We start from the raw sequence: 141,459 nt of genomic DNA, 5'->3' as shown, positions 1-141,459 counted from the left end.
TTAAGAAAGATGAATTTAAACAGGAACAGGTGCAGAGAAGAGCTACTAGGGCGATCAGGGAAATCGAGGGCCTGTCTTCTGAGAGGAGACAGGAAGAGCGTGGCTTGTTGGGTCTAGCCAAAAGAAGGCTGAGAGGGGATCTGATTGCTCTCTGTAAATACATTGGGAGCGTAAACACTAGGGAGGGTGAAGGGCAGTGACAGTGGGGATTTTTCCCTTTCCCCTGCAGCATGTGAGTGCAGATCACTTGCCAGGATTCTTTGGGTATAGCTCACTTAATAATTTCACTGGTTGGTCTGGTGGTCCCTTCTGGTCTTCAGCTCTGACTATAACCCTATGAATAAAGGGAAGGGGGAAGATGAGCAGGTCTGTGACCTATTTTTATGAGTTCTCTAACACTGGAACGTGTTTAGTGAGAAGACTGTTCTGTAAGGCATTTATGCAAAATGTAGGAAATGCTGTATGCTGTTTCTCTAATTTTTGAAGTAATTTATTTGTAATAAAGGTGCTAGAGCAGGAAAGTGAAGTCATCTTTATCCTGAAAACATGCAGTTTCAGCAACAGCAAGTGTAAGCATCCCCACATTCATCCACGGCTACTCTCTTATCTCTAACCTGGAGGGACTACATCCTATGGATCAGTCTTCCTGTACATTCAGCTCTTGGCTCTGCCGCTGAGGCTGCTAATAAAAATGCCACTTGCAGGAGTGCCTTTTGTGGTGTGGACTTCCGTCCACTAGGAAACTGGACTGAGAACCTCCAACTCCTGCAGTTGTTAAGTGGTGTCAGTTTGGATTTCTGGTTACTGTGGTGGTGTTGAGGTGCAGACTTCAGTATCCCTTTGGTAATACTTGATCCAGAATATGTAAGTACACTTAAAGTCACCACTGGTAAAATAGTGATGCAATTAACCCAAACCCCTTTGTGTCAAAGAACTCTCATCCATTAGCATCTCCTTCATACCTAAATGAGAATATTTTTATTCTAGAATTTTGAAGCTCTCTTGGAACATATCATTTCAGGTTATTATAAATAACCCAGTCAGCTGGTTTTTGTCTTTTCTATATATATATATATATACACTCCCTCTCTTTGCCCCTTGGTGTCTGGGTGCTGCCCACTAATTAAAAATATATATACCAAAAATACTAAAAATTGGCCTCAGATAAAAGAATAAATATAAGATTATAATCTGCTAGTATAATATGAATAAAATCCAGGTATGTTATTTATTGTGCTCTTTGTTTTGTCACAGAATTGTGTGAGCTATCCAGGATTCGATGCCACTTCTTTGTAAATTGTGAGATGTGCTGTAGCTTTTCAGACATTAATGCAAAGCAGTTACATGTTAACTTTTTACTGCTACAGTTACCACCACGATGAACAGAGATTAATGCAGGTTGCTTGGCTTTTATAGAAGGGTGAAAACCCTGAGCCATCCACTCTGGCATGATGGGTAGAATAGGCAAACTCCTGTCCAGTTGTTAGTGCACATTTGGGTTCTTTAGCTTAGAACTTCAGACCGTCAGTCACTAAGGGCCTCATTCTGACATGCTGGGCAGCTCTGAACTCCCACTGACCTCAGGAGCCCAAGCTAATGGCAAAAATCCCATTGATTTTAGTTCTTCAGGATAAGGCCCTGAGGCTAGAGAAGGGAGTCATTTAAGGTTCTTTGGGCTTCTGTAATGTCCATGTTTTGTTCTAGGCATGCTCGACACACAGATTTCATGCCTATATCACTGTTTTGATTAGGGGCAATGAGATGTTTTTAAATTGGAGTACTTACAGCAGTATAACTGGGGTAGTGTGGCTGCAGGTACAACGATAGAAAAGTGCTTATACTGGTATAGCGTACTCCTCTTCTCCTGTGGCAATAAGCTGCAGTGCTGTGAGCACGTCTCTGGTGGTGTAATTGTGAGCACACTAGGGCGGTTGTATCACTTTCTCTGTACTGGTATATTAAACCAATACAAACTGTGCGGATAGTCAAGGCCTTAGTATTAATGTGCTTTGTGTTACTTCCTGCGCAGAAACTTCAATAGAAGCGCTCTTTTTGCTTGGATTCAAACACTTCTTTACCTGTTACGTAATAATTTACTTTTCTTCCCTTTGCATGTGTTTTGGCTGGTAGATTCAATTTCATTGAAAGAGATTTCAGAATGCTTATTTAAAACAGAAAATTCACTAAAGAAAAAGCAAGTCATACCAAACAAATATTTTCGTGATCCTGTCTTTTTTTCTTCTCTGTTCTATTGTTTCCCCATACTGAAAGAAATAATGATCCATGGAGTCACGTCGTCTTTTGTACTCCAAGAGAGGTGATTAACAACATTCGGATAACCAAGTCCAGGTCAGTGACCTACAGTAGAACCTCAGAGTTACAAACACCTTGGGAATGGAGGTTGTTTGTAACTCTGAAATGTTCGTAACTCTGAACAAAATGCTGGGGGGGGTTCTTTTAAAATTTACAACTGAACATTTACTTAATACAGCTTTGAAACTTTACGATGCAGAAGAAAAACTCTGCTTTCCCTTTATTTTTTTTTGAGGTAGTTCACGTTTAACACTGTACTATTTGCATTTTTTTTTTTTTTTTTTTGGTCTCTGCTACTGCCTGATTCTATGCTTCTGGTTCCAAATGAGGCATGTGGTTAATTGGTCACTTCGTAACTCCGGCATTCATAACTCCGGCGTTCGTAACTCCGAGGTTCTATTGTAATGGGTAGCTTCAGGAAGAGCTTGGTGTAACGCTGAGATGCCACCAGCAAATGATCAATGCGAGCACCGATTTACGTTGTGGTCCATAGTTTGTGACTGCTGTCCACAGTCATGTTGTGGATTGTGTTTCATCTTCCAAAATTGTAAGATGACCGCATCTGTCATGCAGTATTCTAAACAGTTCACTGTGAGCCATTGTTTCTGGGGTTTGTTGAAGCATGGAAGTTCTTTTGTGGAGCCAGCAATTCGGTGTTTGTTTGGGACATTAGCATTGTCCCAGACTTCTTTCCAGTGTGCCTCAGGATTAAGTGAGGACCCCTTAAGAGCTTCAGCCTGCTCCCAAAGAAGCTTGAATGATTTCAGACATGTCTTTGAAAGGTTGTGGGGGTCCTCGTGAATTGGTAACTTCAGGTTGGCCATGGTTCAATTGTATTTCTCTGGATTTTAGGTGGGGGTATGTGTGCCACCTACATGGGGCAGCCATTTTTCATGTAAATGAAAGCTGCTGGTCTCGCTGAACCTAGCAGTCTGAGCTCCCATGAGCCTGGACTACATTAGGGCTTTTTCTGCAGAAGTTATCTACCGCAGCAAGTGCCTCTTTGTCTTTGCTAGCTCTAGCAACACTGGACCCCAGGGTGGATAGGCAACTGACATTCTATGACACATGCAGCCACTAAGGTTAGATATTTCAAAGTCAGCTGGTCCAGATAACTTGCATCCAAGAGCCTTAAGAGTCAGGGAACAAATATTTAATAATGGACTCTTCAGTCTGGCAGAGAAAGGTGTAACATGAATACACAATCATGTACATTCAAAATGAAGTAGTGGAAGCTTTCAACTTAGTGCTAATAGTGACTACCTTTCTGAACCCATGACACTTATTTATGAGTTGGCTTTACCGGGCTTCATTAAGTGGCATGTATGAGTCTGATGACTAAGCTTGCTAGCCAGATGGAGATACCTGTGCCACTACGGTCTCATGCCACCTCTTCTTGCGGTTTAGAGAAATAAACAGTTGCGTACTGTTTGTTGCCTATTCATTGGAAACATGCTTTCAATCACCTTTCTATTCAGTACACATTTCTATGTAGCTTTTATAGCATCTAAGGCCAGAAGGGATCACGGTGATCATCTTATCCCCTGCAGAACATAGGCCATAGGATTTCCCCAAAATAATTCCTGTCCTTTGCTTTTTACCTTTTCCATCCTGTCTTCATTCCATGTTTTATTTTCATTCCTACAGTAGATCAGAGCTGTATCTTTTCCTGCATTAGTCTCCATGTCTGTGGTTTCCTTTTTCTCTGCCTTTAGACTCTCTATTTTTGATCCCAGCATCATTTTATTTTCCTCCTCCGCCCATTACCATTTGTCTGTTCCACTTACTCTTTCCTCCCCCAAATTTCTCAATACCCTGCTTCTCTTTTCAGTTTAACCCGCCGGTGTGTCTTCCCCACATGCACCCACACACTAACACATTCCTTCATCCCATCAACACCTTCACACAAATTGAAAAATTAATCAAACAACTAATAGCCAGAGGCGTAAATACCCAACATGAGGGGTAGCAGCCAAATAAGAAGCCACAATCCCTGTAATTTGATGCTTGGATGCCTTTGTGGCTGTTCTCTCTGCATCTCATTCAGGGTGTAACCTTACGTTTTGTAACCGTATTGCCATTGGGTGGGTGCTGGCTTTCAAGGCTTCCAACCCCTCTGTCTGCTGGAAGGAAGGAGCATTCTTTGTCTCCACTCGGGCCCCAGAACATCCTGGCTGCAGCAAGGCAGTGGTGGAGCTTTCTGCTGATCTGTCCTGTCCTGATCCTGAGTGCCTTGTGTTTATTATCTAAGTCCAATTTCTCAATGAATAACTCCTGGGTTTGTCACTGCCTGTAATTTTCCTGGACACCAGTAGCCTGCCTGATGCTTGACAATTTCCCTGCTACCTGGCTGGTTTTAAGTAGCCACTGTAAAGCTAATCAGTCTTGTTAACTTTTCTCCACTGCCGTGGAACAGACATTGAAGCTGACTATTTGCAGACTTAGGAAGGTGCTTTTGCATCAGTTTACACTCAGGGCTAGTCTTCACTAAGGAGAGATCCATGCTGCTGCATTCGATGCAGCAGGGATCTATTTAGCGGGTCTAATGAAGACCCGCTAAATTGATGGCAGAGTGCTCTCTGGTTGACCCTGGGACTCCAGCTCTCCGAAAATCGTAAAGTAAGTCAACTGGGCAGCGTCTTCTGTCGACGCAGTGCAGTGAACACACCAGGGTAGGTCAGCCTAAGCTACGTTGACTTCAGCTATGTTATTTACATAGCTAGAGTTATTTTTCCTCCCTTGGTATCCTGCTGTTAAGTGAATTGTCTGATTAGACACTTGGTAAGGCAACTCCCATCCTTTCATGTATTTTCCACTCCATGCATCTGATGAAGTGGGTTCTAGCCCACGAAAGCTTATGCCCAAATAAATGTGTTAGTCCTTGTGGCATCTTAGAGACTCCTCATTGTTATAGCTGGAGTAGTGTAACTTAGTTCGACTTACCCCAGTATTGAAGACAAGCCCTCAGTTCATGTTTGGATAGTTATCGGCACCAACTTGAGGGTGAGAATCTTACTTTTTTTTAAACTGAAAGCTTAAAATCTGCAGAAGTTGGTGGTGCCTGTGTAGGAAAGATTCATACCTGCCCTGCATGAATAGAATTTTTTTTCAGATCCTGTTTATGTGTAGCACCTTTTACAAGCATCAAGACGCTCTTCAGAGTTGCAAACAACCCATACAGGGATCACTTGACTTTCCACTATTTTGGAATTACCTCTCATGTGGGAAGCAGCAAATGTCATGGAATCAGCAAAGCTTGTCCAGGAAGTGAAGATGCCACGGGGCAGGGTGGATAAAAATCAATGATTTTTTTAGCCAGATTTTTTTATTTAAATTGGATTTTTTTGATAAAATGCTTTTTGAGGAAAAACCTATCTAAAGATAGTTTTAATTAAAATGCATTATATCTCAAAGATATCTCATGGAATAGGGATTATAAATTCTAATTCTATAGAATGAGACAATAGATTCATGTAATGTTTAAGAAAAGTTTTGTAAATGAGTTCCAATCGTTCATGGATTAGGGACCCAATCTTATGGGATTCCAGGCGCTTCTGTATAGATTATTTAGGTTAATCTTTCTATCTACATAATGGGACTCAGTGTTCAGTCTAGAAGCTACCATCAGAGATGCTTAGTTTTGCAGTTCTCAGACTGTGGATTTGTCTTCCCAGAAGTAACATGCTTGTTAACAGCAAAAATGTTTTTAAATAAATAATATATAGGGGTGAGAAATAACAGACCTCAACTCTGTTGTCCCTCTGCAAATTTGTGTACATAGAGTCAATCCCTTACCTCTCTCTAAAAGTGCAGAGTTTCAAAAAGTTTAGTGAATAGAAGATTGTTGGGGGTGGAATAGGTCTGGAGATGAATCTGAGAAGCAAGGGACATATGCTTGTTTTGTTAAAATATTATATGTTGGCTGTTGAAGAAAAAAACCCAGACTCCATAACATAGTTGTTTCTTGTTGAATTGGCGATAGTTCACCTCCCAATGACTTCATAAATATCTGCTTTGATTACCTTTGGTAAATGAAATAACCAAACAATAATTCATTTTCTGATATAACGGTAAAACTAATCTGAAAAGTTTTCAAAATAAATCACTGTTTAAAAATGTATAGTGTGTACCTGCTAAAAATGACACCTACCTCTCTCTCGGAGTGGTGAAGAATAGGTATTAAGGTTATAACAAACAACAAGAATGCACGTTTATGTAGAAAACCATGATTAAATCAAGTCTTCCTGACTAGTGAGTTAAATCAAATCTACCCTGCCACTGGGAAATTTAGGCAGGCAGAATGGTACCAGTGATCTGGAGCACAACATAAGTGTGTGTTTCACTCCTGTAGTCATAAATGTTAATGTATAGATAAACTATTTTAGAGCATTGTAACCATAAAATAATTTCTTCATTGCACCAGAATGAAAGCATAGAGACTTCCTGGCCAAGATGTTCTAAAATGGTGCTTAGAGTTCAGCACCTGGAGAGGTCTCCTGACCTTTCAGAAGTGTCCATCACTTTAACTGGAGTCGCTTGGTGCTCAACGCTTTGGGAAAACAGGTGACTTGTTCAAGCACCTAGATGAGGATTTAGGAGGCTAACTATAGTGCCTAGTTTTGGAACAGCTTGGCCTGTTGCCTTACGTTCAGCTGCTACTTGGCTTGCAGTCTTTCACTGTTGCTTCTTTAGCAAGAGAGTCACTGCCTGTAATAGTCTGAAAAAAGCCAATAAAATACTAGGGATATCTGATCTTGCCATGCTGTGTTAATGATCTGAGCGCGCTGCAGTTGTCAGAGTGAGAGGGTAATGGCTGCAGAAATGACGCACCCGATAGCCGTCAGCATGTGCATTAGTTTGTATGGATTTGTGGTTTATCCTCCTTCCAGCAGGACTAATAGAGATGAACAGCAATGCTATGAAGGGTGGTTACGGGACATGCACAGAAGTTACCACTGCTTAATAAATTGTCCGTTTTAAAAGGAAGATTAGCAAGACTCACGGGGTTTTCCTGTGTTTGTGTCATTCTGATAAAATCCTTTAGATGTATGACGTTTCTTTGCTCACTATTTATTTCACACCCGATTTATGAGAACTGCAGGTCTGGGGAGTTACCTAGTTCAGACACGTTTATATAACATTATTGCTATAGTGTCTGTAAGAGCCTCCTCAAAACTTTATTGTGATGTCCCACAGTGATACTCAATGAATTACAACAGCTCTTTCGTCTCCCAAAACACTAATGTGCAGGGATTGCATTTATTCAGGGTGGAAGCATACACTTGTCATGCAAGGCTGTGCTTCCGGGACAGTGACCCTCTCTCCACAGTTTAGTTTTGGGTCCGTGCTTTGACAGATGTAGACCACTTAAAACCACCAAAAAGTCATTCTTGCTTCATTCAAAAATAGTGTGAAAAAATTACTTGTAATTTTATATATAATCCAGGATTTATGCCCAGTCTCAACACAAATCAATTTAATATGTTCCAAATGATTGAATATACAGCAGGCAGTGCTAACCCAACTTGAAAGAGGATGTCAGACTTAATACACAATGTTCATTGTGATGTTTTTCAAAGAGAGCTAGGTAATATCATTTCCCTCCCCATGTACTCTGTTTCCAATCACTGCGTGACTTCTGTCCATCACTGGCAGAGATAAAATGTACGATCTACCTTGTATGGGGCAGGTAACCAGCTTTATTATTTAAAATTCCATGTCCTCTCCCATGCTAATAGGTGATAGAATGGGCTTCATTGCTAGATTACCAGGAATGGGAATTACATCTAGAAGTTGTGTTTTGGGCTCCCCTATGTCCCTTAAAAAAATCAATTTAACTGGCATTTAAAAAAATAATTAGCCCTCTCTTAAGTCTTGCAGTTCCAGGCACTAATATATTCTATCAATTTTAACCTAAAACTGTATGTTGTAATTATATTGTACTAGGAATAAAAATTATGGCAATCTGACCCAGAAAAATCCTGTACTTTTGGGGACCATAAGTATGGCTTTATATGGCACAATTTAACAGAAGAGCCATCTCTGTTTCTGTAAGTGCCTAATCACTGCTATTTAATCAGCAACATTAATTCTTTGTCATTAGTACTCTGGACATTGTCTAACAGGAAATATGTTTTTTGAAAATATAGAGGAGTCTTATTGCTTCTTCTTTGTTTTGGTTTTGTGGGAATTGGCAGGAAAGAGGCAGTGCCTAGAGGCAGCCGGTTTTGGGACAGCTGGCTCTGATGTTTGTCATGAAGGCACTGTACCAGTTTGCATTAGCTCAATTTCCCTTCATGAGAGCATTGATGGAGCCTTGATGATGCTTAATTATAAGACCAACATCGGACTCCTGGTGCTGAAAAAATAAGAACGTAAATTGGTGAAGAATTAAAATAATTGTGGAGTGGACTGAAGGTTGCTGAAAGGCTTCTAGGGTGTAATGAAACAGAGTTAGCTATTTTGTAGCTGCCTAAAACCTGGATAATTTCTTTAAGGGTGTTTTCACTAGAGAAGTTCGGTCACACTAGAACGTGCCTTTGAGGGGTTGTACTAAGGGCCCGTCTCTAGGAGGGATTTTTGCCCTGGCGTAGGTGCCTTGTTGTAGCTACGCTGGTGCAGTTCGCCCTGCTCAGACCAGAGCTGTGAGCAGTGTGTGTGTGTGTGTGTGTGTGGATGGATTATACACGTCCTGTCTGCATTTAAAATGGTTTTGTAAATACTGCATACATATCTGCGCTCTTGAGAGAGAAATCTCACTTAGCCATAACGAAAGTTTGCTCATCTGAGACTAATCACTTATAAAAAGAATAGGAGTACTTGTGGCACCTGAGAGACTAACAAATTAGTCTCTCAGGTGCCACAAGTACTCCTGTTCTTTTGCGGATACACACTAGCACAGCTGCTACTCTGAAACTAATCACTAATAGAATTTCATTATTATTTAAACAACCTGAAGTACCTAAAATAAGGTTGTAATGTGAACAGGCAGATGCATGTGTTTTTGTATCTGTACAAACATTCATTTATATTATGGTAGCCCCTACAGGCCCACAAGGGTGGGACCCCATCCTGGTGGGTGCTGCACATACACAGTGAGAGGCCAGCCCTGCTCCAAAGAACTCACAGTACAACAGACCAGACAAATACAAGGCAGGAGGGGAAGTGACTGCCCTGCGAGGGAAAAGGATTTGCCCGAGATCACACAACAGGCCAGTGGCAGATCTCCTGTCTCCCAGTCCAGTGTTCTATCGACTAGGCTGTGCCACCTCTCTGGATGAGTTATCTGAGCTCTTAAACTTTGCTCGTTATTGTGGTATCTGGGTGGCTGAGTTATAAGATTCTGAGCAATGTGGTCTGTAATGTAATTACTGGTGGAACTTTCCCTACAGCTGTAATATAGAATCATAGAATATCATGGTTGGAAGAGACCTCAGGAGGTCATCTAGTCCATCCCCCTGCTCAAAGCAGGACCAATCCCCAACTAAATCATCCCAGCCAGGGCTTTGTCATGCCTGACCTTAAAAACCTCAAAGGAAGGAGATTCCACCACCTCCCTAGGTAATGCACTCCAGTGCTTCACCACCCTCCTAGTGAAAAAGTTTTTCCTAATATCCAACCTAAACCTCCCCCACTGCAACTTGAAACCATTACTCCTTGTTCTGTCATCTGCTACCACTGAGAACAGTCTAGCTCCATCCTCTTTGGAACCCCCTTTCAGGTAGTTGAAAGCAGCTATCAAATCCCCCCTCATTCTTCTCTTCCGCAGACTCAACAATCCCAGTTCCCTCAGCCTCTCCTCATAAGTCATGTGTTCCAGTCCCCTAATCATTTTTGTTGCCCTCTGCTGAACGTTTTCCAATTTTTCCACATCCTCCTTGTAGTGTGGGGCCCAAAACTGGACACAGTACTTCAGATGAGGCCTCATCATTGTCGAATAGAGGGGAGGAACAATCACATCCCTCGATCTGCTGGCAATGTGCCTACTTATACAGCCCAAAATGCTGTTAGTCTTCTTGGCAACAAGGGCACACTGTTGACTCATATCCAGCTTCTCGTCCACTGTCACCCCTAGGTCCTTTTCTGCAGAACTGCTGCCTAGCCATTCGGTTCCTAGTCTGTAGCGGTGCATGGGATTCTTCCATCCTAAGTGCAGGACTCTGCACTTGTCCTTGTTGAACCTCATCAGATTTCTTTTGGCCCAATCCTCTAATATGTCTAGGTCCCTCTGTATCCTATCCCTACCCTCTAGCGTATCTACCTCTCCTCCCAGTTTAGTGTCATCTGCAAATTTGCTGAGGGTGCAGTCCACCAGATCATTAATGAAGATATTGAACAAAACCAACCCCAGGACCGACCCTTGGGGCACTCCTCTTGATACTGGCTGCCAACTAGACATGGAGCCATTGATCACTACCCGTTGAGCCCAACAATCTAGCCAGCTTTCTATCCACCTTATAGTCCATTCTTCCAGCCCATACTTCTTTAACTTGCTGGCAAGAATACTGTGGGAGACTGTATCAAAAGCTTTCCTAAAGTCAAGGAATAACACATCCACTGCTTTCCCCTCATCCACAGAGCCAGTTATCTCATCATAGAAGGCAGTTAGGTTAGTCAGGCATGACTTGCCCTTGGTGAATCCATACTGACTCTTCCTGATCATTTTCCTCTCCTCTAAGTGCTTCAGAATTGATTCCTTGAGGACCTGCTCCATGATTTTTCCAGGGACTGAGGTGAGGCTGACTGGCTTGTAGTTCCCCGGATCCTCCTCCTTCCCTTTTTTAGAGATGGGCACTACATTAGCCTTTTCCAGTCGTCCGGGACTTCCCCCGATCGCCATGAGTTTTCAAAGATAATGGCCAATGGCTCTGCAATCACATCCGCCAACTCCTTTAGCGCTCTCGGATGCAGTGCATCCGACCGCATGGACTTGTGCATGTCCAGCTTTTCTAAATAGCCCCGAACCACTTCTTTCTCCACAGAGGTCTGGTCACCTCCTCCCCATGCTGTGCTGCCCAGTGCAGCAGTCTGGGAGCTGACCTTGTTCGTGAAGACAGAGGCAAAAAAAGCATTTAGTACATTAGCTTTTTCCACATCCTCTGTCACTAGATTGCCTCCCTCATTCAGTAAGGGGCCCACACTTTCCTTGACTTTCTTCTTGTTGCCAACATACCTGAAGAAACCCTTCTTGTTACTCTTAACATCTCTTGCTAGTTGCAACTCCCAAGTGTGATTTGGCCTTCCTGATTTCACTCCTGCATGCCTGAGCAATATTTTTATACTCCTCCCTGGGCATTTGTCCAATCTTCCACTTCTTGTAAGCTTCTTTTTTGTGTTTAAGATCAGCAAGGATTTCACTCTTAAGTGAAGCTGGTCGCCTGCCATATTTACTATTCTTTCTACGCATCGGGATGGTTTGTTCCTGCAACCTCAATAAGGATTCTTTAAATACACCCAGCTCTCCTGGACTCCTTTCCCACTCATGTTATTCTCGCAGGGGATCCTGCCCATCAGTTTCCTGAGGGAGTCAAAGTCTGCTTTTCTGAAGTCCAGGGTCCATATTCTGCTGCTCTCCTTTCTTCCTTGTGTCAGGATCCTGAACTCGACCATCTCATAGTCACTGCCTCCCAGGTTCCCATCCACTTTAACTTCCCCTACAAATTCTTCCTAACATGAGTTCCTAACATGGACTAACATGAAGGGGAAAGGCGTCCAGGAGAGCTGGCTGTATTTCAAGGAATCCCTGATGAGGTTACAGGGACAAACCATCCCGATGTGTCGAAAGAATAGTAAATATGGCAGGCGACCAGGTTGGCTTAACGGTGAAATCCTAGCAGATCTTAAGCATAAAAAAGAAGCTTACAAGAAGTGGAAGGTTGGACATATGACCAGGGAAGAGTATAAAAATATTGCTCGGACATGTAGGAATGAAATTAGGAGGGCCAAATCGCACCTGGAGCTGCAGCTAGCGAGAGATGTTAAGAGTAACAAGAAGGGTTTCTTCAGGTATGTTGGCAACAAGAAGAAAGCCAAGGAAAGTGTGGGCCCCTTACTGAATGAGGGAGGCAACCTAGTGACGGAGGATGTGGAAAAAGCTAATGTACTCAATGCTTTCTTTGCCTCTGTCTTCACGAACAAGGTCAGCTCCCAGACTGCTGTGCGGGACATCACAACATGGGGAATAGATGGCCAGCCCTCTGTGGAGAAAGAGGTGGTTAGGGACTAGTTAGAAAAACTGGACGTGCACAAGTCCATGGGGCCGGACGAGTTGCATCCGAGAGTGCTAAAGGAACTGGCGGCTGTGATTGCAGAGCCATTGGCCATTATCTTTGAAAACTCGTGGCGAACGGGGGAAGTCCCGGATGACTGGAAAAAGGCTAATGTAGTGCCAATCTTTAAAAAAGGGAAGAAGGAGGATCCTGGGAACTACAGGCCAGTCAGCCTCACCTCAGTCCCTGGAAAAATCATGGAGCAGGTCCTCAAAGAATCAATCCTGAAGCACTTACATGAGAGGAAAGTGATCAGGAAGAGTCAGCATGGATTCACCAAGGGAAGGTCATGCCTGACTAATCTAATCGCCTTCTATGATGAGATTACTGGTTCTGTGGATGAAGGGAAAGCAGTGGATGTATTGTATCTTGACTTTAGCAAAGCTTTTGACACGGTCTCCCACAGTATTCTTGTCAGCAAGTTAAGGAAGTATGGGCTGGATGAATGCACCATAAGGTGGTAGAAAGTTGGCTAGATTGTCGGGCTCAACGGGTAGTGATCAATGGCTCCATGTCTAGTTGGCAGCCGGTGTCAAGTGGAGTGCCCCAGGGGTCGGTCCTGGGGCCGGTTTTGTTCAATATCTTCATAAATGATCTGGAGGATGGTGTGGATTGCACTCTCAGCAAATTTGCGGATGATACTAAACTGGGAGGAGTGGTAGATACGCTGGAGGGCAGGGATAGGATACAGAGAGACCTGGACAAATTAGAGGATTGGGCCAAAAGAAATCTGATGAGGTTCAATAAGGATAAGTGCAGGGTCCTGCACTTAGGACGGAAGAACCCAACGCACAGCTACAGACTAGGGACCGAATGGCTAGGCAGCAGTTCTGCGGAAAAGGCCCTAGGGGTGACAGTGGACGAGAAACTGGATATGAGCCAGCAATGTGCCCTTGTTGCCAAGAAGGCCAATGGCATTTTGGGATGTATAAGTAGGGGCATTGCCAGCAGATCGAGGGACGTGATCGTCCCCCTCTATTCGACATTGGTGAGACCTCATCTGGAGTACTGTGTCCAGTTTTGGGCCCCACACTACAAGAAGGATGTGGATAAATTGGAGAGAGTCCAGCGAAGGGCAACAAAAATGATTAGGGGTCTGGAACACATGACTTATGAGGAGAGGCTGAGGGAACTAGGATTGTTTAGTCTGCGGAAGAGAAGGATGAGGGGGGATTTGATAGCTGCTTTCAACTACCTGGAAGGGGGTTCCAAAGAGGATGGCTCTAGACTGTTCTCAGTGGTAGCAGATGACAGAACAAGGAGTAATGGTCTCAAGTTGCAGTGGGGGAGGTTTAGGTTGGATATTAGGAAAAACTTTTTCCCTAGGAGGGTGGTGAAACACTGGAATGCGTTACCTAGGGAGGTGGTGGAATCTCCTTCCTTAGAAGTTTTTAAGGTCAGGCTTGATAAAGCCCTGGCTGGGATGATTTAATTGGGTATGGGTCCTGCTTTTGAGCAGGGCGTTGGACTAGATGACCTCCTGAGGTCCCTTCCAACCCTGATATTCTATGATTCTTCCCGGTTTGTGAGCAGCAGGTCAAGAAGAGCTCTGTCCCTAGTTGGTTCCTCCAGCACTTGCACCAGGAAGTTGTCCCCTACACTTTCCAAAAACTTGCTGGATTGTCTGTGCACTGCTGTATTTCTCTCCCAGCGGATAACCGGGTGATTGAAGTTTCCCATGAGAACCAGGGCCTGCAATCTATTCACTTCCATTAGTTGCTGGAAGAAAGCCTCGTCCACCTCATCCCCCTGGTCCGGTGGTCTATAGCAGACTCCCACCACGACATCACCATTGTTGCTCACACTTTTAAACTTAATCCAGAGACTCAGGTTCTTCTGCAGTTTCATACCGGAGCTCTGAGCAGTCTTACTGCTCTCTTACATACAGTGCAACTCCCCCGCCTTTTCTGCCCTTCCTGTCCTTCCTGAACAGTTTATATCCATCCATGACAGTACTCCAGTCATGTGAGTTATCCCACCAAGTCTCTGTTATTCCAATCACATCATAATTCCTTGACTGTGGCAGGACTTCCAGTTCTCCCTGCTTGTTTCCCAGGCTTCTTGCCTTTGTGTATAGGCACTTGAGATAACTCGCTGATCGACCGGCTTTCTCAATATGAGGCAGGAGCCCTCCCCTCTTGCGCTCTCCTGCTTGTGCCTCCTCCCAGTATCCCACTTCCCCACTTACCTCAGGGCTTTGGTCTCCTTCCCCCAGTGAACCTAGTTTAAAGCCCTCCTCACTAGGTTAGCCAGCCTGCTTGCGAAGATGCTCTTCCCTCTCTTCATTAGGTGGAGCCCGTCTCTGCCTAGCACTCCTCCTTCTTGGAACACCATCCCATGGTCAGAGAATCCAAAGCCTTCTCTTTGACACCACCTGTGTAGTCATTCGTTGACTTCCACAATTCAACGGTCTCTACCCGGGCCTTTTCCGTCCACAGGGAGGATGGACGAGAACACCACTTGCGCCTCAAACTCCTTTATCCTTCTTCCCAGAGCCATGTAGTCTGCAGTGATCTGCTCAAGGTCATTCTTGGCAGTATCATTGGTGCCCACATGGAGAAGCAGGAAGGGGTAGCGATCCGAGGGCTTGATGAGTCTTGGCAGTCTCTCCGTCACATCGTGAATCCTGGCAAGCAGCAGACTTCTCGGTTTTCCCGGTTGGGGTGGGAGATAGATAACTCAGTCCCCCTGAGGAGGGAGTCCCCAACCACCACCACCCGCCTCCTTCTCTTGGGAGCAGTGGTCGTGGAACTCCCTTTCCTAAGACAGTGCATCTCATGCCTTCCAGTTGGTGGAGTCTCCTGCTCCCTTCCCTCAGATGTATCATCTAGTCCATTCTCCGCATTAGTACCTGTGGATAGAACATGAAAATGGTTGCTTACCTGTATCTGCATTGCTGGTACATGGATGCTCCCCTTTCTTCTGGAGGTAACATGTTGCCAAATTTCTTCATCTTCCTTGTGTCCCTGCTGCGCAGCCTGCTCTGAATCTTCAGTATGTTGTGCTCGTAGAAGCATATCCTGACGTGTGTCCAGGAAATCTTCAGTTTCTCTTATGTAACGCAGGGTCGATACTTGTTTCTCCAGACCTTGAACCGTTTCTTCCAATATGGAGACCAGCTTGTACTTTGTAGACAAAGTCACTTCTGTCCTGTGGAAGAAAGACAAACGTGGCACATCCTGTGCAGGTAACAACAGCTGAACCCCCCCCCTTCCATATCACCTTCCTTCTATAGCTTCCTCAGCTGTTACAGTAACTACTCAGAGAAGCCTGCAAGATGAAAGCCTCAGTGGGCTTACCCCAGGCAAACTCGCTCTGTTAACCTCTCTGCTGTTAGCTGCAAAACGCCTTTCTGCTTTGAATTCTGTTCTTTAACAATGCAAATGAAACCTGGACAATTATTTCCAAAAGTATAATGCATTTTCTTCAGTTAGAGAGAGGGAGGGAGGGAGAGAGAGAGAACTAACATTTTGGTCAGTAAAATCTTGACCTATAAATAGTCGGAACTGGGTCCATATATTCCAGCCCAAACAGTTGTCATCTTACTGTTAAATTAACAATTTAGTTGCAGGACTTAAAAGTGTGAAGGGAGAGGCTTAGCGTAGGACTCTATGCATCTGTGTTCTGCCTGGAACCCCAGGGCAATGCTCTTGGAAGCCACTCTGTGTGTTTTGCTGTTGCAGCCCTAGAGGTTCATGTACAGTGTATCGCATCTGGAATGTTTTAGAGCTGTTGGACTGCTGAAGTGACATGAGGCAGGTCACTGGTGAGGCCTGTAGGCAGGGGCAGATAGCTAGCACATTGGGGCTAATGGTAACACCTGTATTATGTGAAAGCCTGTTGTACCCACCTTTACCTGGAGCATGTCTACACTTAAACTGCTACAGCGACAGCTGCTGCTGCCTTGCAGCTGCACCACTGTAGCACTGGGAGGGAGTTTGGGTGCGGGGTGTGGGCTCTGGGCTGGGGCAGGGGTTTGGGGTACAGGAGGGGGTGTGGGCTCTGGCTGGGCGACGCTTACGTTGGGTGGCTCCCAAAAGTGACCGGCATGTCTCTCTGGCAGTGGCTCCTAGGTGGGTGGGGTCAGGGAGGCTCCGTGCACTGCCCCTGCCTGCAGGTTCCGCCGCAGCTCCCACTGGCCGCAGTTCCTGGAGACCCCTCCCTCCCTCCCCCCTGGGACCACTGGGGTGTGCTGGTCGCTTCCGGGAGTGGCGCAGGGCCAGGGCAGGCAGGGAGCCTGCCTTAGCCCCGCTGTGCTGACGGACTTTTAGTGCCTAAAATCTCCTGGTTTGGCTTCAGTAGCCTCCGGGAGATAGAGAGAGGGGGAGGAGTTGAGGGAGGATGGGGGAGAGTTGATCAGCGGGGCCTGGGGACCCCCAGGGGTTTGCAGACGCCAGTTTGAGAAATGCTGGTGTAACCGCTACTTATGACAATGGGAGGGGTTCTCCCAACAGCATATTAATTCACCTCCCCAGGAGGTGGGAGGTAGGTTGATTGACAGAAGCATTTTAGCACTGTCTAGCCTGGGGGTTAGGTCATTTTAACTACATTGCTATGAGGTGTGGATGTTTCACATCCCCTGAGCAACATAGTTGGTCAACCTAATTTTTTAGTGTAGACCAGGCCTAACTCTAACACCATTTAATACCATTACTACTTCACAGTAAGAGAGCAGAGGGAAGATTAGATTTGCCAGAAACATACACTTCCTTCAAAAAGATGAATTCAGTTAGCCACAGTGTCATTGGCACATATTGGTCAGAATTCCAGAGAGTCTAGGGGCTGGTCTACACTGAAAACTTACCTCTGCATAGCTCTGTTAAGCAGACCTAGCCCCGATGTAGACGGTGCGGGGTGACAGAATAACTCTTCCGTCAATCTAGCTGCCTCCTCTCAGGGAGGTGGATTACCTCTGCCAACAGGAGAAACCTTCCCATCGGATGCGTGTTCCATGCCCAGACCAGCCCTCTGGGGATGTCTGTGGTACAGCGGCTGCAGCGCCATGGTGTCCGCGCTTCCTGTGCTGACGGAGGGGTTTTTCCGTCAACGTACTCTAAGTACAGCAGGTTATTCAGGGCGTGTCTACGCTTACAGCACTGTAGGGGCGCAGCTGTAGTGCCGACTGAAGACGCGACCTGTGCCGACAGGAGAAGCTCTCCCATAGGCGTCGTGCTCCACCTCCTTGAGAGGCAGTAGCTGGGTTAACCGGAGAAGCCCTCCCATCAACACCGAGCGTTGGGTGGGTCAGTGTTACTGTGTTGCTCAGGATGGTGGATGTTTCCACGCCGCGGGCGACACAAGTTTGTAGTATAGACCAGGGCACAGAAGATGCTGAAGGTGTTTTGAAAAGAAAATAAGCCACACATGAAATCGCTGTTTGGGGGGAGGGTGATTAGAGGTGGAAGAGTAGTTGGGAATGGGGGAGAGGTGTCGGGAGATCAGCTGATGGGGACTAGGTGCAGTGGCAGGAAGGGAAGAGGGTCATGAAGGTGAAGGACAGGGAGTCAGAGGGAAAGTAAGAGCAGGGGTGCCTGTCAGTCCCACATACCCCTCCCACGTATGTGCTGTGCCCTGGGGATGAGACTCCCCTCATGTGAGCCAGGTTCGCGGGAGTGGGAGGGAGAGGCCTTGCTTTTTCTCCCTAATATGAGTTAGGATTTGGGAGTCCCTGCCCCCCCGAAGTGGAGCCTGAGCCCTGGTCTCTGCCCCCTTGTATGCACTAGGCTCTGGGGGGCTCCTGCCCATCCACTGGAGTCTGACCCCTTCATGTGAGCCAGGTTCTGGAGATGTCTTGTTTTTCCGGGGTATCTGAGCCCTCTCCCTGCCCCTATGTGAGTTGAGGAAGCTCTGCCCCTCTGGGGAGCTGAGAACAGGCATGCTCAGAGCATGCACCAAGAACATACTGCTGAGACTGGGTTGAGGAGCTGAGAACAGGTATGCTTGACTCATGTCAGAAACTCTCCTGCACCCAGGGGGAGGGGGGAGAAGAGATGGGCACACCCACTGACATGCGTGGAACAATCCACAGGTCTCATAGCTATTGTTTCAGGCTGTAGTCATCTCCATCAGGTGCTTTCCTTCAGCTGAAAACGTCTCAGGAAGGTGAATGGGCCACTTCACACCTCTCCGAGTCTGCAACTCTGAACCCATCCTGGGAGGAAATCTGAGAACGAACTGTACACATGTGGGAAAAATCTGCCCCTGTCAAGTTTGATTTATTAATTTAGGAGAAATTTAATCTGAGCACAGCCAAATATTCAGAAGGCTCTGAAACTATTTTTGAAAATCATTTCCATGTGTGAATGCTCACTGGGAGAGGAGGGGTGATTTGGGGGTGAGGGTTTAGGTGTGCAGTGGGAGATGGGGGTAATATGGAGAGGGGTATACATGGGAATGGGTGGTAGGGGAGCTTAGGCAAGGGGGGGATTGGGGGAAGACGAGGGGTTGGAGAATCAGGGCTAGCCAAGGAAGTTGGGGGGCTAGGAGTGGGGGATGTCAGTCCTGAATTCTCACCTTCATGTGCATGTGGGATCTCAGGGAGGTCTACCCCCCTGAAAGGGTCTGGGTAACAGATTTAAACATCTGAAATCCAAAAAGTGAATAGTTAAGATATCCCCCCTTTGTGTGTGGGGTGACTTGCGGGAGGGGTGGACGGGATGGGTCTGGGGCATGGCGGAAGTTTAGCTGAGCAACTCGGGATGGGGAGTGGGAATGAGGGGCTGGGCTCAGTGTGGAGCTCTGGCTGGCAGGCGGCCCTCTAGTGAGCTGCAGCCTGTGATACATGTATGTAGCAGCACAGGGCAAGAGACCGCAAGGAGCAGCTTCTGACATGTGATTGGCCTCTGCAGTGCAGCGAGTGGCACCGTGGGATGGGGTGGGAAGGGGGAGCTGGAGACGTTGGCAGGGTGGGACGATCCATGTTCAGGAGAATGGTGGGAGGGGTGGAGAGAGACCCCAGTCTTCTCATGTGCTTAATGTTAGTCCAACATCCATGTGATAAAACTGGCAAGGTTTGGGGACCGAGATCAGGGGTGAGGTTTCTCTCGCTGGCTCTGACCCACCATTGTCCCCATTGCACACTAACAACATGTACTGGGGTGGGGCGAAGGAGCACTATGTAACCACACAGCAGCTGTATGGCCCAGTGGAAAGACCACTGAACTGGGACTATTCCTAGCTCTGTCACAGCCTGGTGGGCGACCTTGGGTAAGTCATGTCACTTCTGTGACTCAGTTTCTCATTTAAAGGGGAAAGTTCTTTGAAATCTGCTTATGAAAAGCACTGTGTGAAAGCCAGTTACTTATTACTTAGCCACAGGAGCCTATCAGCTGCAACTCTAGGTGAGAACTGAAACTGTCTCAATGACTACTAACTCCTGCCAACAGACATTTCTTTAACAAAACCTAAGAAATTAAATGGCCAAAACACTGACAGAGTTAAGGCTGCCTGGTGTGAGCTTGTGCCCTTCTAGAACATCGAGTTCACCAGAACTCAGACTTCTGAAAACCAGGACATACAGACTTCAGGTAAATGTCCACACAACCTTAACTATGCCCCTCTTGGAGCGATACCCCAACAGATCCATCACACCTGCACTCCCACTCTGCCTTGTGTCGGTAATGAACAGGCGCTTCCTTCACTTGCCCTGTGCTCAAACACTGCATCTGCTTCCCCTCCCCCCCCGAATAGCACACTTGTCACATTTAACAACTGTTTTTGCACCTTTTATGGCCCCTTCACTCTTGCACACAGCAGCCCAGCTAAACCTACACTTTCCCCTACCCATCATTAAATCTGGACTGCTCCCACCTCACTACTGACGGTACCCATGGCAAGAGTGCCCCAGTGCCCACTGCTGACACAATTTACACAACTTGATTGACATGATGCAGACTGGAACCTCAAGATAGATATGTTCCTCCTTTGATTCAGACCCAGATCTCCTCATATCACAGTCACAGCTCTTCCAAGCTACTCCAACATATTCCTCCACCATTCAGTACAGCTATCCCTAACAGACTGAGTGCAGCTGGAGAGCATGCAGGTAATTCCCAGTGGCTGTTGCCAGCTCCAGGGGGGGGCAGAGTTAAGGTTGCACGGGCTTTTACTATAACTCTATTTCCTGGTTTTCAGGAGTTGGAGTTTTGCTGAACTCAACGTTCCAGAAGGGCACAAGATACCACAGGGCTACCTGCAGGTCTTTTGCTATTTCATTTGATGAAAGGCTGAACAGACAGGCAAGCAAGTCACCATCCCAGTGGTCTAACTGGGGCCGGGGGCGAATTAATATTAGTCTGTTTTCCCCACCTGAGTCCCTCCATCTCCTTCATCCAGGCTGTTCACCAGTAAGGCCCTCTTGACCCGGGGCCCTCTTCTGGAGTCAGGCTCCTGCCATCACCTAGGGAAGGGTTCTTTCTCTGGACTGAGGGCCCCGCAGAGATCAAACTGCTGCAGCTCTTCTCTGGAGCTGTGCGTAGTTCCCCAGCAATCTGGACGTTTTGCTGCTGCCTGGTAAGGTCCTTTTGCTGCGACCAGGCCTCCCTAGGGCTTTGCCCCTTGTAGCACTTTTGGAACCTGCTCCCTCCAGGAGCCCCTTTCCTAGGTCCCCTTTTCTGGTGCGTTCTCTAACCAGCTCCCCTGAGAAGCCCCTTTCCTCAAGACCTGCCTCTTTGTGTTCTGGTGTCCCCCGCCTCAGCTCTTATAACCTTTATAAGGCCTGTGTGTTCCTTAATTACTTAACTGCTGCCTAGCCACATTGGTAATTAACAACTCACAGGTGGATCTGGGTTGGCTCATTCTCCTTAGTGGAGCTGGCCCCTGACTCCCCTGAAATAGCTCGCCCACCTGCCTATGTGTAGACTTGTGATACCATGTGGATTTGGGCATTCAATTTCCTAACCAGTAACAGAAATTCAGGTGTGGCTTCTGGAGGCAGGTGTGGCGCCTGTCTTGATGCCCCTCCCAGTGAGCCATGTCTCCGCCAGTCACACTCGGATTTTATAGTTTGGTTCCTTTCATAAAGGCGACAGACTGACAATGCAGGCTTGCCTGCTCTCTCACTCCCGTGGATTTTGGGAGGGGGAGCAGCGGTGGTTCTGCATGCATAAACTAAACTGCCAGAGAAATGGCAAAGATATCATGACCATACATGCATTCAGTGTACTATAAAGTGTTTTATCAGCAAACTCCGTTTCCTACATTTGTCTGAGAAGCAGAGTAATATTAGCTTGTATGTGCCCAGCACTTTTCCTTTACTCAGTGGCAGATATTGTGCATCTGTTGTTCTGATCACCACCTTCCAGACAGAACTGCCTCAGGATATTCTGCTTCCTTGTCTGTGAACTAAGACATCTGACTGAACTGGATAGTAATTGGTGTTGGCTATGAGCTGAAAGCTTTTACTGCTGAACGGTGTGATGTCTAGCTACAGTGGATTGGGAAGGAGTGGGGGGAGGAAATTGTTGGTGTCCTGTGAAAGATGTCCGAACAAGAAATATTAGCTTTTTTTAAAAATAGAAATCACCACTGGTGATTGTCCGATGATGTTCCAGTGAGATGTGAGACTTTCTTCAAAGGTGTCTGTCACTTACTTGATTCCTCATGTTCTGATTTCTGTCCAAAGAATCGAGCCAAGAAGAAACCTGCTCCAGTGAAGTATGACGTTGGAGATCTAGTCTGGGCTAAGTTCAACAGACGACCGTGGTGGCCCTGCACAATCTGTCATGATCCAGTGCTCGACTGTCACTCAAAAATGAAAGGTACTGTACCCACCTGAACGACACAGTTAAGGACACCTAGTGCCGGAGTTGCTGCGGTTCTTTGTTACTAATAAGCATTTGGGCAGCCCTTTAACCGCACGGCAGGGCATAGAGGTCAAAAATGATGGTCCCTGCCACGGGAACCTACGGTATAGATTAGACAAATACTGATATGAAGTTAGCAAAGGAAGTATAGGGATGGGGAGATGAAGGTTAAGACAGATGAGAATGATGGGGGTCAGATAGCAGTTGGATCGTGTAGATTCCGGCATTTTAAATTGGGGAGTAGATTGTACCAATGAGCTCCATTCTTGTGCTAAGCAAGAGATGCATGTTCTGAGGAGCAGTGCAGTGGTGCCTGGCGCAGACCAAGAGGGATGGCATTGCAGGCATAGGAGCAGCATGAAAAGGGAAAGAAGGGACAAGGATGGGAGGAGAGAGGGTGGAGCGAGATGAGAGGGTTGGGCAGAGTACCAGGGAAAACTGCAGGAGTAGGGAGTGGGATGGGGCCAGGCACAGCTGTACAGAGCCTGACAAGTGAGGGTGAGGAATTTGAACTGTACGTGGAAAGAAACGGGGAGGCAGTGAATGGCCTCAAGAAGGCTGGTGGTGGGAAGAGGAACAGAGCAGTGGGAAAGGGAGATCGTTTTAGCTGCTGGATGCAAGGGAGAGGTCTACAGACCAGTAGATCACAGTTTTCCTGGTACAAAGGCGTGGGAGGAAGATGAGGAGAAGTTTAGTTTTTGCCTCGTTTCATATAAGGAGGTGAACTCCCCACAGATGTCTCTTATTGGAGAGGCCTCGGGAGAGCTGGAGATTGAGTGGTAGATCTGAGGGCCATTGGCCCCAGGGGTAATGCACCAGGGGAGCAGAGAAGGGGTGAGTGAGAAGGAGGAGGAGAATAAAGGGGACCAAGGACAGATCCCTGAGGCACATGCACCAGGGGGAGGAAAGAGGAAGAGGATTCTCCTTGGGTAATGGTCAGAAAGAGGAGAGGGCCAGGAAACGACAGAGTCCTGTGAGCCCAAGACGGGGTAGGGGGTGGTGGTGGTATCAACGTGAGTGGTCAGTGGTGACAGAGGTAGCAGAGAGGTCAGGTAAACAGAGGAGAAGAGACTCTTTGATTTGGAAACTGACCTTGCACTTCACTCAGATGTATTTAAACTGCTGGCCATGTAAAGTTAGCTGCAGCAGGGGACTATTTTATTCCAGCATATCATGAATGGGGGGACCTGTAGATTTCTGGGTATTTCTTTCTCCTTGTTTTCCTTCTAGCCTCTCTCTCTCTCTCCACATTCCCTTGGTAACTGAACACCTTTGAAATGTCAGTCTGTCTGGGATAGTGCTCTGTATGGAGGACAGGCTGCTGTTTAGTGATGTGGTGTTTTTGCAACTTTTGTGGCCCTCACCAGTCTGGAAGGGTAGACTCTGAGAGCATGCAGTGTTAGTGACTCTCAGCTCAGACTGTTAAAATCTCCAGCTGAAACTCAAAAGAAGCCCTACAAAAAGGGAAACTAGGTCAAATGACAAAGGATGCATATAAACAAATAACAGAAGTATGTAGGGACATATTAGAAAGGCCGAGGCACAAAATGAGATCAAACTAGCTAGAGACATAAAGGGTAACAAGAAAACATTCTAGAAATACATTAGAAGCAAGAGGAAGACCAAGGTCAGAGTAGGCCCCTTACTCAATGAGTTCTTTGAGAACTGTTATTGTTCGTCCGTCCATCTGACATTTCCACATTTTCTGTTATTGTCAGTAACAGAAAATGTGGAAATGTCAGAAGTGCTAAATGATCTTTTTTTGTTTTGATTTTCACCAAAAAGTTTAGTTGCGATTGGTCGTCTAACATAGTGATTCATGTAGGAGTAGAGGCCAAAATAGGGAACTAACACTTCAAGAGAACTTAGATGTCTTCCAGTCACCAGGGCCGATGAAACACATCCTAGAATACTCAAGGAGTTTACTGAGGAGATATCTGAGCCATTAGCAGTTATCTTCAAAAAGTCATGGAAGTTAGGAGAGATTCCAGAGGACTTGAAAAGGGCAAATATAGCGTCAATCTATAAAAAGGGAAATAAGGACAACCTGGGGGAATTACAGACTAGTCAGCTTAACTTCATTACCCAGAAAGATAATGGAACAAATAATCAAACAATCAATTTGCAAATACCTAGAAGATACTAAGGTGATAAGTAACAGTCAACATGGATTTGTCAAGAACAAATTGTGCCAAACCAACCTAATTGCTTTCTTTGACAGGGTAACAGGTCTTGCGGATGGGGGGAAGTGGTAGACGTGGTATATCTTGACTTTAGTAAGGCTTTTGGTACTGTCTTGCATGACCTTCTCATAAACAAACTAGGGAAATACAACCTAGATGGTGGGTGCAAAAAACCGGTTGGAAAAACGTTCCCAGAGAGTAGTTATAAGTTGTTCACAGTCAAGCTGGAAGGGCATATTGAGTGGTGTCCTGCAGGGATCAGTTCTGAGTCTGGTTCTGTTCAATATCTTCATCAGCGTGTTAGGTAATGGGATAGAGAGTACACTTATAAAGTTTGTGAATGATACCAAGCTGGGAGGGGTTGCAAGTGCTTTGGAGGACAGGATTAAAATTCAAAATGATCTGGACAAACTAGAGAAATGGTCTGAAGTAAATAGGATGAAATTCAATAAGGACAAATGCAAAGTATTCCATTTAGGAAGGAACAGTCAGTTACACACATACAAAATGGGTAATTACTGTGTAGGAAGGAGTACTGCAGAATGGGATCTGGGGGTCATAGTGGATCACAACCTAAATATGTATGAAAAGTATAACACTGTTGCAAAAAAAGCAAACATAATTCTAGGATGTATTAGCAGGAGTGTTGTAAGCAAGACATGAGAAGTAATTCTTCCACTCTACTCCGCACTGATTGGATCTCATCTGAAATAGTGTGTCCAGTTCTGGACGCCACATTTCAGGAAAGATGTGGACAAACTGGAGTCCAGAGAAGAGTAACAAAAATGATTAAAGGTCTAGAAAACATGATCTACAAGGAAAGATTGAAAAAATTAGGTTTGTTTAGTCTTGAGAGGAGAAGACTGAGAGGGGACGTAATAACAGTTTTCAAGTACATAAAAGTTGGTTACAAGAGGAGGGAGGTAAATTGTTCTTCTTAACTTCTGAGGAGAGGACAAGCAGCAATGGTCTTAAATTGCAGCAAGGGAGGTTTAGGCTGGAGATTAGGAAAACTTTCTGTCAGGGTAGTTAAGCACTGGAATAAATTACCCAGGGAGGTTGTGGAATCTCCATCACTGGAGATGTTTAAGAGCAGAGTGGACAAACACCTATCAGGGATGGTCTAGATAATTCTTAGTCCTGCCATGAGTGTAGGGGACTGGACTAGATGTCCTCTCGATGTCCCTTCCAGTCCTATGATTCTATGATACATAATTCCATAGACAGCATGTTATATTCCCCCCAAGTTCAGCAGCTTCACCACATTCTCATTTTCTGTCTCTCTACTTTCCTTTCCCTCCCCTAAATCCCTTCACCCTAGTGTTAGATAATATCTGAATATACGGTTTAAATATGTGACAATTTAAGCAGCTCAGGGCCCTGAGGGACTGAGTACAGGCTCTTGAGACCAGAGTGGCTGAAGGGGCGGAACTAAGGGAGACGGGGAGGAATTGAGGGAGACAGAGAGGAACACAGATGGGGCACTTTCTGGGACACTGCAGTGTGGTTGTATCCCCAGGCTGACCGCTTCTGTGCTGTTGAGGAGGATGAAAGTTTCAGGAAGAACATCCAACTGGAACAGAAGAAAACAGTCTCATAGTTGGGACCCTCCTTCAGGTGATGTCATGGTATCGTCTCACACTGACGATACCCCTCCAGGGGAGGAAGTCCCTGTTATTAGGAAGAGACAGGTAACAGTAATGGGGGATTTGATCATTAGAAATATAGCTAGTTGGGTTTGTGATAACTGGGAGAACCACATGGTGAATTGCTTGCCAGGTGTGAAGGTTGCAAATCTCTCGAAACATCTAGACACTCATGTGCAGTGCTGGGGAGGAGCCGGTGGTCATGGTACATGTAGGTACCAATGACATAGGGAAAGCTAGAAGAGAGACTGCTAGGTAAGAGGAGGGGTTTAGGGTTATTAGGAACTGGAGAACCCTTTGGGAAAGGAGGAGCCTATCCAGGAGAAATGGGCTCCACCTGAACCAAAATGGACGCAAATTGCTGGCATATACAATTTAAAAGGTGGTAGAGGAGTTTTGAAACTAATGGCTGGAAGAAGTCGACAGATACGGAGGAGCACATGGTTCGGACAGAGACATCCCTTAGGGGAGCATTCTTTCACTGGGATTCTCTGCCCTAGTAAAGGGGAGAGGATAGAAGTGGATAAATTGCAGGTAGGAAATGAAGAGAAACAGTCAAATGAAAGAGTCCCATTCAGTTACCTCACATGAAGCAGACAACTAAATACTAACCAATTTTAGAAGTGCTTGTATACGACTAATAAAAGTCTATATAGTAAGATGGGGGAGCTCGAGTGCTTGGTATTAAATGAGGACATTGACATAGTCGGCATCACAGAAACTTGGTGGAATGACGATAATCAGTGGGGCACGGTAATACCAGGGTACGAACTATATAGGAATGACAGAGTAGATCGCACTGGTGGGGGAAGTGGCTCTGTCTGTGAAAGAAAGCGTGGAGTCAAATATAGAACAACTCTTAAATGAATCAAACTGTCCCATAGAATCTCTCTGGATAGAAATTCCAGGCTTGAATAATAGGAGTATAGCAGTATGGATATACTACTGATCACCTGACCAAGATGGTGGTGATGCTTGTGAAATGCCAAGGGAGATAGAGAGGCTATAAAAATAGAAAACTCAATAATAATAATAATAGGGGAGTTCAACTATCTCCATATTGGCTGGGTACATGTCACCTCAGCACGGAATGCAGAGATAATATTTCTAGACACTATTAATGACTGTGTCTTGGAGCTGGTAGTCCTGGATCCCACAAGGAGGGAGGCAGTTTTTGATTTAGTTCTAAGTGGATCACAGGATATGGTAATAGTGGCCATAATGTGATTCAATTCAACATCCTTGTGGGTGGGTGGGGATTCCAAAGAAGCCCACCGCAGTAACATTTAACTTTAAGAAGGGGAGTTACAGAAAAAGGAGGAAGCTAGTTAAATGGAAATGAAAAGGAACAGTCACAAGAGTGAAATGCCTGCAAGCTGCATAGAAACGTTTTATAAAACCATAATGGAGGCTCAAACTACATATATATTCCAAGTTAAAAAAAAAGAGGACCAAAAAAATGCCACCATGGCAAACCAGAATGAAAGAGGGGGTTAGAGGGAAAAAAGGCGCCGTTTTAAAATGGGAAGCCAGGCCCTGCTGAGGAAAATGGAAAGCAGCATGAACTCTGGCGAGTCAATGTAAAAATATAATTGGTCAGGCCAAAACTGAATTTGAAGAGCAACGAGCGAATGACTCAAAAACTAACAGCAAAATTTATTTAAGTCCTTCAGAAACCGAAAAACGTCAGTGGGGCCACTGGACAAAGCGCCGAAAGGGCTCTCTGTGAAGACCCAAGGCCATTGCGGAGAAGCTAAATGAATTCTTTGGCTCTGTCTTTGCAGCAAAGGATGTGGGGGAGATTCCCACAGCTGAGCCATTCTTTTTAGGTGACAGATCTAAGGAGCTGTCCCAGATTGAGGTATCAGTAGAGGAGGGTTTGGAACAAATTGATAAATTAGACAGTAATAAGTCCCCAGGACCACATGGTATCACTCAAGTATTCTAAAGAAATTCAAATATGAAATTGCAGAACTACTAACTGTGGTATGTAACCTGTCATTTAAATCAGCATCTCTATTGGGTCACTGGAGGATATAACATGACACCAATATTTTAAAAAGGCTACAGAGGCAATCCTGTCAATTACAGGCCAGTAAGCTTAACTTTAGTAACATACAGATGAATACAGTATGTTGGGAAAGAGTCAACAGGGCTTTTGTAAAGGGAAATCATGCCTCACCAATCTATTAGAATTCTTTGGGGGGGTCAACAAACACGTTGACAAGGGGAGTCCAGTGGATATAGTGTACCTGGACTTTCCAAAAGCCTTTGACAAGGTCCCTCACAAAGGACTCTTATCAAAATAATCAGTCATGGGATAAGAGGGAAGGTCCTCTCGTGGATCAGTAACTGGTTAAAAGACAGGAAACAAAGGGTAGAAATAAATGGTCAGTTTTCAGAATGGGGACACCTGGAACATGGGGTTTCATCCCTTATTATCCTGGCTCATAGCCATTGTGGAACCTATTATCCATAAATTTTTGAATATGTTGAACAGTATAGGTTCCCTAGGGATCTGTACTGTTCAGCATATTAATAAATCATCTGAAACATGGGATGAACAGTGACATGGAAGAGTTTGCAGATGATACAAAGTTACTGAAGATAGTTAAGTCCAAAGCTGACTGGGAAGTGTTACAAAGGGATCTCACAAAACTGGGTGATTGGGCAATGAAATGGCAGATGAAATTCAGTGTTGATAAATACAGAAATCCTGCCATGAGTGCAGGGGACTGGACTTGATGACCTCTTGAGGTCCCTTCCAGTCCTATGATTCTATGAAAGTAATGCACATTGGAATGCATCCCAACTATACATGGGTCGAAGAAAGAGATCTTGAAGTCCTTGTGGATAGTTCTCTGAAAACACTCACTCAATGTGCAGCAGCAGTCAAAACAGCTAGAGAATGTTAGGAACCATTAGGAAAGAGATAAGAAGACAGTAAATATAATAACGCCACTTCGTAAATCCATGGTACACTCACACCTTGAATACTGTGCGAGTTCTCTTTGCCCCATCTCAAAAATATATTGTAGAATTGGAAATAATATAGAGAAGGGCAACAAAAATGATGAGGGAGATGGAACAGCTTCCACATGAGGAGAGATTAAACAGACTGGGCCTGTTCAACTTAGAAAAGAGACGACTCGGGGGGAGATGAGAGCGGTCTATAAATCATGAATGACTTAAAGAAAGTGTCATTTGCCCCTTCCGATAACACAAGACCCTGGGGTCACCCAATGAAGTGAATAGGTAACAGGTTTGAGGGAAACGGAAGGAAACACTTCCACAGGCTGACTGTGCGTTGTGTGAAGAACTCATGGCCAGGGGATGTTGTGAAGGCCAAAAGCATAAATGGGCTCAAAAAAGATTTCGATAAATTCCTGCAGGATAGATTTATCAATCGCTATTAGCCAGGATGGTCAGGGTATCCCTAAGACTCTGCCTGATGCTGGGAGTGGATGGCGGGGATGGATCACTCTGTGATTGCCTGTTCTGTTCATTCCCTCTGGGTGTCTGGCACTGGCTGCTGTTGGCAGACAGGACACTGAGCTGGGTGGACCATTGGGCTGACCCGGTGTGACCGTTACGTTCTTTTTTAAATGTCATACTCTGGCTACTGTGACACCTCCTGAGAGCGTGTAATGGGCATTTTCCATTATTGGCTGCATCTAGTGGGAATGGTTGTTTCCCAGTCAGCTTACAGCTGTGTGCAAATGTTCTAAAATGCGAATTTGGAATGGAGGTAATATGCTGGTTATGTGCTTGTCCTAGATAATCTCAGACCACAGCCCTCCCCGCACATTCTGCTCCTGCTCAGATCAGAACAGGTGTGGAAGAAATCTTTCTTTCCCTGGTTCCTTCCCTCCCCGCCCCATTGTGCTCTGTCTCCTTCCCTAATTAAACGACTTTAGGCACCAATTAAACCTTAGGTCTTTGATGCTATTGGGCAAATGGAATTTCCAGCATTGTCCACCTACTTCTGACACGTACAAGTTCTCCCACCTGGCTGTTACTCCCTGCTCTTGTTATGGAAACAAACACTGGGTTGTTCAAAGCCAGGCAGGTTGGTTCAAACCCATCACTTACCTCTGGGCTTGTCTCGTCTGTGACGTAGTGATTTGTTTAAAGCGGTTTTCCTCTCCTCAGTGAGACTGGCTGGTTCAGGGATTGGGAATAGGATATGTTGCAATCTTTTGCCTCTCTTTGGCCTGACACTAGGTCAGGTCAGTATTTGCCAAAAGTCTTTATGCTGTACCATATTCTGAGTGCTGTACTGTGTCCTATCTGGTAAGTGAGTGGGTGGTCTCAGTCTAATCCTCGATGCCCTTATCTCTAGAACACCGTGGGGAGTGGCACTGCTCTTGGCAGTCTCAGCAGAGAAGCCAAGGACTGAATTGCCCATGGAGACTGAACTGCCCTGTCACCGGTAGTGGCGGTCCCTGCGAAACAGGGTGGAGATGTGCTGGTGGGACAGTGTGGGGAAGAGGCCTGTAACATTTGTTCTATTGCCCTCAGTCCAACACCTTTCACAAGCACACAGGATTCCCTTTCAGCATGCCATGTAGCCCAACGTTACAATTCCTCTCATTCCTTCACCCTGCTGAGCTCACTGAATGCCCTTATCAAGAAAACACCTTTTAAGCAGTCACAAGTTTCCAGATCCGTGCTTGTGGTGGAGTCCTGCCTTTGCCTGGGGCTCCCAGTGCCCCCTGAGCATGCAGGTATCCAGTACAACTGCGCAACATCTCAGAGATTGCATGCACACTCAGAGTAAGGACTAGCTGGAACACCTTGTTGTTCTGCTCCTTAGATTCCTACACCTGTCGTCGCCACCGTTCTGAGTCCAGGATAGATGTTCAGTATCAGGCAATGATCTGCTGAACAAGCTGGAAATTAAGGCCTAGGATGATGTTTGGGGGTTTTCTCTCCCAGATTCCAGCACAGAGACAGCAGGGCTCTTCTCTCTGGGGGTTCGGGAGATGGAGGAAATGTGTGAATGAATCCAAAGTATCTAGTTTCTGTGTATCTCCATCCCACCTACCCGCAGTTTTCACAACCATCTAGAGCAGCGTTTCTCAAACTGGGGTGCGCAGATCATGCTGAACAACTCCTCCCCCTCCCTCCCAGCACCTCCTGCACTTTGGGGAACAGTGGCCAATGGGAGCTGCAGGGGTGGTGCCTGGGGACGCGAGGGCAGCGTGCGGGGCCTCCCTGGCCGCTCCATGCACCATGGAGCTGGACATGGCTGCCGCTTCTGGGAATAGGGTGGAGCCCCGAGCCCCTTCCCACACTCCAAATCCCTCACCCCAGCCGGGAGCCCCCCACCTGCACCCAGAGCCCTTCATCCCAGGCCCCACCCCAGAGCCTGCGCCCCCAGCTGTAGCCAGAACCCTCTTCCACATCTCAGCCCCCTGCACCAGCCCTGAGCCTGCTTCTGCACTTCAAAGCCCTTGGCCCCAGCCTGGAGCTCCCTCCTGCACCCCAAGCTCCACCCCAGAGCCCACACCCCCAGCTGGAGCCCTCACCCCTTCCTGCACCTGCCCCATCCCAGTGAAAAGTGAGTGAGGGTGGAGGAGGGGGGCTGGAGTGAGTGGGGGTGGGGCCTCAGAGAAGGAGTGGGGCCTTTAGGAAAGGGGGGGCAAGGGTGTTTGGTTTTGCGCAATTAGAAAGTTGGCTACCCTAGTGTGGCCTGCGGCTGAGCGGGGGCTTGAGGGTCCATGAAAAATTTTAAATCAAAATGGGGGTCCTTGGGTTGCTAAAGTTTGAGAACTGCTGATCTAGAGGACTGGACAGTGTGATCGTTAAGAGGATTAAAATTAAGTTTGTTGCACTTTATATTAATTTCCTGTCCAGAGGGAGATGGTTGGGTTGTTTTCACCAAACTCCAGGTCTTTGCTCCAGTGAGGAAGCAAACTGTCTATCAACTTTTTAACAGCAAACTCCTCTCCAAGATGCAACATACAGACTAAAAGCAAGGAAAACTAAAGACAAAAGCATACCCACCAACTCTCTGACTGGGAGTTCCCCTAGCTGGCATTTGTTTAGGATTTTGGGAAGATGTTATTAGGAGAATGTGTGGAGAATCTATTAATAAACTTTCTGTGCTTCTTTTCCCACACTAGTATGCTGTTTTAAGCAAGACAATAATCCTGTTTAATTTCTTTAAATAGTTTCCAATCGGAGACCATATCGAGAGTACTACGTAGATGCCTTAGGAGATCCTTCTGAGAAAGCCTGGGTTGCAGGAAAAGCTATTGTACTTTTTGAAGGCAGATATCAGTTTGAAGAGCTACCTGTCCTTCGGAGAAGAGGGAAGCAAAAAGAAAAAGGCTACAAGCACAAGGTAAAGCTTCTGTTCTTGGTAGCTTGCTTTGCTCACTCTTTTCTGAGGTTAAAAAGTAGCTTGCGTTTGCACAGCCGAATTGTACTTGTATGTCTGGAAATGCACCCTAAAAATGGTTTTGTGCAGTGATAATTGTGAGGGCGCAGCTGGTAAATTGATTTGCAGAATTCCTGTGATGATCAGAGTTTTTAAGCCACAAGGAGTTTCCAGACGTGCTCCTATTTAAGGGCATGGTCTGTAGTTTGTAAGTTACTGTCGAGAGCATTCGGAGAGATGGAGAAGTTGTCACCCTGTCACTGTTTGACATATTCACTATCTATCTGTTTTATTCAACAGTACAGTTCTATGAAGAAAGAACAGGAGGACTTGTGGCACCTTAGAGACTAACCAATTGATTTGAGCATGAGCTTTCGTGAGCTTCTTCGGATGAAGTGAGCTGTAGCTCACGAAAGCTTATGCTCAAATAAATTGGTTAGTTTCTAAGGTGCCACTAGTCCTCCTGTTCTTTTTGCGAATACAGACTAACACGGCTGCTACTCTGAAACAGTTCTATGGATGTGAAATATCAGTTATGATGATTAAAAGTGTGCATTTGGAAGTAACTTACTTTGCTCTCCAGTGACCTCTCCTGGCTGACTCAGGAACAGATCATGCTTCCATTCTGTATTAGACCACTGCAGAAAAACAATAATAGTGTTTTGAACCCTGCTTCTGTAATAAGTTGTATAAGCACATAGAGTTCCTCCTGATTTGACCTACGAAGTGCCTCACCAGTCAGACTTTGGGAGGGAGTTACATAGTCTAGCATATCATCTGCTCATGAAGCAGCCTCTATTTCAAAGGTACAACCCTGGAGCAGACATGCCTTTGTACAATATAATATAATACAAGCTTCCTGCCATAAAGATGACTGAAGAAATTCACCAGTTCAGCATTATTAAAGTGAAGGAATACAGAGGGCCACTGGATGGTTGCAAGAGGGAAGCAGTTGTATCTTATACTGATAGTTTAACTGCTGACAGTAGTGGCTGCTTTGTTAGGGGACAGACCTAATTGTCTCAGTGTAAGTGATTGGGTGATTGTAGTGAAAAGCACCAGAGGATTCACTACTCTTATACACATGCCTTCCTTTCTCCTGGTTCCTTTTGTGTGGGGGATATTCCTCTCGTCTTCATTCAGCGTTTGCCGTCCTCTGCCTTTGTTCCCAGCCTAGTGTCTGTTAGCTCCGTGCACCCAAGACTCAGGAGGTCTGTGGCTTGAGTCCAGTTCTTGGAATTGCTGGGGTGCAGTGCTGGCATAGCTGCACCTGTGTAAACCAGACACATTCTGGGTTTGTATCTGCGAGGGGGCCGCCCGCCAGGGTCTCCCGCAGAGCTGCAGAGGATCTGGCTGCCTTGTGACATTGGGTTATTTGCCATTCTTTAGTCAGCTGAGATTCTGTAGATCACCCTTTAAAAGAAAAGTGGTGGGAAATCAAACGGCTCCCCTGAGCTGGGATTCATTTTGGTTCAGGAGTAGTAACGAAAACCTACAGTTTGTCGTCGCTAAGAGCAACAAACCCTGATGGAAAGCCAGGCTTCTTTAAAAAGCCTATCCAGTGCCCTGGGCACCTCTTTCTGTGTGAAGGGTACAAAACTCAGTATGGATCCTGGGAGCCTTCTGAGCAGAAGCAACAGCAGAGTGTGTCTGGGTTTGTGTGAGGTAAATCCCCGTGAAAGCGGTGGCTTTGTACGTGGGGTGGCAGAGAAGGGGGATGCTGTGGGGAGAACAAGTTGAAATGTAGTGTGAAATAAATGGAAGCAAGAAGGGTCAGGACAGAGCAAACCAGGGCTTTTTTTATGGCATGTTTTAGAGAGATGCATGCTGAGGCCCCTCTGATGGCCCAGTGGTCGGTGCTCTGCTCTGCCACACAGGGGGCCAGTGTCGGATTCTCCTTCCTGATAGCTGCTGTCCAGGTTGCTGCATTAGGTGCATGCTGGGAGGCCAGTGCATTCAGTCCCTGAGGAAGGCCAGTACCGTCAGGGACCCCTTTTGTCAGTAGTGACAGGTTCGGGGGAATTGCACGCCTCCCTCTTTTACTGGAAGAAGGATGTCGGACATGATTCAGGCTTGAGAGTGTTGGTATGACACACATTACAGAACCCCATAGGGCTGCTATTACAGAAGCTTCAATAGCACTAGGAAAGCACACAGGACACTAATTTACTAGTATTGTGATCCAAGCAGTTCTGCAGCAATTTCAGTTGGGTTCAGTTGGAGTCCTATGCATTTGTGCTCCATGGATGTGCTGTCCGGGAGCCATGTTAGCCATGAGGTGCTGGACTCCTGTCTGGAGACTGCTGCTGCATTTTGCATACACTAGATACACTTGGATCTCTTATGTGTTGTTTCACTTTATGGTTCTGCTAAATGTTTATTTGATGGTAACCTCTCTGTGTTTTCTCAAACATTCAGGTTCCTCAGAGGTTTATGGCGAAATGGGAAGTCAGTGTTGGACATGCGGAAGAATTCCTTCTCAAGGGGACTGAGGATCAAAAGTGTAGTCAGAATCCCAGCAAGCTGAACAGTGAGGATGTGCTGTTGGAATCCTGCGCTAATGGCCCTGTAATGGAACCGGACAGGCAGCTGAATGGCTGTTTTAAATCATTGGCATTTGACTCCAAACACTCAGCCAGGGAGAAGGGAAGGTCATGCACTAAATCACAAGTGAAAAAGAGCTCTGACAGCAGGAAAAGGACTAGAGTAAAAAAGAGCCGCACCAGACTGGAACCATCTAGGAAGGAAATTGGAGGAAAGGCACCAGAGAACATAGTTAGAAACATGATTGCTGGGGACCTGCCAGATAAACATGCATCACACGAACTTTGCCGGATAGCAAACAGCCTAACAGCATCCAATGGTGCCGTGGAAAACTACTTGCTCTCTTCTTTTGGAGAAAGACGTTTTGAAAAGACAACCTTGAAACAGGAGTATCAGGCCCCTCATGGTGACTCCCTACGGGACACGCTGAAAGTGGATTTGCTTTCCAGCAGCTCTACAGAGGAACAGAAAAGCCCCGTAGGCATTCTTTGCAGTTCCAAATTACAGGTACACTATTCTACAGCTGACGCTGCTATTGAAAAAAAGCAAACTGAGTCCGATTCGCTGACTTCCTTCTCAGATGATGGAACTAGTGATCTAGATACCGGGGACCAAAGTTCTGAAGCAGCTTGCAGCGCCCTGGAGATCAGTGACTCTGCAGATAAAGAAGAGAAGGAATTCTCTACAGGGATGAGGGGAAACAGTAAATGTTCCATGTATCTGTCACAAAACAGCAACAGAAGAGCCAGGAAAAGGTCATCTAGAGATCACAGACCTCCAGGTGGCAGAAGTGATGCTGAATCTGTGGATGGGGAGCTCCAAGGAGCAGCCTCAGACACTGAGATGCCTGTTATTGCTCTAGAGTGTACTTCAGCTATAAGAAATGACCATCTTTCCCTTTCAGATAAGGACCTTACACGCCAGAGTGTTTGCCGGGAAAGCTCCCACATTGGGATTACAAATCAACTGAATCTCCACCTGAAAAACATCAAAGTGCCCCGGCTCAAAAGTATAAGAAGCAAACACAAGGAGAGTGCTGCTGTGACAGAACCCCCTCTCCTAGAAGAGCAATGTGGCATGAATTGCTGCTCTTCTGACGCCAAAGGTTTCACTGGTCCTCCTGCCAAAAGTGGGAAAGTTGATAGTCAGGAACCATTAAATAATGTGCATGAGAGAGCCAGGGATTCTGCTGAAATAGAGACTGCCGTGGTGAAGCATGTCCTCTCAGAGCTGAAGGAGCTATCCTATAGGTCCCTTGGTGATGAAGCTAGTGACTATGGGGCACCTAAGACCACAGCACCCTTACTCTTCTCTTCTGCCTCTGGGCAGAGTCGTTTGCCCATTGAGCCAGACTACAAATTCAGCACCTTGCTAATGATGTTGAAAGATATGCATGATAGTAAGACAAAAGAGCAGCAGCTGATGTCAGCTCAGAACATGGTCCCGTATCGAAATGCTGGCATGAGCAGTTCCTCTGGAAGTAATTCTGCAACTGGCTTGAAGGCTTTGGCTGCAAAAGGATCCACTTACAAATTAGAAAAAAATGGGGATTGCGTTCTGGAAGCAACATGTCAGAAACCTGGTGCCAGTGAATCCTCTCTTTCGTGCAGCGCTACAGCCAAGATAAGTGGGAGGAGTACTAACAAAAGGGAGCCCACGGATACTGCTCTTTCTGGTACGAATGGCACAAAGTGCATCTCAAGACACAACTGTTCACAATCTAAGCAGTCATCCAAGCTAGTAGATAATGCAACATCAATCAGAAAGGATTTAAAACTAGAAGGGCTGAGCAAGCCTCTAAATCAGGTCTCCAGTAGTATAGCGGAGAAAGCATCCCTCCCACGCAGGGATATGCAGGGCTTGGTTACTAGTCTTATTGGTAATGAAATAGAAGAAACTGCAAGGAAAGAGTCTCTTGAGTTAATGGAACACTCCACTGATGAAGACTCTGCGTGTTCATCTGATGATAATTTAGATCGTTTCAGAAAGAGGCCTGAACCTGATAAAAATACTGAGAGTTGCACTTCTGCTGAAAATGGTGAGGGCCTAGAGCTGGATTCGGAATTGAATAGCGAAAGCTCCCTGGGGGATGAGTCTCACGATGTAGTAAACCATGTAGCACCCAAGAAGCGATGGCAGCGTTTTAACCAAAGCAGTGCTAGAACCAGTCGGCACGTCCATAGATCTAGGGAAGAAGAGAGCTCCAGGGGCGCCTTTGGGGGCCTGAATTCTAGTGACTTTTCACTAAAGGGAAAGGAGTGCCTGGAGCACAGGCCTCCCACCCTTTCCCCGGGGCTTGAGGGAGACCTGACAGACCAGGACTGGGAGAATCACTTAGACTTAGTTGTGAAAAGTTTGAATGTATGTGATAAGCCAAACAATGATGTGATGCATTCAGAATCAGAGCTTTGCCGTTTTGCTTCCCAGTCTGAGTTCTCTTCACAAGGTAAGGAGTTCGATTTACACCTAAGAGTGTGTGTGTGCATGTGTGGCTGTGTGTGTGTGTGCATTCTGTCATCCTTTAAGTTAAAAATATAAAACATCATGTTATTGAGTGGTCTAAATGGAACATTGAGGGCACCTAACTACACTCAACGTGTGATGTTGTGTTCTTAGATATCTCCCAATAAAGTGCGGAGTAGAGAGAGGTGGTTTGATTACATGATGATTTATTTGACATATTGGTCTAAAAGCTGAAGTATATTTTGGAGAGAGATTAGCGTCTCCATAGTGAAGGGAGAAGTGAGTGTCTGTCTCTTTATAAGCCGGTTTTCACCTCCAGGCTCTCCCTGAAAGGTTACAACTTACTCTTACACTGTGTAGGTCGCTTCCAGAAAGTCTGGAGGAAAACCAGGTTCTGCTCTTTGAACAATTTGTTTTTGGCTCATTTTCTCTCTCACAGTTGAGCCTAGCGACCACATTTGCTTTGTTCTGTTGGTCTCAACAAGGGCTAATGCCCCACCTGTTTTTTAGGGTGGGAGCTAATTAACTATTACAAGGGGTTAATTAGGAAGCTTGTGGAGTTCCTCACCCACAGGCTATTTTGGAATGAATGTTGCTGTGTTGACATTCATATTGTCTATGAGGTGAGGAGCAGGAAGGAGAGAACCACGTGGGAGGCGCAGGCTGAATTAGATCCGGAAGACCGTGGGTAGATGGAAGCTTCAGCTCAGGTGAGGTGGTCTGGGAAGCAGGAGAGAGGTATCTGCAGAGAGATGGAATGTACACGAGCTCATGGGGTCTTCAGGGGCTCCCATCATTCAATAGTTCTGAAAAGTTTTACAACACCTGAGGAAATTCAGTGGAGTTGCTTAGGTGTAGCTGAGGTAGAGTTTTGTCGTCAGACTCATATTTCTGTTGGTGATGCATGAACCAGAAGGAACCCGGCTTGACTTTCAGGACCAAGAGCAAGCTGTAAGGCATTTGATTTGGTACCACATGACATTTTGATTGAAGAAAAATATAAAACGAACATGTAGTGCACGTTAAATGGCTTAAAAGCTGGCTAACTGATAGGTCTCAAAATGTAACTGTAAATGGGGAATTATCATTGAATGGGTGCGTCTCTAGCAGCATCCTGCAAGGATCAGTTCTTGTCTCTATGCTATTTAACATTTGTATTAATGACCTGGAAGAAAACAATCATCATCAGTGAAGTTTGCAGATGACACACACGTTGCGGGAGTGGAAAATAATGAAGAGTACAGGTCACTGGTACAGAGTGCTCTGGATCCCTGGGTAAGCTGGGTGCAGGCAAACAATAGACATTTTAATATGGTTAGAAACGTGTATCTAGGAACAAAGAACATAGAACATTCTTACATATGAGGGACTCTCTCCTGGGAAGCAGTGATTGACAAGGGTTTGGGGGTCATGGTGGATAAATAGCTGAACATGAGCTCCCAGTGCGACACTGTGGCCAAAAGGGCTAATGCGATCCTGGGATGCATAAATGGGAGTCTCCAACTGGAGTAGAGAGGTTATTTTATTTTTGTATTTGGAACTGGTAAGACCACTGTTTTACTACTGTGTCCAGTTCTGGTGTCCATAATTCAAGAAGGATGTTGATAAATTGGAGAGGGTTCAGAGCAGAGTCACAAGAATGAGTGAATGACCAGAAGACATACCTTATAGTGACAGACTCAAGGAGCTCAATTTATTGATCTTAACAAAGAGAAGGTTAAGGGATAACTTATTTACAGTCTAGAAGTATCTACATAGGGAACAGGTATTTTTTAAATAATGGGTTCTTCAGTCTACCAGAGAAAGGGATAACATGATCCAATGGCTGGAAGCTAAAGCTAGACAAATTCAGACTGGAAATAAGGGGCAAATTTTTAACAATGAGTGTAATTACCCATTGGAACAATTTTCCAAGGGTTATGGTGGATTCTCCATCACTGGCGATTTTAAATCAAGACCGGATGTTTTTTCTAGAAGATCTGGTCTAGGAATTATTTTGGGAAAGTTGTCTTGCCTCTGTTCTGCTGGAGGTCCACATAATTGTCCCTTCTGGCCTTGGAGTCTATGAATCTTACAGTTTTGGCCCTTAGGAAAGCAGCATTAACCTAAGAAAATTTAATAGAGAGTCATTGAGACACAATGAACATGGAACCTCCACTAGGCCAATTTTACACAGTCACTTTTCAGAGTAAAACAGAGCTTTACGGTAGCCTGGATGGAACTCTGATGTGGTTAGTGTGTGGAGTGGACAGCCGAGTGCTTAGGTCAAAGGCTCAGGGGCCCGTCCCTGGGAATGGATAATCCATCAAACTACAACTTTGACAAGGGATAGCATCGCCAGTGCTAATGCAGAGACAAGGGCAGAGGAACCTCTATGGTTTTGTTGTGTTTATCACTTACAATTCAGTATACTACTAGAGTTTTAATTCCTGTATGTAAAGATTTTACAAGTAACTTCTGTTTCAAGCCTGATTTGGTTTTCCTTTTCTATTTTTCTATATTTGTATTTAGCCCATTACTAGCATTAGACTCTAAATAAAATTGTCTGTTTTCTCCGCCACCTTGTGCAGACAGCTTTATTTAAAATAAGAGTAGTAGTATATCAGGGGACTGAGGGGGGAATAGAGTCCAACACAACTGTCTTCATCATCCAGGGAGCAACTGTAAATTAAAACACCTTCAAATAAAGGTTATTTGGTGGCAGTGAAAATAAAATCTGAATTTATTTTGTCCTCCCTTGAAAAGACCTGATCCACTAAACTGCATTGTGTGTCAGACTGGGGCAGGAATCTGATCCAGCAGCCAGTGTTACAAAACCACCCTCAATTATAACTGGAAGAATTTTAGAATTTGAGTTTACTTTCCACTAATTTTGCTGTGTTGTTTACTGTTCATGTAGGTTTACTCTGCTGCGTGCCCTTTTTATATTAGTCGTTATTTCCTGATTGTCATCCATGCGTGCCACTGTACAAAACAGAGACAGGCAGCTGCTGCCCCACTGGGCATGGAAGATGAGAGAGGCTCAACAAGTGTATAATACACTGGTGACCCGGTGAAGGTCCCGTCTCAAAAGTGGTGACATCTTAAGTAATTCATTGAATCCTCTGTTTGTTGTGACATAGTTTCTGAGCACCCAGCAGTGTGTTGGTGTTTCACAAAAACACAGGTGTAATCCCCACCCCGAGGTGGTGACATGTAAATCACCAATGGCACAGGAAACAGTCACAAACGGGCAAAGGGGGAGACATGAGTGAGAAAGTCTCGAGGTTGCTCGAGGGGCATCCGTGTCCTGATGATTTGGTGATCTTTTTACCATGTGAACACCCCCTCATATTGTTACGGTGAAATGGTAGGGGGGCCTGGAACAAGGTGAGGGAGAGGGCTCGGCAAAGAGGCCAGAGGGTCTTTGCAGATAACTAGGACTCCGTGTCAGTCATGGAGGTTGCGGAAGTCATGGATTCCATGATTTTCCATGATCTCTGTGACTTCTGCAGCAGCTAGTGTGGCTGACCCCAGGGCCAGCCGCTCTGGCCTCTACTCTGGGCAGCTGGCACCGGTGCCACCAAGCAGTGGTCCCCAAGGCGACTGGAGCAGCCGCTGTTCCAGCAGCTTCTGGCAGCTGGTGCCACTGGCCCCTGGGCACCCCCCAGCAGCGGCCCCTCCTCCCCAAGGTTTAGTTAGGGGTATTTATAGTATAAGTCATGGACAGGTCACGGGGCCGTGAATTTTTGTTTATTGCCCATGACCTGCCCATGACTTTTACTAAAAATACCCTTGACTAAATTGTAGCCTTCCAGATAGCGCATAGAGGTGTTCATGAGCGAGGGAGGCAGAAAGGAGGGTGGGCGGGGGAGGGCTGCTTAGGTGGCCTCCATGGGCACGGGTGAGAGCTGCGTTGAGTAGGAGAGCTCTAGCTGCAAGGACAGGTGTGCTGATAAGTTACAAATTAGACCAATGTCCACAGTGAAGCCTAACTCCATCCCAGCCTTTCCCCACCGCTCACCTACCCGACTCTAGCCTTCCCTCTGGGGAGATGCATAGGCTTTGCAGTATGCCCTGAAGGACATCAGACCAAGGAGCTGAAGATCTGTTGTGTATAGTGGAGCGCAGAGAATGCTGTGAGATCCCCCATGGAGTGGTGGTGCTGAGTAAACGGGTCATGTTGTGAAGAATACACACATGGAAGCTATTCTGCTTTCTATGGTATCGGACAAAGGTTGGCTGTTAGGAAGGCTGAGAAAACTGTATGTGCTGTGACCTTTTCACCGGTCCATAACCACGCTGGAGGTTTGGCAAAAGAACGGTTGGTGGCTTAGGAAAGAGAATAGTTTTCCTCATAGTAGCTGCGCTTTGAGAGATTACGGCTAATCCTTGTCTGCAGCAGCCAGCGTAAGGCCTTCTCTGCGCTTCACAACTTTACTGATACATCTGGACAACAGAGCCCTAGTGTAGACGCCGCGTACGCCAACAGGTGTTTTTCTGTCACCACAGTAACACCAGGCAACCTTAGCTCTGCCCTTTTCCAGCAGGGCTGCAGTTTACCCCATTAACACACACCCACCTTTTCACTGACAACCACACAGTTGCTGAAAGCTCCTTTTACAGCCCAGTCACACTCCCCCAGGGGATTCCATCCTACACTGTTAAAGGGAAAAAGGGAAGAAAAAGGGGGGCCTGTGCCCCCTTCCCTCTAGGCCCGGGAGCAGGCACCAGCACAGGTGTGCAGAGGTGGGACTAGACGCATCAGTGGTGGGCTGTCCATGGGGCAATGGCGTCTCCCTCAAGCTACACAGGCCAGAACAAAGTGGCTACGTAGAAACCCTCACACTTTTTTCTTTATTGTAATCTTCCTGGGCTGCATGTCTGCGCACGCAAAGAGAACATGTCCTTAAATGCCAGTCACAGTTTGGGACCCCGAAGACGTAGTGGGTGCCAGGCACTGCCTGGGGTAAACGTTGACTGACAGACCATTTTGACCTGGCACCACAGTAATAGTTTGATTTCTAGCTCCACACCAAAAAAACTCACCTAGAAACTTTTTGAAAAGTGACTGTCTTTTTCTGGGCTTGTATCTCTGTAACCCCTGGCTAAAATGGATCCAAATGTGGTTCGCTCACCCTACCCTGCACTCCCACAAGGAAAAGTGAATTTCAAGGAACTCCGTGCAAGCATGCGGATTTTAGAGCACTTAGAAGCATTGATCTCTAGACCCCCCTCTGCAGAACAGGTGGCTCTGTGAGGTGTGAAGTGGCCCCTTCATCTCAATGGGATGGTCTCAGCTGAATGAGAACAGGGGGATGGGACAGCCTGGAGACAGCTCTGAGACATGTGAACTGCTTCATTTGACTCAGACAGTGTCTGAAGCACAGGCCTGACAGTGGCAAAGCTGTGGGGCTGCAGCTGTGCGGCTCTAAGGTCTCCTGTGTGGCCGCTCTATGCCGGCAGGAGAGAGCTCTCCCATCCGCATAGTTAAACCACCCCCGAGGAGCGGTGCCAACTATGTCGGGGGAGAGTGGCTCCTGCCCAAAGCTCTGCCCACACTGGCACTTCTGCTGGTGACCCTCCTGTCAGGCGTGTGCGTGCGGGTTTCACCCATTCCCCCGACTGACAAAAGCGCTAGCGTAGATGTTGCCTCGATGTGGGCTCCCATCCCCCTATTTGAGTGCTGTAGAGTCTGTGATATGCATGAAGTTTGCCTGTTCTCAGCTCTCCACCCACAGGGGCAGGACATCCCTAGATCCTGGCTCACATGGGGGGCACGGAGGGGGCCTCAGACTCTCCCAGAAGGGCCAGCACCCCCAGAATTCAGCTCACATGAGGAGGGTAGGAAGGGGATGATCCAACTCCTTGTAGAAGGGCCCAGCATGGGCCTTACAGATCCTGGCACACACATGGGAGGGCAGCGAGAGGGGCTTAGACCACCATACAGGGGCAAGAGACTGACAGATCTAGGCAAACACAGGGAGACGGGTATGTGGGGCTGAAGGTGCCCCTGTCCCTGCTTTCCCCTGAGGCCTGCTTCCACTTACGTCCACGTCCCTTTTCCCACTGCCCAATCTCCCTCCCCTCTTCACTACCCATCTCCACTTCTCCCCTCCTCTTGATGCAGACCCAAATCCCTCTCCCACTGTCCCCCCACTCCTCTTCCCCTGAGTACCACTCTCCTCCCAGGGAGTGTTCATATGGCTAATTTCCCCCCAAAGATTTTGTGGCCGCAGGGGATTTGGGTGAATTGGCAAAGCTGTGGGTTTCAGAGGGGTTCAGGTGCAGGGTTGGAGGCACTGGCAGAGCTGTGGAGTGCAGGCAGGTTGGGGTCCACTGGCAGAGTGGGGGATGTAGGAGGGTGGGGGTGCAGGGGGGTTGGGGTGCATTTCCAGAGCTGAGGGTGCAGGGATTAGGGGTGCACTGGCAGAGCTAGGGGGTGCCGGCAGGTTGGCGTGTGGGGAGTTCGGGTGCCGGGGAGAGCTAGGGCTGCAAGATGCTTGGGGCGTGGGGTGGGTCAGAGCTAGGCAGTACAGGGGGTTGGGGTGCAGTGGCAGAGACGGAGATGCAGAGGGTGTGGAGTAGAGTCGGGTTCTACTGGCGGAGCTGTGGGGTGCAGGCAGGTTTGGTTGCAATGTGATTTGGATGAGCTGGGGTGCAGGGACTTTGGGGTGCACTTGGCGAGCTGGGGGTGCAGGAGGCTAGGTGCAGGCAGGTTGGGGTATACTGGCAGAGCTGGGGGTATAGGCGGGTTGGGTGCCTTGGGAGGCCTGTGGGGTGCAGGGTGGTTGGGGTGTTGGAGTGAACTGGCAGAGCACAGGTGTACAGGTGGGTTGGAGTGCAGGTGGTTTAGGTGGCAGAGCTGGGGCTGCAGGGTGGCTGGGGTGCTGGGAGGTTGGGGTGCAGCAAGGCTGGGGTTGTGACTTTCTGTAGGGGTATCTGGTTGGCTGTGGCTGTGGATCGGCTCCCTGAACCCACCTGCCTTGCTGCTCGGTACCGGGCGTGATGATCGCTCCGCACCCCTGAGTGCTCCAAGCATTCCCTGCAGCGTCCGGCCCCAGCACACCAGGCCTGCTGTCCCCAGAGGAACCACACACACCAGAGTCAGCTAAGGACCAGCACTTGGCTTATCACACCGCATGTAGCTCTCTTTCGAGTGAAGACAGAGACCCAGTGTATTGTCAGAACCGAGATTCTTCTTCGCCTGGTGTCCCCCTGGGCGCTCCGCTGCAGGTGCAGAGCCGCATCTTAGGATTTTGAGCCAGAGATTTTCAGCTCGCAGTGTCCATTCAGCCGACACGCGCCTCCTTGTGCTAGGCACTGAGAAGTGCAGAGGTGACCCACCCTCAGTTCCTTCTCAGCCGCCTCGGCCTGAGAGTGGGCCCTCGCGTGTCTGCCTGAAGCATCCCTCGGCTTTTCTAATATTTCTGGAGTGGGTACAATAGTTTTTATGGTTTATAGCTAGCAAGTTAGATAAGTATTGAAAGGATTGTTTTGTTGTCTGTTTCCCCTCTGGGAATCTTGTTTTCGTGGTTTCGTGGCTCGCCAGGTTTCAAATGCTACCTCTTCCGCCAAGAGGCCTTACCTGTGAGTGACGGCCACGCTGAGTGTCTCCATTGCTTGGGGGAGTCCCACGTCTCCCAGAAGTGCAACCTCTCCTTGCCCTCAGGTCCAGGGCAAGGAAACACAGGAAGATTAAACTCAGCCTGCTACAGAGGGAATGCTCCTTTCAGCTGCTTGTGAGTCAGGTCAGGAGACCCCCATCCCTGTACGTCTTCTCTGGACAGATCCAGTGACCCTTCTACCTCGGCGCTGGCTTCCCCTAGGAAAGAGAAGGATTTGGAGCCTTCAGGGAAGGCTTCCAAAAAGAGGAATGCAGACTCTCACCTTGAGGAGCCAGCTCTGAAAAAGACCAGATCCCCAGAGACATTTACCGTCTCCAAAGCCTTGACCACTCGACTTGGTACTGTTGTGTCGAAGGGCAACTCCTCTGGTACATGTGAGGCTGCCAAGTCCCAGAGCACGAAGGAGAGACATGGCTCCAGTAGGGTCTCGGTACCTTCTACCAGCAAGGATGGGAAGCATAGGCACTCTGGAATGGCACTGTCGAGTTCAGGCCAGCCATCGGGACCCATACATACAGCGCCCTCGGCACCGAGCAGGCAGTGGTGCCAGATGCCATTGGTGTGCCCACCATAGATGGCACTGTTGGCTTTGGCAACCATGGCCTCAACTACTGCATTTGAACCAATCCCCTGTTCAGTACCGCAGGAGTTCAGATAGACGAAGGACCTCTGGATAATGGATGAATTGGAGTCCCCACTCCACATGGGTACTGAGTGTCTGGACTACCATCCTCTGGTATTGCAGGACTCCACCATTTTTCGCGGGTGCTTCTCTGTTGAACAAGGAGGAGGAGGATGAAGGAGACTTCCAGTCAGTCTCCTTTATTTCTGTTCTGGGTTCTACAGCATATCGCTACAGGAACCCATTCTCTGGAAGTCTTAGGGAAGATCAGGCTCGTTATCAAGGGTGATGGAACCAACCCTGCATGCCACCCACACTCCTGCATGGGCCCCCTCAATGGCCATATTGGGACCCCAACCATTTGCCAGAACACGGTACCATCTCATGGGGGAGGGTAGAGTCAGACAGCTCTCTCCTCCTGGCCAGCCCCCTTCAGGAGGAGATGACTGAGGAGCGGGAGGTCAGGGCGTATAAGGAGACCACCCCTCAAACACCTATCTCATTCTCTTCTCTGGATGAGGTGGTTATTATGCCTCTGGCTGCCATCCATGACAGGTGATTTTCAGCAGTTTCAACGCTCCATAAAGAGGGTAGCTGACCCCTTTCAGATTCCACTCAGAGAGGTCAAGGATTTACAGCGCACACTGTTGGATATCTGGCAGTCAGCAGCACCCTTCAAAGTGGCATTACCCATCAGTGAGGTGCTCCGGATCCAGCTAAGGCAGTGTGGCAAACACCTGTCCCTATTCCACCCATGTGTAAATGGCGGATAAGAAGTATTATGTACCCCCTAAGGATTCTGACTTTTTGTTCTCTCACCTGCCTCCTGACTCCCTGATGGCAGATGTGGTAAATGAGCAGGGTAGGCAGCACTCCTCTGAGACCTTGTTTACACTAGAACTTACGTTGGTATAACTTACTTCGCTCAGGGGTGTTAATAATCCACACCCCTGAGCGACATAAGTTATACCAACCTAAGCGCCGGTGTAGACAGTGGTACATCCATGGGAGAGGTGCTTCTGCCAACATAGCTACTGCCTCTCATGGGAGGAGGAGTAATTAAGCTGACAGGAGTGCTCTTTCCCGTTGGTTTAGAGCGTCTTCACCAGAAGCACGACAGCGGCACCTCTGGCGTTTCCAGTGTAGATGTAGCCTGTCTACCCCTTATGACGAGGACCAAAAAAGCCTGGATCTCTTTGGGCGAAAGGCCTGTTCACCAGCAACCTCGCAGTTCAGGATCACAACTCTCAGGTGGTCATGTCCAAATATAACTGTACAAATCATAACTGATTCCCTGCTTTTATTGAACATCTTCCATGAGAACACAGAGCAATTCCAGTCCATTATCTCAGAAGGCCAGTGGGTGGCCAGAACTGCTCTTCAGGCACCCTTAGATGCTGTGGAGACAGCTGCCAGGTCCATCTCCTCGGTGGTGGTTAGTTTCTGAGTGAAGTGCAGAACCATGTGGTGGACCTCCCCTTTGACAGTCGTAAACTGTTCTGGGAGACCACGGGTGAGTCCTTGCACGCACTGAAGGACTCTAGGCTACTTTATGGTTCCTGGGCACATACACACCTACAAATAAGAAAAGGTTTAGTAGGTCACAGACTGCCCAGAGATTGCGTCCTGCTCCGTGTTCTGGGTTCAACAGATCCACCGAATCCCTCGGAAAGAGAGACAGATTTCAGAGAGAGAGGACCGCCCAACCGCCCTCCATGTCCACCCAATCATCTTTGAAGCAACAGTTTTGATGGGTCAATCGAGGGTTTGTATCCTCTTGCACCTCTGGATAAATCTACATCCATTGGCCCACATCCTCTGCTTTAGAGACCACCTTGCCTATTTCCTCCATGCTTGGAGGCAGATCACTACAGACAAGTGGGTCAACAAGGTCATAACGTTGGGCTATACTATCCATTTTACGTCACTCCCTCTCTTCCACCTCCCTTCCCTGTCCCTCTCAGGGACCCCCTCATGAGCTTTTATTGAGACGAGAAGTGAACTCTTTCTCCTTTGATTAGCAGCGATAGAGTCGGTTCCTCTTCCTCCTCCCCTCAAGGGTAAGGGATTCGACTCAGAGTTTTTCCTTCTGCCAAAGAAGGATGAAGGGTGGAAACTGATCTCAGATCTAAGGCTTCTCAACAAGTTTGTAAAGCCTCAGAAGTTCAGGGTGGTGAAAATAGTCCACATTAATCCCTGTACAGGAGATGCACTTTATAGGGACATATCTGGACTCATTGATGGCCAGAGCCTATCTTCCTTTAGACAGATCTGTAACCTTGTCAGGTCTGATATGGGCAATTCAGGGAAGCCCTCGAACCGCAATAAGGAACTGTCTTCAGCTCCTGGGACACGTGGCAGCTTGCACCTTTGTGACCGATCATGCAAGGCTATGCCTCCATTGCTCCCAGGGCTGGCTCAGAACGACTTGTTCTCCAGTCAGATGCACCCTGGACAGACAGGTGAAAGTTTCTCTGTAAGAGGAGGGACTCCCTCGACTGGTGAAGGATCAACTCTGCGTCTGTGCAGCTGTTCCTTTCTGTCGCCAAGCCCCATCAGTGACTTTAACAACAGAGGCATCATTGTTGGGATGGGTAGTGCACCTGAGTGTCCTCACAACTCGGGACTCATGGACAACTCAGAAAACCAGTCTCCAGATCCGTAGAGCCCTGGAAATCTGTGGATATCTGCTTTATACCTGTGGATATTTGCATCCATGAACCATTTTTGCAGCTCATGGTTGGATGCGGATCCAAATTTTATATATAGAGTCCTGCAAATCTGCAGATATCTGCTTTATATCTGCGGACCTTGTTTAAGCATCACAGATAGGATGTGTAGGCTTGGGGAGATTGGAGCCTTGATGGCAGATCCCCCCCTTTATGGTGTCCTTAAAGGACAAGATCTCTACTTCCACACTCTAAATTCTTACCTAATGTTCTTTTGGAGTTTCACTTTAATCAATCCATTCATCTACCAGTATTTTTCATGAAGCCATGTAGTTCTCTAAAGGACTCCTGTGTACTTCCTGTGTATGTTAGAAGCACATTGGCCTTCTACTTAGATAGAACCAAGCAATTTAGGAAGTCACCTAGGCTGTTTCCTTCGCAGATAGATCCGTGGGGCCCTCTGTCTCTGCTCAGAGACTATGGACGTGTATCTAGATGTATCTGTCATGCTGTCTGGAGTAACTCACAACTGTGAGTGCCTACCTCAGGGCAGATGGTCAGAAAACAAGGGCAGACACCCCAAACTGGTAGTATGTTCTATAATTTAGATTTCACCAAGCCAGTGACAAATGTGAACTCCTGGATCACTAAACATGGAGTCACTTACCATGGAGTCACAGATAGTGCCCTTAGACTCTCCAGTCTGTCTTGCCACCCAGACAGATGAGTTACAGAGCGGTTAAAGCAGGTAAAATATGCGTACAGGTGAGTCGGTTTGTAACTCCAAATGACAGGTTTCAGAGTAACAGCCGTGTTAGTCTGTATTTGCAAAAAGAAAAGGAGTACTTGTGGCACCTTAGAGACTAACCAATTTATTTGAGCATGAGCTTTCGTGAGCTACAGCTCGCTTCATCAGATGCATACTGTGGAAAGTACAGAAGACGTTTTTATACACACAAACCATGAAAAAATGGGTGATTATCATTACAAAAGGTTTTCTCTCCCCCCACCCCACTCTCCTGCTGGTAATAGCTTACGTAAAGTGATCATTCTCCTTACAATAAGAAAAGGAGTACTTGTGGCACCTTAGAGACCAACCAATCCATCTGAGCACAAGCCCTCGTGAGCCACAGCTCACTTCATCCGATGAAGTGAGCTGTAGCCCACGAAAGCTCGTGCTCAAACAAACTGGTCAGTCTCTAAGGTGCCACAAGTACTCCTTTTCTTTTTGCGAATACAGACTAACACAGCTGTTACTCTGAAACCTCTCCTTCCAATGTGTATGATAATCAAGGTGGGCCATTTCCAGCACAAATCCAGGTTTTCTCCCCAACAAACACTCTCCTGTTGGTAATAGCGTATCTAAAGTGATGACTCTCCTTCCAATGTGTATGATAATCAAGGTGGGCCATTTCCAGCACAAATCCAGGTTTTGTCGCCCCCCCCCCCCCCCAACAAACACTCTCCTGTTGGTAATAGCGTATCTAAAGTGATGACTCTCCTTCCAATGTGTATGATAATCAAGGTGGGCCGTTTCCAGCACAAATCCAGGGTTTAACAGGAACGTCTGAGGAGTGGGGGGGGGGAGGGGTAGGAAAAAACAAGGGGAAATAGGTTACCTTGCATAATGACTTAGCCACTCCCAGTCTCTATTCAAGCCTAAGTTAATTGTATCCAATTTGCAAATGAAATCCAATTCAGCAGTCTCTCACTGGAGTCTGGATTTGAAGTTTTTCTGTTGTAATATCGCAACTTTCATGTCTGTAATCGCGTGACCAGAGAGATTGAAGTGTTCTCCGACTAGTTTATGAATGTTATAATTCTTGACATCTGATTTGTGTCCATTTATTCTTTTACGTAGAGACTGTCCAGTTTGACCAATGTACATGGCAGAGGGGCATTGCTGGCACATGATGGCATATATCACATTGGTGGATTTGCAGGTGAACGAGCCTCTGATAGTGTGGCTGATGTTATTAGGCCCTGTGATGGTGTCCCCTGAATAGATATGTGGGCACAGTTGGCAACGGGCTTTGTTGCAAGGATAGGTTCCTGCGTTAGTGGTTCTGTTGTGTGGTATGTGGTTGCTGGTGAGTATTTGCTTCAGGTTGGGGGGCTGTCTGTAGGCAAAGACTGGCCTGTCTCCCAAGATTTGTGAGAGTATTGGGTCATCCTCCAGGATAGGTTGTAGATCCTTAATAATACGTTAGAGGGGTTTTAGTTGGGGGCTGAAGGTGACGGCTAGTGGCTTTCTGTTATTTTCTTTGTTAGGCCTGTCCTGTAGTAGGTGACTTCTAGGTACTCTTCTGGCTCTATCAATCTGTTTCTTCACTTCCGCAGGTGGGTATTGTAGTTGTAAGAATGCTTGATAGAGATCTTGTAGGTGTTTGTCTCTGTCTGAGGGGTTGGAGCAAATGCGGTTGTATCGCAGAGCTTGGCTGTAGACAATGGATTGTGTGGTGTGGTCAGGGTGAAAGCTGGAGGCATGTAGGTAGGAATAGCGGTCAGTAGGTTTCCGGTATAGGGTGGTGTTTATGTGACCATTGTTTATTAGCACTGTATGTCCAGGAAGTGGATCACTTGTGTGGACTGGACCAGGCTGAGGTTGATGGTGGGATGGAAATTGTTGAAATCATGGTGGAATTTCTCAAGAGCATCTTTTCCATGGGTCCAGATGACGAAGATGTCATCAATATAGCGCAAGTAGAGTAGGGGCGTTAGGGGACGAGAGCTGAGGAAGCGTTGTTCTAAATCAGCCATAAAAATGTTGGCCTACTGTGGGGCCATGCGGGTACCCATAGCAGTGCTGCTGATCTGAAGGTATACATTGTCCCCAAATGTAAAATAGTTAATGGGTAAGGACAAAGTCACAAAGTTCAGCCACCAGGTTAGCCGTGACATTATCGGAGATACTGTTCCTGACGGCTTGTAGTCCATCTTTGTGTGGAATGTTGGTGTAGAGGGCTTCTACATCCATAGTGGCCAGGATGGTGTTGTCAGGAAGATCACCGATGGATTGTAGTTTCCTCAGGAAGTCAGTGGTGTCTCGAAGGTCGCTGGGAGTGCTGGTAGCATAGGGCCCAGGATTTCCAGATTTATGGATCTTGGGTAGTAGATAGAATATCCCAGGTCGGAGTTCCAGGGGTGTGTCTGTGCGGATTTGATCTTGTGCTTTTTCAGGAAGTTTCTTGAGCAAATGCTGTAGTTGCTTTTGGTAACTCTCAGTGGGATCAGAGGGTAATGGCTTGTAGAAAGTGGTGCTGGAGAGCTGCCGAGCAGCCTCTTGTTCATATTCCGACCTATTCATGATGACAACAGCACCTCCTTTGTCAGCCTTTTTGATTATGATGTCAGAGTTGTTTCTGAGGCTGTGGATGGCATTGTGTTCTGCACGGCTGAGGTTGTGGGGCAAGTGATGCTGCTTTTCTGCAATTTCAGCCCGTGCACGTCGGCAGAAGCACTCTATGTAGAAGTCCAGTCTGCTGTCTCGACCTTCAGGAGGAGTCCACCTAGAATCCTTCTTTTTGTAATGTTGGTAGGGAGGTCTCTGTGGAGAGGTGTGTTGGAAATATTCCTTGAGTCGGAGATGTCAAAATAGGATTCTAGGTCATCACAGAACTGTATCATGTTCATGGGGGTGGAGGGGCAGAAGGAGAGGCCCTGAGATAGGACAGCTGCTTCTGCTGGGCTAAGAGTATAGTTGGATAGGTTAACAATGTGGCTCGCGAGGGCTTGTGCTCAGATGGATTGGTTGGTCTCTAAGGTGCCACGAGTCCTCCTTTTCTTTTAACTCCAAATGGTGACAGTGATGTAATGAACTGCCTGTTCCCCAAAAGTCTTTCCAGGGTACCCAGATTGTCTCTTGGGATCTCCGCTTTGCATTTGGCACACTTCCCTGTAAGCGTCCAAACTGTCCAGAGATCAAGGATCTTTCGTTGAATCCATAGTTGTAGTATTGTGACACAGAAAGTGAGCTGATAGCGTCTCTAACCCCGTGGGCTTTTCCTTTGATGATGTGTGTGAGGAATGTACTTAGGGCGTCTCTACACTGGCGCTTTACAGCGCTGCAGCGTTCTCACTCGGGTGTGAAGAACACCCTCCGAGCGCAGCAAGTGTCAGTGATGTGACGTGCCGGTGTAGACGGTGCATCAGCGCTAGGAGCTGCACGCATCGCGGAGGTGGGTTTTCAGAGCGTTGGGAGAGCTCTTCCCCAGCGCTCTGCCGGGACGACACAAGCCACGTTAAAGCACTGGGACGGCGGCGCTTTAGCATTGCCAGGGAAGGTGTGCCCTTAGCCTTTTGACCTGACTGCTATACATAACGGCCACTTGCTTTGAAATTAGCGTTTTCGGTTAAAGTCTTTCCTTAGCATTTCACAAGGTCTCTTTGGTGGGTTATTTAGTTACAGGGTATACACCATGTAAATGTTTGCTGTTGCATTACAACAGGAACAGAGAAGTGAAAACAATACAAGTAACATTCCACTAGTTTTCATGAAGTTTAAACATTTGAACACACACTTATACATTTAACGCTTTGATCTGTTCTAACACACAAGTGAATTGGCCTGGGGTTCTGAGCTAAGCTGGCTCCTGGTTTGCCAGCATCCGAATATCATCACCAAATGGTGATGGCACATTCCACCAGATTGTAGGCAACGTCTCTGGCACTATAGAATAACGTACTGGTATCTGAAATATATAGGGCCGTAACGTGGGCTTCAGAACATAGGTTTCAGAAACATTAGGGCCTGATCCATGCCCTCAGGTCTGACGTGGCGCTTGCCTCTGCAATATATCTGCAGTTCTGGTCTCTGTTTCGAAGCGCCCTCATCCATTTGGGGTTACTGCTCAGAAGCCACCTGAAGTGGAGCACCTCCTACTCGAAGAAGAAGAGGAGGTTACTCACCTTGTGCAGTAACTGTGGTTCTTCCAGGTGTGTGTCCCAGTTGGTACTCCACTATTTGCCTTCCTGCCCCTCTGCTTCAGACTGGTCCTTAGGGGACTGTGTTAGAGTGAGCCTGGGTCTTTGAGGCCTCCTGCTGAAGTTCCCACAGTCCTACCCCACCGGGCTCCAGAAAAGGAGTGGTGAAAGTGGGTCCTCCAGGCCTGCCTAGAGAGGATGCATAGAAGCAGCCAATCAGAGCCCAGCAGCACCAGATAGAAGGTGCTGCTCTTGCTGGCTGGGACCTGAGGAGCAAGGAAAGGGAGCTCGTTGCTGGTCACAGGAGTTCAAGAAGAGAACCAGAAGATGGATTCTATTAGTACTTGCATTCTGAAGGACAACGAGGATTTGAGAACTTCCGTCCCGAGGCCAGGGTGAAGAGAGGCTCTACATGGGAGAAATTCCAGGGAATAACAGCACCAAATTGAAGGCAGTTGTACGTGGCTGTTATGTATAGGGTCCCTGGGTTGGGACCCAGAGTAGTGGGAAAGCCCAGATCTCCCCCATTGGCCACCGGGAAAGTGGCCTAGGCACCAAGAAGGGGACAAGGCTTGCTCAGAAGCCTGAGTGAAGGGCAGGATTTAAAGGGCCCAGAGATGGGGCTGAAGACCCTGGCGAAGGGTGACAATTTGTTGGCCTTCTTGCCACACCAGAAGGGGTCCATCCGTTTTAGACAGGTTTTAGTAAGGTTACTAAGGGGCTTGGGATAGTGGCAGGGTGGCTAATGGACATGAGGATGTGGAAATGGAAATTACCAAATTCGAGGTGGAAATCAAACTCAAACAGCTTAATGGGACCAAATGGCGGGGCCCAGATAATCTCCATCCAAGAATATTAAAGGGACTGGCACATGAAATTGCAAGCCCAATAGCAAGGATTTGTCATGAATCTATAAACTTTCCGGTCGAATGCCATGACTGGAAAATTGCTAATATAGTTCCTATTTTTAAGAAAGGGAAGAAAAGTGATCCGGGAAACTTACAGGCCTGTTAGTTTGACCTTAAGTGAAAGAGAAAATAGTTAGGGACATAGAGGTAAACCGCAAGTGGGATAAAATGCAACAGGGTTTTACAAAAGGCAGGTTGTGCCAGATCAACCTGATCTTTCTTTGAGAAGACAGCCAAGAAAATGCAGTCGATTTAATCTGCCTGGGTCTCAGGAAGGCGTTTGATCCGGTGCCACATGGGGAATTATTAGTTAAATTGGAGACAATGGGAATTAATGTGAGAATTGAAAGATAGATAAGGAACTGGTTAAAGGGGAGACTACAATGGGCATACTCAGAGGTGAACATGCCAGAGGGAGGTTACCAGAGGAGTTCCTCAGGGATCAATCCTGTACATTGGACAAACCGGACAGTCTCTACGTAAAAGAATAAATGGACACAAATCAGACGTCAAGAATTATAACATTCAAAAACCAGTCGGAGAACACGTCAATCTCCCTGGTCACTCGATTAGACCTAAAAGTCACAATGTTACAACAAAAAAACTACAGAAACAGACTCCAACGAGAGACTGCTGAATTGGAATTAATTTGCAAACTGGATACAATTAACTTAGGCTTGAATAGAGACTGGGAGTGGATGGGTCATTACACAAAGTAAAAACTATTTCCCCATGCTTATTCCCCCCCCCACACACACAGTTACTCTCACCTTTTTGTCAACTGTTGGAAATGGGCCATCCTGATTATCACTACAAAAGGTTTTTTTCTCCTGCTGATAATAGCTCACCTTAATTGATCACTCTCATTATAGTGTGTATGGCAACACCCATTGTTTCATGTTCTCTGTGTATATATGTATCTTCCTACTGTATTTTCCACTGCATGCATCGGATGAAGTGGGTTTTAGGCCACGAAAGCTTATTCTCAAATTTGTTAGTCTCTAAGGTGCCACAAGGACAACTCGTTCTTTCCACAGTTGGGAGGTATTGCTAATACGGAGGAGGACCGGAATACCATACAGGAAGTTCTGGACAATCTTGAAAACTGGAGTAATAGAAATGGGGATGATATTTAATAGTGTAAAGTGAAAGGTCATGCACTTAGGGACTAATAACAAGAATTTTTGCTATAAGATGGGGGACGTATCAGTTGGAAGTGACAGAGGAGGAGAAAGATATGGATGTATTGTTTGATCACAGGAAGACTATGAGCTGCCAATGTGATATAGCCGTGAAAAAGGCAAATTAAGTCCTAGGATGCATCAGGCGAGGTATTTAAAGTAGAAATAGGGAAGTGTTAGTACCATTATACAAGGCACTGGTGAGACCCCATAAGAAAGATTAATTCAAACTGGAACAGATGTAGAGAAGGGCTACTAGGATGGTGCGAGGAATGGAAAACCTACTTTATGAGAGAAGACTCAGAGAGCGTGGCTTGTGTAGCCTAACCAAACAAAGGCTGAGGGGAGATGTGATTTTTGTCTGTAAATACTTCAGAGGGATAAATACCAGGGAGGGGGAGGAGTTATTTAAATTAAGCACCAATGTGGACACAAGACCAGATGGCTATAAACTGCCCATCAACAAGTTAAGGCTTGAAATTAGGCAAAGATTTCTAACCATCAGAGGAGTGACATTCTGGAGCCGCCTCACAAGGGGAGCAGTGGGGGGAAAAAACCTAACTGGCTTCAAGACTGAGCTTGATAAGTTTATGACGGGGATGGTGTGATGAGACTGCCTACAGTGGCATGTGGCTTACCTGCGATTGCTAGCAGCAAATATCTCCAAAAGCCGGTGATGGGACACTAGCTGGGGAGGGCTGTGAGTTATTACGGAGAATTCTTTCCCAGGTGTCTGGCTGGCGGGTCTTGCTCACGTGCTTAGGGTTTAGCTGATCGCCATATTTGGAGTCGGGAAGGAATTTTCTCCCAGGTCAGATTGGCAGAGACCCTGGGGGGGTTTTCACCTTCCTCTGCAGCATGGGGCACGGATCACTTTCAGATTTGAACGAGTGTAAATGGTGGATTCTCTGTAACTTGAAGTCTTTAAATCATGAGTTGAGGACTTCAGTAACTCAGCCAGAGGTTGTGGGTTTATTACAGGAGTGGGTGGCTGAGATTCTGTGGCGTGCAATGTGCAGGAAGTCCGACTAGATGATCATGATGTTTCTTTCTGGCCTTAATGTCTATGAGACCGCTTAATTTTCTTAAGAGACTTTGGTGAGGGACCTTGTCAACGGCTTTCTGAAAATCTAAATACACTAGAGCAACTTGATCACTCTTGTCCACATGTTTGTTGACCCTCCTCAAAGAATTCTAATAGGTTGGTGAGGCATGATTTCCCTTTATATAAAGCCCTGTTGACTCTTCACCAAGAGTCATGTTCATCTATGTATCTGATAATTCTTTGCGTGGTACTGAAATTAGGCTTACCAGCCTGTCATTGCCAGGATCACCTCTGGAGTCTTGTTAAAAAATGTGTTGCATTAATTATTGTCCTGTCATCTGGTACAGAGACTGATTGATTTAAGCTATAGGTTACATACCACAGTTATTAAAGGAACAGCCGTGTTAGTCTGTATTCGCAAAAAGAAAAAGAGTACTTGTGGTACTTTAGAGACTAACAAATTTCTTTGAGCATAAGCTTTCGTGAGCTACAGCTCACTTCATCGGATGCATTCAGTGGAAAATACAGTGCGGAGATTTATACACACAGAGAACATGAAACAATGGGTGTTACCATACACACTGTAACGAGTTACAGTTAGTAGTTCTGCAATTTCATATCTGAGTGTCTTCAGAACTCTTGGGTGATACCATCTGGTCCTGATGACTTACTACTATTTAATTTATCAATTTGTTCCAAAACTTCCTCTATTGACACCTCAATCTGGGAGAGTTCCTCAGATCTGTCCCCTAAAAGGAATGGCTCAGGTTTGAGAATCTCCCTCACATCCTCAGCCCTGAAGACCAATGCAGAGAATTCATTTAGCTTCTCTACAATGGCCTTGTCTCTGTTGGTGCTCCTTTAGCTCCTCCATTGTCCTGTGGCCCCACTGATTTTTCGGCAGGCTTCCTACTTCTGATGGATGGACTTACAATTTTTTTTTTTGCTGTTTGTCTTTTGCTAGTTGCTCTTCAAATTCTTTTTTGGCCTGCCTAATTATCCTTTTACACTTGACTTGCCAGAATTTATGCTGCTCTCTATTTCTTTCAGTAGGATTTGACTTCCGAGCAGTCAAAAAGGCTAACAATGTTAGAAACCGTTAAGAAAGGGATCAGACGACAAAACAGAAAATATCATAATGCCGCTGTATAACTCCCTGGTGCGCCCACACCTTGCATACTGTATACAGGTCTGGGCACTCCACCTCAAAAAAGATCTGTTGGAATTGGAAAAGGTGCAGAGAAGGGCAACAAAAATGATCAGGGGCGTGGAAAAGCTTCCTTATGTTGAGGGATTAAAAGCACGGCACTGCTCAGCTTGGAAAAGAGATGGGGGGATGTGATCGAGGTCTATAAAATGGTGGCTGGTGTGGAGAGAGTGACCAAGGATGTGTTGTTTGCTCCTTCAGTGCCCCCAGAACAGCCCACACAATAATTGTCAAGCGGGCAAGCACATGGCAAACAAATAGACAAACTAACAGACAAACTCTTCCCCCTCTACCCCCACCCCGCAGCTGTAGTTGGTCCTCCTTCACCTGGAGAACTCCCTCACAAACCTCCTCTTTGTGCTCCTGTTCACTAGACTGAAAATCTGGGGTTCCCCTTTGCTGTGACCGTTCCTTAGACACAGACTTTAAGGACACATTTTCAGTATATTTACTGAACATCCATCCATTTCACCATAATATTGACACTGGCTTTCGTTTGAGGTCTCACCCGACATTCTTTGAAACTAGGGTGCACGTTCCAGACTCAGGAGATTCCTGTAACCGCTTTGCATCCCCTCAGTGCCCCATGCCAGTTGGCACAAGGGTTCTCAGGTTACAGGGTGCACTGGCAGAGCTGTGGTGCAGGGAACCGGGGTGTCATGCCTCCCCCACCTGAGCCCCCAACCCCTTTTGCCTCCCCTACCATCCATCCCCATTTGTCCCCTGCCCCAGAATCTCCCTCCCCTCGCTGCAGGCCCAAATCCCTCTCCCCTGCTCCCCCACTTCTTTGCCCTCTACTAATCCTCCTCATCCCAGGAAGCAAGCACGTGTCTAATTCCTCCCCACCCCCAATATTGTGATTACATTTCCCCCAAAATGAAATTGCTACCCACGACTCAAATTGCAGCCACTCAGTTCAAAATGGTTTTGTCTTTGGAGCGGGCTTCTGGTTGATTTACCCCTAGATATGTGTTTGGAAGAGTGAGTTCATAGCCATCAATCTCAGGGAGACCTGTGATTCATTTGTACTGCTCAGTTTAACAGTATAAGGCAGCAGAAGGGAACTATTTTTGGGGGTGAGGCCGTAACTTGGGAACTTCAGTCAAATGACCCCAAATTTGGATCACTAATGCTGTGCTAAACCCCTGTGAAGCACCCTGAATTTCAAAGCACTCCAATGAATCATTTGGATTTTAGAGCACTTACAAGAGTTGAGCTTTAAAGCATATAAAATGGCAGGAGTGGAAACCCTCTAGCTATGAGTCTGTTATGGACTGTGTAAAAATGTCCATGTTCTTAAATATACTTCACAAGTTAGGTCCCGCAGAGGTTCAGGGGGTGCCATGCATGACCTCGGGTAACACTCTACTGAGACCATTATGTCCTGCATCACGTCAGCAGTTTGATCTCTAGCTTTGGCCAAAGACATGCCACTTTGGTTTTTTTTAAATGGCTGTTTTATTGCTGGGGCTTAAATCTCTGGAACCCTTGGCTCAAATGACTCCAAATTTGGGTCACTAATCCTACCCTGTGCTCTCCCCAGGCAGGCATGCCTAATTTCAAAGAAATCTGACTAGGCATGTTGATTTCAGAGGACTTAGAATGGTCCACCTTTAAACAGATAACATGATGCAACCTTAACTATAATAGTGCTCCCACATAACTACCATGATAGGCTATATCCTGAACCGCAGGAGTTCTCAGCTACAGTATTATTTGCCCTCGCAATTCAAATGGAATATTTGACATATTTCTGGTACCAGTGTAATTGCTACACCAAATAAGCAAAAAGGGAGGACGACTGGAAGTTGCTAACTCTTGGTATTTTTCAGAAAGTAATCTGGTTGGCAAATGCAGTGATCTGACTGTTCAATTGAGTCTCTCTTTGTACAGATCAATCCTGTGAGCTAAAATATTAAATAACCATTTCATAGTGCAGTGCTGCATTCTGTGTGCTGTTGGTGTCATAGAAAGTGCTTGGCTTCCAGGCAGGCGATGCACCAGGACCTGCACCTCCCCCTGACCGCACCCTACGTGGTGCGTTGCTGCCTGCTGGTGATAGCTGTTGTAAGCAAACAGTGTTTGTCACATCACTTGTGGCTAAGTTAGAATTTTTTTGTACTTATGTAAGCATGAAACCTCAATAAGGCACAGAGATGCTGCCCGGCCTCCCACTGTTCCCACTGTGTTAAAGTGCCTCGGTTAAAAAATAAATAGAATAGCCCCTCCTACACATACATGGAGGTGGACAAAAAGCTTATGGAGGAGGAAGATATTCTTGGTTTGTTCCTAAGATTCTGAGCTATGGAGAGACTGAAGTGATCAGATTTTAAATATTCAATGACTAACGGGAATCTCCTGAGAATGTTGTTTAATGATTCTTTCAACCACGAAAGATGGAAAATCGGTAGAATAGCATTGCTCAAAAACCAGTGGTGGCGTATCTCAAAGAGCAAAGGAGGGAAGTAAGTGTGCCAACCCGCTCCAGTAGCCTATTGCGTAGAAATGGGGTGTTGAGCTGAAGCTATTCGTTGCCGCTTACAAGGTTTAGATGTGTTGCATGGCAATACAGCACAGGCTATTAGGAGTCTTATCAGAGATTTAGCTAAGAGTTTAAAAGAGTTGGCTGAGGAACTCTCTGGACCATCAATGTTGATGGTCAGTAAAGCTTGGAGCACTAGAGAAATTCCACAAAACGAATGTGCCAATATTAAAAAGACTAAATGGGATGACCAGGGTAGTTATAGGCCTGGCAGTCTGACACACATACCTGCAAGACAATGGAGCAGCTGGTATGGGACTCATTGGTAAAGAATTTAATGGGGGAAGTGTAATTAATGCAGATCAACATGGTTTATGGAAAATAGATCCTGTCAAACTAACTTGCTATCTTTTTTTGATAAGATTACAGGTTTTGTGGATAAAGATAGTAGTGTTGATGTAATATACTTAAACTTCTATAAGGCGTTTGAGTTTGTATCACAGAACATTTTGATTGAAAATTAGAATGATATAAAATGTACATGACACACATTAAATGGATTAAAAACTGGCTAATTGATAGGTCTCAAAATGTAATAGTAAACGGGGAATTCTCCATCAAGGGGTGACTTTCTAGAGGGGTCTGGCAGGGAATGATTCTTGGCCCTACGCTATTGAAAATTTTTATCAATGACCAGGAGGAAAACAAAAATTTTGATTGATAAAGTTTGCTGATGACACACAAATTGTAGAGTGGTAAATAATAAAGAGTACGGGTTGCTGATTCAGAGTGACAGGGATCTCTTTGTGAACTGGGGCCAACCAAACTATGCATTTTAATACGCTTAAATGTAAATGATACATCCAGGAACAAAGGCTGTAGGCTATAATTACACAATAGGAGACTCTATCTTGGGAGACAGCGACTGAAAAATGTTTTGGGGGTCGTGATGGATAATCAGCTGAGCATGAGCTCCCAGTGAGATGCTGTGATCAAAAGGGCTAGGGTGCTTCTTGGATGCATAAACGGGGTAATCTCAAGTAGGAATAGGGAGGTTATTTACTCCTGGGAAAATTCTGTGCCCCTGTAGCACAGCAGAAAAATGCCTGTCCCCCACCTTACAGATTCCTTTTGCTTCCTTGCAGATGAAATGGTTTCTGTGGGGATGCAAAGAGAAGCTGCACCAGTATTCGCACACCCCTCCCTGGCAGCTCAGCTGGGGAGAGGTAAATCAGTCAGGGGAGAGGGGTCTGGGGATGCCCCGGCCACCCAGGAACTTGGTCCCAGCTGGTGGGGGGGGATGGAGATGGAGTTCCACCTTCCCCTTCCCTGCACGGAGCAACCACGGCTGGGTCAGATCAAGTCCGAGAAACTTCCACTAGCTGCGGGAAGCTCTGCACCCCAGGGTGTGTGTGTGTGTGTCTGGCTGCGGGGTGGGGGTGGGAGTGTGTGTGAGGTTCCAGGTGTGTGGGGAGGTGAGGCTCAGCGGTGGGAGGGAGGTTAGGTGCCGGGGGTCTGGATGCACAGGGGTTGGGTGGATGTGGAGCAGCTCCCTGTACAGTGACCCCTTGCTGCACCGGAACCCTCCCCACTGAGCCCCCTCCACAACAGGATCCCCCTGCAGCAAGAACTGCTCCACCGACCTCCCCAAACCTCCACCCTGCCGAGCCTTACCCCCTGCATCAGGAGCCCCCCACACACAGACCCCATCCTACTTAGTCCCAACCAGCTGCACCCTGACCCCCCACTCACCCAAGCCACATTTCCCCAGGGCCCCCCCAACTGAGCCCTAACCACCTTCACCTGGACTCCCCTGCAGAGTCCCATTCCCCCTGCCCCCAAAATCCCATACTGAGCCATCCAGATTCCCCCCTGCACCCAGACTCCCCACGAGGAGCATCCAGATTTCACCACACAGAACCGTGGTACTCTTGAGGGAATTCTGAACTGAAAAACTAAAAATTTTGCAAAGTTCTGCATATTTTAATTGTCAAAACAACACAGAAACACAGTAACAATATAATCACACCATTTTCAATTCTTTTGGTAATTTATTTCAAAATACTTATCAGCAAATAATTGAAAATGGTGTGATTATATTGTGTTATTTTGACAAATAAAATATGCAGATTTTAAAATGTGTGCAGAATATTTAATTTTTTGGTGCAGAATTCCCTCACTGGCAATTTTTAAATCAAGGCTGGATGTTTTTCTAAATGCTCTGCTCTAGCAATTATTGTGGGGGCAGGTCTCTGGCCTGTGCTATGCAGGAGGTCACACTAGATGACCACAAGGGTTCCTTCTTGCTTCGGAATTTATGAATGGAAGTATTTTTATCATTTATTTTTCTGTAATACTGCAATGCTTTACAAACGTATGGAAGGCAGGTCTGTGCCCTGAGGAACGTGCAGTCTGATTGAGACAGCAAACAGGTCAGGCAGCATCATAGCAGTGTGGAGTGTTGTGAAGCGAAGTGGAATAAGTGGGTTTGCAGAAGGAGAGGGAGGGAGACACCTGAAGGCTGCGCGGAATAAAGGTGGGAAGAAGAGAAGCTTCCAGCACAGCTTCTATTGAAACTCTGGCTTAACTCTAAACTACGTTAAAAAGAGCAACAGCTTCGGTCTTAACAACAGAGAGTGGGAGAGAGTCTGAAATAGCAGGGAAATAGTGTGAAAAGGGCAGTGGTGGGGGGAGCTTAGGAAAGGGAGATGCAGGGTGAGATTTCCAGATGTGCCTGCGTAGCATCTGCTGGTGAACTCTCTCTGACTGTCAGTGAGAGTTCAGGGTGCCTGGCTCTCTTGGGCACTTTTGAAAATCTCCCCCACTGTGCCAAGAAAGGGTTAATAAGTTAGGAACTAGAATCTACACTGCAGTAAAAAGAAAAGGAGGACTTGTGGCACCTTAGAGACTAACCAATTTATTTGAGCATAAGCTTTCGTGAGCTACAGCTCACTTCATTGGTGCATCCGATGAAGTGAGCTGTAGCTCATGAAAGCTTATGCTCAGATAAATTGGTTAGTCTCTCAGGTGCCACAAGTCCTCCTTTTCTTTTTGCGAATACAGACTAACACGGCTGTTACTCTGAAACTGGTACACTGCAGTAGAAGACCCAGAGTTGGCCTGGATCATTTGACTCGGGCTTGGGCTGTGGGGTATAAAATTGCAGTGTAGAGTTCGGGCTCTGAGACCCGAGGAGGGGCAAGGTCCCAGAGCCCAGGTTCCAGCCCAAGCCTGATGTCTACACTGCAATTTTATAGCCCAGCAAGACAGAGTCAGCTAACCTGGCTAGTTGTGGCTGTGCCGCAAGTCTTTTGTCACAGTGCAGACATCCCCTTGAAGATAACAATTTGTCCAAGAGAATCATGTGAAGGGACTTTTCTTCTCTGGATTACACTGCCTTTTCTTCACGGTGCTTCCGGAAAACAGTACTGGAGCAACCTCTACGGACAGGCTAGAAGGGGATTTCATGCCAGCCTTTTGCTCTTCTCAGAAACTTCATCCTGAAGCTGTTTTCTTTTTTCATAGCATATTCAGAAAAGAAACGCCTTAGAAAGCCGAGCAAACGGCTTCTGGAATATGCAGAAGAATATGATCAGATATTTGCACCGAAGAAAAAATCAAAGAAGGGCCAGGAGCAATTGCAAAGGGTAGGTGAGAGCGTCGTGCTGCTAACTCCCGTTCTGTGGTTTTGCTCTCAGGCTCTGGTTTGTATCCCTGCAGTATGTTGTTTGTGTTCTTGCTGTGCATAGCACAGGGCAGGTTAAACCCACTTCCATCTGTATCTGTTGCTGCTGCTAGGTGAGTTCCCGGGAGAGGTCTGAGTTCAAGGGGGAGGAAAGGCTTCCAACACGATGCAGTCGTGGAAGTGATATCCAGAGTATTCAGCTGGAGCAGAATCCTGTGATGTCAACTCCATCTTCCTCTTCAACCAAAGATTCTCCTCCGGTCCTTGAAGCAGAACATTTGCTGTTAGAAGAGCCAGTATCCCATTCCTCTGAGCCCACTGACCTACTCCTAGAAGGACATTCAGATTTGCCGGAGCTGATGTTATCTTCCCCTGATGTGTCTGAAGTTTCTGCTTGTTCTCTGGAGGCAGAGGAACGTTTCCTGAAATCAGGTAAGCGATGTGCAGCATGCCTCCCTTCTGAAATGCGTGAGTCTGCTTTGCGTCTAGCTGCAGGAATTCTGACTCAGATCGGTGCTGGAAAGCTGAAGAACTGCTCTCTGGTTTCTGTTTTGTTAAACTCAGTAATGTGGCTGTAAGCGAGCAAGCATAAATTATAAATTTGGTAGCCAAAGAAAAAGCTACTCGCTTCACATTTCCCAGCATTGTCCATACCGTGATGTGCTCTCCGCATACTACATGTTTGTCCAAACCTGGGTATTCAGAACTCCCTCTTCTTCTTCGAGTGCATGTTTCGTGTCCATTCCAGTCAGGTGTGTGCACACTGCATGCACAACAGCCAGAAGACTTTTCCCCTAGCAGCATCTGTAGGGTCGGCCTGGGCGCCCCCTGGAGTTGCACCTTCATAGCACCCAATATAGGGCCCTGCCGACCCGCCACCTCCTCAGTTCCTTCTGACCGCCAGTGACGGCTAGCTGGAACTTCCTGAGCGCACCGGTGCCGACGGTGCGCAAGTCGGCTCCTAGAAAGGAGAAAGGCCTCAGCCCATCCAGCCTACTTCGGGCCCGACAACTCCTAAGGGCTCATTGATTCGTGCCCCGCAACAGGTCCAGTGAAGTCCAGCCCACTACTGCTCTCCGGACTGTCGTGGCCAGGACATTCAACTCCACTCCACTCCGGAGACTTTTGAGTTAGCGCAGGACCTTGTTCACCTGACGGCTCCGCCTTCCCCAAGGAGAGATGAGACATCGGTGTCAGCCAGGCTGCCTATTCCATCTAGGAGCAAGCCAGCGATGATGTCACGCTGCACCCCATCTCCTACGTGCCACTCCCTGGCACCGACAGCCCACGGTGTGCGGGTGGGGGGGAACTGCATCAGTCCCCAGAGGTTTGGCACCGCTCTGCGGCACCAGCCAGTGCTGCTCCTCCATGGTCTTCTTTTTCGGAGTCCGAGGCAGAGTCCTATCGTTCAGATAGGTCCAGCAGCAGAAGGTCTAGATCTTGGTGACACTATGCAGGCATTTGAGGCCGCAACCTCCACAGTTTACCAGCAAAACTGACAGGACAGTTCCCAGAGGAGGAACAGGAGCAGCAGAAAGAGGCCTCAGCTGTCCTCAGGCCAGGGCTTTGGCCAGACCAAGTCTTCTGTGGGCCAGAAACAGGCCTTTTGAAGGCGCGCACGAGGACAGTGTACCAGATCAAAAACTGGATCTACCTCATCTTACCTTTTTGTTCTGACTATCCTCTTTGTACCGTGCGTGGTCCCGTGTCACCTCGGACTACTGGGTGCTCCACACAGTAGAGAGGGGATACTCCATCCAATTCTGTGCCCTTCCACCCCCTTCCCCGTCCCTCTTCAGGGATCCCTCTCATGAGCAACTCCTTGTACAGGAGGTGCACTCGCTCCTTTCACTAGGGGCAGTGGAAGAGGTTCCTCGGGAGCTGAAGGGCAAGGGCTTCTACTCCTGGTGTTTCCTAATACCAAAAGCCAAGGGCAGGCTCAGGCCAATCCTAGACCTGCGATAATTCAACAGGTTCGTGAAGAAACTCAAATTCCGCATGGTCTCTTCAGCTTCCATCATCCCTTCACTGGATCCAGGAAACTGGTAAGTCGCCCTCAACTTGAAGGACTCGTACTTTCACATAGCGATAACTCCGTCCCACAGGAAGTACCTCAGGTTTGTGGTGAACAACACCCACTACCAGTTCACAGTCCTCCCGTTCAGCCTGTCAGTGGCACCTCAAGTATTCACCAAGTGCCTGGCAGTCGTGGCCATGTTCCTGCGTAGGCGACAGGTACAGGTGTTCCCATACCTCGACAACTGGCTGATCAAGGGTCGATCCAGGGCTCAAGTAGAGATGCAAGTCATCTTCATAAGAATGACATTCGACAAACTGGGCCTGCCACTGAACAAGGGGAAATCAAAGCTGTCCCCGGTTCAGCAGATGGGATTTGTAAGGGTGGTACTGGACTCGACACAGTTCCTTCCCAAAGCAAGATTCCGAGCCCTCGGCGACAACATTCAAAGTCTCAGGCAGTTCCCCACCACCACAGCACGGAACTGCCTGAAACTTCTAGGACACATGGCTGCATGTACCTACGTAGTACAGCACACCAAGCTCAGACTTCGACCTCTTCAGTCATGGCCGGTGTCAGTGGCCAGCCCGGGACAGTTTGGACAGGATTGTAACCCTGCCTCACCCAGCAGTCGACTCCCTCCTATGGTGGCTTGACCCGCAGGTAATATGTGCTGGCATCCCCTTCACCAGCCCCCAGCCATCCCTCTCGTCATATTAGACTTGGGCTGGGGAGCACATTTGGGACACCTCAGAACACAAGGCCTCTGATCTCAGGTGGATCTCGCTCTACACATCAATGTCAAAGAGCTGAGAGCGGCGTGCCTGGCATACCAGACTTTCAGAGCCCACTTAGCAGGGAGGTGTGTATCAGTCCTGACAGACAATACCTCGGCGATGTTTTATATCAATAAACTGGGGGTGCATGCTCCTCTCCCCTGTGCCAGGAAGTCCTTGTGCTGTGGGACTTCTGTGTAGAGCACTCAATACACCTGCAAGCATCGTATCTCCCTGGAGTACAGAACGAGCTGGTGGACCATCTCAGCAGCTTGTTCCACGGCCACGAGTGGTCCCTTCACCCGGGCGTCGTGACCTCAATTTTCCATCAGTGGGGCTTTCCCCTGATAGACCTGTTCGCCACGCGACGCAACAGGAAGCGTCACCAGTTTTGCTCCCTCCTGAATGGCTGAACCTTTCTTGCTCTGGTCAAGTCAGACAAGTTCTCCTTGGCAGCAGGAAACCCTCCACGAGAGCTGTCTACCTTGCCAAGTAGAAGAGATTTTCAGTCTGGTCGGCGCAGCACCTCCCATCCCCAACTGTCACCTCTGTGACACTTATACTGGACTATCTCCTCCACCTCAAGCAGCAGGGGCTGTCCGTGTCGTCAATAAGGGTTCTCTTGGCTGCCATCTCCACCTTCCACCCAGTTGCAGAGGCACACTCAGTCTTTGCCAATCTGTTGGTCAGTCGCTTCCTTAAAGGTCTCAACAGGCTATAACCACAGGTCGGACAGCCGGTCCCGGCTTGGGACCTCAATCTGGTCCTTTCCAGACTTATGGGGCCACCATTTGAGCCACTGGCAACGTGCTCCCTGCTTCTCTCTCATACAAGGTGGCGTTTCTGGTGGCGATAACCTCAGCTCGGAGTGTGTCTGAGCTCAGCCCTAATCTCAGAGCCCCCTTACACCGTGTTCCATAAGGACAAGGTTCAACTCAGGCCTCACCTGGCTTTTCTCCCAAAGGTTGTTTCCCAATTTCACGTCAACCAGGACATCTTCCTCAATGTATTCTACCCTTAGCCTCACTCCAGCTCCAGGGAGCAGAGGCTTCATTCACTGGATGTCCACAGAGCGCTAGCCTTCTACATCGAGAGAACAAAGCCTTTCTGAAGGTCCTTCCAGTTATTCGTGGCAGTGGCGGACAGAATGAAAAGTCTCCGTCTCCTCTCAGTTGTATCTCGTCATGGATCACGTCCTGCATTCGGGAGTGCTACAACTTGGCAAAGGTGCCCTCTCAGTCAATCACCGTGCATGCCACTAGAGCTCAGGCCTCCTCAGCAGCATTCCTGGCACAGGTTTCCACCCAGGAAATCCGCAGAGCAGCGATGTGGTCCTCCATACCCACTTTCACGATGTGCTGTGTGATCACTTAGCAGGCCAGAGACGATGCAGCCTTCTGGTGAGCAGTGCTCTAATCGGTGGCAGACTCCAATCCCACCTCCTGAGCTTAGACTTGTGAGTCACCGGATTGGAATTGACATGAACAAGCACTCGAAGAAAAAACGGTTACTCCTCGTAACTGTTCCTCAAGATGTGTTGTTCATGTCCATTCCAATACCCACCCTCCTACCTCTCTGTCGGAGCAGCCAGCAAGATGGAACTGGGGTTGGCAGGGCCCTATATTAGGCGCCATGAAGGCACGACTCCAGGTGGTGCCCAGAACGACCCTCTAGATGCTGCTCAGGGAAAAATCTTCCGGCTGGTGTGCACGCAGCACGCACATACCTGATTGGAATGGACATGAACAACACATCTCGAAGAACAACAGTTATGAGAAGGTGAGTCACCATTTTTTCTGATCATGTTTATCTCTGCATGGATGCTGCTTGCAACAGTTATATTCCTGTTAGTCTGAAAGTTTTTTTGATGTCCCCAGAACACTTTGGATAAACAGGATCATAGTGTAATTGCTGCATCTGTACGAGGCAAGTGCTTGAGTTAGACTTGATCCTTCCCCATGATTGCGAGACCAGAAGCGCTGTAGCTATGGTCTGAAGAAACTGCCCGAAACACTGTTACCAGCAACTGGATCCTCACTCACCTAAATGCACCAATACAGAATCAAATATAGAAGTACATCTAATGTAATTTTTGAAGCCATACCGACCTGATGGTAGCATGTGAACACACAATGGTACAGACAGCTGGTGTTCAGGATGGAGGTGGAGATATGTGGGTTGTGGGTGGTGGAAGGGAACTTGTCGAGGTAGAGAAGGAGACTGGTGAGCGGTGGTCAGAGGGCTGGTGAGTGATGTAGCTGCTGATTGCCTGGCTCTCTCTAAGTTGCATTGCTGGTGTGTGCTGTCTGACCTGACAGCTCCGGGTTTTCTGTGAGTTTGACGTTGTTGTTTAAACATAGATATTGTGGTAAAACCTAAAGATCACAGCCAGGCTGAGGTGTGTAACGCTGGGTGCTCCACACATGTAAAATGCCTAATAGTCACTGCCTCTGAGAGCCTACAGCCTAAGACACAAGGGGTAGCAGGTGGATGAGATTTTAAATGTCAGTCAGTATCTGATGATGGATTTTGTTAGTCTGAGTCCAGTTAAAGGAACTGTATTTTTCCTAACTAGAACTTTATTGCAGGGAATGTGGAGAGTAAGCGTCAGAGGAAGCCAACTAAGAAGCTCTTGGAATCCAACGATTTGGATGCTGTGTTTATGCCAAAGAAGGAGGGGTGGACTCCTCCAAAGAAGGTATGTTCCTTCCAGCAAACCCTGAGTGCTAGCTGGGAATGAAACACCAGCCAGCGTGGTGTGTGTCTAGCTGGCTGCAGCTGTGAATTATGACGTAATAACGCGGCTCTCCGACTCTTGGGGTAGCGCTATGTCCTCGGCTACGGTGACTGCTCTTGATTTTTAGGGACTGCTCTGTGCAAATCCACTCAGAACATGTTATACAAAATCTCCTTATAAATTCATCCTAACTAGCACTGCTTCCCGACAGCACTAACAACACCTGTCGGCACCAGGTCATGTTTAGCCACATGAGTCCTGTGCTGAGTCTCCACATTTTAGTCTCTGTGTTACGGTGAATAAAACAATTGAAGTTAGATAAGGAGGGAAATAACTTTGCTTCTTATGGGGACTGGATAGTTTCTGCTGTGAAACATCCCTCTCCTTTAATTTGCATTGGCAAACGGCACTCCAGGGAGCTCTCACCAGGACTCCCAGGTGGAAGTGCTCTACAGTAGACTTTTCCGGTTGGAGTAGGGAGTCTCCATGTGTTCTATTCTGTTGCTGCTTGATATTGATCCTGAGGTCCTAGCCCCTGAATTTTCATATACCAAATTTTCTCTGAAGCAGGAACGACATTTCTCTCATCACCCTCCTCTGCAAGCTGGTGAACATCAGAATGAGTCTTAGCTGGGTCTCATCAAACCTATACTTTAAATTGACGGGGTTCCGATGGTATGAAATGTTCAAGTTGCTCTCTGTGGTGTTGGATTCTGATGTTTAAAGGAAAATCACCCATTGGTCTCTAATGTTCACCAGGTAACATGGTTTCAAAAAATGAGATAAAAAGATTCAGACTTTAAGGTCAGAAGTTGACCATCATGATCATCTAGTCTGACCTCCTGCACATTGCAGGCCATAGAGCCTCGCCCACCCACTCCTGCAATAGATTTCTAACCTCTGGCTGAGTTACTGACATCCTCAAATCATGATTTAAAGACTTCAAGTTACAAAGAATCCAACATTTACATTAGGTTAAACCTGCAAGTAACCCATGCCCCATGCTGCAGAGGAAGGCGAAAAACCTCCCATGGTCTCTGCCAATCTGACCTGGTGCAAAATTCCTTCCCAGCCCGAAATACGGTGATCAGTGGGCGAGAACCACCAGCCTGATGTTTGGGAAAGGATTGTGTGTAGTAACTCAGAGCCCTCCTCTTCTAATGTCCCACCTCCGGCCTTGGGATATGGTCATTAATAGCGTCATGGATGAGCCATATGTCCTTACAGGCAACTTCATCATAGCTCCCCTTCCATAGCACGCTTAGTCTTGAAACAAGTTAGTTTTTTTTGTCTCCACTGCTCCCCTGGGGAGGCTGTTCCAGAACTTCACTCTTCTGATGGTTACAAACCTTTGTCTGATTTCAAGCCTAAACATGTTGATGACCAGTTTATCCATTTGTTCTTCATTGGCCCTTAACTTAAATAACTCCCCTTCCTCCCTGGTGTTTATCCCTCTGATATATGTATAGAGAGGAACCATATCGCCCCTAGGCCTTCATTTGGTTAGACTAAACAAGCCAGGCTCTGTGAGTCTCCTCTCATAAGGATCATCCTAGTAGCTCCTCTCTGCACCTGTTCCAGTTTGAATTAATATTTCTTACAAATGGGAGACCAGAATTGTGCATGCATTTTAGGTTTTGTGCCTACCCAAGAGCCCTTGCCAATTTTTGTGGGTTTGTGATTGCATTTTCCTATTCTGAAAGATGTTTCTCTCTCCCTTGTTGCTGCGTGAAGCCCCCCAGACAACAGGATTGTTAATGTTAGTGGTGCGGTAGCATCCCGAGATTAGGGCCCCGTTGTCCTAAGCCCTGTACGAACGTATGGCAGAGAGACAGGCTCTGAGCCAGTGAGCTCACTGGCTAAGTGTACGATGAGAGACAACAGGTGGATTCAACGCACAGGCAGGGAGCATGAGGAACCAGTGAGATGACACTGGTCAGCATGATAAGCAGCAGCAGCCAGAGCACTCCAGCTGCCCAGCCAGTTGACTTGCTATGTACAAAGATTTGTCCAACACGAAGCAAATTAATTGAAAGTTGACAGGATCCTGTTTTCTCTGATCTCTTTCGGTTTGTTGGAATCTGAGATATTACTTATAACAGCAGTTCATAAAAACATTCAGCTTGAATTGCTCAGGAAAACACCATCTCCTTGCTCGTGTCTGAATGCAATTGGTAAATTGTTTCAATCTTGTATTCCCAGTGTTTTGATGCTGGCCCTCTGGAGAATGACCTTTCTGAATTTTATTCCACACCCCAGTTTTTGGATCTCGGAGAAGGTAGGAAATACTAGGCGTCTGTGAAACAAAGCAAGGAGCCCCTGGTTCCATTCCTGGGGTGGTCTGTGCCAGGGCTCTTGGCAAACCACGTACGTTAGTTCCTGTGGCAGAAGAACATGTGTATAGGTAGCACCCAGTCAGGGTTTACAGAGGCATTTACTGCTCAGGAGAACTAATTGATTTGTTTAAAGTTGTGCCTGCCCCCACAACCACCCCCCCCCCCCCCAAGCTCTGTAAAGTGTGAAATTGGTGAAGAGAGCAATGCAGCTGTGAGTGGCTCTCTGTCTCCAGAGCACTGTCCTGCGGTGGGGCTGGGGTTAGATGGGTGCTTTCTGCTTGTTCAGATAGAGGTTTCTCAGTGCAGTTTTTCTCCTGAGATCCTGCCAAGTTGTTACTGATGGTGAGTTTTTGGGGGATACCGAGGTTTAGGGATTTCTGTCTCTCCTGAAAGCCAGTTTTTGAAAGCCCTGCATTTTGGAAGGGGAAGAGGCAGGAAGAGGAATTTCCATACCTCCCTTAAAGATTTGCTTTTTCTCTATCACCTGTCATGATGCAGGTGCCAAGCCAGCACGTTACATGCCGCTGTGACTGAATACGGACAGTGGATATTGTGCACTCAGCAATAGCTCTCGAGTTGCCAGGAGTAATGCCCTGGACTCCTGATTTGATTGCTTTCATTTATCAAAAGATGGCAGTGCATCTTCTTTCCTGTGGGCAGTGGAGATACTGGACATACACACCTTCCATGGAAGGCAGCTTCTATAGTGCTCGGTGCCCCTGCAGGCCAAGGCCCAGGGTACGATTCACACCCCTAGCCATTGGCCCAAAGTGAGGATGTTACTGAGGGTGTCTAGTGTGGCTGTTGTAGGGGCCTTGTGCCACAGCGAGCCCTGCACCAGGCTCAGCAGGGGCCGGTCTGCCAGCAGGGAATTTTGGAGTTGTATTGCACTTTTTCCCTCCCTTGAGCCAAAGTCAAGGAAGTTTGAGTTGCAACACTTAGGGAAGGGGGACAATTAATCAGCATTTCGATTAATAGCTTTAAAATCTCATGCATCCGATGAAGTGAGCTGTAGCTCACGAAAGCTGATGTTCGAATAAATTGGTTAGTCTCTAGTACTCCTTTTCTTTTTTAAAATCTCTAAACCTCTCGCAGTGCTTTGAGCTGGCTGCCGCGCTTCCCCGCTGGGGTCTCAGGGAGAGCAGGAATGGCTTTGAGTTTTTCTGCTGCCGCGCCAAAACGAATCCCCATTTCCCAGGTCCATGCCCCCGGGAGGGGCTGCAGGAACAGGAGGTGTCACCAGTATAGCCATTTGGGAACTGCATTCCAAGGCATTGCCTGCAGGCTTGTACTGGACCTGGCCTCATTATCCATTAGTGCAGTGGGACAAGTTTGGAGCTTCCTAGCCTGAACTGCAGAATTCACTGCACTGCTCATGGCCAGGAGAAGCATTACTTCTCCGTTGTCTTGACACATGTCTCTCCCATCAGCTCCTGACAGACTCCCTGAGAAGCAGAGAAAGCGCAAGAGACAGCGATACTCCCCAGCTACAGCGCAGTACAAGAAAGGAAGGAGTGAAGATGCACTGGGGGAAGCTCCCAGTTCTGAGGTACTGCTGGTCCTTCTAGGTGTTGCAAACTTTATCAAGGAACCCTTTAACCTCTCCTCTCCTTCTTCAGAGTATCCTCTGAAAAACAAACTCTGCAGCATTTGATTGGCTAAATGGGAGAGAAGCGTTTAAATTGTTCTGAGTTTAAACGGAATGTATCACTTTGAATTAGCAGCTGTTTTTTAAAGGCCACTGAAGCTTGGGCTTAATTTGGGGGCTATTGCTCAGCTAATTTCACCGTGAGAGAGGGTTCCAAGCAATGACAGAGCGGAATTTCATCTGGCGTTTTGCTTTGCCAGTTTGGAAGGTTTTTCATTCAATTGAAAGGCCGTGGCTGCTGCAGCGGGGAATGCTGCCTTCTTGCACACTGATAAGCAGAACGAACTGTGGAGCGTGGGCACCACATGCTGCAGTCGCCTCTTGTCTGCGTTCTGCACTCCAGCATTAGCTGCAGAGTTGTGGAAGAGGATATTGAGAACCACTCGTGAGGTCAGGGCTCTTGGTTGCTTTCTGGCAACCCCTTGTTAGAATTCTGCCCTCAATCCAGAGGTCAGAGTTGGGGTGTTTCCCCTGCACCAGTGGGTCACTCCCTCTTTGGATATGTGAAAGCACCCTGCCAGAGACCGCTCATAACAGTATCTCTGACTGCCACATTTTGCCTTTTAGGAATGAGCCAGGTCTCCCCAAGACATGTCCTGAGAGAGGAGGGAACCTCTAGGCCTCCCACTTCAAATGGCTCACCTTGAACAACACCCAGTGCTGGCAGGATGTATGTTAGGAGCCAGCTGTAGGCATTTCTTATCACTGTGTTGCTGTAATGGCTCCCAGTGGTTCACAGCTGTTCACCCGAGCAAGGCTAACCCCTCTGCTGCTCACTGCCATGGCAGTCTCCACTGGTGCAGTACTGGTGTGGGGGCAAGCACGGGCGTGCAGGTCACCCTCCCGCCGCTTCCTCGCAGGGCCCCAGGCACGGCCGCGGTGGCCTTTCGGCCGTACTTTCTGCTGGCCTGGGAACAAGTTTTCCGAAGACCTGTAGAGCTCATTGTGTGCTGTTCCCTGCCAGCTTCCACTTGCTTGTGATTGCTGTGTGTTCTGGCACGCCAGTTTCAGAGCAGGTCTCCTAGCAGCCATGGTGTGAGCATGCTGCCAGCTGGCCGGAGAGAAATGTCTGGACCCTTGCGAGTGTCTAGGGTGACAAGGAGATCCCGTCGCAACTGAGCTCTGTAATTGAGTGACCTGGACTGTGAGTGGGTATCCAAATAGCTTGCCAGCAGGGTAACCCTCACTCTGGTGCACAGTGTGGGGAGACTGACCTGAAGGTCCAGGACAGCAAAGTATGGAATAATAACAGCTGCTCCAAGGCAGAGGAAACCTGCCCCTTTCATGCTGAACAAGACTGTATTTTCTGCACTCACCCTCCTGTGAAACCTGATGTTGGAGCGCCAGGCGGGGTGGGGTGACAGCTCTGGCGTGGGCAAGTCCAGGATATGGCTCAGGCCATGCCTGTGAACATGCCAGACTCCCCAGGACTCTTCAATGAATCGTAAGCTGCAGAGACAGTGGCAGAAGGTTCAGGAAGAGATGCCTGCCCTTTGTACAAGGTACGTGGTTGTTATTTATTCTCACTGACCAGGGCTGGTTTGGCAGATTCAGGGCCGAGGAGGGGGCAATGTGTCTGGTTCTTATGAGAAATGTTCAGCTGCAAACTCATGAGAGAGGAAGTCTCCCTTCCACAGTGCACATGGCGGCTTCCTGTGCCACCCCCTGCCCAGCTGGCTCTGCTCCACCAGGTTCAGCCGCCCCTTCTACATTTGTCTGTGTGGAGCATTATTCCAAGCTGGAGCAGAAGTCCCAAGCCCTCAGCATACAGTGACTGGCTTAGCCATGCATGTGCCTGGACTCAAAAGGGCAGCCAAGCAGGATGGGTTTTAGGTCAAACCCTGAAATATAGGAGATGTCCTGGCAGGAGCGTTCTATTGCAGTAAACCAAACCACACCTGGGGCAGCATGGCCCCACGCAGGCTACATTGTCTCTGTTGGCCCCACACCAATGCAGTGCACTATTTACTTATCTGCAAACATGGGGCAGTAATCCAACAGAGAACTTTCCTCCAGATTTCAGAGCAGTCTCTGGTAATCTTTGCACAGCTAGGTGGCTGGCCTTACTAATCAGATCAAGTGTAATACTAACTTCCAGATCCCTCAGGGAAATGCATAGTGCCTCTCCGGCTCCATGAACATGTCCTCCTGTGTTATCCAGGAGAATAATCCAAGTCCTTGCCCTCGCTTGCTCAGATAGGTCCTATGAGTGGCACTGGAATCCCAAGGTGAGCAGGAACCAGAACTATTGCATTCCTTGGTATTCCAAGGGTTTCCAGTGTCAGTAAACCTATTAACCCTCTTCTCTGTTACAGGAACCACTGCTGCATTGCTGAGCAGGATGGGGATCAGGCGTCTGAGAACATCAGCGGGCTAAATGCTTCACCAGTCCTTGGGGGGAAATGGAGAACAAAAGGATCTGACCCTGGAGCTGCAGGGGGATGTGCAAAGGGGACTCTGCTCCTATGTGCAGCTTCCAGGCAGAAGCCAAGTCGGGGAAGAGGACAGAGACTCTGAAGTAATACGTCCCTCATGGCAGAGAAAGGAGGAGGCAGGAGCAAGCATTCCAAAGGGAATGAACGCCTGAGAAAGCACATCCAAAGACACAGGCAATTAGTGCCGTTATCCCATTAGCAGGCCCCTGCATCTGACCTGTACATACCACCTCCTCATACAGTGCTGCGGTACAGGATGGTGGCAGCTCGTTTTGGTCTGTGCCATACTGGTCTGTTCCTTCCTGTGCATTTCCAGGGCATTCCATCTCTGCCAACAAACTGGACAGAGTGACTCAGGCTCCCCGGGACACGCATTCCGTACCCCTGTCGTCCGCAGAAGTGCCTGGTGTGTAGTATTGTGGTTTTGATCTAGTTTGTTGTTGCTGCTGGGCTTCCACTTTTGTGTGCTTAATAAACATGATTTGCTCCATTTATCTCTGTCCCATACTTCAGTGTGCCATCCGTGCATCCCTACTTCGCTCCAGAACTCCTCCCTGCAAACTCCTGCCCGGTTAAAAATGGCTGCAGTGATGGAGAAACGCACGAGCAAAGGAGGCAGTGACTAGGACTGCAGATCTCTCATGGTGTTTTTTAAATCAAAAATCACAGAGCAGCCATGGGAAATGTAGTAAGAACCAAAGGGGTCTGGGGAAATGGTGTGTAAAGTCACAGGTTGGAAAAGTCAACTCTCTGTAGCTCTTTATATAAAATACGCATTTTTTCAAATATTCAGGTTCAAACCACTTTGTCAGTGGTTCCTGAACTTTTTAGCATGGTGACCCACCAACTTCATATTGTCTTTTATTGTGCCCCACCCAGGGTCCAGATTCCTGAGGGAGTCTTCAGCAGGCCAGAATCCTTCCCTCTGCTGCTGCCCCACCGCTCCTTGCCCTCCTGAGGGGACGCTGACCACCCACAACAGCACCCTCTGCCTCTGCACCACAACCCGAATCCTGGCCTGGTGAGGAGGAGAGGGCCCCAGGGAGGGGGTCTGGAAATTGAACCCACCCTGCATTCACCCTCCAGCAACAGCACCTGTCTGCTTGGCTTCCCCTTCCAGCCACTGCAGACTGGTGCAGGGGTTGCAGTGCCTCTCAGGTTTGGCCCAGCCGCTCCTCGGTCATGATAACAGAGCGGCACCGGGCCAAATTTGAGTGAGTGGCATCGCAACCCTGAGTGTCTGTTAGTTTGCAGTGCCACTTACTCAGATTTGGCTCAGCTGCCTCTGTCATAATAGAGGGTGGCCGGACCAAACTTGAGCAGTGCTGCAAACCCATGCACCAGGTTGCAGTTGCCATAGCAGGGAGCCAGGTTGAGCCTCATGGGACAGGAGCCCCTGCTGCAGGATAAGCTCTCCAGGGCTCCCCCTCAGCTCCACACCAGCTCAGCAACCCAGCATTTGGGAAACCCTGCTTCAGTAAAGTCTCAGACACAAAGAAAAGTCCTAGCCAAATAGAAAAATCACGGTACAGACACCCCCCAGCTTACGCAATCGTTCGGTTCCGGAAAGCCTTGCGTAACTCGAATTTTGCATAGGTCAGAAACGTATACCCGTATGTTATGCAAAAATTTCCGCAACTCAAAAATCCTTATTTCTGGCTTATGGAACTTTTTCCGCACGTGCGAATTTGCGTAAGTCGGGTCTTGCGTAACCTGGGGAGCGTCTGTATCTGTGACATTGTGACCACCATGACAAACCTGCAGCCTTAGCAATGGTACTTAACAGCAGGGAATGCTGACATTTGCACACCTCAGCGTAATCCATCCCCACTGTTTTCTCTGCCCAGACAAAAGGTGTGGCCCCAGCATCTCAAGGTTTGTTTGCACGCGAAGTGCAAGTCACCGCTTTGGGTGGCATTGCTTTTCAGTCTGGCTGCGAATGATTGCTGCAAGAATACCTCATCCTTTGCAGAATACAGCAGACAGCTGTGACGGGACTCATGATCCTGACTGTCCTGGCATGTCAGCAGCACCGTCGTCTTGCTTTGAGCTTTCCAAATGCACACTGGACCACCACTCTGTGCCTTCTGAGGGTGCAGATGAACCACCATCTGAGTGCCTGTGTTCAGTGTATGGCTTGGTGAGCAGCGGGTATGCAGTGATTCTGTGACACCTCACTGTCTATGCTGTGGGAAGAGTGTGAGTCTGTCTGCTTCTGAAAAGAACAGAGTTCTCAGAAATCCTTATGTGATGCACGTGCCAGGCCATCTTATTGCCTGTCGGAACCAGGTACAGGGCTCCCCTAGGGCTTGCTGACCTTGGAGTGACAGCTCTTCTGGGTTAGATGGGAATGGGCACAGGATAGGCACGTACAATACACCTGCGCTCCAGCGAAGTTCAGTGAGCCGAATTGCTCAGATCCCTCCGTGATCTCAGGCACGTTTGCCATCTTGATCCCATACCCCTGCAACACTTGGGGTATTGCCATGCACGGCTTCATCCCCATGGCACCCCCGGGATGTTCCCAACCCCAGGCAGTACCCAGTGGACCAGTAGCTCTCCAGGGGACCTGGCTTCCATAGGATAATTGGAACTCTCCTTTCCTTGGGGTCTGCCGCTGCAGTGTGGGGGCCAGCTCCCCACAGAGATGCAGACAGGCTCTCCTTCCCAGACCCGAAGAGTAGCTCTGTGTAAGCTCAAACGCTGGTCTCTCTCCCACTCGCAGATGGGGCCAATAAACGATATTACCTCCCCCACCTTGTCTCTCCGCCCTGATTGGAGAGTTCTGCAGCTCCTGCTGCCCGTCTCGGACCTTGCAAGGACCTGGTGACTCAGCTCACCGAGGGATGTGCTGGGTTCTCGTCACTTGAAGTCTTTAAAGCAAGATCCTGGATTTTTTCTGAAAGATGCTTTAATGCCACCGGCAGTTGTGGCCTGTGCTCTGCAGGAGATCACGCTAAACAATCGGAAGGGCCCCGTCTGGCTTTAGAATCTAGGCTTGCAGGTGGATGCAGAATAGAACTGCACCCTAAAGGAGATGGCTGGGATGACTTGCTGCCCTGGCGCAGCTCCACTGGATCGGTTACCAGCAATCTGGTTCTCTAGCATCGCTTCAGCCAACACCCCCAGTTAAAATAGTGTCAGTGTGTTCCTGGCGCTCTGATACGCAGAATGAAATAATGGTTGCTTTGACCATGCTCTGCTCATTTGCATCTCATCCAGTGGAGTGTGTACGCAGTGCCTTGGGGAAGTTTTCTGGGCCATATCGGCGGCTACAGGACTGTTCTGGCACCAAACTGAGTGTTTCTGTTGGGTCAGGTTGGGGCAGAATTAATCCAAAGAGAGAGCCCCAGGAAGAGGGGTCGTGGGCAGCAAGCGAGCCAAATTGAATACCTGGGGTTAAAGTGCAAACCAAAGCTTCCTCCCTCATAAAACCTCAGAGCGGAACAGTGCAGAGGGCATTTTCCCCAGGGCATGAGGCAGGCAGGATGAGAGTTAAAGGCACTGCTTGCAGCCCAGCTGAAAACCTGTATGTGCTTGATAGCCAAACTAACAGCCCAGAGGGTGGGCCAGGAAATACTGACAGTCCAAATTCTGGATTTCTTTTCTAAAGGGAGAGATACCTATCCATGGGAGTGCTGCAAGCCCCAAGGAGCTCAATGAGGATGGGTCTGAGAATGACCATGGAGTGCCTTCATCCAAAAAGATGCAGGGGGAGCGAGGAGGAGGAGCAGCCCTCAAGGAGAATGTGTGTCAGGTAGGGAGCTACGGTCTTTGGGTGAACCTTCATAACACTGACAGTGGTGTTGAGCAACTGTGCAGCACACTTAATACCCTGGCTAACAAAGCAACCTCAAAGCAGATCTGATTGAGTTAACTAATGTTCTCTGGATCCTTGGTGATGGGCCCCTCTTGTCAGGAGACTTGGCTGTCCAGTTATTCCTGTGCCTTGCACTGAATGGCCACTTCCCTTGTGTGTAGATGCGGCATGACTGCTCTGCAGTGCCCGTCCCTCCTGCAGCAGGCTCCGGGTGCATATCCCTGCGGCAGTGGGGTGGGAGCTGGGTGGCTGGGAACGACGTGGGGCGTATTTAAGCCATTGCTTCACAGCAGGGACTCAGGGGGAGGTAGTGGTGCTGGTGTGAAGGGATTTCCATAGGGTGTCCTTGCGGCAGGCTCAGCCAGCCTGCCAGCTGCATTCCTTGTGTGTATCCAGCCAGGGGTTTGTCCCAGCAGTAACGCCATGTTCCCTCCCCACACAGATCTGTGAGAAGCCGGGGGAGTTGTTGCTGTGTGAAGCGCAGTGCTGTGGTGCTTTCCATCTGCAGTGCCTCGGGCTCTCAGAAATGCCGAAGGGCAAGTTTATCTGCAATGAGTGTTCGACAGGTACGGGGCCGGGTGGGAGGGCAGGCCGCTTGCTGGGTGCTCGTGTGGGGCTGCTTTCAACTGTGCCATTGGCAGAAGGCATGAGTTGAGCTCACTTTGCTCTTGGGACAAATGGCCAGGGCCAGAGAGCATGGAGGGGGCTGGGAAGCTGTGCAGTCCAGGCCGGGGGCTCATAAGGAGCCAGCCAGTCTGGCCGGAGGTGGTAACTTTTGCTTTGAGAGAGCTCCTTCCCTTTTGCCATGTGACCGGTGTTCTCTCCTCCAGGCGTCCACACCTGCTTTGTGTGCAAGAGCAGTGGGGAGGACGTGAGGCGGTGCTTGCTCCCCTTGTGCGGGAAGTACTACCATGAAGAGTGTGTGCAGAAGTATCCACCCACGGTCATGCAGAACAAGGGCTTTCGATGCTCACTGCACATCTGTATGACTTGTCATGCTGCTAACCCCGCGAACCTGTCTGCGTCTAAAGGTACAGAAACCCTTCTGTGCCTGCAGTTGCTGGGGCTGGTCAGGGAGAAAAGGCGGGAGCCCCTTTCTTGCATCCAAAGCAGGCGTAATTCTGGAGCACTTTGAGGTGCTTGGTGTCTCCCGCCCAGTGCCTGTTCTTCAGTCTTCCATCATGTGACATTTGCTGTGGGCTGTGTAAATCTGGTCCTCGGGGGAAGGTGCTGGACCGTGAACTTGCTGCTCTCTAGCTAGGCCATATCCACGCAGTGCCTGGGCTCTGACTCAGGTGTGAGTCGAAGACCCTGCTCTGTCCACGCACACATATCAATCAGCCTGACTCAGGACCCGGGTCCTAGGACCCTGCTGTGGCGTGGGGCTGAGCTCAAGTCCCGGTGAGACTCCGGTGCACTCGATGTCAGTTTGCAGTGTGGACACAGACCTGAGTCAGAAGGTCTGTGTGGTTCAAAATGGACACGCTAGCATGGCTGAGACCCGGGTCCAGCGATTGTACCCACAGCTTTACAGTGCAGTGTGGATGCTTAGGCTGGGCCCATCTCCCTGCTCTGGATGTGGCAACCTGGTGCCCAGGACGGCGATCCCGTTCAGCTTTGTCTCAGCTGCTCCCCGGGTCAGGCCGGGCCAAAGCTGAGGCTTGGTCCACCCTCCAGAGTTAGGTCGACGTGATGTCAGTGTCTGCACCACAGAGCTGCTCCCGCTGCAGCACGTGGCCACTACACCGATACCCTAACTCCATCTCGGCGAGAATGTCGGTTTCCCTGCTGGTAGGCTCCCTGCTGTGAAAAAGACCCCGTGCAGGTTCGGGCTGTCAGCATGATTCGGGGGGGGCTCACAGCTGTGAGCTGATGCCCACCTGACAGCTGGGGGGAGCCATCTGTGGGCCCGTGCCATGTTGCAATGCCTGGAGCCTCTGCCGCAGGCTGTGTGCAGGACGGGCTCGCTCTCCAGCCCCTCTGCCCGGGGTGCAGCACCCACCATTGGGGCATGCTGTTCTATCAGTTAATTTAAACACAGGGACCGTGTTTTTGAGAAGCTGGCGTAATTAGAGGCAAGGTGACCCTTCGCCAAGTGACCCATTTCACCCTTTGTTGTAAGCCGGAATATTGACAAAACTAAGTTCTAGGAGCAAATTATAATGGTCACTTTCCCTCAAATGTTTACCTGTGTCCAACCTCTACCACCACCAGGTCGCTTGATGCGTTGTGTTCGGTGTCCGGTGGCATACCATGCCAATGATTTCTGTCTGGCTGCTGGGACAGTGATCCTCGCCTCCAACAGCATCATCTGCCCCGCTCACTTCTCTCCCCGGCGGGGCTGCAGAAACCATGAGCACGTCAACGTCAGCTGGTGCTTTGTCTGCTCGGAAGGTGAGACCCTCTGTATTCTGCCTAGTGCATGGTGAGCACTGCGGGCCGGGGCCGGGGCCTGGGCCAGGGTGCGCTCGCCCCGCGGGAGGATATGGGGCCCTGGGCCGGGTTGGGCCGCTGCGCGCTCGCTCGCTCGCCCGCCCCGCGGGGGGATACGGGGCCCTGGGCCGGGCCGCCGTGCGCTCGCTCGCCCCGCGGGGGGATACGGGGCCCTGGGCCGGGCTGGGCCACTGCGCACGCGCTCGCTTGCCCGCCCGCCCCGCGGGGGGATACGGGGCCCTGGGCTGGGCCGGGCTGGGCCGCCGCGCACTCGCTCGCTTGCCCGCCTCGCGGGGGGATGCCGGGCTGGGCCGCTGCACGCTCGCTCGCCCGCCCCGAGGGGGGATACGGGGCCCTGGGCTGGGCCGCCGCGCGCTCGCCCGCCCCGCAGAGGGATACAGGGCCCTGGGCCAGGCCGGGCTGGGCTGCTGCGCGCGCGCTCGCTCGCTCGCCCGCCCGCCCCGCGGGGGGATGCCGGGTTGGGCTGCCGCGCGCTCGCTCGCCCGCCCTGCGGGGGGATGCTGGGCCGGGCCGCTGCGTGCTCGCCCACCCCGGGGGGGGGATACGGGGCCCTGGGCTGGGCTGGGCCGCCGCGCATGCGCTCGCTCGCTTGCCCGCCTGCCCCGCGGGGGGGGATACGGGGCCCTGGGCCGGGCTGGGCCGCCACGCACGTGCTCGCTTGCCCGCCCGCCCCGCGGGGGGATATGAGAGCCTGGGCTGGGCTGCTGTGTGTGCTCGCTCGCCCGCCCGCCCGCCCCGCGGGGGGATATGGGGCCCTGGGCTGGGCTGCCGTGTGCTCGCTCGCTCGCCCACCCGCCCCGCGGGGGGATACGGGGGCCCGGACCGGGCCGCCACACGCTCGCTCGCCCCGCGGGGGGATACGGGGCCCTGTGCCGGGCCAGGCTGGGCCGCTGCGCGCTCGCTCGCCCGCCCCGCGGGGGGATACGGGGCCCTGTGCCGGGCCAGGCTGGGCCGCTGCGCGCTCGCTCGCCCGCCCCGCGGAGGGATATGGGGCCCTGGACCGGGCCAGGCTGCCATGCGCTCGCCCGCCCCGCGGGGGGATACGGGGCCCCGGGCCGGGCCGGGCCGCCGTTCGCCCGCCCGCCCCGCGGGGGGATACGGGGCCCCGGGCCGGGCCGGGCCGCCGTTCGCCCGCCCGCCCCGCGGGGGGATACGGGGCCCTGGGCCGGGCCGGGCCGCCCGCCCGCCCCGCGGGGGGATAGGGGGCCTGGGCCGGGCCACGCGCTCGCCCGCCCGCCCCGCGGGGGGATACGGGGCCCTGGGCTGGGCTACTGCGCGCTCGCTCACCCCGCGGGGGATGCCGGGCTGGGCCGCCGCGCGCTCGCTCGCTCGCTCACCCCGCGGGGGATGCCGGGCTGGGCCGCCGCGCGCTCGCTCGCTCGCTCACCCCGCGGGGGATGCTGGGCTGGGCCGCCGCGCGCTCGCTCGCTCACCCCGCGGGGGATGCCGGGCTGGGCCGCCGCGCGCTCGCTCGCTCGCTCACCCCGCGGGGGATGCCGGGCTGGGCCGGGCCGCCGCTCGCTCGCTCACCCCGCGGGGGATGCCGGGCCGGGCCGCCGCGCGCTCGCTCGCTCGCTCGCTCACCCTGCGGGGGATGCCGGGCTGGGCCTCCGCTCGCTCGCTCACCCCGCGGGGGATGCCGGGCCGGGCCGCTGCGCGCTCACTCACCCCGCGGGGGATGCCGGGCCGGGCTAGGCCGCCGCTCGCTCGCTCACCCCGCGGGGGATGCCGGGCTGGGCCGCTGCACGCGCGCTCGCTCACCCCGCGGGGGGATACGGGGCCCTGGGCCGGGCCGCCGCGCGCCCGCCCCGCGGGGGGATACGGGGCCCTGGGCCGGGCCGGGCCGCCGTGCGCTCGCTCGCCTGCCCCGCGGGGGATACGGGGCCCCGGGCCGGGCCACGCTGCCGCGCGCTCGCCCCGCGGGGGATGCCGGGTCCTGGGCCGGGCCGCCGCATGCTCGCCACGCGGGGGATGCCGGGCCTTGGGCCAGGCCACCGCGCGCTCGCCCCACGGGGGATACGGGGCCCTGGGCCAGGGTGCGCTCGCCCCGCAGGGAATACGGGGCCCGGCCGGGGTGCCGCGCGCTCGCTCTGCGGGGGATACTGGGCCAGGCCGGGCCGGGGTGCCGCGCGCTTGCCCTGCAGGGGATACAGGGCGGGGCCTGGGCCCGGGCGCCGTGCACTCGCCCCGCAGGGGATATGGGGCCGGGGTGTCGCGCGTTTGTCCCGCGGGGTGTACAGGGCCGGGCCCTCGCTGGGGTGCCGTGCGCTCGCCCTGCGGGGGATACGGGGTGGGGCCTGGGCTGGGGTGATACCGCTCGCCCCGCGGGGGATACGGGGTGGGGCCTGGGCTGCGGAGCCAACTGTCAGCCTGCACCATGGGGTGACGTCACTTGCCCCGTGGGAGATATGGGGCGGGGCCTGTGCTGGGAAGACGTGCACTTGTCCCACGGGGAGTACGGGGCAGGGCCTGTACTAGGGTGACACCCAGTTGCCCGGTGGGAGATACAGGGTGGAGCCTGCGTGGGGGGTGCCCAAGGTAGAGACCTAATGCAGAACCAGCTACTTAGCAGGAAAATACTACTGAGGACAGATCAGCTTGGGGCCCCCATTCTCGTCCAATGTCAGGTCAAGGTGTCTGTCTTGCTCTCATCAAGCCTCATTGAATTAGGGTTGGTTTGTGTTAGAGACCGCCGTTCCACACACTGGGCAGCTGTGCTCCCAGGTCTCTGTATCCAGGCTGGGAGAAGCTGCTCAGGGCAGGAAATGAGATAATATTCTTGATGGAAGGACTTTGCCACTGGAACAGCTTCGCAGAAGAGCCTAAGTCTGTTTTCAGATGTGGTTGCACCTAGTCTTCCTGCAAACGCCTTCCTGCAGGTACCCCAGGAGATGAGACACAGCCTCAGCTGCATGTGGCCATTGCTGTCAGGCCTGAGTGAGGTGAAGGGTACAGAGTGCAAAGCCTGTAGGCTACTGTAACCCTGTTTTGAGGGACTTCAGTGGTGCGTAGGCATTGGCCTGGCCCTCTGCATGGCCCTGGCCCTCTGCATGGCCCTGTGCTGCTACTTGGCAGAGATGGAGAGATCGGGTGCCTGGGCAGATGGAACAAGCTTTGTGCAAGAGCCTTGTTCCTCTTCCCGGCAGTTTGAATCTGTCTGGGAGCCTAGGGTGCAGTGTTTCTGTGATGTGGCTCTCACTGCTGTATCACTCCTGGATGCAGGGGGCAGCCTTTTGTGCTGTGAGTCATGCCCAGCTGCTTTTCACCGCGAGTGTCTGAACATCGAGATGCCTGAGGGAAGCTGGTACTGTAACGACTGCAAAGCTGGCAAGAAACCACATTACAAGGAGGTGGTCTGGGTAAAAGTTGGGCGCTACAGGTGGGTAAAAATAAATGTGGTTCCTGTCCATGTTAAAGCCCTTCCTCATGCAGCGCGGACTATGCGGGGGGCTCTGGAGAGTGCTGGTTTCTACTCAGGGTTATGCAGCTGGGTCTGTTTTTAATTCCACATAGGCACCTGATAGTAGAGTGCACCATTCCTCCCTGTTCTTTCCCTCTTCCAGCTGCTGCTTTTCTCTTCCCCAAGCCAAGCTTCTGCCCATTACTGCTGTTTTGTGTGAAGTACTGGAAGCCCCAGGAAAGTTCCTTTTCTCCTTCTCAGTGCCCCTACAGAATGGAAAATCGCTGTTGCCAGCTTTTAGGGGCAGTGATGTCAAAGCTTTGACCTGCTTTTCCTGTCCCTATCCCCTGTGACAGGTGGTGGCCAGCTGAGATTTGCCATCCTAGAACTATTCCTGTAAACATCCAAAAGATGAAACATGACATTGGCGAGTTTCCTGTGCTGTTTTTTGGGTCCAACGATTACCTCTGGACGCACCAGGCTCGGGTGTTTCCCTACATGGAAGGCGATGTGAGCAGCAAGGACAAGATGGGCAAGGGAGTGGATGGCATTTATAAGAAAGGTAACACTTTCCTCGTGCTCTAGGGAGGCACTAGCTGTCTGCTCTGAGATTGTTTTGGGCCAGTTCCTCTATGGTCCCATGAAGGGTGTGGAAAAACGATGGTCCTCCCATAGTCAAGGTTGAAGCAAGGCTTGCAGAGCACCTCTGGTTTATGCCTCATACCCATAAGTGAACCCACCCAGAAGATTCAGAGGTCTGAGCTTATGCCAGGGGAACAAGAGACACCCAGCTCCTGAATGCCAGTTTATTCCAGTTCTGCCACAAACTCTGTGAACTTGGCTGAACCACTGCCACTGTGCCTCAGGGCCACCATTTGTAACGTGAGAGTAATGAACATACATAAAACGTTGTTGCAAAACAGTTTAGAATTGCTAAATACACCATACACCTAACACAACTGCTCAAGGACAAGGGAAGCCACTAACAATACATACTGTAGTCCTCCAGCCACAGGCACCCACCTTACATGACTGCAACTACTGTGTGCCCCTTTAGTCTGGCCTTTTCCAAACTACCTCTTCCCGATTGCTGCTTGTGGGTGTTCAGCGCAGCGGTGTGTTGTGCTGGAGGGGACCCTGTGATACAAGCAGTGATGGAAGGCTAGCATCTCAGGGGGCAGAGTTAATAACGCCTTCGCTCCCCAGCTCCCTCAGTGGGGCTGCTAATGCTTCCAACTTGGTTACTAGTAGCTCTCTTCAGTGACACCTCTTATGGGACGCTGTTATTCCACCTGCGGAACATCTTTCTTTTGGACAAGGTAGAAGGCCACTGGAGCGTGGCCTGTCCATTCAGAACCATGCATACAAACAACTGAGCACAAATGTGGCCATGGAGAATATTCAGGCTATTTGACTTCAACAGTAGCGCAAGGGGCTTCTTGTAACACAGCGTCTGTTTTCTTTCAGCTCTGCAGGAAGCTGCTGTGCGGTTTGAAGAGCTGAAGGCACAGAAAGAACTGAGGCAGCTGCAGGAAGACAGAAAGAATGATAAGAAGCCTCCTCCCTACAAACATATCAAGGTGAGGACATCACGTCATCACCAGCTGGTGGGCGCTAGAGGGGAGGCCTGGGTCATAAGCTCTGAGCTGTTGGTGCAGGGTATTTACAGGCACACAGAAATGCCTTTGCTGCTTGCAGTGTCCTGCACTGTGGAGCATGCCTTTGAAGGCTGATTCGCGACCCCCAGGGAGGATTGACAGGAAGGTTTTCCGCTTCCAGCAATGTCCTGAAGCACTTCATCTGTCCTCTCTGCTACCTGAATTCATATAGCAGCTGTTGTGTCACTGCTGGACATCAGTAACAGAGGTGCTCTGATTTACTGAGACATCTCTGGGCATCTTTACATCGCTACAGACCAGTCATATACAGTCACGGAAATGTCTCTCTCCCATGTGGGTTTAGCTAGTGGTGAAGGAAAAAACAGTTGTGTGCAGTTGTGTCCCAACCCACTGTTTGAGAACCAAGAAGTGGGTCTTGGGGATTCGGAGGACAGCTCTAGTTATAGGTGAGTAACCTACTGGTGTTCATTGCGGAGGGGTGGATTCAGTGGGATTGCAAGTTGGTACAAAGAACCGCAAAGGGCTTTTCTCAAGAGAGCATCTCCTTATTGCCTGCCTTTCAGAGTTCCTTGCCTTTAACCAAATCAAAGGCCCCGCTTGTGCTAAAAACAAGCCAATCTCTTCTTCATGTGATGCAGCCCTCTACCTCCTCACAGAGACGTTTTTAAAGAGCTTCCTGGCTTAACTCTGAGTTTGAGAATGGGCCTTCAGATCCCAGCCTTGTCTGGTTACTTTTGCCTTTACGCATGCAAGATAGTTGGGTGGGGAGTTAACTGCTTGTTTTCCAGTGCTCAGCAGAGTCCCTGCACCTGTCACAGATGTGCAGTCCGGGTGGTGGATGGCAAAGAACTGTTGGAGGTAACTGCTTTAAAACCAAGAGGCCAGAATGCGAAGTTGCGTTAAGGCCTGTCACTAGAGAGTGCAGAACGTGCTGTTTCACACGGAAGTTGCGTGGGGCGTGCCGCAGACTGGCAGTGGCGGCGAGAGTGGTAAAGCAGCACCTCCTGAGTGCAGTCAGAGGTTGGGGTGAATGGAGTTAGAGGGATGCCTACAAGTATATGCTTGGACCTGTGTGGCCTTCAGTCTTCGCTGTAACTGGTTTGCTCAGTGGGTGTGATGAAATGCAGCGTTGATTGTTCCTTGTCATGCTGTTGTTTCCTAGCTAGCTAACCTTGTGTGTGTGCATTCCAAGGTAAACAGACCAGTGGGCAAGGTGCAGATCTTCACAGCAGACCTGTCTGAGATACCCCGATGCAACTGCAAACACACAGATGAAAACCCCTGTGGCCTGGACTCAGAGTGCATCAATCGCATGCTGCTGTATGAGTGCCACCCCCTGGTCTGTCCCGCGGGGGGGCGCTGTCAGAACCAGTGCTTCTCCAAGAGGCAGTACCCAGAGGTGGAAATCTTCCGCACGTTGGCACGAGGCTGGGGCTTGCAAGCCAAAAGGGACATTAAGAAGGTACCCATTATGTGTCTTCATTTTACTCTGTGCTAACACTGAGCCCGTCTTAATAGACATCTTCCTGTGGTTCCATAACTTACGTGTTATCTGACCAAAGGAGCCCCTAGAGAAGAGAAATGGATGACTTTAGTTTCCTGACCTGCTTTCATCCAGGCGGCAGGGATGTTCTAGCTTCCCTGGGGAAGTGCCTTGGGATCCAATAATCCCCATGGTAGTCTAGAAGACGGTTCAGTCCATCTGCTTATATGGCCCTCAGACACTAAAGTGATGGGCACTAAGGTAGCAGTTCTTAGACTGGGTTGAGATTTCTCAGACAAGGAGCACTGAGCTTCCATTCTGGAACCTCCAGGCATTCTTCACATGGGGATCTTACTTAAAAACCCAGGTCATAATTAGCGTCTGTTGGGGAAGCCCTCAGACCGAGGGCAGTGTCTTTGGGAGAGCTGTAGTGATGGCTGAAGCTAGCATATCTGGATGTGGGGAATCCCCCTACTAGCCAAACCACTATCGTTCTAAAATCCAGAAGTCTAGATCTGCTGGTGGTCAGAGGGGTTTTCTCCATAGGAAAGAGGGTTTGTGTTAAACAACAAAGGAAAGCAGAGAACAATTAAGTTGAATAGAAGACAGACACATTGTATGTGTAAGGGCTGTTAGACTGCAGAACAGGTTAGCAAAGGCGGGGTTGGCATCTCCAGAGAGAGGAAGGCCAAACTCGGTCCCTGACCTGGCCTCGGTGGGCTGCCTTAACTGCTGATTGTTAGTGATGCAGTGTAGGTGGTTATCCCTGAAAACCTTCCATGTAACCTGTCTGTAACCACCACACAAGGAACCAGTGAAACTCAGATGCTGAAATGGGGGTGTCTTTTGGTAAAAGTGGTGCGGCATTGTACTCACTGTGTTTGGTGGCCTCTTGAACAGGTTTTACTGTGTGGGATAAATGTCAGCAGTGTTCAAACCAGATGCCTTGTGCTCTGCGATGTTGCAAAGCTTGTTGCAGGGTTGTGTTCCAGGACCCAGGCTGTGTATCAGTTCTGCCAACAACTCCTGTAGTTCAGTTATGGAGCAGGTGTCAGTACAGAATTCGGTAACGCACTAAACCCAAATTCACTTTACTTTATGCTGTCCCTAAATGTTTTATTTTCAAATAGAACAGGGGGTAACGTGTGACTATATTATTAACGGTCCTATTTAGTTTACTGAATACGTTTTTTGAAATTTATGAAGCTGCTGCGTAATCTAGGTGAAATGTGCTGCAAAGTACCTGGGGTCTAGTCGTTAATGAAACGAAAGTATCCAGAGAGGAAATGGATAGCAAGCTTTGTTAGCCCAGAAGTGCCTTCCTCCCCCAAAGAGTTCTGCTTCCGTCAGTAGCAAGACCTGAGCAGCTGCCTGTTCCTTTTTCTTGGGCAGGGTGAGTTTGTTAATGAATACGTGGGAGAGCTGATTGATGAGGAGGAGTGTCGGGCACGAATCCGCTACGCACAGGAGCACGACATTACCAACTTCTATATGCTGACTTTGGACAAGGTACGTGATGGGCCTCTCTCTTGCCAGTATCTTAGACCAGTGGCTCTCAATCTTTCCAGAGTACTGTACCCCTTTCAGAAGTCTGAAATAAATAGAATGAAATTCAGTAAGGACAAATGTAAAGTACTACTCTTAGGAAGGAATAATCAATTGCATAAATGCAAAATGGGAAATGACTGCCTAGGAAGCAATATTGCAGAAAGGGATCTGGGGTTATAGTGGATCACACGGTAAATATAAGTAAACAATAGAATACTGTTGCAAAAAAAAAATAAAAGCAAACATCATTCTGGGGTGTATGAGCAGGAGTGTTGAAAGCAAGACACAAGAACTAATTCTTCCACTCTACTCAGCACTGATAAGGCCTCAGCTGGAGTATTGTGTCCAGTTCTGGGCACCACACTGTGGAGAAAGTCCAAAGAAGAGCAACAAAAATTATTAAAGGTGTAGAAAACATGCCCTATGAGGAAAGATTGAAAAAATTTGGTTTGTTTAGTCAGGAGAAGAGAAGACTGAGAGGGGACATAAGTCTTCTAGTACATAAACAATTATTATAGGGAGGAGGTGATAAATTGTTCTCCTTAACCTCGGAGGATAGGACAAGAAGCAATGGGCTTAAATTGCAGCAAGGATGGTTTAGGTTGGAGATTGGGAAAAACTTTCTGACAGGGTGGCTAAGCACTGGTACAAATTACCCCGGGAGGTTCTGGAATCTCCATCATTGGAGGTTTTCAAGAGCAGGTTAAACAAACACCTGTCAGCGGTGGTCTAGATCAGCGGCTCTCAAACTTTTAGCAACCTGAGGACCCCCATTTTTATGTAAATTTTTTTGCTAACCCCCAAGTCCCTGCTCAGCCCCAGGCCTCGCCCCACTCCCCCAAGGCCCCACCCCTGCTCAACCTCTTTCCGCCCCCTCCCCCGAGCGCTCTGTCCCCACTCCTTCTCCTCTCTCCCAGCGTCTCCTGCACCCGGTGAACAGCTGTTCCCCAGTGTGTGGGAGGCACTGGGAGGGAGGGGGAGGAGTTGATCGGCGGGGTCCGCAGACCCCCTGGAGTACCCTCGCGGACCCCAGTTTGAGAAATGCTGGTCTAGATAATACCTAGTCCTGCCTCGGTGCAGGGGATGGGACTAGATGACCTTGAGAGGTCCCTTCCAGGCCTACGATTCCATGATTCCCCAGTGCTCAGATATGATGGTCACAGGGGCCATATAGGCAGACAGGCAATAGGGTTTCTCTAAATAGGATTTCTGCTCTTAATGGCTCTCTATTCTTGGGTCCATGGTGGATCCGCTGAAAGTGTCTCAGGCCACCCCTGCTAAGATCCTGAGGCTGTCTTCTGTTCACCAGAGCATATTTCCCTTCTGGCTATGGTCAGAGAAGGAGCCTGCTAGGACTGTAACTTGCTGATTGTCAACTCACAGACCTCGCAGCACTGCTCCCCTCCCCCATTGCACCCTTTGTCTACTCTCCAGCCTCAGGTCTTGGCTTCGTGCACTGTTCGTTGGTGGCGATATCTGCCCCAACAGAGCTGTATTCTCCGGTTGTCTTTGGAGCAACTGTAGAGGTGTCCAACTGCTTCTGGACTGTCAAGTTTTCCCACACTGCACCATGAACAAAGGGCGAGAGCAGCCACATTTTGGAAGGGTGCTAGGAAGCCTGGGATGTGGGTGCTTGGACTCGGGCCCACATAATGCAGTGTAGACGCTGGAGGCCCAAATGAGTTCAAACCCTAGGTTAATAAACCTAGAGTCTGCTAACTCGAGTTCTGCTAATCCTGGGCTTACACTGCAGTGTAGACAGACCCTTAGGGCACTGTTCGGGAGCACAGGATTCCACAGCTCCAGGCCTCCCTTGATCACAGGTGTCAGAATAGTGCTCAATAGCACGCTCTGCTCTTGTTCCACTATTAGGTGCATCATTGAGTTTCTGAGACTCGTCATGACTTGAATTCAAAGCACCTGAGCACCAAGCAGAGACTTGGGTCATAGCTGTGGGCTTCTCTGCACTCTTGCTGTCTTGCCTGCTTCTCTGTCCTTCTCTTTTGCCTTTCAGAGACAGCAGAAGTATCTCAGGAGCTTTAAAGTGCAGCCATGCAGTGTCTCTCTGCACAGGCATGCCTCATGCGTGGTGTCTCAAGGCCCTCACTGAGAGACACTCGCACCTGCCTCCACGAGCAATCAGGTCCCAGAGTGAGCCCCTCAAAAGTCCTCCTGGGCTTCGACTTTTCCAGTAGTTGCACATAGCTGACCCAGAAGCCTGAAAGGCTCCTGAGTCTCAAGAAACCCAGGGTCAAGCTCCCCAGTTAGACATTGGTGTTTGACCTGGCCCATAGCAGCATGGATCCGACAGGACGGAACCCGAAGCTCTGCTTTTGTCTCATTAAAACCGGAAGCCCTTCTTTCTTTCAGTGGCATTTCAGGTCTTTCCACCCACTTTGCCGCACCAAAGTACAGTCCCAAACCCGAGGGTGGGCAGAGGTAATTGCACCACAGAAGCGCCGTGTTCATTAGCGTGATTGTTACCGGCTGAGCGCTGATCAGCCAACAGGCATTGTTGAACGCAAATGAAAACTATCACTGTGGACCACACTATCCTATCCTGCCTGTCACTCCGTCCCATAACTTGGTGTCATCTTCAGCTTGGCGCTCTTGCTAGGGCCTCACGTCGAGCCTGTGTCTAAATCTTGCTGTTTCTTTCTGCATAGTGCCTCTAAGAGATGGCCTTTCCCAGCCATCCATCCAGCTGAAACACTCATCCCAGCTCCCGTCTTCTCGATTACTGCAGCCTCCTTCTCTTTGGCTTTGATAAATGAGACCTTGCTCTGCTCGTATCTATTCAGAACACTCCTTCAAAGGTCTTTTCCTAGCCCTTGGTTTGACCATGTCACTCCTCTCTTTGCACCCTCCACTGGCTCCCCCTGCTCTAGAGCATCAAGCACAAGCTGCTTATCTTCACTTTCAAGGCCCTTCATGGCCTGTCACAACCTTCCAGTCATCTCATATTTGTTATCAAGCCATCAGTGCTCACCTCTGATTGGCCCAGGACATGAGTGTGCGCTGCCCACGTGTTAAATGTTCCAGAAAGCTCCCTTGTGCTTTCCCCTGTGCTGGCCCACATGCTTGGGAGGCGCTTCCCATTAAGATCTGCAAAGCTACCTTGTTATCCACCTGCAGATGCAGTCTCAAAAATCTCCTTTGCTGTGACAGCTATAAAAAAGTTGGCAAGAGTTAGACTGGTGGTGCGCAGAGACTGCTGCCTGTCATGTTGACCATTATTGTCTGATTGTTTACTTGTATGCCCCCGTCTGTCTGTGTTCATTTGTTGTTTCTTGTCTTATACATAGATTGGGGCAGGACCAACCATCTTGTGATTCTTTGTTTGTACAGCGCCTAACACAGCGGGGTTCAGGTCCACACCTAGGGCTCCTCGGTGCTTCAGTGATACAAATCATAAATAAGAAGATGATTATGGAGCACAAGAGAGCAGCATAGGAGTGGTGCTGGTATGCCCTGCTGCAGCATGCTGGCCCAATACAAGCCCTGGGTTTTACCCTTCTGGGGAAGGAAAAGCTGGATGTGCCAGGCAGCAGCCTCTTTCATTAGGAAGCCTCCATCTCCATTGGAGGAAGAGATGCTCGGGGGGTTGGGGAAGGGCAGTTCTCTGCATTTTGCACTTTGCCTGCAAGCTCCAGCAAAGGAGATCTGAGAGCAGAAGCTTGTTTGGATTCTGCCAGGTGTCAGAAGTGCATACGGTAAAAGGTATTGGCTGTAGGGCATTGTAAAACGCATACCCAGGCACTTAAAGCCAGCACTGAGAATACGTCGTAACACGCTTTGGGGACAGGGCAGGGCCTTTGTGGGGTGGCTCGAGCAGGAGATGTTACGTTAGAAAAGTCGCTTTTCCTTGTGATTTTAGGATCGAATCATTGATGCGGGACCGAAGGGCAATTACGCTCGATTTATGAACCATTGCTGCCAACCCAACTGTGAGACTCAGAAATGGTCCGTGAATGGTGATACGCGCGTTGGGCTCTTTGCTCTTGTCAATATCAAAGCTGGTAAGGGACCTTGTTCTGTTGCTGACCCGGAGTTCTGGTGGGCCGTCTCTGTCAGGAAAGGGGAGGGTCTGGAGCTGAGGCGGCCTGTAGGAAAGCCTCCGTACACAAAGGGTGGAACACGTAAGCCTGGCACATACAACAGAGGGTGTATTGGGAGGGCTGATTGTGTGTTTCTGCCACCTGGCCCATGTTTTCCACCCCCACGATATCTTGTGGAGGCAAGAGCGGGACCCAGATGTGTTTCCATCTCCTGGCACATGCGCGGCGGGGGCAGGGGGCCAGGGACCTGGAGGAGGGGCCAGAACAGCTCCAACGGCACACAGCATCGGGTGGGCCGCTGGCGAGCAGGTGGGAACAGCTCTCCTTTCCCGGCCGGCTATAGCAGTTGTGCCAGCCAGCTCTGGGGTGCAGGGACCATGCAGAGGGGACACAGTGTAAGCCCCCCAGCTAGCTGGGATAGGCTGGGGGTGGGGCACTGGCACCTGGGTAGGGGGACGTCAGTGCAGAGGGAGCCAGATACTGAGGAACTCTCCTAGGAATGGCAGGAACTGTCAGGATGCCCCCCCACAGCTAGATCCAGCTCCCCCTAGCCCCCATAGAGTCTTAACAGCTCCCCTTGCTCCCTATCTCTCCACCCCCCCCCCCTTCTCAGTGAGCATCTGTGCCCCTGAGCAGAGTGGCATTGTTATAATTGCCCAGGGCCCAGCAATATGATTCCTGGGTTGCCACTGGCAAGCAAACAAATGCAATGTCAAAACCTGGAATGTGGCTGGTGATGGGGTCTGCATCTAGTTGCCGATCCGTGTAGATCTACCCTAGGGGAGGGGGGAGAAGCTGGTGCCCCTCCACATTTCTGCCAGCCGTGAGTAGGCTCTGGTGTTTCTTCAGTTTAGCAGGAGAAGCTGTATGGTTTGTCACAGTCCAGATGTTGCCTACCGATTTCTTTTATTCCCAGGGACTGAGCTGACTTTCAACTACAACCTGGAATGTTTGGGGAATGGAAAGACAGTTTGCAAATGTGGTGCTCCGAATTGCAGCGGGTTCCTAGGAGTGCGGCCAAAGGTAAGACAGCCCTTCTCTGGCTTCTTTTTATTCCAAGGGCTCTCTTTGAATTGGAGTGGCTTGCTTGCTGCAGGGACACAGAAGTGCCATGATAAATGCCACTGTATTTTCAAAGTGATTGTGAAAATCCTGCTGAGGCTGAGTTGGGCAAACATGCAAGTACCTCACTTTAGGTTGCAGGAGCACAGAATCTTAGATTTTGTTAAATCAGTGTAGGAACCAAATTCCAGAGCAGAGCACCCACAAAGAGGCCTTGTCTGCACTAGGAGATTTCATAAGTATTTTTCTCCACGGGTTTAGCAATAATACATTAAAGTTTATGAGTAAATAGGAACAGAAATACTCTATACATGCAACAGGGATGAGCTAACATCGGAGGAGAAATGTTTGCTTTTGGAGCTTCCTGACTTTTGAGCACTTGATTTCGTAATCTTAATGTTGCGCTAACAGGAATTAATACTTTATTTTGAATTTTACTGTTTGCTTGAGATGGGGACTTCTTAATGAAAAACTGCAGAACCAGCTGGTGTGGCTCGCAGTCTTCACCAGCAGAGTCTGAGCCGCAGCTGTTTACTAGTTCCACATGTTTCACAAAGCAGCTTGTAAACTCTGTGCTGTGGAGTTAGTAGGCACGTACTGCAACAAAGAAACTGCCTCGTTGAGAGTTGAGTTAGATGCTGCACCACCAAAGCCTCACAAGTTTACAGGCCAGGCCCTGTGTTCTCCACAGCAAGCTGGGCCTAAATTCTGTAGGGGGATCCCGGGTTTTGTGGCCTTGTGGTGTAGCAGACTGGAAATTCTTTAGCAGCCTCATTTCAATGAAAACCACAGCTTTTCCATTAATTACGGATGAGCTGAATCACACAGTTGTCACAGTGAGCCCCTCTGTTGTTTATTTTGATGTTAAGCTCAGTTTATTGTATGCTCATGCCACATCTTCAGTTCCTGGTGTGCCTCATCTTTTTGGTACATCATAGAAATCAGGGGAAGCTGGAGGTTTTGGTAGTTGGATGGGAGCAGCTGGTGCTTTGGGCCTGGGGGGTTGGTTTGGAGTTCTATGATAAGCACATTATGAATGTTTCTGATAAAACAATCAGCAGTGAAATAGCTAATGGTGTTTACACTTAACTTGCCATTGTTGGGATCCAGAATTAACATTTCAGTCTGATGACTGAGGTAGTTCTTCTTTGAGTGATTGCTCATGTGTATTCCACAATAGGTGTGCATGCCTGCCACGTGCACGGGTGCCGGAGGTTTTTCCCCCTAGCAGTGCCTGTAGGGGGGAGCACCCCCTCCCCGCGACCGCTGGAGTGGAGCCTGTCTGGCGCGGTATAAGGGGGACTGCACTCCCCCCACTCTCAGTTCCTTCTTGCCGCCAGTGAAGGTGCGTTGGAAGTACTCTGCCCCAGCCCTGCAGCAGCTCGTCCCCAGAACTCTTCGTTTGTTCAGTAGTACCTGTAGTCAGTTAGCTAATGCAGTTAGTTTAGTTAAAGAAAAGGAGGACTTGTGGCACCTTAGAGACTAACCAATTTATTTGAGCATAAACTTTCATGAGCTGTAGCTCACTTCATCGGATGCATGCAGTGGAAAATACAGTGGGGAGATTTATAGACACAGAGAACATGAAACAATGGGTATTACCATACACACTGTAACGAGAGTGATCAGGTAAGGTGAGCTATTACCAGCAGGAGAGCGGGGTGTGGGGGGGACCTTTTGTAGTGATAATCAAGGTGGGCCATTTCCAGCAGTTGACAAGAATGTCTGAGGAACAGCGGGTGGTGGGGGGAAGGAATCAACATGGGGAAGTAGTTTTACTTTGTGTAATGACCCATCCACTCCCAGCCTTTATTCAAGCTTAAGTTAATTGTATCCAGTTGGCGATTTAATTCCAGTTCAGCAATCTCTCCTTGGAGTCCCTACCAATTCACGGTCCTACCATTTGGTCTGTCCACTGCCCCCAGAGTCTTTACAAAGTGTATGGTAGTGGTAGCGGCCTACCTCAGACGCCAGGGGGTCCAAATATTCCCATATCTGGATGACTGGCTAGTCAAAGGCACCTCCCGGTCGCAGGTGAGAGATCACGTGGCGCTCCTCCTGTCCACATGTACTGCCCTGGGCCTGTTGATAAACAACGCCAAGGCCACGTTAGTTCCAGTCCAATGCATAGAGTTTATCGGGGCGCTACTGGACGCAACGTCTGCCAGGGCCTCTCTCCCACCAGACAGGTTCAAGACCCTGAAAGGGCTTATCAACTCGGTCACCAGGTTCCGAGTGACGACAGCCAGGGCTTGCCTGTAACATGTCTGCGTGCACAGACTCAGAATGAGGCCCCCTCCAGCTCTGGCTGGCCTCGCAGTTCTCCCAGGCCATAGACAGGGTGGACAAGGTCCTCACCATGCTGGACTCTGTGATCATCTCCTTACAGTGGTGGTCCGCCCCAAACAACATGCTCCGGGGGGTCCCTTTCAGGGACAGGGCCCTGTCGTTGGAGCTGTGTCAGACCTGGGTTGGGGGGTCCATGTGGGGAACTTTCAGACTCAAGGCCTGTGGTCTCTGGAGGACCTACCTCTTCATATACGTGTCAAGGAACTCAGGGCGGTGCGACTGGCGTGTATGGCGTTCCGCTCGCACCTGGAGGGCAAGGTAATCAGGGTCCTCACGGACAACACGGCCTCAATGTTCTATATCAACAGGTAAGGCGGGGCCTGATCCTCTGCCCTCTGCCATGAAGCCCTCAGTCTGTGGGACCTCTGTATAGCCCACAACATCTACTTAAAAGCCTTCCACCTGCCAGGTGCCCGGAATGTCAGGGCGGATCGCTTGAGCAGGAATTTTTCCTCTCAGCACGAGTGGTCTCTACACCTGGAAGTGGCTCACCAACTCTTCCAAAGGTGGGATACTCCCCAGGTGGACCTATTTGCGACCAGGCAGAACCGACGATGCTCCTGGTTCTGCTCCGGGGGGGCCTAGGGAGGGACGCTATCTCCGATGCCTTTACCCTGTCCTGGTCAGGCCAGCTCCTCTACACCTTTCCCCCGTTCTCTCTGATCAGCAAGGTCCTGGAGAAAATAAAGACGGACAAAGCCAGGGTCCTCCTCGTTGCCCCAGCATGGCCCAGGCAACACTGGTACGGGACCCTCTCGGGGATGGCGGTAGCTCTGCCATGGCAGTTGCTGCTCTGCCTGGACCTGCTCTCTCATGACCAGGGCCGCCTCCTCCATCCCAACCCAGCAACGCTTCACCTCACTGCGTGGCTGCTCAATGGCTAGGTGGCGAGGAAAGGACATGCTCGGAACAGGTTCAGCACGTCCTCCTCAAAAGTAGATGGCCCTCCACTCGCCGGTCCTATGTGGTGAAGTGGCCTCGGTTTTCGAGGTGGGCGCCAGGCCAGGGTGTTTCCCCGACAGCCGCCCCGATCCAGCTTATCCTTGATTACCTCCTCCACCTGAGGGCCCAGGGACTGGCACCCTCATCAGTCAGGGTACACTTGGTGGCCATATCAGCCTTTCATCCCCCGGTGCAAGGTCACGCAGTATTTTCCCATGCTATTACTGGCTGATTCCTTAAGGGTTTGGACCGTCTCTACCCATATTCCAAGCCCCTGGTTCCGCAATGGGACCTAAACCTGGTGCTGGCTTGTCTCATGGGGGCCCCGTTTGAACCACTGGCCACGTGTTTCTGGTCTCACCTCTCATGGAAGGTTTCAGAGTAGCAGCCGTGTTGGTCTGTATTCGCAAAAAGAAAAGGAGTACTTGTGGCACCTTAGAGACTAACCAATTTATTTGAGCATAAGCTTTCGTGAGCTACAGCTCACTTCATCGGATGCATTCATGGAAGGTGGCCTTCCTGGTAGCTATCACGTCAGTCAGGCGGGTCTCGGAGCTCAGGGCCCTAACCTCCGAACCGCTGTATACAGTTTTTCATAAGGACAAGGTCCAGCTCCACTCCTTCCGAAAGTGATCTCCACCTACCACATGGGTCAGGACATTTTTCTGCCAGTCCTCTGCCCCAAGCTTCACACGACTAGTGAGGAACGCCATCTCCACACGCTCAGCGTGAGGCGAGCTCTAGCTTTCTACTTCGAGCGGACCAAGCCGTTCAGAAAGTCTTTGCAACTGTTCGTTTTCTACTATTTCCACTCAGAGGCTTTCTAAGCGGATCACTTCGTGCATCCGTCCTGTTATGAGCTGACAGGTGTCCCCCCGCCACCCATTGTGAGGACACACTCGACTTGGGCGCAGGCCTCGTCGGCTGCCTTTGTGGCCCACATCCCCATCCAGGACATTTGTAGGGCCGCCACGTGGTCTTGGGTTCACATGTTTGCCTCGCACTATGCAATTGTCTCCCAGGCCAGGGATGATGCCGGGTTTGGCAGGGCGGTACTCCGTCCCGAGAACTTGTGAACTCCTACCCACCTCCAACAGATATAGCTTGGAATCACCTATTGTGGAATACACATGAGCAATCACCCGAAGAAGAAAAGACAGTTACCTTTTCCGTAACTGGTGTTCTTTGAGATGTGTTGTTCATGTCTATTCCACACCCTACCCTCCTTCCCCTCTGTCAGAGTTGTCTGGCAAGAAGGAACTGAGGGTGAGGGGAGTGCAGCCCCCCTTATACTGTGCCAGGTAGGCGCTGCTCCAGGGGTTGCGGGGGAGGGGGGCACTCCCCCCTACGGGTACTGCTAGGGGAAAAACTGGCACACCTATTATGGAATAGACTTGAGCAACACATAGAATCATAGAATATCAGGGTTGGAAGGGACCCCAGAAGGTCATCTAGTCCAACCCCCTGCTCAAAGCAGGACCAATTCCCAGTTAAATCATCCCAGCCAGGGCTTTGTCAAGCCTGACCTTAAAAACCTCTAAGGAAGGAGATTCTACCACCTCCCTAGGTAACGCATTCCTACATCTCGAAGAACACCAGTTACAGAAAAGGTAACGGTCTTTTCACTCCCTCAGAGGGATTGTTTCAGGCTGTCTGCAGACTCAGAAGACAGCACAGAACGTAAGAACGGCCATACTAAGTCAGACCAAAGCTCCATCTAGCCCAGTATCCTGTCTTACGATAGTTACGATAGGTGCCCCATAGGGAATGAACAGAACAGGGAATCATCAGGTGATCCATCCCCTGTCACCCATTCCCAGCTTCTGGCAAACAGAGGCTAGGGTCACCATTGCTGCCCATCCTGGCTAATGGCCATTGATGGACCGATCCTCCATGAACTTATCTATTTCTTTTTTGACCCTGATATAGTCTTGGCCTTCACAACATCATTGGGGAGAGAGATAGCTCAGTGGTTTGAGCATTGGCCTGCTAAACCCAGGGTTGTGAGTTCAATCCTTGAGGGGGCCATTTAAGGATCTGGGGCAAAAATTGGGGATTGATCCTGTTTCAAGCAGGGGGTTGGACTAGATGACCTCCTGAGGTCCCTTTCAACCTTGATATTCTATGATTCTATGGTAAAAAGTTCCACTGACTGCGTTGTGTGAAGAAATACTTCCTTTTGTTTGTTTTAAACCTGCTGACTATTAATTTCATTTGGTGACCCCCAGTTCTTCCTCGAGTGATTGTTCATGTCCGTTCCAAGCAGGTGTGTGCGCTGCGTGCGCGCCAGCCAGATTCCCCCTAGCAGCGTCCGTAGGGCCTGGGCGCCCTCTGGGGTGGCACCTTCATGGCGCCCAATATCGAGCCCCGCCGACCCCCCCACCCCCTCAGTTCCTTCTTACTGCCTGTGATGGCTAGCTGGAACTTTGCTCGCTCGTGCAGCAAGCGCCTTAGCAGTGTCTTTGTTCTTAGTGTAAATAGTTTTTCTCTGTAGTTGTACTTATCACATAGTTAGTAGTGTTTGGTAGATAGATAGTTTCCCCTCCGGGGGTATGCCTGGGTCTCCGGGGTTTAAACTCTGTGAGTCCTGCGGCAAGTTTATGCCCAAGAGTGATCCTCACTCGTCCTGCCTGCAGTGCCTTGGTGAGACTCACCAAAAGGACAGGTGCTGCATTTGCAAGGGTTTCCGCCCAAGATCCCTTAAGGACAGAGAACAGAGAATGAAACTCCTGCTCACGGAGGCTGCTCTGAGACCGCAGTCCGACCCGGGACCCAACGACCCGGCACCGAACACATCCGCTTCCGTGTGCAGCGCTCCGGTGCCAACAGCATGTGAATCGGGCCAGACTAAGGACTCTAAAGCCCACCGGCACCCCCACCCTTCGGGACATAGGGCGTCGGCATCCGTTCGGCACCATTCTCCATCCCCGGTGCCGGTAAAGAAGAAGAGGCCGGTGAGGGGGCTGATCACCCCCCTTGAAGCCTAAGATACTGGTGCCGTCTGCGAGTGGCTCAGCATAGACTACGTCCACCTCGCTTCCGCCCAGGGTCTCATTGATTCCTGCCCCCAGCCAGCGTCCTGTCAAGTCCGAACCCTCCTCGGTCCCCGCACCATCTGGTGGACATACAACCACCATCGACGCCAGAGGCGTTTGAGGCGGCAATGGACCTGATGCACCTCCTGGCGCTGGCCTCCCTGCGAAAGAGGGACAAGTCCCCGGCGACCGCATGGCCCCTGTTCCACTCCAGGGGCAGGCCAACCATGATGGTTCGTCGGTCTCCATCTCCGGCACCCCCTGCACAGACGCAGGAAGTGCGCCGCTCCCCGGAGTCGAGTCGTCGTTCGTTGGCGACCCAGGGGACTGCTCCTCCGTGGTGGTCTTATTCGGAGACCTCGGAGTCGGAGGTAGACTCGGCTTGATTGAGCACATCGCGCAGCAGAAGATCCCGGTCCCGGCGCAATCACCAACTATAGCCGGCACCGTGGCAACAACAGTGGCAACCACCTGCTCAATGGCCCTTCTGGACACCCTGGGCGTTCCGTCAGAGCCAGGGTCAAGTCCATGGTCCGGGCTCCAGAACGGCGTCGGCGTCCTCGGCCTCGTTTGTGCCACAGTCAGCGCCGGCACTGCCAATGATGGTGGCGCCCTCGGGCAGAGTGGCCCCCCCGACTCACGTGATTTCAGCACCAGTGCCTCAGCCGGCCCCGGCACCGGCTCCCCAACTGACGGCACCGGTGGAAGCCTCAGCTCCGTCCCTACCGACCTCAACAGTCTCGGTCCCACCGGTTTTACCTGCCCTGGCACTGGCTGCGATGCAGAGTTCTTCATCGGCGCCAGTTCCTCAGACCAAGTACCGCGTGCCGAGGAACCCCGGGGGGGCTGAAGGCAGTGAACTGGGTCCACCTCCGGTTCTCTCTTCCTTGTCTTCACCCGACGAAGCGGTCGCGGGGACTTCACCGGCCCTAGCTTTGGAGGACAACAGGGTTCTTCAACAGCTTTTGAAGCGGGCCGCCCAAAGCCTGGAGATTCAGGCAGAGGAGGTAGAAGAAGACTTAGACCCGGTCATAGACATCCTGGCTCCCTCCGGCCCATCCAGGGTTGCATTGCCATTTATCAAGTCAATAACTGAAACGTCTAAGAACTTGTGGTGAACCCCTGCTTCTCTGGCACCTACGGCCAAATAATCTGAGCGCCGCTACTTTGTTCCCTCTAAAGGGTATGAACACCTTTATACCCGCCCTCCGCCAGACTCTTTGGTGGTCAACGTGGCCAATCAGAGAGAACATCAGGGGTTTCAAGGCTCCACCCCTAAAAACAGTGATGCCAAGAAACTGGACCTGTTTGGCCAGAAGTTCTACTCCACAGCAGGTCTACAGCTTCGTATAGCCAACCAACAGGCCATAGTAAGCCGCTACGGACATAACACCTGCTCATCCATGGCAAAATGTACAGAGCTGCTGCACCAGGAAGCTCGGGGGGAGTTCTCTGCACTCGTGGAGGAGGAGAAGTTGGTCTCCTGAACGTCTTTACAAGCGGCCCTGGATGCGGCCTCTTGCACTTTGGCCACAGGGGTGGTTATGAGGAGAGGCTCCTGTCTACAGGTCTCTGGTCTTCCCCACAAGGTCCAACAGACCATTCAAGACCTTCCCTTCTAAGTTGTAGCTCTCTTCTCCGAGAAGATGGATAAGAGACTTCACAGCTTGAAGGACTCGAGGGCTACCCTTCATTCACTGGGGCTTCACACGCCTGCTACCCAGTGCAGACAGTTTAGGCCTCAACCTGCTCCTTGTCCTTATCAGCCCCAGAACCGCCAGGACGCTCCGCACTCGGAGGAGGCAACGTCCTCCCTCTGGGCAAAACTCAGGCCAGTCTAGGGCCCCACAGGGCTCTAGACCACCCTTTTGAGGGTACGGTCGAGGATGGCTTGCCAGTTCGACCTTTGGATCCTTCCCGTCTTACTTTCTCATCCCATCTATCCCCTTTCTACCGTGCCTGGTCTCAAATTACTTCGGACCACTGGGTGCTCCGCTCGGTAAAGAGGGGATATTCCATCCAATTCTGTACCCTCCCACCCCCCTCAACCCCCTTCCCCATCCCTCTTCAGGGACCCTCTCACAAGCAACTTCTGTGTCAAGAGGTGCAGTCCCTCCTCTCAGTATAGGCAGTGGAGGAGGTTCCTCAGGAGCTATGGGGCAAGGGTTTCTACTCCTGGTACTTCCTAATACCGAAGGTTAAGGGGGGCCTCAGACCCATACTGGACCTGTGACAACTCAACAAGTACGTAAAGAAACTCAAGTTTCGCATGGTCTCTCTAACCTCCGTTATCTCTCACTGGATCCAGGAGACCGGTACGCCGCCCTCCACTTGAAGGATGCATATTTTCATATCGCAATAGTCCCACATCACAGACGTTACCTCAGATTCGTGGGGAACACAGGCCACTACCAGTTTGCCATCCTCCCGTTCGGACTGTTGACTGCCCTGCGAGTATTCACAAAATGCATGGCAGTCGTTGCGGCGTTCCTACGCAAGTGGCAGATACAGATTTTCCCATACCTCGACGACTGGCTGATCAAGGGTTGCTCGAGGGCCCAGGTGGAGGCTCAGGTCAAGTTTATAAGGAGGACCTTCCTCCACTTAGGTCTCCTCCTGAATGAGGAGAAATCCACTCTGTCCCCGATGCAGAGGATAGAGTTCATAGGCGCGGTCCTGGACTCTACTCAAGCCAGGGCGTACCTCCAGGAGGCCAGGTTTCACTCACTTCAGGACATCGTACAAGGCCTCCGACGGTTCCCCACGACGTCGGCAAGAAACTGTCTAAAGCTGCTGGGACACATGGCCTCCTGCACGTACATGATGCAGCATGCCAGGCTCAGGCTGTGCCCACTCCAGTCTTGGCTGGCGTCAGTGTACCGACCAGCCCGAGATGCATTGGACAGGGTTGTAACCCTGCCCCGCCTGGTACTGGACTCCCTCCTATGGTGGCTCAACCCTCGGTTTGCACGGGGTACCTTTTGCCAGCCCTCGCTCATCTTGGTGTCAGACGCCTCAGATCTGGGTTGGGGGGCTCACCTAGCGGACCTCAAGACCCAAGGCCTCTGGTCTCCGGTGGACCTCGCTCTTCACACCAATGTCGAAAAGCTGAGGGCAGTGTGTCTGGCATACTACGCTTTGAAAACATAACGGGCAGATGTGTTTCAATCCTCGTGGACAACATGTCGGCGATGTTTTATATCAACAAATGGGGACGTACGCTGCTCTCCCCCATGCTGGGAAGCCCTTGCACTGTGGGACTTCTGCATAGAGCACTCGATACACCTGCAGGCCTCATACCTCCCAGGGGTGCGAAACACACTGGTGGACAGCCTCAGCCGGACCTTCAACAGCCACGAGTGATCCCTTCAGCCAGACGTGGTGAGCTCAATCTTCCGGTTCTGGGGCTCTCCCCAGATAGACCTGTTCGCCACTCCAGGCAACAGGAAATGTCAGACATTCTGTTCTCTCGGGAGCCACGGCTCGGGGTCCATCGGGGACGCCTTCCTCCTCTCGTGGGAGGGCTGCCAGCTGTATGCTTTCCCACCCATCCCGCTAGTCCACAGGGCGCTCCTCAAGATCCACAGGGACTGGGCCTGAGTCATACTAACAGCGATGGTGTGGCCACCTCAGCACTGGTTCACCTCTCTCCTGGAAATGTCCATACCGGCCCCACTCGCCTTACCACTGGTCTCCGACCTGATCGCACAGGACCAGGGCCGACTCCGGCACCTGAATCTGGAGTCGCTCCACCTTACGGCCTGGATGCTCCATGGCTAAGTGCCACAGAGCTCTCTTGTTCAGACCAGGTCAGATGAGTTCTCCTGGGTAGTAGAAAGCCCTCCACCAGGGCTACATACCTGGCCAAGTGGAAAAGGTTCTCCATCTGGGCAGAGCAACATAGTCAGCCGCTGCTCCTCGCCCCCATGCCATTTATACTGGACTACCCTCTTCACCTAAAGCATCAAGACTTGTCCCGGTCATCAATAAGGGTCCACTTGGCCGCTATCTCCGCCTTCCATCCGGGTTCAGACGGTCTCTCGGTCTTTGCAAACTCTATGGTCAGTCGTTTTCTCAAGGGTTTGGACAGGCTCTTCCCACTCACATGTCAGCCTGTCCCTGCCTGGGACCTCAGTCTAGTCCTCTCCAGGCTTTCAGGCCTGCCATTTGAACCTCTGGCCACCTGCTCCCTGCTATCTCTCTCATTCAAGGTTGCGTTCCTCATCGCAATTACCTCGGCTTGACAGGTTTCGGAGCTCAGGGCCCTCACGTCTGAGCCCCCTTACACAGGTTTTCATAAGGATAAGGTTCAGCTGAGGCCTCATCCGGCTTTTCTCCCGAAGGTTGTCTCCCATTTTCACATGACCCAGGACATCTTCCTCCCAGTGTTTTATCCCAAGCTACGCTCCTCCGATAGGGAGCACAGGCTGCACTCACTGGACGTGCGTAGGGCCTTAGCCCTCTACACAGAGAGAACTAAGTTGTTCCAGAAGTCCGTCCAACTCTTCGGAGCCGTGGCAGACAGAATGAAGGGCCTTCCGGTATCATCTCAACACATATCGTCAAGGATAATGTCCTGCATTAGGGAGTGCTATACCCTGGCAAAGGCGCCCGCTCTACAGATAACCGCTCACTCTACCAGGGCCCAGGCCTCCTCTGCGGCGTTCCTGGCACAAGTCCCTGCTCAGGAAATCTGCAGGGCAGCCATGTGGTCCTTGATACATACATTTACGTCGCACTGTGCAATTACACAACAGTCCAGGGACGATGCGGCTTTTGGGCGAGCCGTGCTCTTTTCTGTGGATAACTCCCCACCTCCTGAGCTCTAGCTTATGAATCACCTGCTTGGAATGGACATGAACAATCACTCGAAGAAGAAAAAATGGTGACTCACTTTCTCGTAACTGTTTTTCTTCGAGATGTGTCGTTCACGTCCATTCCAATACCCACCCTCCTTCCCCTCTGTCGGAATAGTCGGCAAGAAGGAACTGAGGGGGTGGGGGGGGTCGGCAGGGCTCGATATTGGGCACCATGAAGGCGCCACCCCAGAGGGCGCCCAGGCCTTGTGGACGCTGCTAGGGGGAAAATCTTCCGGGTGGCGCGCACACACCTGCTTGGAATAGACATGAACAATCACTCGAAGAACAACAGTGACGAGAAAGTGAGCAACCATTTTTTCTTGTGTTATGAGAAGGAATAAATGACACTTCCTTATTTACTTTCTCCACCACAGTCATGATTTTATAGACCTCTATCATATTCCTCTTTAGTCGTCTCTTTTCCAAGCTGAAAAGTCCCAGTCTTATTAACCTCTTCTGGTACGGAAGCTGTTCCATCTCCTTCTGTTTATGTTTTAAAGGCTGGAAACTTTTTTTTTTAAGTCAGAGCTCAGGCCATATCTACCCTGCAGAGGCTACAGCACTGCAGCTGTGCCTAGGTAGCGTAGATGCTTCCTACACCGTTGGAAGGGGTTTTTCCATGGATGTAGTTAATCCACCTCTCCCCCTTCCACTGATGTAGGAAGTGTCTACACTACAGAGAATTCTTACGTCAATCTAGCCACGTTGACAGTGTGGGGGCTAGGACGACCTAACTACATGCAACATTTTTCACGGCCATGAGAAATGTAGCTAGACCTAATTTTTAGGTGTAGACCAGGCCTCGGAATCAGTCGAATAATTCTTTAGCAAGGAGTATATTTCACAGCTAGAGTGTATTGCAGGGTCTTGCTTAGAGTGATCCCCTGCTTTCACAACTGCCTTGGCTAGTCAAATAGCCCATGTTCCGTGCAGTCACTCCCCACACAGCATGTGCACGGCATTCACCTCCTGCTTCTCCCCTCCTCACATGCCCGCTCTCAGAGGCAGGACAAAATCTGGCCTAGAGGGTTATTTACACTAAAGTTTGACTTTTCAAATTTAGTTGGTCTTTTAGTTAATCCCTTGTTAGAGGTCAGGTTTCTTGTACTGGGGAGCAATGTGTGTCAATAAATCCTTTTGTTACTCACCAACTTCCCAGGGGTTTGTCAAGCTGTCCAGAAACAATCACCTTTTGGCAAAGTCCAAGTATGGAAAATTTTAGCTGAAAAAGGAAAGGAGAGACACTCATTGTGTCGGTAAATATCCAAATAATGAAATACGTCAGTCTGAGTTCTGTTAAATTCTGAACAGCCTCATTCATCAGAGAGAGCAATGCATTCTGGTACCCTCAATCTTATTCCCACTGTGTTAGTTTTGCCATTGCTAAGTACAATGCAGTACCCGTTTTTACCAATCCGTTCAGTGCAAAGGTTCTAGACCGTTTCCAGATACGGTAGCAGCAGCAGCCCATCTTACTACAGGTCACATGGGTTTCACAAAACATTTAGAAACAGCTGTGTCAGATGCCAGGTACATCTCCGGTTTCAGTGGCAATGTTTTGCTAATTATATGTCCTCTGCAAAGCAGTTATTTCCCAGAATGGGATACTTTTCCACTGCCCTATTTGGGGTTGAAAGCACCATTCACGTCATGTTCACTTCAGCATAACTCATGGCATGTTTCATGAGGGGTTTTAAAAGCTCTTCAAGTATTAAAATGTGCTCTATTGTTCAGTCAGTGCACTCCATAATAGGAAGCTAACATCCATGAATCACCGTCCATGGCTTTGATACTTTTCAGGGTAAGATAAAGCAAATCTACTTTTAATTCTTTAATGTGTAAAAAACGCTTACATCTCTCTCTCTTTAATCTCACTGTCTGGAGTTTGTCATTCAGTCACCAACTTATAAGTTTTTGATTCTCGTTTACAAAAAAAAAAAGAGACAAGATTGGGTCCTGGAGAGGAAGGTTAGTCTGGCGTGAAAGCCAGGAGTTTGGGTGGCTTGGCCCCACTGTGTATAGATGGAATTGTTACTCTGCTTTGGGTTTCATTCCAGTGTTTCCTCTGTTTGACTATGCAGAGTATCCCCAGTTGCCTTGTTTTGGAGACAACAGTTGTGTGCTAGGTGGGCAGCTCTCCTGTAGCAGGATATTTCAGCATGGCTTGTGCCACTTGCCTAGAGGGGGCAGAGACCAGTGTTAATTTGTATGATCTTACTTTCAGAATCCCCCTCACCTCACAGAGGAGAAGTCCAAGAAGTTCAAAAGACGGCAGCAAGTGAAGCGCAGATCACAGGCAGAGGTCATGAAAGAGCGAGAGGACGAGTGCTTCAGCTGTGGAGACGGGGGACAGCTAGTGTCGTGTAAGAAGACGGGCTGCCCAAAAGTGTACCACGCAGACTGCCTCAACCTGACCAAACGGCCAGCAGGTCAGTAATTCCTTTGGGCTCTGCTCTTGGGAAGGGAGCGGTATAGACCTGCACTGCTAGGCCTGGCTAGAGGAAAGCACAATTCTCTGCTCACCGGCAGTAACACACAATTGGAGCTTCTAAAAATTATAGATAGTAATTTTCCAACACAAGAGGTATTGCACCCACCATGAGGCAATTTTGTATTAGACCTCCGTGTAATGAATAACGTTGAGTTGATCACTAGACTGGAAGTTGGTGGTTACCTAGGGACCATTAATCATGACCTATTTACATTCAATGTGAGCGAACAGAGAACAGTCCCAACCAGTAATATATACACTGGGTGCTTCAAAAGGGCTAATTTTCTAAAGCAGAGAAAAATTATGAGCAAAATTGGGAGCAGGAGAACCAGAAACACACTGAGGCAGAAAAATGTGAATGAAAAATGGGAGTTATTAGATGGCCCAAAAGCCACAACTCCACAATCAAGAAAGAGGAGAAATTTGGTTAAAAGCTCATCCTGGTTTAGTGGCAAATTAGAAATAAAACATCAATATATAACAAATATAAAAAAGGGGAAAATAGAATAATAATATATAAATTGGAAGTTATGAAGTTTAGAAAATTGATAAGGGAAGCTAAAGATAGCAGGGAAAAATCCATTGCTGGCAGGGCTAAATTCAGTGAGGAGATTTTTTTAAATATATCAGGAACAAAATAAATCCTAGCTGTGGTCGTGGCCCATTACTTGATGCAGATGATAAAATTGTTCATATTGATGCAGAAGAGGAAGAAGTATTTAATAAATCTATTCCGTGTTTGGAAAGAAGCAGGATGATGTATCACATGTGGATGATGAAGTATTTTCCAATCCATTAGTGACTGAGGAGAGTCTGCGAGGGATAAACAACTACTAGGGATAAACATTTTAAATTCAGTCGGCCTGTATAACATGCACTCAAGAGTCTTAAAAGTGTTGGCTGAGGAGATCTGATCTGCTGATGTTAATTTTTAATAAATCTTGGAATACTGGGGAAATTGCAGAAAACTGGAAGAGTACTAGTGTTGTGCCCATATTCAAAAAGGGAAAACGGGATGATGCAGCTATTTATTGGCTAGCAAAATAAAGCAAAAGCTGATATAGGTTTTAATTGATAAAGAATTAAAGGACAGGAATATAATTAATGCAAGACAACATAGTTTTATGAAAATAGGTCTTATCAAACAAACGTAATTTCATTCTTTGATGAGATTACAAATTTGATTGATAAAGTTAACTGTGTAGATTTAAAATACTTACACTTTTGTGAGGTGTTTGACTTAATAACTGTAGGCGAGTCCACTCACCCCCGCCGCCCCCTCAGGACCAGATACGACATTGCAGCTCTCCTGCAGGGCTAGAGCTCCCTGCCAGTGGTCACCAGTGCTGGAATAGTACCTCAGCCCTCCTACTGGGTTACGATCATAAGTGCACCCCTTCTGGTGTCACACTGGTCCAAACTAAGGAATCCCAAAAATGTCTGAATGCAAAAAACAATTCTTCTGAACCTCTTTATCTCTGTTCTTCAACCTGTACTGCACAGCTAGCTCAGCTCCTTTACCCATGTTGCGGTTTTCCCTCGGCCATTTCCTACCTCACCTCTTTACTTCGCCTCAGGGGCTCTCAGTCTCTTCCCTGTTTTGATCGGGTCTGGCCCAGGCCTCCTAGCCTGGGGAGCTTGTCTCCCTGCTTTGAGCTTCCTTTCCAACAAAATGATTAGGGGGCTGGAACACATGAGTTATGAGGAGAGGCTGAGGGAGCTGGGATTGTTTAGCCTGCAGAAGAGAAGAATGAGGGGGGATTTGATAGCTGCTTTCAACTACCTGAAAGGGGGTTCCAAAGAGGATGGCTCTAGACTGTTCTCAATGGTAGCAGATGACAGAACGAGGAGTAATGGTCTCAAGTTGCAGTGGGGGAGGTTTAGATTGGATATTAGGAAAAACCTTTTCACTAAGAGGGTGGTGAAACACTGGAATGCGTTACCTAGGGAGGTGGTAGAATCTCCTTCCTTAGAGGTTTTTAAGGTCAGGCTTGACAAAGCCCTGGCTGGGATGATTTAACTGGGAATTGGTCCTGCTTCGAGCAGGGGGTTGGACTAGATGACCTTCTGGGGTCCCTTCCAACCCTGATATTCTATGATTCTATGATTCCTGCTCTGACTGGCCTTCTGACTCAGGGCCCCACAGAGACCACTTTGCTACCTGCAGTCTCTTCCCTCCAGCTCTTTCCCCAGCTGCTCCCTGTCAGCTTCTTGTATACAGGAAACCTGCTGGGCCCTCACAAGTGAGGTTTGTCCTGTTATCAGGTTGGCTTAGCCTCAGGCGCTCCATCCCAAGGGCAAGCCACCGTTTAACAGGACCACAGGATGTTCTGGTTTTGAAAATGGGCACTTTACAATAGCAATAAAGCACAGATTAAATGTCTTAAGAACTGGCTAACTGACAGAGTTCAAAGTAACCATAAATGGAGACTCGTCACTGAATGGAGACTCGTCACTGAATGCAGGTGTTTTAGTGGGCTGTAGGGGTTGGTACGAGGCCCAACGCTATTCAACATTTTTATCCGTGGTCTGGAAGTAAATATAAAATCACTTCTGATAAAATTTGCAGGTGAAACACAGACTGGCAGAGTGGTAAATAGTGATGAGGGCAGGGAGTCAGACAGAAGGATCTGGATTGCTTGGTAAGCAGGCCCATTCAATCAAAATGGGTTTTTATACAGCCAAATGAACATTATACATTTAGGGACAAGGAATGCAGGCCATCGCTACCGATTGGGGCACCTGTGATTTGGAAAAGGATTTAGGCAGTCATAGTGAACAAGCAACTCAGCATGAGCTCCCAGGGCAATGCTGTGAAAAACCAACGAATGCAATCCTGGTATGTGTAAATGGCAGTAGTGCGTAGGAGTCGGCAGCTGATTTACCTCTGTATATGACCTCGCTGAGAAGATACTGGAATACCGTGTCCATGTTCTTAAAAGGATGTTAGAAAATTGAAAAGGGTCAGAAAAGAGCCTCAAATATGAGTTGAGAGCTGGAGAAGATACCTTAACTCTCTCATCGTAAAGAGCTCAATTGTTTAGACTATTAAAAAGAAGATTGAGAGATGACTTGACTATGGAGTAGAAATACCTTCACAGGTAAAATATTGGGTACTACATGGCCCTGTAATCTAATGGGAAAACTGCATCACAAGAACTAATGGTGGGTGGCTGAAACCAGCCCAATTCAGATTAGAAATTAGGTCCCATTTTTTGACTGTGAGGATGATTAACCAGTGGGACAAACTCCCAGGGGAAGTGGTAGATATTCCATCTCTTGATGTCTCCAGAGCCAGGCTGGTGCCTTTCTGGAAGATGCTTTAGCCAAACACAAGTGACTGGATTCCATACAGGGGTAACAGTGTAAAATGTAATGGTGTGGGATATATAGGAGGTCAGACCAGATGATCTAATGGTCCCTTCTGGGCTTAAATTCTATGAATCTGTAAGCTGGAGGCTTTCGGTAGCCAGTGACAGCCAGTGCAGTGTGTGCCCAGCTGGGGAGTGCTATGGGTTGAATCCGCAGAGAGGCCTGCAATTGACTCTGCTGCACATTGGGGGTGATTTGTTTTTCTCCAGGATGGTTCTGATACTAGCAGTGAGTGAAATCCCAAACTGAACTCCTTAAGACATAGTTTGGCTTCTGTAAAGAACTATTGTCCTATGCCCAGAGGGGGAGACAAGAGAAACTCAGGGCTTGTCTACATTACCCGCTGGATCGGCGGCAGGCAGTGATTGTTCCAGCGGGGGTCCATTTATTGCGTCTAGCATAGACGCGATAAATTGACCCCTGAGCGCTCTTCCGTCGACTCCAGTACTCCACCAGAACGAGGAGAGCAAGTGGAGTCAGCGAAGGAGCGTCAGCTGTCAACTTACCGCAGTGAAGACACCGCGGTAAGTAGATCAAAGTACGTCAATTTCAGCTACTCTATTCACGTAGCTGAAGTTGCGTCTCTTAGATTGACCCTGCACGGTAGTGTAGACCAGCCCTCAGTTCCTTGTCTCCAGTGTCTTCCAGTATCTTCTCTCACATCAGTGTGAAGGGAGGAAATTGGCCTCAAATTCACTCAGCCCTAGTTGAAATTGGAAACATCTGGAACCCTTTCAGTATGGGGTTAGCTTGAAGGCAGAACTTTCCTTGCATTAGCCCTCTGCTATGCGGTGACTAGGTTTCCCTCTGTGCTTGGTGTAATGAATCCAAGGCAACTGGTGCAGGAGCAGAGAAGGGGAATTTCTGACATTGTTTTAGTGAGAGCCGTTACAAGCAGGTCTCCCCTGCCCTCGGCTGTAGCTTTCCAACCCGATAGCTCTGTTACGTTACCTCCTAAGGTGCTTTTTCTCCTGTTTGTGCTGCAGGGAAGTGGGAGTGCCCTTGGCATCAGTGTGATGTGTGTGGCAAAGAAGCAGCTTCCTTCTGTGAGATGTGTCCCAGCTCCTTCTGCAAGCAGCATCGGGAGGGCATGCTCTTTATCTCCAAACTGGATGGACGCTTATCATGCACAGAGCATGATCCCTGTGGACCCAACCCTCTAGAGCCCGGGGAAATTCGTGAGTATGTCTCTCCCACAGTCCCGCCAGCTAACTGTCAAAACGCTCAGCCCTCTGACCATCAGCCTGCAGTCCTGGGCCTCAGGCGTCCGCCTTCTGACAGGCTGCCTCTGGCTGTGGCCCTGAGGCTGCAGCCGTCGGACAAGCCCTGCTCCGCCATGGCCCTGAGGCTGCAGCCGTCGGACAAGCCCTGCTCCGCCGTGGCCCTGAGGCTGCAGCCGTCGGACAAGCCCTGCTCCGCCGTGGCCCTGAGGCTGCAGCCGTCGGACAAGCCCTGCTCCGCCGTGGCCCTGAGGCTGCAGCCGTCGGACAAGCCCTGCTCCGCCGTGGCCCTGAGGCTGCAGCCGTCGGACAAGCCCTGCTCCGCCGTGGCCCTGAGGCTGCAGCCGTCGGACAAGCCCTGCTCCGCCGTGGCCCTGAGGCTGCAGTCGTCGGACAAGCCCTGCTCCGCCGTGGCCCTGAGGCTGCAGCCGTCGGACAAGCCCTGCTCCGCCGTGGCCCTGAGGCTGCAGCCGTCGGACAAGCCCTGCTCCGCTGTGGCCCTGAGGCTGCAGTCAGATAAACAACCCACCATTGTATCCCTGAGGCTTCAGCAGTCGGACAAGCCTCTTGCCACCACTGCAGGCCAGCAGCCTCCGCCCTCAGATGAGTCTCCTTCCGCTGCTGGGGCTCTGCTGCCTCCTCCCGCAGATGAGTCTCCAACCAAGGGCCTGCATCCTCTGCCATCGGACGAGTCTGCCACCGCTACCCAGGCTCAGTGGCCCCAGCTAATGGACGAGTCTCCCGCCCTTGCTAGGGTCCCACGGCCGCAGCCACTGGGCGAGTCTCCCATCAAGGGCCTGCAGCCCCTGCTGTCAGATGAGGCTCCCGCCACGGGGGCCCTGCAGCGTCAGGCGTTTGACAGGCCTCCAAGGCTTTTGCTGTCCGAGAAAGCACTGCGGCCCGGGGATCAGAATGCTGAGCCAAAAGAGAGAGGAGCCGCAGTGGGGGAGCCGCAGCCACAGCAGAAAGAGCGAACTTGTTTACCTGAGGAGCAGACTTCTCGGGCTGCAGGGACGGCCGTGACCCACGTGGGACAGGCACCTTGGCCCATGGAGAAATTACACACATCTGAGCCGCCAACGCAGGCTGACCGGGAAGTGGCATCAGCACCCACAGAGCAGAGCCCTTGGACTGCCGAGAGGTTACGTACATTTGAACAGACCCCCCGGCCTGCCAGGGAAGCACCAGTGCCCCCAGAGCAGGCTTCATGGCTTGCCAGGAACATTCAGACATTTGAGCAGATCTCTTGGCTCTCTGGAAAAGCACAGACACCCCTGGGGCAGGCCCCTTTGCCTGAGCAAAACATAGTGCTCGTCCGCACCCAGGATTCTCCCAGTCAGGAATTGGCTGAATCGAAACCGAAGTGAAGTCAGTGAATGAGGCAGGCAGGTTGCAGTCGGTTTGTTTGGGGAGAGGGATTTTCTTTGTTTTGTTTGTTGTTCACGTCCCTGATCCCAGCCTCGAGCCCAGGTGCTCTCATGACATAAGCAAGGACGTTTACCTAAACCGGAGTGTGGCCCAGCCACGGAGAGTGAGCATCAGCGACCTTTTTTCCTCTTCCTTTTACAAACGGTAAAGTTGAAATAAAGAGTCCACTCCGGATAAAATCTCTAATTCCATTGAAATGGTCATGTTACTGATCTAGCGTGTCTGCGTGCGAGGTCTGCATCCAAAAGGGGTTTCCAAAACACAGCTAAATGGCCCTGAGGAAGCAATTTCCTTTCTCTTAACTGTTCTTAGTGAAAGCAGAACAACTAGTCTGAACTGGGATCTCAGATGTTTCAAATGATTAAATGGTGCACAGAGTAATTGGACAAGTGTCTTTGCTAGACTCTGAAGAGGGGAAGGGATTTAGCACTTGCGCTGCCCAATTCTCCTTCCCCACAGGGTTTTCCTTTGCAAGTGTTTGCCTGAGTGTGCACATTGATATGTGTCACCAGTGCAAGGCTCACCCAAAACACAGGTGCTGTTATAAAAAGGTGGAGTCCCTTGGAGTTAGTGGAGGAGCCTGCTCCTGCCAGACTGTACAGTTCATTCCAGCGTGGGCAAGAGAACTGCTTCTGCGCAGGCCCTGTGATTGGGGATGGGGGGAGAGGGTCTCTGAAGATACCATCTGCCAGGATTCTCCTCTTGGGTCTTAGCTCTGTAACGTGAGAGAGGCGGAATTTCCACGGCACATACGATGCTCTGAGCCCTGGAGGCAGCTGTTGTAGCAGGGTAGCGCTTGAGTAAGGCCCCGACTGGATGCTGAGCGCTGCCTTTGCCAGGGTAGAGATGCTGCCCTTCTGAATGCTCCAGGCAGTTCCTTCTTCTCCTTGGTTGTTACCATGAACTAGCAAACTAAATAGTCTCTTCCTCCCCCATCTCAACCACATGCTTAGGAGTCCTGTTTGCAGAGTGTCTTGGTAGCCCTAGCAGAGTGAATTCTGTGGAATTCACTCCATAGTGCAGAGTCAAGAAGCTATTTCAGAAGGCATGCTGTATCCAGAATGGAAAACCATGTCAACACCCTTCCCCTTGGTTAGCCTCTGTATTTCCAACCAAAAAACCCCACAGGAGACTTGAATTACCTGGACTATGTTGAAGTGTCTGTGTGTCAGAAAACCAGCCCCTCAAGGTAATAGTTCTCACACTGGAACACAATGGCTCTAGCACCTGGCTGCCCCCCCCCCCCCATCACACTCAAGGTAACTCTGTGCCTGGTGACTTGCCGGGCTGGTATTCCGAGTAGACCTGATGGAAGCAGTTACGTGACCTGACTGCTGAGGCAGAAATACACACGGCTATGGCACTGATACAGTGTGCGGTGGAATAACAGGCAGGGACGTAGGAAATGGCTACTTGTGACTTAGTGACGCTTGTGATCTGCGAAGGAGTGGCCGGGCAGCCTGCGTCCGTGCTGCCCACGGTCAGTGCAGTGCGCTGTGCCAGCCGTAAGCACTGTTTCATCAGCACGGTCTCCCAAGACATTACCTGCGCGACATGCCTGAGCTCCACTGACCTGGGCCCATTGTTTCAGAGAGAGCGCAGTAGGTCTCTCCCCAGAGGGGGAGCCCTAGTTCCATACTAGCCCCTTTCCTCTAACTTGGGAACAGGTCAGGGCTGGCGTTCAGCTCGTATGTTCCCACTGCTCCAAGAGAGAGCAATAATTAGCTTTGTGGGTTTCTGTGACAGGCAGAGAGGTCTCTGTAACAAGGCAAATCCTGATCCATTCTCCTTTCCAAAGTCAGCTCCCCAAGAGTGTCCCCTCTGGGCAGTGCTGTCGTGTGTCTCCTCTCTAGTCTGAATCACTTCAGGCCCCTCAGTGTAGCTCGTGACTTGGAAAAGCTTTATGGCTTATGGAATCTTAGTGTTTAGTGTTGTTTTTCCGTGAAGACCTGCGGGTCAGTCCCTGATCTCTGCTGAGCTGGGGGAGATGCAAGCAGCTATTGTTTTGCATGACTCCTGCACAAAGGGAATCAGGATGTCTCCTCAGAGCCATTGAGAGAGGATAAACTAAGGGCATTTTATTAACTTTTTAAATAAAAACAAAATTACAAAAAAAACGGTAATGAGGTTCAGTATGTTAAGTATTTATCATGTGTGAGAAGGAAAATAAATCTCTAATTTACATTGATAGCCCTTCCCATGAGCTGGACTTTGCCATGTAGATTGTGTGAGTAGGGTGTCCTCTGTGCCAGCCGCCCAGCCAGCGGAGCTGTAACAAGAAAAGACATCTGCACTGCTTTGTCCCACTCTGTTTTTGCAATGTCATGTGTTAACTAGTTATTTGTTTCATGAAAAATAAACTGTGAATATTTTTGGTGCAGGCTATTCTAAATCTTTACAATGGAAAAGTTCTCAGTGAATTCTCATGAGCGCAGGTTTGAAGAATCTTCCTTATAAGTCATGTGTTGAAATATAGGGCGAGGTTCACAGCAGCAGCAGAATCCCTTCACTCTCAGCGGTTATTGAGGAGCTCCTGTTTGAACAGTGAAAGTAGATTGAGCCATTGCATGATATTTTAAGCCCCCGGCCTTCCGCCACTCATTTGACTACACCACTGTTTCTCTTCTCTTCTCTTCTCTTCTCCCTCCAGAGCTTTTCTGTACAGATCCAGTTTTCCAGCCCACCCACCTTCCAGCTGACACGGGTCACAGAGCTGACTTCAGAGTAGGCGTGCGCCTGCTTGGTTAAATATGGATCCGCACTGGGAAATATCACGTAAAGGCAGTGCTTGTGTCATCTTAGAAGTTAAGACAAATGCCTCTCTAGGCGGAAGAGGGTTAGTGACTAGGAGAAGTGAGGAAAGCAGGAAGCAGTTGTTCTGTATCAGCTGGAAGGGGTTGTGCAGTTAGTGGGGTTTTCCTCTCTGCCCGGGGCTGAACACCCCACTCCCCGGGAGTGGAATGTGCCCCGGCCCCTCGCTAGCAAGCTGTAGAACACTGACGAATCGTGGCTGGCTGGCCACTTCTGTTATCCCAGGCTGGAGGAGGAAGCTTTTCATACCGATGGGAACATCTCTGTAAGTTAGTGTGATGGAGAAGAAATGAACAGCTTTATGTCTGAACCCTGTTGGCAACCTCAGCAGACAGGCCACGGTCTGAAACAGAATACTCTCTTGCCTCTCGATGTGATCCCTGAGACATGCTCTGCTGGAACCAAGGCTGCCTTTTTTCAGGGAGGACTAAAGTGACTTCAGCCTCAGGGTCAGACTGGCACTCTTTGTATGCCAGGTAAATCCACACTAAAGGAAACAAAACTGAATTCCACTGTTTGAGATGGTGGCAGCCCGCAGAGCCAGCCAGCTGCATCTGTTGACTTGGATGGCCTGAGGAGACACTTGTACTGGGGCGGTTTAAATGCCATTTATTTCCTTTGCTACCTTTTAGAATTTTCATCAATAATTCAAGTCACTGGATTCTTTATATAGAAAATAGCATTGCAAACATGTTAGTGCTCATGTAGGATAGGAGCAAGAGAGAGAAACGGTCAGTTTTAAAGTAAATTAAATGAAGTGTGCCGGCAGTTCATTCTGGCCTTTGCCACAGACACTGATCTCTACTGAGATCAAACAATTTAATGGAGAGAGACTCAGGGCGCATCTACACTAGAGACATCAGAAAGAACAAGGAGGACTTGTGGCACCTTAGAGACTAACAAATTTATTTGAGCATAAGCTTTTGTGGGCTAAAACCCACTTCATCAGATGCATGCAGTGGAAAATACAGTAGGGATATTCCTACTGTATTTTCCACTGCATGCGTCCCATATTCCTACTCTATTTTCCACTGCATGCATCCAATGAAGTGAGCTGTAGCCCACAAAAGCTTATGCTCAAATAAATTTGTGAGTCTCTAAGGTGCCACAAGGACTCCTCGGCCTTTTTGCAGATACAGACTAACCCGGCTGCCACTCTGAAACTAGAGACATCAGTACCAGATAGAGGGGCTGCCCCCACAGGCAAGGTGGAGTCAAGTTTTGCACTTAAAGCAGAAATTCACCCTCCTTGTTGAAGACAAACACATTCTCCCTGCATAGCAAAGAGGTGTCAGACATTCTCTCCTCCCCTCCCCCCAATAGTCTCCGCTCCTCAGGTGTTACTGCAAAAGGTGGCTCCTGAGTAGTGCAAGGGGTGGTTTTGAGAAGAAGAGTTTTGGGTTAAGAGCCATGTTTTCTGTCTGCTTGTAACTGAAAGTTTCCCATTTGGCAGAGGCTGAAGAAGGTTTCATAGAAACTTTCCAATAAAAGCCCTCTTGCGAAATGGCTGCAGGCTCCCATTGTTCTCCAAGGGACTGAGGCCATTCGCTGCCTTTAGCAAAGATGGTCACCACCTCTACTCATCAGCTCCTCCCAGCGCTGCTGTCTGTCCCCTGCCTGCATAGAGCCATTGTCTCCCCTGAGGACTTCACTCCCATTGGGAACAATGGGAAGCAGTGGTCAGCGTTGCAAAGCCTGTGACCTCAGTACCATTCAGAGCAATGGGAACAGTGAGAGGGAGGTCAGTAGGCATGCATGTCTGTTTGGAAGGGAAGCCTTTGGTGAGCTTTTCTGTAGGACAAGATGCTATGCACCAGCCTCTGCTGCTGGAGAAAACACTCAGTACTACTTTGAGGTCTGGCCATGGGGGGTGGGGGGGGCACGTGTTCCAAGTACTCAGGACCAGAAATTCTTCAATAGCCATGTCCCTTGGTCCGTGTCTGTGCTCTGCGTCTCCTCTGCTATGAACTGAGGGCATATAAGTGACAGAGCGGATCAGCTGCCTCTCCAGTTCCTTGCTACCGCTCACATCCTGGGACTAAGCCCTGTTGTGTTTGTTAGTCTCTTCGCCTCTGTTCAGTGTTAGCTGTAAACATTAAACATGTTTCTAATGGTGTATTGGTTATGTGGCTCTTTTCACTAGTTAGCTAGGGCTTTTCAAGTAGCTGTTAGTTAGTGGTGATCAGGAGGTTCCCCCCACCTTATTCTCCCTATGTCCAAGGCATTTATGCCCAAGGCCCCAGGTTTCAAGCACTGTGTTGCATGCCCTCAGGTCTTCCTGTTCACCACCGCTCACAAGACCTGTCTCTACTGCCTCCAGGAATCTCACATCCCGTTGAACTGTGAGACCTGCTACTCCTTCCTCTCCCCCTTGTGCTAGGCCATCCCAGCAGCTCGGACTCTGCAGGGACCTGAGAGCTCTCCAGCAGGCCTGCGGACTCGAAGAGGATGCATGAAGAGGGTAGGGAAAGACACTCGTCAGAAGACTGATAAGTCGTCAAAGAAGAGGATGGCTCCCCATCCCTTGGGGCTGAGTGAGAATCCATGCCCCAGACCAGGTGCACCCAGAGTTCCCAGGGGGCAAGAGCCGGCACCGGCAGTACCAGGAGAGTCCAGCGCTCTGAAACCGACTCCAAAGCGCGCTCTATAAATGAGGCCCTCTTGGAGCCTACTAAAAACCTTTGGCACAAACCAGCCCCCTTCCCGGCTGTCCCAGAAAAAGGAAAGCTTGTAGCAGGTCATCTCTGCAGGCATCCCTGGATGCTGTGAACATGGCTTCCTGTTCTGTGGCTACCTCGGTCATGAGATGGGCATCGTGGCTGCAGGCGTCGGATCTCCCCAAGGAGGTTCTAGCTGTGAAAGGACGGATGAGTCACTCAAAGACACTTGTGCCACCTCAATTCCTCAGGAATATGCACCCTGGCTTCTCTCAGAAAATATTCTAAACTACCCCACGCTAGAGACTGCCCAGCCCCACAGCTGTGGTACCACTGGGGGTCCTGTCCTATGGGCCACTGAGAACCTGCCAGAGGGTACAGGGCAACAGACGCACCGCTGTCCCCTCTCCAGTCTCAGACATCTCTCAGCAAGTCTGATCCTCGAGGAGACAACTGAGAGCTTCACACACAGTGCTTGTCTGTCCAGTCTCCCCACCCCTTTTGATGGACATCTAATCTGTTTTCTTCTGATGTGACAACATTTAACTTCTAACAGATGGGTCTTTGGCATCATCTCAGCCAGCTACACAATCCGATCCCTGTCCTTCTGCAAAATCCCCATCCTCATCTCTAGAACAACAGAACTGGTACCTGCTGAATGCCGGGGAAACAACTTTTACTCCAGATACTTCCTGATCCCCAAAAGGAAGAGGGGCGGGGACCCACCCTGGTCTCCGGCAGCTGCCGTTCAGCAGTCAGGATGATTACTGTGGATGCTCTAGTCCCCTCCCTGGACAAAGGCAGCTGGTTTGCAGCTGTCGATTTAAAGGATGCCTTTTCACATATGTGCAGTCAGGAAATCCCTGTATTTCATGGTGGGGTCAGAGCACTTCCAGTACCAGGTCCACGCCCCTGGGGCCTTTTGGCAGCACCGGTGGCTTTTACAAAAGTCCTGTTAGTAGTGCAGCACACCTACACTATCACCGCTACCATGTACGTCCCTGTCTAGGTGACTGGCTCCTCCAGGGATGATCATATCAGGCAGTACATACAGCATTCGCTGCCCTGCTTGACCTGTGCCCCTCCTTGGGGCTTTAGGGAAACCCAGGAAAGTCCATTTAACACCCACGGCTGCAGAATTTATTGGAGCAGTTCTTGACTTGCTTGCATCCAGAGCTTACTCACCACAGGACAGATTCCTAATAATGAGAGACCTCAGTATCCAACTTTTCTCAGTCATCAGACAGCAGTCTGGTCCTCCTAGGCCATGTGGTGACATGCACCTACACCCATCCCCAGGCTTCCCCCCGCAGTCTCCAGGCTTGGCTGAGGAAAGTCAACATCCCAAACAAGGACTCCTCGGACAAGAGTCACCCTTCCTTCCAGCATTCGGGTATCTCTCACCTGTTAGGAAAAGGGAGTCGGTATTTGCGGGGATTCCCTTTGCTCCCACCCCACTCCCAAGGACACTTGTGACAGACGCAGCCTGACTAGACGGGGGAGCCCACCTGCATGACTACATAGATTAGCGTTCCTAGACTTTGCAAGAGTTCACATGCCACATCAACCTGCTCAAGCTTTGTGCCGTCCACAAAGCATGCACACAAGTCCTCCCCTTTTTCTGAGCCACCTGTCCAGGTCAGATCATTCTGCGGGGAGGCTGTCCAGCTGGGAGCTGGTGCATCCAGCAGCAGCTCACCCTCTCTGCAATGCACCTACTGGGGAGAATGAAAATTCCCTAGCAGACAGCCTCGGCAGGCGTTCTCACGTAGCCCATGAATGGGAGCTCTGTTTGTCCGTCATCCAACAAACCTTGTGCCAGTGGGGATCCCCGTTTTGTGATGACTTTGCAACCCAGGACAACAGTAAGTACCTGACTTATTGCTTTTGCCATACATTTGCCTGCAGCCATTTCTGGACCTGCTGTCACAGAATGGGGACAGGACCAATCATCCCAACCCATATCTCTTCATCTGACAGCCTGTTTTTCGGATGGACCACAGATTTAGAGAGACCCTACTTGGCGATCCCTGCTTCTCAGTAGCAGGAAACCTTCTGTAAGGAAGTGTTACACTGCTGAGTGCAAGCAGCTCTCCATGTGGTGTCAGAGGCACAATTTGCCTCAGGAGGGTCTGGCGTTCCTCTTATCCTGGACTGTCTCCTCTTCTGGAAGTCAGCCGGCCTATCCATCATTTCATTAAGGGATTATTGAGCGCTGTCGATGCCTTTCATCCTCAGTAGAGGACTGGTCAGTTCTCACCCATCCCACAAGAGTCACGTTCTTAAAAGGCATTGTTAGAATGTTCCTACAGTATCAAGACCCCCTCTGTCTTGGGACCTGAACTTGGTCCATTCCCAACTCATGAAACCACTGTTTGAACCCTGAGCCTCCACCTCAGTCCTACTCTTTGAAGGTAACTGTCCTTAAAGCTGTTGGCCAGGAGAATGTGTGAGTTTGGGCCCAGTGGCAGACCTGCCTGATCCTGTCATTCACAGGGACAGTGTCCTTGAGATTGTATCCCAAGTTCCATCTGACTTCCACTGTAACGAGCCGTTCACCTGCCTGTGTATTACCCAGATTTTCACAGGAATAGTGAGGGCGGGAGGTTGCTCTCTGGATGCTGAATAGCTTGGTTGTTCTGTCTGGATAGGACAAGGTCCTGCAGGAGATCTCCACGGCTGTGCGTCCATAGCTGCGCGGATGAAAGGAGAAGCAGTATCTTCTCCAAGACACTCAGAATGGATTTCCAGCTGCATCCTTCTCTGCTCTGAGAGGGCGGGAGCCCCTCTCCAGACTCTCAGGGCTCATTCTACCAGAGCACAAGCTGCTGCAGTGGCATCCTGCCAAGGGACCCCTCTGAAGTGTGTCGAGCGATGGCACTCCATTCACGTGTTCACTGGGCACCAGTCACTGAATCAGGCCTCGGCTGCGCGCTTCCTTCAACTCAGCCATTCTGTGAGCTGTGTACAGAACTCCCTGCCCACCGCCTGCTTGGCACTCACCCACAGTGAGTAGCCATTGGGACCAGCACTTGATGAGGAAAAAGGGAAGCTTATTTTCCTTAACTGGGTTCGTTCTTATGTGTGGTCTCTGCAGACCCACCCTCCTCCTCCGGCTTCGGATCCTCACGGGATTCATGGCAGAGTAGGAACTGGAGATGCCGTCGGTCCATGCCACCCCTTAACCCCTTGGTTCACAGCACAAGGAGACGCAGGGCACGTGGGTGCCCCAACAGACATCACTCTTGAAGAATTTCCAGTCCTGGGCATGCACAGCACGTGCAGACATGGTGAATACCCGCTGGGACATCTCGTAGCTCTCCTGTTACTATAAGTAACCTTCCTTTATGAAGAATAACTGCAAAATGATGACGCTTAATACTGATCAGGTTTTTTCAAAAACTACCTGTTGCACCAAATCTCTCCAGCTGGGAGATCAGGGAGAAACGGTGGGGGTGGGGTATGCACAGGGGAATGTGGAGGGAAGGGGTAGGGGCATATGCACTTGATGCATTGTGCTGCTCTGACGATTGAAAACAACTGCAAACGCAGCGTAATTATCCACCTCTGCACTGCTTCTGAATGCCTAAAGCAGCCAGCGCACTGGTGAATCTGGACACAAAAATTACCATTTTATAAGATGGTTAAGGCTGATGCTACATATCTTCTTCAGATCATTAAAAATATCCCTTGGTAGCTGTTTTTTTGTGAGTTTTGTTTACTGATCACATATGAAAACTTTAGTAATTAAAAAGAAAACAAATTCCCAGAGAAAAATGTATGATGGAGTTAAGGTAGAGAATACATATTAGTGAATTAGAGTAAAAAAATACAGGGATGTTGTGATTAATTTTAAACAAGCATCATTAAACCCAGGGAATTTGGGGTTCATGTTAAACATAAAAGAAATACAGCATGTTAAGATGAGACTAGGCAGGATTGAGTTGTGGAAACAACCTTAACTCATTCCTGTAAAGGCGGAAATGAAAAATGGGCAAAAGTCAGTTCAGTTTAATCTGAGCGCACAGGCTCTGATGAGCATCAGTCGTAACTGAATGGTTCTTGGCTGACATCACTACAGGGCGGAGGCAGGGTTGTTTGGGAGCCTGAACTGTGCGTTTCAACAACTTAACGTGTTTGGATTTCTGTTAAATTTAGCCTTAACTCTCAATTGACATCTCTCGAATGTATGTTACCCTACATTACCGATACGCGTGCTCAGCTGTACACCATCTGAACCTAGCTGATATCTGGGAAGGTTACGGCAGAACTTGCAGTGATAACTAGTGCAGACATCTGTTCTGAACAGCTTCTCAGGACGTGGTGTCAAAGTTGCCTGAGGCTTGTCTACAATAGGACATACGCTTACTAGTACTGCACCATTGGAAGCATATGTAGTGATCCAGTTACTAACTTTTCTAATGTAGACAGGCCTCCCTGCTCATTGGGTTCTTGTACCCGTGGAAAAGGGACAAATCTAGGTAAGGAGGGAGATTGTCAATAGGTTTTCCTTCACTTTCCCGTTGGCGTCAGCGGGAGCTTTGCATGTAGCCTGCTAGCAGGGCTCTTGGCGACCGGGCACTAAATGAAAGCAGATTCCTTCCTTTAGAGACGTCCTGATGTGATGTTCTTCTTGAAGTCAGCCAGCCCCCTCTGCCATCTTGGCAGCAGAGTGATATGCTGCACCATGGGCTAGAGGAGTGGCTGTGGTGGCAGGCCTGGCAGAACTCAATCTACCTCTTGGGGAAATCTCTACAAATTAATAGTGCTGTGTCCTGTTGCTAGGGAAAGTTGTAATCTTAAATTTGCCCTTGGCTAAGTACTTGGGCTCTCATGGTGCTATTGTACAGAGTTTGGCTGTTCAGAACAGTAGGGCTGAATTCACGTCCCCCAGCCCTACGCCAGGAGTTCCTTTGCAAGCTGAATCCTTTCCTTCTCTGGTAGCTGGGCTGGGCCTTCGGTTAGAGTCACTGAAACAGACAGGACAGGGCTCACAGGAACACCCTGATTGTTTTGATGTTACCCAGATTTGAGATGCCTTCAAACCAGACCAAGCTGCCAGCGAGTCTCTGGGTTTTTTAAAAAAGGACCTGTGCGTGCGCTGGGACATGTATGTTCTTCTGGGTTGCCATAGGGACTGAGCTGGCTTCAGGTTTATGATGTTTCAGAACCGTTGACATAGAGGAAATGGATTTTGGACCTTTATGCTGGGAACCTGTAAAGCAAACTGAACAGTCAGCATGCTCTGTTGGTGTCTGCAGGGAGGATAAAGGATTGGAACAAAATCAGTTAAGCTGCTTGCAGACCTATATGATACAGGAGTTTGAGAACCAATCAGTCATACACAGGAGAACGGAATTAAAGCATTAGCAAGATCACTGCCTTGAGATGGGCAGGGGCTAATGGTGCTGGAAGTTCTGTATTTTCTAACAAGCAGTTTGTGTGTTAGCAAGTGAAAGATGCTCCAAGCTTTGGTCAGAGCAGCTTGACAGCAGAGGCCTGGCCTTGCTTACACTTGGCACTCTGCCCCCTACCCCCAGGTCTGCCTTTGTTAGGCCAGCGGGAGCCTGGTGTAAAGTGCACACGGCTTTGAAAAGCTCCTACCATTGTCCCCTTGGCTAGCCCCCAGTTGGCTAGCAGAACTGGGGGTGGAAAGTTGTGCTCAGCCTCAGGGTTGGCCCTTTCCCGTTGCACTGGTTTTCCCTAACACTGCACTAGGCTTGTATAAGTCCAGTAGTTCCTTCCGCGCCCCCCAGCCTGCAGTGCGATCCTCAGGACTGAACAGGGGAATTCTCTTCCCCACAGTTCAGCACCTGGAGCAAGACGTGCCCTTGCAGGGCCCTTGTCTGCTGTGACCAAGGGAGGGGTTCCCCCTCCTTACCCTGAGGAATAAATGATGAAACATGAGGGATCGATCAGGTTTGTATGAAGCACGGGGGAGAAAAATTTGTAAAAAGCAAAGCGCCCCTTCCCCCGTGTGGGGCATGGCCAGCGCTCTGTGCTTAAACTACCCTCCTCTTCCTTCAGCTGAAGCTCCAGCTGGGAGTGTGATATTCCGGCCCCTGGGCCAGGAACTAAGAGGTTAGGACTAACACCGCACGGTCACGCAGCAGAGAAGAGGGCTGTAGAGGCAAATTGCTTCAGTGTGATTACGCTAACAAGCTGAATGAAGAATACGCATGATAGCGTTCCTACCCCAAGTCTATCATATCAGGCCGCACGCACGCACGCTGCCCTGGGGCTGGTGAGATGGACACCGGGCAGGGCCCATGCCGTAGCAAAACCTCCACTGAAGTAACTGGGAATAGTGCCTGAGTAACAACTGCAGGAAGGGGTTGCCAAGTGTCACTGTGCCCTGCCATGACTGTCCGGTGCTTTATTTGTATGTGTGTGCAGGGAGCAGTGGATGGTGGATGAACACAGCACATGGGAGTTTGTGAAAGATTGTCTAATGTAATGGTGTTACACAGAACTCACCTGCCACACGTCCTGTACAAAGAACATGAGATTGAGTGAGAGAGGCTTATATATTTACAGTATATATCTATTATTTTTAGAAGAGGGAGAAGGGGAGAGTCTTGGACCATTGATTAATTTCACTTTGCTCCCCTTAGACTGTTGGCTGTGTATGTGAAACTTATGATAATGAAAAGAGGGTTGGCCTTCTCCAGGTGCTCCCAGATTATGTACTGTAATTCTTTGTATATAGAAGAAAACAATTACTGTAAAGTAAAGTTTAACTTTACTCTTGAATTTGTTGTGTGTGTTTTGTCTCACTGAGGTCGGGCAGCTGCTGCTTAACAAGCAGCATGAGAGTCTACATGTGGTCTCTGCAGTGACGGCTTGCGAGGCGCACAGCCAGTGAGTGATGTACATCTCCCCGTGTGGATGAGTTCCACCCAGAGAGGTCAGCTCAGCTACCAGACTCTCCTGGGATGCTGTGAAGAAATTGATAGCCCCCACAAGTTAGAGCCCTGCTCTTCGAGATGGTTAATGCCCCCTCCCCCCTGCCTAGGGCAAGCTGCCCATTCTGGGGAAGGTAATTCTAGGCTCATTCCAAAAGCGTAATTTCTGTAGTGCCCAACGGCAGAGTCTCTGCCTCCCAGTTGACATGGCAAATGAGCTGAACCGAAAAGCAGAACTGAGTGAGTCTGAGTCATGTTAATGCCACCATTGGAGTTTTCATTTTTTTAAATCTAATTCTTTGGAGGCTCTGACAATCTCTGGGATTCCCAGCTGGATCTGACACCCAGGAAGTGCTGGGCTTGGGGGATTGAGCCCTTACGAGTAACAGACTGGGGCGAGATGTCTGTGCCGTGCATCCTGTTACCTCCTCTGGAGGACTGACGGGGGGGAGTGGAAGTTACCTCGCGATGGCCTGACCAGCCGTTCAGGCACCCCCCTGGGCGGGGCTAGCCTCTAAGCTGCGATACTCACAGCCAGTCGTCGCTACGGGGATCCGGCCTGCAGAAAACCGCGCAGGGGTCTAGGGTCGTCTTGCAACAGCTGCCCTTTGTCTCTGAGAGCCCGTCCAGTCCGTTGCAGCGGAGGCAAGGTACAATGGTACGGGCAAGAAGAAGGTGAGAGCGCTGCGGCTGGATGCTAAGTCTCCATTCCAAGAGAAGCCCAAGGCTCCAACTCCAGCCGCCGCTGCCCCCTGAAGTGTTGGCGTGGGAGCGAGCAGCCATCTTTTATCCCCGATGATATCTGCAGAATTAGGTGCTGAGATCTCTTCTGCCTCCCCAGAAGGATGCACAACAGCCTGGGGAGAAACAGCACAACAACATCCAGGTCTTTGGGGCCAAGACCACCAGCAAGAGGCTGCCCGTGCACAAAAGACTCGGCTACAGCAGCACTTCCCGGTGCTCACGGGGTGCCTTGGGCCCCGCCTCCATCTCAGGAAGAAATGTTCAAGTGCCTGAGAAGACCGCTCAGGTTGTACTGACACCACCATTACCCATTTGGGGGGTGGGGTGGCAGGTCTGCAGTGTTTACAAAGCAGCATCGTGGGAGTGTATATGGGCCTTTTTCGGGAAGATTGGCTGATCAAGAACAGTGCTGGGTATGTGGAAAGGAATTGAGATCCTGGTGTGTGCGCTGAAGTAAGCATGGACCACTAATCTCCACGCTTGCTCCCCGGAGCCAAGCCACGGGCAGAAGTCCCTTTGGCCAGAGAGCCTCAAAGGTTTTGAATTGGCTCACAAGCTTCAGAATGCTCTCTAGCTGAAGGCAGCACTAAGGGCCTGTCCTGAGGGTTTGCTGCAGCCTGACATGGAAACCAGTCAAGAAAGTCTTATCTATGGTACTGGAAGGAACAGGCAGAGCTTGGGATAAATGAGGTGACCTGATCCTCTCTCTACTTTTGCTTAAAGCTGAGGCTGATTTTATTCTCCAGTGCACTTATCCAGTGAGAAACTTGAGAGCCAGTTCCCAGAGGCACCAGACTGGCTCACCTACACTGGGAGGGAAATGTCTAAGCTGGTATCCTGCATTTCACCACCACCACATCAGACCCAGGCTCCCACCACCTGTTGTCATAAGGCTAAGATCAGTCCTGAGTGGCTGGAGCTGCGTATTGTGGCAAGAGAGCACTGGGCCAGTCCTGGGCTTCTGTAAGCCAGCCAGGGGCAGGAAGTGGTGAAGGGGGCAGAGAGCTGTGAATCAGCCCAGCTGCCCTCCGGGTCAGTTCAGGCACCGCTTCTTCCAAGGGAGGGACAGATTTCAAGCTCTTCAGAGCCTTTGACTAAGCATCTCTACTGACTGAACTCGGCCTGGCTGTGGTGCAAGTCCAGAGGCGCCAGGGAACAGAGGAAGCTAGAGAGGCACAACAGTAACACAAATCACAGAGGGAGCTGGGGAGGGTTGGTCCCTCCTCAGGGACAGCTGCAGTGAGCTGGAGGAGGGTGAAAACCTTGGGCCTGGGAGCCATGTCCTCATGCTACAGTAGGGGGTGCAGGTTCCTGGCCAGCTGCTGCTGAAGGGACACATTCCTCCCTCCTGTGGCAGGTACATCTCCACAGTCACAGGTCCCAAAGCACCAGCTCTGTCAGCCCTGGCTTCCCCAAGAACACCCAACGGGCCTCATGGACCACAATGCACTTTATTTACACTTGTATAACTTAATAGAAGCCATTGAAGTAACCTCCAAAGAATCAGACAACATATCCCATGGAACACATTGGCCACAGCTACACATGACCTGAGCTGCAAGGAGCCAGCTGGGGAAAGCAGCTATTCCAAACACTCTTCACTAATGTGCAGGCACCTGGTGTCCGTCACAAGGCAGCAGAGTCCTGCCAAAAGTGGAACAGAGTCGGTCTCTCCTCTAGGACCACAGCAGCTTTGCTTGTCAAGTCCCATGGAGGGGAGAGCCAGGCGCGGGGATCCCGTACTCCAGGGTGCCAGGCATTCCCTACAGCTTACATACAGCAGGCAGAAAACAAACAGTCCGAAGAGCAGGACCTGCTACCCCAGCAGGCTGGCTTTATTTTGGCAGCAGGAGGTGCGTTCAGTGGTGGCAGCAGCTGTAGAAGTAGGTGCTGTTCTTCTGGCTCAGGTCTACGCCTTCACCCTCTGAAAAGAGAAGACGAGTGAAAGGGGGCTGCTGCCTCTTCTGTGCCCCGCTCAGCTGGATGCTCGGTTTCAGCCCACAGAATCAGTAGCCACCATTCCAGCCTGTTTGCCAGCCCTTTTACTAAACTAAGGACATGACGGTGGGTGCCAGGTTGCGCCAGACAGAGCTTAGGGCAGACATACAAGTGGAACCGGTCTTAGAATCCATTTCTCTAATCACAGCCCCTTGAATCAGGGAGCCCTCAAACTAAAGAACAATCCTGCAGGGTTTCCTGCTGATCTTTTGGGTTAGGCCCCGGTGGCCCATGCCCAGGAACATGCCTGCCTGCTTCCTCTTCCACACCAGCCCCCCTCCCAGGGCTGAGGAACGCATGGCCGAGCGCACCCACTGGGCAGGGCAGGGCAGGAGCGAGACCTGCCCGTAGAGCACGGGATAGGAAATGCAACTGACCCAACAAAAACTAAAGAGAAGTGTTTCTCTCCAGCCTTTCTGCTCTAGTCACCCTGGAACAGATGGAAATGGGATTTTCAAGTTGACAGCAGCCCTTTAAAATTCCAGCTAACTAGGAGCTCATCCTGCCAGCACCGTCCTCCATGGCACATGCCCCCTTCACCGTCAGACACCAACCTGTTCTCCCTGGCGCAGGCCCTGGGGCAATCCATCGTTCCCTGCACCCCAGTACACACAGGAGTCTTGCTCTCGTGTGCACTGGTGACTCTCCAGCAGCGTGTGGGGACATCAGTCCCTGCTAACAGATGGAGGCGAAGGGGGAGCCAGCACCCCCTGCCCCATCTCCCTGAAGCCCAGCACCACTGCTGCGAGCTGTGCTGATGGTGCAATGAAGGCTGCGTCCCTGCATCTCACCTCGGAGCCTCAGCAGAAGCAGCAAATGAAGAAAATGGGTCTGGAACAGCAGGGACCTGCTGCAGCACTGAGAACAGATCCTGCAGGGACTCTGGGGGAAGCCGCAGCCGGGCCGCCACTCCTTGCACGCCGGCAGATCAGAAAACACCCCACCTCTGAACCACCACGACCCTTGCGAGGGAGCAAACGCCCTGAACGTAGGCCTGGGCTGAACTGGGAGCATTAACGAAGGGGAAGTGCCATCCGTGGGCTCCCCTCAGGCAGCATGACAAACCCACCCCAGCTGGAGAATGAGCGGAAAGGTTTCACTCCCACTGACTCAGCTGGCGCGTGGGTCGCAAGGCAGCGGGTCCTGTCCTGCCACTCACCTGTCATCACCTGGAAGGCCATGAGCTGGACATAATCCTCAGCCACCTTCTGAAACAGCTCGTCTGGGACAGGAAGGGGAGAATGAGGGCTTCCGCCGCACTCCTAGCACAAACTGCAGTGGGGCCGGGCTCCCAGGAGGAGACTGTTCCCCAGTGTGGGGCGTTGATGAGAAGCCCTGGGTAGCAGGCTGGGGCAGGGCAGACAGCCTGCTGCAGGGAACTTCACTTGAGCCACTGCACTCACCCTCCAGCACTAGAGGAGTGGGGCAGAATCTGCTTCACCACGGAGGGAGCCAAAGGGGCCAGGGCCAGGTGTGACCCACACCTGCCTTCTCCTGTAATGCTTATGTGCAGCCCAGGGTCCCAGCATGGAGCCCAGCCAGTGCATGGCATTATGGGACTTGTGGTCTCCACAGCCTGCTCCCTGCATTAGTCCTGATAGGACAGACAAGTAATTATGCTGAACTTCTTCCCACTCCTGGTCAGCAGGCGCTCTGCTCCCCTCCCCTCCCCTCCCTGGCATTGCTCTCCCACTAACCCCGTCAGCAGCCAGCTCCCGAGCACACCTTGGGGTGGGTGCACAGGACATCTTTAGGTAGGAAGATGGCCAAGACAGCGATCCCCTAACCTGTACGGCCACCCCCGCAGCCTGCTGTGGCTGCTGCTGTTGTCCAGGCACCCACCAGAGGCAACTCACCGACGCTCTGGCCTGTCTTACTGGAGGTTTCGAAGAGCTCAGCCTTAATCTCTGCAACACAAACAGGTTAGTGCCAGAGGGTGCCTGTGTTGTGTGCATCAGGGCTAGTGGCAGTGGGGGGGAGGCTCCCCGCCGCCGCCCCCAGGATTCCTCCTGGTAACCACCCTGAAGCAAGGGCTGCTGCCAGAGTCACAAAGGCAGCCAGCAGGCAGAACAAGCTGGCTCCAGCCCCTCCGCAAGGACAGGAAGTGCCGCTTCTGCCCAGCTCCTCACCACACCCTAGCTGGCTTGGTGCAACTTGTCAGCACTATCTCCCACCAGCCGGCATACTGACCAGCCCAAGACTCTTCTGTGGGTGGGGACATGCTCTGAACTTGGCACAGCGTGGGCAGGGCACAGGCTCAGCACTGAGCAGCTCCCACTGTGACATTCCCAGCTCCTGCTTAATTCCCCCTAAGGGTGTGGGAAAACTAACGGCAAATCAAGCCAAGACCTTCCCTTTCATAGAATATCAGGGTTGGAAGGGACCTCAGGAGGTCATCTAGTCCAACCCCCTGCTCAAAGCAGGACCAACCCCAACTAAATCAGTCAAGCCGGGCCTTAAAAACCTCAAAGGAAGGAGATTCCACCACCTCCCTAGGTAACCCCTTCCAGTGCTTCACCACCCTCCCAGTGAAAGTGTTTCCTAATATCCAACCTAGACCTTCCCCACTGCAACGTGAGACCATTACTTCTTGTTCTGTCATCTGCTATCACTGAGAACAGCCGAGCTCCATCCTCTCTGGAACCCCCCTTCAGGTAGTTGAAGGCTGCTATCAAATCCCCCCTCATTCTCCTCTTCTGCAGACTAAACAAGCCCAGTTCCCTCAGCCTTTCCTCGTAAGTCATGTGCTCCGGCCCCCTGATCATTTTCGTTGCCCTCTGCTGGACGCTTTCCAATTTATCCACATCCCTTCTGTCGTGTGGGGCCCAAAACTGGACCCAGTACTCCAGATGTGGCCTCACCAGTGCTGAATAGAGGAGAATAATCACGTCCCTCGATCTGCTGGCAATGCTCCTACTAATGAAGTCCACTATGCCATTGGCCTTCTTGGCAACAAGGGCACACTGCCGACTCCTATCCAGCTTCTCGTCCTTTCATCTCCCCTCGGCTCCAGCTCTGCAGGTGAACACTGGCTCCCCTGTTGATACTGGCCAGAGCCAAAGACTCTGCCCGCTGAGCTGGACTAACGTGCTAGGCGGCCAGCACCTGACTGGCATAAACGGAAGCTAAGAGCAGAGCACGGTGGGGTGGTGCTTGCCTCCCCTGGAGCGCGAGGGTGACAGGGAGCAGCAGGGCAGAGCCGTGTGCTCCCAGGACAGGCAGAGACGTACCATCTGCGTAATCCTGCACATCATGGAAGTCAATGCCCCGCTTCTTCCTGTCCTCTTCCAACAGGTCGCTCTTGGTGCCACACAGATAGATCCGGCAGTTCTGGAGCAAGGAGAGAACAGGGCAGTCATCCGTGCAGAGACTGCTCAGAGAGAACAGCTTACAGGCACCCCTAGGAAACCCCCCATGCATGCACTCTCCCCAAGCACGCTTCCCACACAAGCCACAATCACCTTGCCGCATCCACCACAAGGCCTTGCCCCCGCTCGGTCACATACTGACCCCCATACAGGCGTATGCAGACTGCCCCGGTGCGCCCGCACACCCACTGCCTGGAGCACAGCACCTGTGTGCAGTGAGTCTCCAACCCTAGCCTGAGGCAGACACCCCCGCCAGCAGAAGGACAGGTAGGGAAGCCCCAAGCCTTATGCTGGGCTGAGTGCGGTGGGGCTCTCACTGCCCTGGCCACTTCTGGAACCAGCTGCTCAAAGGAAGGAAAATCCCTCCAACTGTTCACCCACGCAGCGTCTCCAGAAGGAAAGCGTGAACTAACCCCCCCGCCCAGAGCTCCAGGCTGGGAGCAGAGAGCAACTCACCTCCTCAAAGTTCTGCAGCTCGGTCACCCAGAACTTAGCTCGCTGAAAGCTGCTGCTATCTGTGAGATCTAGGAGATGAGAGAAGTCAGCCCCTGCCCTGCCCAGTGCATTCTCCACAGCTAGCCGCGCCCCAAGCCGCGGCCTGCCCTGTGCCTGCAGGGAGTGCAGCAAGACCCCCAACCAGCAAGAACAGAGGCCTCGGGGAGGAGTCATTCCGCTCAGAGTTGAACACAGCTTCGGCAGCCCTGGAGACCCCCTCTCAGGTAGTCAGAAAGCTGCCTCGATGCTGGGGGTGTGGGAAGGTGCCACCCTCCACCCTGGTATCTGAGCCCCTCCTTGTGTTTAGTGTAACATTGAAAATTTCCCCTTCCAGGAATTAAAGAAATAGACAGGAGCTAGCAGCATACTGCCAGGGGCCTCTGCCTTCGCTGCTCAGACGGGCTGGGAGTGGATTGCCTCATTTCCTACAGAGGGAGCTCCCTCAGGGCCTGGTGGGCCAGCCCCTCTCCTCACTACAGACTAGTGCCAACGCACGCTCTGGGGTGAGGAGCACCTTGCCAGGTGCTGGGAATAGCATGGCTGCAGGGACAGCCAGGCGCCCTGGGCAAAGCCCTTACCATAACACACAATGGCAGCTCTGGCCCCTCGGTAGTATATCCGACTCATGGCCTCGTACCGCTCCGACCCAGCTGTGTCCTAGGAAGAACAATAGACAAGTCATCGCTTTCCATGCCCCATGGGTGAGAGCCCCAGCCTGGCTCTGTGCCTCCCGCCCAGCCAGGGAGTGCCCAGCCAAGCTGAGGCACCAGCAACAAGAGAACAGGGACAGTTACCCGAGCTAGGACTTAGAGATGGCCACGGGAGAAGCCAGCTGCTCAATGGCACTCCATGCAGAGCCCCCGGCTGCCAGGGCACCCTTTCCCACAGCAGTTTCCAATCCGAAAGTGGGGAAAGGCCCACAGGTTTCTAAGCACCTAGAGCTGTGGGCTTCTGGCAAGGTCGTGAAGCCGTTTCAGATCAGACTTACCCAGATCCCCAAGGTTACTGTCCGGCCCCCAACGGACATCACTTTGGCCACAAACGCAGCCCCGATCGTCTAAACAGAAACAGAAGGGATGGACGCAGCAGTTCGCTCAGCATTTCCTGGTCCCTCAGGCTTCGCCTCTCAGCTTGCCCATCCCAAGCACCCCGTAGAGGGACAGTGGGTTTTACGAGTCCCAGCCAGTCTCCCTACCAGCCAACTCCCTCGCCCAAGCTCATTTGCACTAGGTGTCGTGTGACTCTTTGGACAGTTCCCCTTTGTTTCTAGTCGTGGCCACTGATTCTCAAGCACTGATCCAAGGGGCTTGGATGTGTTTGGGCTATAAACAAAACCTTCAGCTGGAATTTCAAACGAGTCTTTGCAAAGCTTTCTACCTGTAGGCAAGAAGAGCCAGGCTGTGGGGTGAGGGGCCAGATGCAGCCAGGGAGCCAGACCTGCCTCCAGAGACCTGGCCAATGTTCTGCTCCCAGTTGCTGGCATCCCAGCTGCCTTGTGATAATTATCAAGGTCCCCTTTAGCCATTCGAGTCCCCATGAGTGGGGCGGGCAGCCTGCCTCCTCCCAGGGGGATCCCCGAGGCAGCTTGGGCAGAGGGCATGCTTACGTTTTGATAGGGTCCAACGAGGAAGCGGTTGTGGACATATCTCTCCACCAGGCTGGTCTTGCCCACGTACTCCTTCCCCAGCATTACTACTTTGACATCCACACGCTGCCCACTCATTCTCCAGCCACTGCCAGCCTGGGCCCGAGCCAAGAGCTTCCCTCTGGTGCCTGCCGCTGGATCCCAGGCCCCCTTCGCGAGCTCACTCTACCTGCCTTAGCGAGAGAGCCGGCCAGTGCCGGGGCGCCGTACGCAGCCAAGGAAAGAGAGAGTCAAGCGGAGAATTTCACCTGCAGCAAGGAGACACCAAGGAAGGGACGAGCTGACGCTACAGACCGTGGGCAGGAAACCGCTGCCTTTGCCAAGCCAGCTATAGCCTCCTGCATGGCGACAGCCGCAGGCCCATGGAAGCCACAGGCTGGGCGGCCACGGGGCACTCGCCGAAGAGCAAGGAGCTGTGCAACGCAGGGCCCTGGCCACCCGCAGCACCGACATCACGGGCTCCGCTCGGGGCCCCGAGGCTGCCGTACAGCTCAGGGGAAGGCGGCAACCAAGAATCCCGGGGCTCAGAAACTGCACGAGGGAGTCCTGGGCCGCACGGCGGGCGGGCAGCCAAGGGGCTGGGGAGCAACAACCAAACCGTACGGGGGGCGGGGGGGAGCAGAGCAGGAGCCGGGGGGTCATGGGGGTGGCATGGGAGCAGAGGAAGCTGAGGGGAGGAGCCTGACGAGGAGCTCGGGTGCAGGGGGGGAGAGAACCGGAGACAGGAGTCTGGGGGACCGGTAGGGGGGAGTCATGGGGTGGGAGGGAGCCTGGGGTGGACAGGGGGCTGAGAGTGGAGCCGGGGGCGGGGGGGCCTGATAGGGCCTGGGGGCTCCCAAGCGGGTGGGAGCCAGGGGGCTGTAGGCAGAGTGGGGGGGCCCAGGGGGTCTGCGGGCGGAGTCGGGGGGGGGGCCCGGGAGGGGGCCTGGGGAAGGAGCCGGGGGGGTCCCGGGGGAAGGGTCCGGGGGGGCTGCGGCCGGAGCCGGGGGGGGGTCCGGGGAAGGAGCCGGGGGGGGGCTGCGGGCGGAGCCGGGGGGGGGCTGCGGGCGGAGCCGGGGGGGTTCCGGGAGGGGCTGAGGGCGGAGCCGGGGGGGGGGTCCCGGGAGGGGCTGCAGCCGGAGCCGGGGGGGGGGTCCCGGGAGGGGTCCCGGGGAAGGAGCCGGGGGGGGTCCCGGGAGGGGTCCCGGGGAAGGAGCCGGGGGGGGCCAGGGGGGGCCGGGGGGGCTGCGGGCGGAGCCGGGGGGGGGTCCCGGGAGGGGTCCCGGGGAAGGAGCCGGGGGGGCTGCGGCCGGAGCCGGGGGGGGGGGTCCCGGGAGGGGTCCCGGGGAAGGAGCCGGGGGGGCTGCGGCCGGAGCCGGGGGGGGGGTCCCGGGAGGGGTGCGGGGAAGGAGCTGGGGGGGGGCCCGGGGGGGCTGCGGCCGGAGCCGGGGGGGGCCCGGGGGGGCTGCGGGCGGAGCCGGGGGGGGGTCCCGGGGGGGCTGCGGGCGGAGCCGGGGGGGGGTCCCGGGAGGGGGCCCGGGGAAGGAGCCGGGGGGGGTCCCGGGAGGAGGCGGCTGCGGCCGGAGCCAGGGGGGGCCGGGGGGGCTGCGGGCGGAGCCGGGGGGGGGTCCCGGGAGGGGTCCCGGGGAAGGAGCCGGGGGGGCTGCGGCCGGAGCCGGGGGGGGGGTCCCGGGAGGGGTGCGGGGAAGGAGCTGGGGGGGGCCCGGGGGGGCTGCGGCCGGAGCCGGGGGGGCTGCGGCCGGAGCCGGGGGGGGTCCCGGGGAAGGAGCTGGGGGGGGCCCGGGGGGGCTGCGGCCGGAGCCGGGGGGGGGTCCCGGTCGGAAGGCCCCGCTCCCGGCTCACCTCGGCCGCATGGTGCCCGCGGCCCCGGAACCCGCGGCCCGTCTCGGCGCTCGGCGCTGCGGGCCGCTCCCGGCTGCACTGGGGGGCGGGGCCGGGGGCGGGGCTCCGGGGACCGGAAGTGCGCGCGGGGCGGGAGGCGGAAGCGGGCGAGCGCGCGGCCTGTCCCGGAAGCGGCTGCCGCGTCCCCCCCCCGCGGGGCGCCGGGCGGGGCGGCGAGCCCATGGGGAAGCACTGCGCGAGCCTGGGCGTCCTCCGCGGGCCCTGGGACCAAGTGTTCGCCGCCTTCTGGCAGCGCTACCCGAACCCCTACAGGTGAGCGCCCCCCCCGCGGGCACCCCGACCCCCCCCCGCGGGACCCCCCCGCCCCGGGACCCCCCACTCCCCCCGCCAGCCCCCGCGGGACCCGGACCCCCCCACGGGCACCCCCCCGCCACGTGACCCCCCGCGGCACCGGGACCCCCCCGCAGGCACCCCGACACCCCCGCGGGACCCCAACACCCCCCTGGCACCAGGACCACACCACCACCCCCCCCCGGCACTCCGACCCCCCGCGGCACCCCCTGCCCCGTGACCCCCCACTTCCCCCGCCACCCCCCGCGGGACCCCGACCCCCGCCACTGGCACCCCGCCACTCCCCCGCACCACCCTGACCCCCCCTGGGGGACCCCGACCCCCCCGCACCCCCCCCCGGCACCAGGACCACACCACCCCCGCCCCGTGACCCCCGCCACCCCCCGCGGGACCCCGACCCCCCCCACGGGCACCCCACCACCCCCCCGCACCACCCCGACCCCCCCCGCGGCACCCCCCCGCCCCGTGACCCCCCGCGGGACCCCGACCCCCCCCCCGCACCACCCCGACCCCCCCACACACACCACCACCACCCCCCGGCACCGGGCTGATGCTGACACAGCTTCGCTCCCCTGGAATTTCTGTGAAATGAAAACCGAATGATTAAATGCCCAGGGCCTCTCCGTCAGCAAAGAGCACCCCAGCAGCACAGCACAGCACACCTGGCCCCGTTCTGGGGCCTGGGGTCAGTACTGCGGAGGAGGAAAGAGTGCTTTTGAATCACCCACACGGCTACATCTAGTCCTGCTTTGGGGCCAGTACTGACCCCTAGGGGAGAGCGCCTCCTACTGACTCGTCTACACGCTCCCTGCTGCACCCTGTTTTGCTTGGGTGTCTCCCATTCACATAGTGACCCAGCACTAGCCATGCTCAGCAACCAGGATCTGACTGGCTCCCAGCACAGACCGCTGGGGGACAGGAGGCACAGACTTAAGCCTGACATCCATCCTCCTCCCCTTGCCTGTCTCACCCAGCAAACATGTCCTGACAGAAGACATTGTGCACCGGGAGGTGACAGCGGACCAGAAGCTGCTCTCCAGGCGGCTCCTGACCAAGACCAACAGGATGCCGCGGTGGGCAGAGCGCTTCTTTCCTGCTAACGTCGCCCACTCTGTGTACATCCTGGAAGATTCCATTGTGGACCCGCAGAACCGAACCATGACCACGTACACCTGGAACATTAATCATGCACGTCTTATGGTGAGTGGCAAGGGCAGCAAGCAGTGAACCGGACCACAAACGCTCCTTCACCCCAGAGCCATCTGGTCCCCTCAGTCCAGGGTGCCTGGGCAGTGGGAGCACTGAGCTGATGCTGCTGTCATCTCCTGCAGGTGGTGGAGGAGTGCTGTGTTTACTGTGTGAACCCAGAGAACAGCAGCTGGACTGAAGTCAAACGGGAAGCATGGGTCTCCTCCAGCCTGTTTGGCGTCTCCCGAGCCATCCAGGTGAGTGGCTGCCATGTTCAGTGCATCCCCAGAAGCCTGATACACCCTGATGCTGCAAGCACCAGCCCTGTGGCCGATAGAGGCTGATTCTATTGGGTGCTTAGTTTGCAGCCCACAGGGACCCCCATGGTACAGGGACAACTCCGGTCTCTCTTGTTGCAGGAGTTTGGCCTGGCCAGGTTCAAGAGCAACGTGACCAAGAGCACCAGGGGTTTTGAATACGTGTTAGCTAAAATGCAAGGTGAGTGCCTTGGCCTCTGGGGACAGGCGGGGCCTGCACTGGCAGCAGGTGGGTCTGGGGATGGCAACGTGATTTTCCAGCCAAGTGTTGTTAATGATGTCACAGCCCTGCAGCCACCTCTGGATTGCAGCTGCCCTCACCTCCCCCTGTGGGAGCTGGCCCGGTCCCCAGCCACACATCCCTGAACATTTCTCTGCACCCCCCCTCGGGGGGCACATCCCACAGTTTGGGGACCTCTGTTCTAGTGGGGTTAGCAGCTGGCCTGCAGCAAGGTGTGGGGAGGGTGGTTAAAAGGGCTCCCTGTGCTCAGGAGGTGGGTGAGAGGTTCCAGCAGTGTCAAGTAGGCGTGCGCTGCACCCACTAACCCACTGGGAGGCAGCCTGCCATCCGCAGCCTAATGAGGCACCTGGCCTGTGCCGCCAGGTCTCCTCCCTGCTGCAAACCCTGAGGCTACACAGGGCATGCTCTAAGCAGATGCTATTGAAGCCAATAAAGGAACTGGCGCACACCCTGTTGTGCCAGGACACTGGCTCCAGCCCCAAAGAGGCTGTGACTGCTTGTATCAGCCTGTTACCCAAGAGCAAGAGGAACCTTTCTATCAGGGCTGCAGCCCTCTGAGATCCTGGGCTATGGGGAGTGCAGGGGAGGAGCCCTGCTGGGCTACGCAGCTGGGTTACACTTGCTCCTTGTAGGAGAAGCTCCCTCCAAGACGTTGGTGGAGACGGCGAAGGAGGCCACTGAGAAGGCCAAGGAGACAGCCTTAGCAGCCACAGAGAAAGCCAAGGACCTGGCCAGCAAGGCTGCCACCAAGAAGAAGCAGCAGTATGTGTGAGAAGCCAGCCCCCTTTGCTGCTGGCACAAGTGCAGAATAGCACTGGATAGCTCCGTCCCGCACCTCACAGCGGACAGGAGCCTCTCTAGAGTTTATATTTTTTAATTGAAACTGTACAAGTCTGACAATCAGCTGCAGCGAGATCCTTACTAAGGTGTAACTATCATTAAAGAATCTACTTCCACCAGGGGCTGGGCTGGACAATGACAGGCTGGCGGTGCTCTGCACAGGTTCCAGTCGTGGCCTTGGAATGGGGGTGTCTGGCCCCTATCCCCACTGACCCTGCCAGACCAGCAGAGCACTGAGGGACAACCCTGTGGTCCTGACTGGAGCTCTGGCCAGCTGGGACCCACAGCAGCTTCCTGGGGCTGCTGCTTTGCTGAGGCGCAGGCTCTCTAGAGTTGCAGAAACTCCCATGGCAGATGCTCCCTTGCAGCACCTGTGATGGGCAGGCCCCTACCAGAGCTGTCTGCAAAGCAGGGGGAGCCCCATTCCCCACTGGAAGGCAAGCAGCACGCTTGCTTCCCTACTTACAATGAAGGCTTCTCTCTGTTCCGAGGGAGAGCTGGGTTGTCTCCTCCTCCCCTGAGTGCAGTATTTATTGCCCCAGCAGCAGAGCAAGGCGCCCTGGCACAACTCTGCATGCCCCCACAGCAGCAGGCTGCTCCCACTCACAGAGGGTGACTGTCCCCTCTCCCATCCTGGCCCCATCCTGGCAGCTCCAGCCACTTTAGCTATTGGAAACCAGGCCAGGCAGCTCCCTCCCCGTGCCAGCCAGTGAGTTTAGGCCCCCTCGAAGCTGGCCAGGTGTTGCCAGGCTGCACCCCAGGGAGGCCTCAGCCTGGGGGTTTGTCTGGAAAGATGACTGCCAGACTCTGCACACCCCTTGCAGAGCCCTCCCTGCAGGAGCTGTGGCCCAAGGGGGTGGGAGGGCAGGGGCCTTTCCTGCAGGAGGCTCTGCAGCTGTAGCGAGGGGGGCATGCTCTGCTGCGGCAGGCTCTGCAGAAGAAACAATCCTGGGACGAGAGCCCTTGGGAGTCGGTGTGGTGTGCTCCTGCAGGACCTGCCCAGAGAGGCCTGTGTGGGGAGCCCTCGCTCAGGG

At 50.7% G+C, this 141,459-nt stretch overlaps 3 protein-coding genes across 5 annotated transcripts; 2 read left to right on the top strand and 1 right to left on the bottom strand.

The window, feature by feature from the left end:
- Positions 1-22,209: 22,209 nt before the first annotated feature.
- NSD1 (nuclear receptor binding SET domain protein 1) lies at positions 22,210-127,244 on the top strand. 3 transcript variants are annotated; one of them, XM_084635857.1, is made up of 21 exons: positions 22,210-22,339; positions 32,390-32,562; positions 35,017-36,817; positions 63,775-63,896; positions 64,048-64,366; positions 69,316-69,425; positions 71,667-71,742; positions 73,231-73,349; positions 79,497-79,640; positions 80,146-80,269; positions 80,534-80,734; positions 81,918-82,097; positions 85,380-85,536; positions 85,914-86,119; positions 87,025-87,137; positions 88,369-88,638; positions 90,052-90,168; positions 94,085-94,226; positions 95,182-95,288; positions 108,737-108,941; positions 113,362-127,244. In XM_084635857.1, the coding sequence occupies exons 1-21, from the start codon at positions 22,333-22,335 to the stop codon at positions 114,960-114,962; spliced, it is 6,294 nt and encodes a 2,097-aa protein (XP_084491983.1). In that variant the 5' UTR covers positions 22,210-22,332; the 3' UTR covers positions 114,963-127,244. The 3 variants fall into 3 exon arrangements, with proteins under 3 accessions (XP_084491983.1, XP_084491982.1, XP_084491981.1); XM_084635856.1 differs by having other exon boundaries at positions 35,017-37,180; XM_084635855.1 differs by having other exon boundaries at positions 35,017-37,588.
- Positions 127,245-129,577: 2,333 nt separating this feature from the next.
- On the bottom strand, positions 129,578-137,596 carry RAB24 (RAB24, member RAS oncogene family). Its single transcript, XM_084636353.1, has 9 exons — positions 137,489-137,596; positions 135,608-135,894; positions 134,990-135,058; positions 134,580-134,658; positions 133,963-134,030; positions 133,369-133,468; positions 131,995-132,045; positions 131,298-131,360; positions 129,578-130,064 (listed from the first exon to the last, which is right to left on the bottom strand). The coding sequence occupies exons 2-9, from the start codon at positions 135,722-135,724 to the stop codon at positions 130,000-130,002; spliced, it is 612 nt and encodes a 203-aa protein (XP_084492479.1). The 5' UTR covers positions 135,725-135,894; positions 137,489-137,596; the 3' UTR covers positions 129,578-129,999.
- Positions 137,597-137,634: 38 nt separating this feature from the next.
- Positions 137,635-140,541, top strand: PRELID1 (PRELI domain containing 1). The gene is made up of 5 exons (XM_084636352.1): positions 137,635-137,800; positions 138,814-139,039; positions 139,171-139,284; positions 139,447-139,525; positions 140,218-140,541. Exons 1-5 carry the CDS (start codon positions 137,709-137,711, stop codon positions 140,355-140,357), a joined length of 651 nt encoding a protein of 216 aa, XP_084492478.1. The 5' UTR covers positions 137,635-137,708; the 3' UTR covers positions 140,358-140,541.
- The last annotated feature ends 918 nt before the right edge of the window (positions 140,542-141,459 follow it).

The sequence above is a fragment of the Lepidochelys olivacea genome (genome assembly GCF_965140295.1).
Source record: "Lepidochelys olivacea isolate rLepOli2 genome assembly, chromosome: 8".
Taxonomy (NCBI): Eukaryota; Metazoa; Chordata; order Testudines; family Cheloniidae; genus Lepidochelys; species Lepidochelys olivacea.
The sequence above is the reverse complement of the archived record's forward strand: the minus strand, read 5'-3'. Positions and strand labels throughout refer to the sequence as shown.

Coding starts and splice junctions, on each gene's coding strand:
- PRELID1 (XM_084636352.1), top strand. CDS start 137,709: ATGGGGAAGCACTGCGCGAGCCTGGGCGTCCTCCGCGGGCCCTGGGAC. Junction 137,801..138,813: donor CGCTACCCGAACCCCTACAG/GTGAGCGCCCCC, acceptor TGTCTCACCCAG/CAAACATGTCCTGACAGAAG. Junction 139,526..140,217: donor CGTGTTAGCTAAAATGCAAG/GTGAGTGCCTTG, acceptor TGCTCCTTGTAG/GAGAAGCTCCCTCCAAGACG.
- NSD1 (XM_084635855.1), top strand. Junction 37,589..63,774: donor GTCTGAGTTCTCTTCACAAG/GTAAGGAGTTCG, acceptor CTTTTTTCATAG/CATATTCAGAAAAGAAACGC. Junction 73,350..79,496: donor GGGAAGCTCCCAGTTCTGAG/GTACTGCTGGTC, acceptor TCTTTTCTAAAG/GGAGAGATACCTATCCATGG.
- RAB24 (XM_084636353.1), bottom strand. CDS start 135,724: ATGAGTGGGCAGCGTGTGGATGTCAAAGTAGTAATGCTGGGGAAGGAG. Junction 133,469..133,962: donor AGCTGCAGAACTTTGAGGAG/GTGAGTTGCTCT, acceptor TCCTTGCTCCAG/AACTGCCGGATCTATCTGTG. Junction 131,361..131,994: donor TAAGACAGGCCAGAGCGTCG/GTGAGTTGCCTC, acceptor TTCCTGTCCCAG/ACGAGCTGTTTCAGAAGGTG.